At 39.2% G+C, this 144179-nt stretch overlaps 4 protein-coding genes and 2 long non-coding RNA genes across 13 annotated transcripts; 2 read left to right on the top strand and 4 right to left on the bottom strand.

Moving 5' to 3' along the window:
- Positions 1 to 54243: 54243 nt before the first annotated feature.
- tbx20 (T-box transcription factor 20) lies at positions 54244 to 64438 on the top strand. Its single transcript, XM_082550504.1, has 8 exons — positions 54244 to 54458; positions 55382 to 55613; positions 56463 to 56627; positions 57641 to 57749; positions 59670 to 59828; positions 60896 to 60972; positions 63092 to 63204; positions 64106 to 64438. The coding sequence occupies exons 1-8, from the start codon at positions 54329 to 54331 to the stop codon at positions 64432 to 64434; spliced, it is 1314 nt and encodes a 437-aa protein (XP_082406630.1). The 5' UTR covers positions 54244 to 54328; the 3' UTR covers positions 64435 to 64438.
- Position 64439: 1 nt separating this feature from the next.
- LOC309716606 lies at positions 64440 to 74321 on the bottom strand. The gene is made up of 3 exons (XR_014279480.1): positions 74232 to 74321; positions 73269 to 73358; positions 64440 to 65006 (listed from the first exon to the last, which is right to left on the bottom strand). It is a non-coding gene; the product is annotated as an uncharacterized lncRNA (long non-coding RNA).
- Positions 74322 to 79093: 4772 nt separating this feature from the next.
- On the bottom strand, positions 79094 to 93406 carry herpud2 (HERPUD family member 2). 3 transcript variants are annotated; one of them, XM_082552199.1, is made up of 13 exons: positions 93243 to 93406; positions 92774 to 93158; positions 90878 to 91074; positions 90487 to 90583; positions 88485 to 88600; positions 87109 to 87479; positions 85350 to 85427; positions 83480 to 83581; positions 82998 to 83161; positions 81865 to 81990; positions 81359 to 81688; positions 81057 to 81162; positions 79094 to 79958 (listed from the first exon to the last, which is right to left on the bottom strand). In XM_082552199.1, exons 6-13 carry the CDS (start codon positions 87253 to 87255, stop codon positions 79773 to 79775), a joined length of 1239 nt encoding a protein of 412 aa, XP_082408325.1. In that variant the 5' UTR covers positions 87256 to 87479; positions 88485 to 88600; positions 90487 to 90583; positions 90878 to 91074; positions 92774 to 93158; positions 93243 to 93406; the 3' UTR covers positions 79094 to 79772. The 3 variants fall into 3 exon arrangements, with proteins under 3 accessions (XP_082408325.1, XP_082408326.1, XP_082408327.1); XM_082552200.1 differs by lacking the exon at positions 90487 to 90583; XM_082552201.1 differs by lacking the exons at positions 90878 to 91074; positions 92774 to 93158; positions 93243 to 93406 and having other exon boundaries at positions 90487 to 90864.
- Positions 93407 to 99090: 5684 nt separating this feature from the next.
- Positions 99091 to 103488, bottom strand: LOC309717883 (uncharacterized protein). Of its 2 annotated transcripts, none has more exons than XM_082552773.1 (4): positions 103269 to 103488; positions 102198 to 102346; positions 101335 to 101493; positions 99091 to 101257 (listed from the first exon to the last, which is right to left on the bottom strand). In XM_082552773.1, the coding sequence occupies exons 2-4, from the start codon at positions 102252 to 102254 to the stop codon at positions 101168 to 101170; spliced, it is 306 nt and encodes a 101-aa protein (XP_082408899.1). In that variant the 5' UTR covers positions 102255 to 102346; positions 103269 to 103488; the 3' UTR covers positions 99091 to 101167. The 2 variants fall into 2 exon arrangements, with proteins under 2 accessions (XP_082408899.1, XP_082408898.1); XM_082552772.1 differs by having other exon boundaries at positions 101335 to 101499; positions 103269 to 103471.
- Positions 103489 to 115276: 11788 nt separating this feature from the next.
- On the bottom strand, positions 115277 to 129546 carry LOC309717882 (uncharacterized protein). Of its 5 annotated transcripts, XM_082552771.1 has the most exons (4): positions 129005 to 129546; positions 128127 to 128431; positions 123368 to 125039; positions 118560 to 123319 (listed from the first exon to the last, which is right to left on the bottom strand). In XM_082552771.1, the coding sequence occupies exons 3-4, from the start codon at positions 123443 to 123445 to the stop codon at positions 122897 to 122899; spliced, it is 501 nt and encodes a 166-aa protein (XP_082408897.1). In that variant the 5' UTR covers positions 123446 to 125039; positions 128127 to 128431; positions 129005 to 129546; the 3' UTR covers positions 118560 to 122896. The 5 variants fall into 5 exon arrangements, 1 of the variants encoding a protein (XP_082408897.1); XR_014279838.1 differs by lacking the exons at positions 118560 to 123319; positions 123368 to 125039 and adding an exon at positions 115277 to 115293 and having other exon boundaries at positions 128123 to 128431; XR_014279839.1 differs by lacking the exons at positions 118560 to 123319; positions 123368 to 125039 and adding an exon at positions 125057 to 127163 and having other exon boundaries at positions 129001 to 129546.
- On the top strand, positions 128452 to 131080 carry LOC309717884. The gene is made up of 3 exons (XR_014279842.1): positions 128452 to 128559; positions 130520 to 130864; positions 131024 to 131080. It is a non-coding gene; the product is annotated as an uncharacterized lncRNA (long non-coding RNA).
- The last annotated feature ends 13099 nt before the right edge of the window (positions 131081 to 144179 follow it).

The raw sequence follows: 144179 nt of genomic DNA, 5'->3' as shown, positions 1-144179 counted from the left end.
TGTTGCACTGTTTAGTTGATAAACAAGGCTGTGAATCAGTGGTGAGGAAAGAGGCAGCTTAGTGACCTGGGCAGTCTCCTCTTCCTATAGCTGCTATTTTTATACCCACCTCTCGAGTTGCTTCAGTGTCATTATTAAAAATGAAGGTTGACCTAAAAGTTCTGAGCTGCATTTTCGGCGACAGTCCTTTGACTTGCCGTATTTCATTTTATGGTTTTCCATTTACCAACGTAACACCCACCAAAAAAAAGGAAGAAAAAACACAAACAAAACAGCAGAAAATCCACCAAATGTTAGGTCTGAACAGACTCACAATGTTTGACTTGTAAACATCAATTATACTATTCAGTATTCAACTGATAGGTTTGTTAGTCTTGATTGGCTGACTTGCTTAAGCATGATATGAAGTAGACCGCCAGAATCATACACATTCCTTTTCTTGGAAATCTCTCACGCACAGTCTGTCACATATGGTAAATGGCCTGTATTTGTATAGCGCTTTACTAGTCCCTAAGGACTCCAAAGCGCTTTACACATCCAGTCATCCACCCATTCACACACTGGTGATGGCAGCTACAGTGTAGCCACTGCCACCCTGGGGCGCACTGACAGAGGCGAGGCTGCTGGACACTGGCGCTACCGGGCCCTCTGACCACCACCAGTAGGCAACGGGTGAAGTGTCTTGCCCAAGGACACAACAACCGAGACTGTTCAAGCCGGGGCTCGAACCGGCAACCTTCCAATTACAAGGCGAACTCCCAACTCTTGAGCCACAATCGCCCCATATCTCAGCCACAAATAAGCAAAATTTTATGTCTCTATAGGAAGAAGTTGCTCAGAAACCTGGTAGTAGGTAAGCTGTTGTCCTTGCAGATAGACAAAGTCTCAACCATTTCCTGACTGCTTTCAAACAATTTTCAACCTCATCTGCGGCAGCAAGTACAAAGAGTTTTCCACTTCTCTTGCATATTTTTTATTTCAGTGTGACACTCAGTCTTTGTCCAGGTTGCTCCAGGTATAGACTATACTTATAGCATGTATAGGAGAAGCTGCTAAATTTCCCATTTCCATACATGCATGATTGCAATCTTCACAAGAAACTTTAAAATGTTTATTTTCAGAAATCCTATAGTGGACCTTTTGCACATTTAATTCCAGTTAAGTATCAAGAGACCACAGCGAATATTTGTTTTACACCTCAACTGTGATCTTAACACCATCTGAATCGGCTCAAGATGCATTTTTCATCTAAACCCTGAACATTGCCACACTTTTGAGGTTGTACTCTTCTTGTTAGCATTCATTTGCAGAGCCAGGACAGTGCAGCAGAGACTTTGAGCTACTGTGTGATATATGAGTCTTCATAAGCGCAGAGGTGTGAAGATCTCAAGACATGCAGATCTGTGAGGTTGCCCGAGTGGTGCGCTGGCCTCCTGCGAGAGGGGATTAGGTTAAACTAACTCTCGGTCATTTACAGTTTATCACAGACGGGGCTGTGTCTGCCAACTACTTTAGAGCACTTTCAACAGACAAGTTAAGTCTGGGAAATTTCACACAGACTCAGGCTTTACTGGTGCCTTTCTTATCAACACAAACAGTCACACAGATGTATGTGGGCAGACGCAATTATTAAGTATCAAGACAAATTATTCAGGATTTAACAGTGACTCAAAAACTACTGATCTCAGCATGTTTGTACATCTTTGTGCTACTTATGTAGCTTAAAGAGCACGTTTAGCAAACTGCTTTCTGTGTAGACATGTTCTAACTTGTAACATGTGAGCAAAACTTCCTCACTTTCAAGGCCATATCTCGACATGCACCTGCCCATTAAAGAGCACATGCATAGAGTTCACGTTTGCATGTTTGTGGAGTTCAAAAGATTCTTGCTAATTACAACTTTACAAAAAAAATCTTCATATGACAGAATAACAGCATGAATTGATCTTGCTGGAATAAGTGATATATTTAGACATACTTCTATTTAAATGGGTGTAAATTGCTTGATTGTTAATGGTTTGTTTAAACACACTTTTATAGAGTAATTGTTTTAACTGACTGCATAACAGTGGTAAAGTTACAGTATTTAATTCGTCATTTCCAACAACAGATGAAAAAATCCCGAACACAGAAGGTGGTGAGTTGTGGAGCAGAGAGGGACAACACAGCGACATATTTTCAAAGTGACCTGCAGAGTTGGATTTGTTTTATTGCCGGATGCATCCCCAAGTTGTAAGTTGTAAGGCTACACAATATTTTTCTTTTTCAAATTTTAAAATATACAGTTTTGATATTTTTTCAGTCAGAATATTTGTTGTACATGAAAGATTCTACACACACACACACACACACACACACACACACACACACACACACACATGCATTGATACACTCTTACAGTTTATGTCCTGTTTTTTGTGCTGATTATTCATTGCAACTGATTGGAAAGGGTTGTTCCTAAATTATAGGAACAAAAATCAAACAAGAAATACCTGCCTGAGTTGGTATTTCAAAACTAGATTATGTGATAAAGATGGAATAAAATCAGATTTTTGTTGCATTTTCATGTTCTTGCGTCTGACTTTATTCTCCCTGATGGACAAAACTAAATAAACAAAAGTTACTTACACAATTTCAGTTCAACTCTAAAATTTGTTAGATTTGCATGCGCACTCACACCCAGAACACACACCGTTTAATTAATTACACACTCACCTTGTGTCTCCTCCAGTTTACCTTCCCACCAGCAAGCTTGGAGGGCAACAAGCACATTAAGTGGCTGCGGGCTAATTAGCTAATAACCTGCTAATCAAATCGGCGGCAGCCGCCCCTTTAAAGGCTCAGGGTCAGTCCATTAGCATCAGTGACTGTCGTCAAAGCTCTGATGCATCCAATATTCAACCAAAGAGCTCAACATTTCTCATCCAGCATTGCACCTTTATCCATTCACAAGTCCTGCTGATAACAGCCTTGTGGACTAAAATAAAAAGTCCCTTTGAATGTTTACAGTAAACGACCCAACGCACACACACACAGTGACACACACACTGCATTTAAGAGCAGAGAGCTCTCCTCGCCTTCCCAATTAGGCCTCTAATTTGGCTAATGGAGCATTAATGGAGAAAGAGGCTGCTGAAGACCCGAGCTCAGCACAATGTCCTCCAAACCAACGTACACACACACACACACACACACACACACACACACACACACACACACACACACACACACACACACACACACACACACACACACACAGCCCAGTACAACACACAAAGATTAGATTTCAGCAACAATAGTATCAGAATGGCGCTCTCTGGAGAATACACACATGCATGATTTTAAGAAAGACACTAGAACGTTTTAGTTGTCCTGCAACAATCATGAAATTGTGCACATGATTTACTTACTGCAGGATCTGCTGGGCAAACATTATTCACCAGTATGTTATAAATAATAAGATAAATAAATCATAATATCAATTTTAGGAATTTTTATAAAAATTAAATGACAAAAAAAGCAACATGAAATATCTGCTAACAAGGAATCTTTAGAGTGCAGTGCACAAATTATGTACTTAGCATTACCAGCATTTTAATTCTGCGATAATAATATGAAATATATTTATAACAGTGCCATTAAATGTTAATAACATAACATCAAACAGTTTTCAGGTTATAGAATCAGAATTCCTCAAATTCAACTTCTGAACTTTGTTCTTGGGAGTAGCATTCCCTTTACTATGCTTTACTATTTCCCTTTCATTTAATAGGAGCAATGTAATAGTTCCAATATAGAAGAGTAAACTCATGTGATGAAAAACCAATAAAATACACACAGTACAATGCACATATAGCACATCAATTTACCTTAGTAATGTTCCAAATTTGTTCTTTCCTGTTCGAGTTAACCTTTCATCATCATCAGTTACTGCTATGGTCAACCACTAAGTTCAGTGACACATTATTAAGTAAGGCAATTGATACAAATTTAAATTTAATTACATAACAAACCACCAAAGTAATTTTGCAATTCTATAAGTCACTGGTCTTTTAATTCAATACTATTTTTTTCTGTAAAGTCCTGAATTAGTCAGGAACAGCTCACTTATACACATTTGTTTTATTTATTTTCCATATTTTAAAGTGCTACCTGCTACTTGTCAGCCATGGCAATGCATGACAGGAACACCTTCTAGTGAAATGTTGACACCCACTAAGACAGAGTTTGTGAGGGTACTTACAAAAATCAGTGTCCTGCAGAATTCATCAGATTAAAATTGTTACATCTTAAGACTATACAAAAGACAACTTAGAGTATTTATACCAGGATGAATGCATTTAGCCATTAATGTTGCTGATTTGTTAAAAAAAGAGAAAAGAGTCATTTTAAGTTTTAGAAATTGTAATTTAAAAAAAATGTTACTTTTAAAAACGTATTATAATGCAGCTGAAAGCTGGAGAGATGCAAATATCCTTTAGAGTATTTAGACACATCATATTATTATATAAAAGTATTTATCATCATCATTGGTTTACATATTCTTTGGTGCTTTTTTATCTTTTTAGTTATTGACTTATCACACTTTGAAAAATATATACATATAAACTGTCAAATGAGTCTGAATTTCCCATTTAAAGTAATGCTACTTAAAGTAAATTAAAAAAACAATATAAGTACACACATCCTCTCGTACTCATTAAATGATGCAGACAGCATGGGAACTGCTGCAGCACTGCTGAGAGGAGGATCAACATGGCGCCATCAGAGCACTCCTTATCAACCACATACACACATATACTGGTGGTTATCTACTGTACAATATATATACATAATCCCATATAATATGTGAACATATATAATCTGACTGTCGAGGCTTTGCTTTATCTTTTGTATCTCGCGTGAAACAATTGCAACTCTAGTTTTGTCGAATTTCTCACTCAAATTGATTCCATCTTCAAAGCTGAAAATATGAGGTCATTGCCCAAAACACGCTTGTTGAATATTGACCAAGTGCTGTGATGAAGCCCTCCCTTGTTGCTGGGTTGCGTTGGAGTTTCCGAGGTATGACGGCGCTGGCGACAGCCATATCTGACACTCTGACCCTTTTCAAGTCTGCCGCTAGCACTTCATTCTCTCTTTTTTTGATGCTCACACACACACACACACACACATCCTCCCAGCATCTGTAGATAGTGTCACTGCTCTGGTCTCCAGGCCCACGATAAGGGGAGGGGAGCGTGGAGTGCTCAGTCTGCCAGTGGAAACCCAGGGAGAGTGTGTGCAGTCATCCTAATCTTTAACCCGGCTCCATAAACACTGCTGTGGCCTCACAGAGCCAGATCCTGAGCAGCCCAGCAACTCTTTGGCTCCAAGACTGATGTAACATCACGTCACACTACTACCACTACTGCTGGTCACCAACAAGCCCAGAATAGTCCTATCTGATGATGTCATCAAATGCTGTTTTTGGTGACCGAAGGAAAAAGGGTACGGAGCTGGCTCTAGAACGTAAAATAGACACAGAAACACAGAACTGCAGGCACATGATGATACAAATGTCATGGTCCAGTTTACTACGGTTCCAGATCACTGGATCAATCAGGTCAGACTCATGACTCACACCCATCTGACTGGACGCTGATCCAGCCAACGCTACTCCCCCCAAGGCATTTCCCACCTGCTTGCCAAGTAATCCACCAAACCCCGTTCATTCACATCTCGCCTCGCCTTTGTTTCCCAGTGTCCCAACTAACCCCTCTCTCACTCTGTTTCAGAGCCTTCATGCTCGAGATCTCATTTCCCTTGTGTCAGTGCTGATACCTGTATTGCTCAATAAAAGTTTAAGCTAAATCTGATTACTGATGAATCTTACTGAATCTGCTTTTGGGTTCACATGTACATACTGTCCTCTGGGCCACCTTGACAACAAATGAGAATGTTTTGCAGGAGTTTAGGCTTCTGTAGCATCTTGTGTGAAATTGCAAACCAAGGATAACACTGTTTTACGCATGCATGTTGGTTTTCCAACTCTGGGCTACTGTAGGAACATAGTGAGTCTCTTGGACACTGGTAAAATCAGATATCTGCATATATCTGCATACGGTATGCAGACTCTGTTGAGTTTTGGCAGTGGAACCTTTCTGGTTTGGGCTGGTTCTGGTGACCAGTCACAAGTAGTCTTTGGTTCCTTATAGGAATACAGTTCACGTGGAGAAGAAGAAAGGGATTGAAATGATGAAATATTCATCTATAAAAAACGACTTAGCTATTCATTAACAGCAGACAGAGAAGACCCGGCTATCAGATGTATAAATTACAACCCCAGGCGAAACAGCCAAAAACTGGCTTTTTCCCCTGGTGGCCAAGTTAGCAGACTAGCTGATGTTTCCTCTTCTGTGACTGATTATAATGTCATTCTGCATATCTGAGTAAATACTTACACAGAGGCAGACTAAATAAAGGCTTTCAAAGGTACTGTCAAAGCTATTAAAAACACTCACTCTGCGTGGTAAAACTTAAATAAAAAGTAAAAACTTGAAGTTGACATAAACTACAATCATCAAATTCAAATGTATGAATTTGTATAGTTTCCTTTCAGTACTTTTGATGATTTTCAGCTTTGGGCTGTTGATTTTATGATGCCACTCTGAGATTTTATTATTACAATTACATTTAAGTGAGTACAGAGAACTGTCCAAACCAACTGTCGGGGGGAAAAAATCATAATTCAAGGGTTTCTGAAAAGGCTATCCACAAGAAGCAAAACATTATTTGTCCATTTGTTTTATTGTAAATTAACAAAATTAAACATAATTTGAGGCCATTTTTTGCAAAATTATGGAATGTTTTTTTTTTTTTATCAGAAGGTCATTCTTGAACTTTTGCCATGTTACTGCAATAAACTTGTTGTTGCATAAATCACATTCCTTACTTTGGTTAAATGATCACAACTAAGCAACAAATCGCAATTTGCTGATTTCATCACTAGCTCAAACAGTTACCCACTCATAGTATTGTAGCATCCTATAGTTTTGTTTTCAACTTTTTACCCACTATAGATCTTAAAATCAAATTGAGCTGTTATATGGTATGACATCTCTAGCGTTTACTCTGGAGGCTGGGTGGTCTGGACCTCGAAGAACAGGAAGCTGATCTTCTCCTCATTCACCCATAAAACATGACACAAGCAAAACAACAGCTTAACACAAACAGCACCCCACTTCCCATGGCATGACTGAGCGAAAGTGTGAGAGGGCGTGTGCGTCTTGGCCTGATGGTTTATTACTGCTGCCAGTTGTTGTGTTTGCTGTACAATGTTTTGTTAAGGAAGAAAAAGTGTTGCGCTGATGTTGGTTCCCACTTGAGTGCTTTTGTCCTGAAAGTGCAAACTTCTCATTCATCTTAGCTGAAAAGTCAAAGCAGTTTAAAATCCACATGACTGAGTCAACACTGCCTCAAACAGGAAGAACTGATGATCTACTTCCTGTCAAATGAGTCAATGACAGAATAAAGCCTACCCAAACACACCAGGTAGAGTAAAAGTTGAAACTTTAATAGATTTCTAATTTTGAACATGCATGCACTGGTGTAAACCTAAAATATGGAAGTGTAAAGTGTAGAAGTAAATTTACATGCCATTTGATACACAAAGAGGTGCCTACAAAAATTACAGAGCTAGTTATGTACCTATTTGGTGGTGACATGTTTTGATATTTACATGTTTACACATCTGAATGTTAAAACATGCATGTTCAAAGCAGTAATAAGTATGTGTTGAATATGTCTAGTTGTTTTCCCTGCATTGATCCGAGTATAGGGTTTCCTGGCTTCTGAGTGGCCAGTGAAGTATTCATGCACTGGACATGTTTGGTTGTTGTTGCTGTGTGCTGAGAGTAAAGAGGCTGCTAAGAAAGTTATCCGTTCTTATCTTGCTGTTACTAATCATTCAGAGAGATTCCAAACCACATAGCGAACCCTCACGTTACACAAGTTTAAGGTTTTACACCAATTTAGAAAACATTGCTGTTTACATAGTATGGCTTAATCACACTTATTTTTATGTATACTCTCCAATTTGGTCAAAACCATCATTTCTAATGTATTAGATGAATTTCATACAAGATGAATTCCAGTGATGGATGTGTTTCATGTAAGGTTGTGTTTCATGCAAGCCCTGAAATGTCACAATATCATTTGTAAAACATCATGTAAACACAAAGTAAACTTCAGAAATCCAAGGTAATCTAGAAGTCAAAGTAATAAAAGATCAGGCAAACAAACTATACATCATATCTGCAGGAAAGGGGCAAGAATTAATGGTTGCAAAACAGGCAGTGATCAGTAAAAACCATGCATGCTTGACTGGAAAGGACAAAATAAACTGGCAAATGGAAAGAGCTACACAAGAGGGATGCATACAGAAGAGAGTAACTGGCTAATTAACATAACCTAACAAACCTAAATAACTCAATATTTAGTAAAACTCACATCCAGTCTGTTCAAATCAATAACATCTAACTCACAAAGAATCTGTACAACTGGAATAAAAAGTACAACTGGAGTGCCACAAGGACTGATCTTAGGACCTCTACAAAAAATGTAAATCTCACACTGAGTGTTGATAACACACTGACAATATATTTTATGAGAAAAACTGTTTTTGTCAATGATCATTAATACAGGAAGTTCAATATTTAAACATTATTTTCTTCATCCTTCACTTAGCTTTAAATAGCAAATCAAAAAGATGTGTAACATACTCAAATATAATTTAGTTACTTTTTTACAAATTTGTAATGCATGAGAGAAACATTGAGGGTGTGCTTAAAACAATGATATTTCATCACATTAACTAATTCTGTAACCAATCAAATCTCTTGATAATCAAGCTTTAAATATCTGTAGTTTAGATCTGAAACTGTGGAAATTTCTTTAAAGTAAAATATCTTCTAAATATAAAATTTTCAGTGTTGAGAATTTAATTCTTTATTCCGATGTGCAACGTGATTTTAAAATGATGTATAGTATTGCACCCCAACAAAGAACAGACAACCAAAAACTTGGAGATCAGGCGCTCAAATGTGTTCTAAATTTCCTACAAGAAGCATTGTTTCTCTGTCTCTCTGAATCAACTTTTTTATTTAACGCCATTAACCTTTTACATTCATAGTGTCTCAAGTAATTTCCAGTTCAAGAAATCAGATCTGTCAGCATTAACCATTTAATAGCTGTAGTGTTTCTATGTAGTAATTTTTCTGATATATAATTTGATGTATTTATTATTTATGTGTTATTGTTATTCATATATGGGGGTGTGGCATCAGAATGTGTGTTATTTTATTTGAAGAAATTTTAGCTGAGGTATTTATGTTATTAGATGGGGTTTCTCTGTTCAGCTTGTATTACTATCATTTGTTTCTTGATGTTGTGATTTTATGTATTTATTATTATTGTTTGACCTTCCTCCCAGACTGCAAGTGAAAATTAGTTAGCTGTTAAATCTGGTACTGTGGAGGTAAACACAGACGACACGAGAGCTCTCGATAAACACTGCTCGTTTATTACTCATCACCACAGAACTGAACACTTTCCCTCCAAAACACAGCAACAACACTTCCTGAGAACTGGGTGTGAGTGGAGCCCTCCAGTGGTCCACCACAGTACAATATATTTTTCATATTGGGAGTTGAATATTTTTTTTACACACAGTCCCTGACAATAAATAAATACAAACACGGATGCTAGCTGCTACATTTCAAATCATATTGAGACTCTCACCACAGAACTCTCCTCTACTTATAATTTTAAAACCAAACAAGCAGCTGTCCACTAGATAATTAGCATTAGCATCATCAATCCTCCTCCCATTGGCAGAATATACATTGGTGATACCTTTCAGTTGCAGATTGTAGGCAAGAAAGCTTAGGGAGAAAGATGGTTAAGTTTGAATTTTACACTCAAAATAGCAAATCATGTTAGAAGGCACAGGTGTTATCAATTTGCTGGTGTGTGTTAGTGTCCATTGAAACTGGAAAAAAAGCCACATCTCTTGTTCATGGCTGTACAGTTAGAAAAAATGTAACAAGTATGGCTTGTTTGGGAGGATTTTAAGGAGAAACATTTCTGAAAGAATAGCAGTCCATCCATCTTAGGTTTCAAAGTGACAAACCAAAAGACTTTTAGAGCAATCTCCTTTGGACAGACAGAAGAAGTGTAGATGAAATAATGAACAGCATGGCAGCAATAACATCTCATACCAACTGTGAAATACGGTGGTAATGATTTGGGTTTGTTTGGGGTTTTTTTTGCAGCCACAGGACCTGGACACCTTGCAGTCACAAAGTTGATGTTAAGCTCCTATATATACCAAAATAGTCTCTTTTTGTCTAGCCTAAGTAGTCATGCAACAGGACAGTGATTCTAAGCACATCAGCAAATCTATATAATGGGTGAAAAACACTGTTCCAGGAGAACAGTCAATGCCCAGATCTCATGCCAGTGGCAGTACCTTAAGAGAACTTGTATAAATGAATGTCTGCAAACCTCAATAAACTGAAGTAACATTGTAAAGAAGAGTGAACCAAAATCCCTCCACAATAATACGAGACACTGATAGCGTCATAGAGAAAACAGTTACTCTGATTTCTTGCTGCTAAAGGTGGTTCTGCATACAGGCCTGTGAAATACAAGCATATTTTTTATTTATGTTGAACATTTCTATCATTTCTACTACACTGCTCCTCAGGTTCATGTTATTTTGTCCATTATCTCTGTTAGCATACCCTCCAGTATTTTGTATGCATATTTGTGATACCACTGTGTTCCTTTGAGCTCTGCGTAACATCACCTCGGCTGGGGGCCTGTTTTCTCATGTGCTGTGTAATGACTCAGATGGTCAGAAACTCACCTAAATAACACATAAATGCATAAACTTAATTTCATGGTAGAAAATAAAAATAATAACATTGTGTTTGTGGTTTTTCTAAGACCTCAGAGTAATGTCTGTGTGTGGTAGGGGTGTATCAAGAAACGCAAGGAATGCTAACAGACGGTTAGTCTTTATTTGGTCTGGCCCTGAGTGTTATCTAGTTCTGCCAACATTGTGCTTGGTTGTAACCAATCACAGTCAAGTTTAAGTTTCACTTCAAATGGGAGCAGACTAAGAAAGGCAGATCTTGTTTTCTTTTGAATGAGAAATCAAGTGTATACAATAATAAGTTCAAAAGAATGTAGTTTGAGATAGCAGGAGAAAGGGATACAAACATACCGTCTACATGATATCACAGCAATGAACAGGCAGCAGTTTGAAGCATTTTACTCTAAACCTGTATTTAAAGCTGCAGTGTTATAGAAGAGAAGGATCACTGTAGATAGAAAAGTATGCGTCTGTTATTATGTTCTATTAAAGGGTTTATTACAATTGCATGAGGTTAGTCTTGAACAGGCAAGCACAGGAAGTGCCACTGGACAGACATGTGAAAGAGCGGATGTTTCAAAGAACAGCAAGTAAGCTGAGTTAGCACACGAAAGCTCGAAAGCAAAACACGTGGGCACAGAATTAAGTTGCTGCTGCACTGCTGTGAAGTGGTGGAGTGGTCCACTGCGGTTTATACACAGCAGCTGTCTCAGACATGGTGAAGGATTACTATATACCTAAAATGCAGGAAAGAGGAGGAATGCCAGATGAGTGACAGTCAAGGATCCACAGATGCATTCTTTTTGGAAGCGCTTTTAACCTTGACACATAAAATAAGCACGCTGTATTTCTTGACTATTCAAAAAAACAAAATAGAAAGAGAAGGCTTTAACAAAGACTTGTTTGTATTCATAAGTAATTTCAGTTCTTTAAGATGATCATGTGTGTTAAAACTTTCTGTCCTTAAACTTTCTAATCTTGTCCATCCAGGTCACTCCCAATGAAAATCTCCACGTTTTTATCTCTGCCACTTCAAAGTCAGCCTTGTGTCTATTTGTTAGTGCCACCATACATCATACTGTAAGAGGCCTCACTGCCATCTTGTCACCCCTGACACTTCTCTCCACCCTGCCTGCACTCCCTTCTTCACCTTTCTTGTGCACTGTCTGTTGTTTAGGTTGATTTGTGTTCATACACTTAAAAGTTGCTCAAATGAGAGCTTTAAGAATAGATAAAATATATAAAAAATATATATAAAATATTGTAGTAGACTTTAATATACAGGTATGATATTTAGTAGCCAAGCTACTAAATTTAACAGATATTGCTATAAGTTCGTGGCTCTGCAGCATTTCAAAATATCCCATTTCTGCCTCTTCCTCAGCTTGCCCACTCACATTGTTGGTAAAAGGAATTAAAATGGAAGGAGTGGAATCAAAGATGTACAAACTGAGAAATAAGAGGAAGTGGGGGTTCTATTGCTTACATTTGAAAGCCTTAAAGAAAATAGGGTCACTAACTAAATTAAACTGGAAAAGAAACCAAAAAAAAAACAAGGAAACTTGGATATTTGGGTGTAGTCTGACTATTACTCCCAAAAGAAACAATCCACTGAGTCACAGGTGTGTAACTCATTTGACTTCATGACGTTACATGCAGCCCACTTGATTCTTAAGGGGTCTGACCAATAGAAATCACTTTATAATAACCTATAAAAAATTCCATTCCTTCAATTATGAAGTTTTTATAGAAAAATAAAACATGCAATGAATGAATCATCTATGTTATGAAAAATAAATGCAATTTCAGCCTGTCTCAATTTCTCTGTTTTCCATCAGTCTGCTGTCATTAAAAAAAAATAAAAATAAAAAATCCTTGTGAAAGAACTGTGTTGGCAGGCTCTTCAGCTTATACAACTTATACCTTAAAAATAAATAAATAAATAAAATAACTTTGTGATTTTTACTATTTGCCAATCCATCCAAGAGGGTGGACTGGACTCTTTGGCCAACCACTGTAGTGTTGAAAAGGCAGATGAATTAAATCCTCTCTGAAGACCTGCTACAATGGGCTTGAATACGTGGCTACATGCTTAACAATGCTGATGTTCACTGACAAGCCATGACTTAACCAACTATTTTACCTTTGATCACTCAGGTTATACCTTCGTGTTCGCACCTCTTCTGTGAGCACGTCGGTGTGGTGTTAACAGACAGTTTTAAAGAAAACACTCTGAGCGAGAGCTGCTGGCATCCTCTGATCCTCACACTTCAAAGACCATAAACATGTCTCTTGTATTGCAGCACAAATTGCCATACGTACCATTTTGGTATTAATCTCTATGGATTTAAACAGTGTCTGTGTTGTTGAGGGTGCAACTGCAGCCACGGCCCCGGGGAATCCACTGGCTGAGAGTCTCAAAGCCACACAAGAGGAGCTAAGCTCTGCTAAAGAGAGGCTGTCATCCTCTCCAGGCTGCACCTGTGGAGACTGGCCTGCTTCTCCAAAGTCCTGGACGGGAAAGAGAAGGGAGCTTTGGGAGGATTTGGGTGAGAATGGGAGCCCACTTTGCACCATGACACTGTAAATGCCTTGAATGGATCAAAGATCTTCAGGATCAGGCCCTGCGGGGAAGAGATGAAGATGACACTGGAGCCACAGAGCTTGTACAGCTGTACAGACAGGAACAGGATGATTTAACTCAAACTAACTTATTATTCCATCAGATTGTCACACATACTTTTACAAGACGCACGACTGATTGTCATCAGTGGATTCTGAGGGGGACTATTTGTGAGTGCATAAATACAAAATGAATAAATCCACCTAATTTTCACCACTGTACAGTGTTTTTCTTTTTTTGCCTGCTATTCTTTTTTCTCTGTTAAGTCCATGGGAATAATTCCCTGCTAAACAACTCTACATTGTGTCAGGGGTCTGCGGTGGCAGACCTTGTGTTTCTGTCAGCGGACCCAAACGCAAACACTTGAGGCAGGAACAGTTCAATAAAAGGTGAGCCGTTTATTAGGAAGGGTGAAGATAACAACTAAGACAGGTGGATACTAAAGAAAAACTTAACTAGGACTAAACAAAGAGGACCTAAATGGTAGCTCAGAAATATGACGTAACACAGCAGAAAAACCAACAACAAATGACAGAAAACTCACACACTAAATACACAGAGAGGAGACGAGGGGAGTGGAAACACCTGTGAAACACAGCTGAAACACATGCACATGATGCAAACAGGGGAAGCAAAACTAGACACACCAGACATGAAACATAAGACTATCAAAATAAAACAGGAACCATAGTGACGTAGACTGACACATGAGCTTGACACAGGAGGAAAGGCAGATGAGAAAGGGAGCGAGGGAACACAACAGAGAGGGGACGAGAAAGCACAAGAGAGAGAGACATGACGAGCTGGGGAAACATGGAATAAACATGGCCGACAGGGGAGGCATGGAATGACATACAGGAAGGGGACACAAGACATCTCGACAAGACAACGGGAAACGGAAATATAACTAAGCAATAAAGAGAACTCAATACTAAAAAAAATTAGAAACCCCAAATATTACAACACACAAAAAAACATAAACTCAAAATCTGGGTCAAATGACCCAGAAGCATTACACATTGTTATATGTCTTTAAAATAAAATGTCAGAGTGACTCTAAGCAGTTATAGTAAACTTTTTCCGAGATTTGTAGCATAAATTGTTGGTGCGCCATAAGCTGCAGCAGGACAGGAGATTATTTTTTGGAAATTTTAACTATGCTATACTATATATATTGCTCATAGTCTTCCAGGTACTCTCGATATTGTAGTTAAAAATGTTGAAACAAAGTTACAAGCGAGCAAATTTTAAATGATAAAAGCTCGAGCTAATTTGTTATTCTTGGAGGACAGATGTAGTGTCAACACTGAATAACTATGCATCTGCAGAAAGCAGCACCAAGTTGATCTGATGCCTAAATAATGAAGCCTGACACTATGGCTATGGACTAAGGTTATGGTGGCAACACTGAGGAGGAAGAACTCCCTTTTAATGGGAAGAGCCATCTGCCATGACTGGTTTCTTTTAATGTTATCAGTCCTTTGAATTGGTGTCATTATTGGTAATTAGCCCAGGAGATATGGGTCAGAAGACACCAACTACCTAGTCAGAAGGTTTGTTATCATCAATTCACATAAAACTGGAACAGATGAAGACACCAGATCCAGTCCAAGGATTAACAGCCTGTGCCTATAAAAACATAACTCAAACTATGGTTCAAGATCACCTGATCAACCTGATTTATACCTACAAGCTTTTTCAAAATTAAAAGGAAAGCTTTAAGACCCATTTTAAAAGCACAGAAGGTGTGTGTCTCCTGAACCCAAACTGGAAGCTCATTCCCCAGAAGAAGGCTCTGAATCACAAAGAAGTCTGTGGTGCTATTACTGAGATATGTTATTATAACATCTTTTTTCATGTTCGCTTCTAAAAAAGAAAAGAGACAAAGTATTTATGAATCACCACTCCTGCTTGCCTGTCAAAATGTATCTAGAAGATATCCTCACTAGGAATTTGGTAAACATCGTCATCTGAGGTAAATCTCCACAGGGTGTTTTAATCCTAAATAAGAAATGAGAGGTGAAAATTGATCTTAAACAGTTTTATATTTTTGTCTCACTAAAACGTGCCTACTTTTATTTAACAAATCAGGATGAACACAGGTCTGAAACCAAACAGTAAGAAATATATTGTCATGTTTAATGGCAGTTTATTGTTAGTTTTATTATGGCTTTTCTCACATGGATGAGTTAGACATACATGGCTTTAAATTTACTTGATTTTCCCATCTTAATCTCTCCACAGGAGAGCATTTCACAGTCTGGTACTGAAGACATGTTTACACACACTTAAGCCTCACTGTATTTATTACCAGCACGATTCCCAGGTACTTATTCAGTCAGCCCAGAATTTAAAAACACTCCAGCGCACACTCTGACAAATAGGCTCACACACACTTATGAATCTCATGAAAACCACATTTTGTACACACACACTTTTTTCTCCAAACATGCAGCTAAGTATGCTGCTCCAAAGTACTTAGCGCATTAGAGAAACAAAACAGATCGACCTCTCAGCACACACTTTAATCCTCAGGCATCCAGCTCTGGGATGGTGTGAGAGTGTCTGAGGCTGAGCTCTGTATCCCAGCCGGTCTGCGCTGACAAACAGCGCTCTCTGCAGAGAAACAGGTCACCAGTTCATGTGACCTGTATTTGGATCGCCATGCTGTTAATCAAGCCATCCATCTTTGATATGCTGTCATCAGGCAAGTTAAGCCAGAAAGTGTAAGGAAACATGGTGATGAAGGTTGGAGTATAAAATTATCTCTAAACATACAAAATTAGTAACGAAAAAGTGTTTGTTTTTTTGTTTTTAACTAATGATAGCTCTGTATTAAAACTCTCTGCTTAAGTGCTCACAGCAGATCTTTCAGTATCTTGTGTTTGGTGTATGCATCTCATGTTTTAGCCACTGAACATACAACCCTCAAACCCTCAGCCCGACTTGATTTGACAATTGTTTTTAGGGTTTTCCATTATGTGGTAGTACCTGGTACTACATACTTTTTCAGTACCTGCTCAGCCAGGGTTCCAAGTGAGCTGAACCGATCCAAAAATGTGACGCTGTGACGCCATGCCACCAACTGGCCAGTCAATGACATCACTTGATGAGTCATGGAAGCGACTGTTACTCAGCTTGAGTTAAATGACTAGTAAAGAACTTTTTTGCTTTATAGTGGATATAAATATATAGTTGTGTTTAGATGTGTAAAAACATTTAGTTAAGGTCAGGATTTCAAACCTAAGAACACTGTGCCAACTGTCAAGCATGGTGTTGGTAGCGTCATACTCTGGGGTCTCTTTTTTACTGGCAGCGGTACTTACCTCAAATCACTAGCTATCAGAGTTGGGTTGTTCCAGTGACAGCCATCAATGGCAATGCCCCCAAACACATATAAACTGATTTTGGAATGGAAAAGTGGGCATTTTCATTGCGTTTCTGAAATTGCCCTCTCATTAACCTTGCTGAAAATTTGTGGAATATGCTTAAAAGCTGGATCTATGCTATAAAACCAACCTGTATGAATAAACTCCACCAAGCCAAAGTGCAACTTGCTAAGAAACATTAGACCAAATATCAGTGGAGCTCTATGTATAATTTTGAGGGATGTGTTAAAGGGAGAAAATCCCAAATAAACTTTGTGCACCCAATTTCTTGTTTTTTAAAGCCATTCAATTTGTTCAAAGAAATCATTCATTACCACACAATTCATGCCTATGATGAATAAATAAGCATCAGCGTTAACTTGTGATGATTTTAATGTTGGTTGATTTAAATGTTGGTTGCTTAACCCACAGATCGCCAGCTAGATGGCTGAAACTGATTTAAATGTTGGTGGCATCATCAAATTCCTTTAAGCTGCATACACACTGGAAGCGATTCATGGCAAAGAGGCGACAAGAGACCATAGAAAGTGAGCTATATTTGACAACTTCATGTGACTACGGGCGAAAAAAAGTGCTGGTAACGTGTAGTAGGCAGGACATGCGAGGACCCCTTCTCAACTTCCAGGTGAGTGACTGAAGACACTACCCAATGAAACCGGAGAATACTGGTGACATATTATCTTCTTTGAACTCTTTTCCTTAAGCATTATTTTCACCTTTGATCAATTTTGAGTATGCTTCAAACATGCTAGATTAGTTTAAAATCTTTAATGCTTTCATCATTACAGCTGGGTGGGTTAAATCATAAAGTATGGATGTAAAACTAGAGGAAAAATAGCAGGCTTTATGTCAAACATGCAGCTGAACCAGGATCCACTCAGTTACACCACATAAAGATGTTTGCTGCAAGAAGTGGATGTGGACAGTTTGAGGAATGGAAGCGTTTATAATCTGTGCAGGAACAAATGGAGGGCTGAACGAGCACGAGCAAAGTACGTGATCGATCATGGAGCGGGAGGAGAGGATCGGAGGCGGGGGGAACGTGTGAGTGAGAGGCTGGGATGGAGATGGAGAGGCGGCCAGGGAGTGGAGGAGTCAGGGGGCTGTGTAGAGTGGGTGGGTGCAGATAAAGTCGAGCTCTGGAGGATTAACTTGTCTTGAGTATGTTTCAGAGCCGGCATGGTTGAGGGACAGGCACTCTGCTCTTGGAGGGCTCTGGATGTTCTCAGCAACATCCAGACGCCCTGTCTGCCTTCTCCCATTCACATACACAAAGACACACAATCAGAAACATAAAAATAACATCATGAACACCAAAACATCAAGATACAGACGTTCAATGTATTTCAGACCAAGTTTTAAGCCTGTTTATCTGCATGGCCCTAATTTTCTTCATTCCTCTTGGTAAATGGAAAACATGTGAATGACTAAAATAATCTATTTTATATTTACTGACATTTTTGCTGTGATCAAGACTTGGAAGAAAAACCTTCCCCTTCATCATTACCACCACTAACGTACCCTTGAATGAGACATAAGTTGACTGGTGACCCACATATTAGATTGTGGTCATCTTTTAGCACCCTCCAGCATGTCATGTGAATGAAAAACACATCTCAGTTTAAATGTCCTTAAAGTTTTAAAACTATTCCCCTGCAACTTATAACATCTCTAATACTCTTGCATGATTTTCCCGCCTCATAACAACCATTCAATCTCTCAGTAGCTTTAAAGCAGTCATCAATAGTATTGCCTTTATCAATTCAATTTCAGTTCAATTTTATTTATATAGCGCCAAATCATAACAATAGTCACCTTAATGTTAAATAATTTTTAAAGAGTCACACAAAAGTGTATGATGTCCAACAGCTCATAACTCATCATGTGTGCTATAGTGTGCAGATGATCTTCTGGTAACATGAAGGTAATTTTAGCACCTGCCTTCCCATCACCTTACAGGTAAGTGGGTCAGAAATGTCAGAAGTAATTTATGAGTAATGATGGACGGTTTCCCTGTTTGCAGATATTTGTGGACGTTTAACAGATCTGATCCGTGCAGCCTTTAATCAACCTAACATGAGTTAGCAGGTCTGTTTCACACCGTGACACTCTTGGCTCTGGCTGCTTCACAGGTGTCAGCTGAGGAAGGTGACAGGCGACCGTGTGAAAGTGCTGATAGGAGCGTGCTTTTCCAGAATGTTCCCACCCGGAGCATCTCCAGAGCCACTGATGCTGACAGCACAATGGGTACCGAGTCGGCCATGCATTCACATTGCTCCCGATGACAGTTAATTGATATAACATTGACTTTTCTGAGTTTTGCATCAATAAAAAAAGCATGGTGGTGTCTAGGTGGTGAATAAAGCGATGGTGGGTAAAGTCTCACTCAATTATGCCGAAAAAGAGCAATAAGTAAGGCCTTGCATATTTGTAGACTACATGGAATGCAGTTAAATACATTTTTTTCACTTAAAAATAAACAGAAATGTGTTTAAGGTCTAATAAATTTCAAAGGGTGTTGGTAAATATAAATAATCCATGTATTTATGGCAAAATGCATGTATGATTCAGTAATACAGACCATTTTATCTGCTGAGTGGACATGATTGGAGGAAAGATTCTGATTGTCTGCTAGAGGAAAAACTTTAATACAATATTGTAAAAATAGTGAATAGTGGATTAATAGTGGATCTTTTGTGTGTGAGGTAAATGTGATAACTAAACTATAGAAGCCACAATATGGCTGAGATGGGACTACTGACTAGTAGTAAGATTTATTTATTTATTTATTTTGTATCTTGATTGCTCCTGCCCACTAAAATTAACCAATTTGTCAAAAGTGACATGTTCAAATGTTAACAACAATGTTTAAAACAAAAAATTGCAACTACATTTATCAGAAAGTAAAAGTATAAAGTATCTACTTTAAGGTGTGCATATGTTTCATTTTATGTGCACACAATATGGGAACTCATCCTCAAGAGGAAGTCAGATTCAGACAACATGAAACATACAGTGAATTGACAAGCGTGTGTAAAAATACACAGATTCACACATACAAAGACACCTGCAGTCTGGATTATGTCTCTATGTAGAGTGTGTCTGTTTTCTGTGGAAGGACCTGCACTGTGTATGTGTGTGTCCAAACAACACAATTTGTGTGTTGTTTAGATGGTCATTATGGTCACAGTAACAGCGACACACACACGTAGTGCTGAGAGGACGGGTGTGTGAGAAGCCTCAGGCTGTGACAGGCAGCTAATTGAACCATTACCCTGTTTAGATAATCTCTCTGCTTTATAATCTGACTGATGGACAGTATTCATATGAAAAATATTAGTTAGCATTTATGACTGTGAAAGAGACGGCTTGTATTTATGTTGTGGGGACGCAAATCTTTTTATAGTCACATTGTGGGAAGTTGATATGATAACGAGCAAAGACAATTACCAAAAGCAAGTCCAGCTGCTGATTGAGGAGCTGTGCTGTGCTGAGAGTAACACATTACAAAGCACAGACTCCTCAGTTTACTTTTTTGTCCTAACAACTAACATAAAATATTACTGTTACCGTTCAACAATTCTTTCTTTTGATACTTTTACAGAAACACAGTGTCTCATTGGGGAAACTTTATCATGTTATCTGAGTTTTCTATTTTTTCATCATTTTTCAGAACAATTTGTTTTCTTGCCGAAATTGCCGAAAGGTGAGTAATTTATTTCTGTATGACTAAAGCTTACAAATGTATTCTTCTCATATTCTATTCTTTATATTTTTCTATACAGTCTGAATTAACCTGTTAAACTAGTAATCTCTGATGTTCTCCTGCATTATAATGCTCTTCTACTGAGGAAGCAAATAAAATTTCTTGAAAAAGACCTCTTCCGTCAGCCTTTTTCTGCAGTGGCTGTTCGCTCTATTGTGTCTGTGATTTGTCATCTCTTTTGCTTCAGGACACTTGGCCAGGGGACAGCGGCCTTTGTGCCGTTCTGGTGTTGAGCCCTGGTGAAAAGGCAACAGAGACGAGGCAATGAGCTAAGTGATATTTAGCTCTTTGCCTGTCTGAAACTGACACACAAACACACACACACACACACACAAAGACACACAACTACATCTACAATAGATCTACACAGACACAAAGTGCACACGCAAAAACCCCAAAACACTCACAAAGTCATGTTAGTACACTCAGCAGCTGTCATGGCTGGCTCCAAACCTTCATGAGCACACACACAGACTCACACACACATACTCGGTCAGTCTCGAGTTGACGTTGACAGGCCGCTCTTTTGTCCATCATTCACCCGCAGACGAGAGTACAAACAAGAGAGAGAGAGAGAGGGAGAGATAAAAGCCCTCCCCCCTGCCCGCCGTAATCCAATTACAGGCCTGCAAATTTGATTGGCGCCCTGGGAGTGTGCCTTCAGCTGTCCGTCATTAGCGACTAGAGAACAGGGGGGCTCGCTGAGGGTGCTATAAGGGAGGTGTGTGTGTTGGTGTGTGTGTGAGAGAGACAGAGCAGGACTTACATTTTATCTCTGTTGGCTCAAAAGCGTCTCCTCTGTCTTCATGTGCCAACGTCCGATGTATACTTCCCATTAGTGGCCATTAGAAAAAATAAAGCGCATTGAAAAATGCCTTTATTAAACATTTGTCAGATTATCAAATGTTCTGTAGATTCCTTTGCCAGGCCACCTATTCGCAGCAGGAGTAATAATGTATATATAGAGTAATAATATATATATAGAGTAATAATAATAATATATATATATATATATATATATATAGCTAGCTTGGGAGTCACCGCACCTAGTGCTCCTGGTAATCGGAGCACTAGGTGCGGTGACTCCCAAGCTAGGCGAGTGGCTCCAGCAGATCCCGGGAATAACATCGGAGATCTCTGTCCAGAAGAGCACAGTCCTGGGAACAGCTAAGATACTGCGCAGGACCCTCAAGCTCCCAGGCCTCTGGTAGAGGACCCGAGCTTGAAGGATAAACCGCCCGCAGGGGCGTGCTGGGTGTTTTTTTATATATATATATATATATATATATATATATATATATATATAAAACAAGGCAATAAATGCAGAAAAAAACACAGGGCATTTTCTGTGGTTTGTCTGATAAATCTCAAAAGTCCTGGCAATCTGGTCAGCTCAGCGTCGCAAACACTGAAAAGAAAAAACAGCGGAAATGTAAGAGATCTGGAAACCGATTGGCTAAGTGAAATGGCCTCAGTAGAAGCTTTGAAAGACTCACTTTATGACTGCATTTGTTTTTTTATTCACAGATTAATCATAAGATAAGATAAGATAAGATAACCTTTATTAGTCCCACACGTGGGAAATTTGTTTTGTCACAGCAGGAAGTGGACAGTGCAAAAGTTATGAGGCAAAAATTAGAATACAATAAGAATAAATACAGTACACAACTGTACAGAATAGAATAAAATAAAATACTATATACAGTAGAATAAAATAAAATAAATATACAATAAGATAAAAATAGAATACAAATACAAATACTATATACAACTGAGTAAAAATACAACGATGCCAGAAAGGATTATTGCACTTAGTGTTATTGCACATGTGTGGATGTGTGTGTTTGTTCAGTTAAAGTCTTTGTTGTGGAGTCTGACAGCAGTGGGGAGGAAAGACCTGCGAAATCTCTCCGTCCCACACCGTGGGTGCCGCAGTCTCCCACTGAAGGAGCTGCTCAGTGCTGTCACAGTCTGCTGCATGGGGTGGGAGATGTTGTCCAACAGGGATGACAGCTTAGCCGCCGTTCTCCTGTCACTCACCACCTCCACTGGGTCCAGAGGGCATCCTAGAACAGAGCTGGCCCTTCGGATCACCCTGTTCAGTCTCTTCCTGTCCCCATCAGAGATGCTGCCGCCCCAGCAGACCACACCATAAAAGATAGCAGAAGCCACAACAGAGTCATAGAAGGTCATCAGGAGTGGGCCCTCCACTCCAAACGACCTGAGTCTCCGCAGCAGGTACAGCCTGCTCTGCCCTTTCCTGTAGAGGGCGTCTGAGTTATGAGTCCAGTCCAGTCTATTGTTCAGATGAACACCAAGAGTAAGAAAAACGTTTCCACATGTGACCACATGAAAATTCGTCCTCTAGTTCACTCATTCACAAGTTTACCTCATTCACAGTAAAAAGGTAAATCACAGTAGTGATAATTTTCATTATTGATTCAAGATTTGTTTCTAGTTTTGTGCATCAAATTGAAAAATGCCATAAAGGCAAGGCTGAATACCCAGAGCCCAAAGGGTCCCAAAAGCCCAAAGGGTCCCAAAAGCCAATTGAATTAATCACACATTTGTCAGAAATTTGCATTACTTAAGTCAATTTAAGGTTAGCCATCAGTCTGTCCATTGGCCTCACTCATGCACAGAGACCCTCACAAATCAAGCAGTTTTAGCTTATGTTGACGCAATTTGTTGTTTATGTCCCCTAACACACAGCTGGTTTTTTTTCTAACAAAGATAAAGTACAAAAATAGTTTTCAAACACTGTGACCATGCCCAACAAAGTTTATTTGGGGCAAAGGGTGTGTTTGTATGGGATAATGTGGGACGAACTAATAATGCTGCAATGATGTAAACAATTTTTGATACACCTAACTATACAAAATATAGACTTTGAAGGTTATGACAGTTAAAGGTTTGGCATCAATCAATTACAAATAAGTATTTCTTTTGAATGCAGTCTTCTTACTTTTCCTACAATAAGTAAATAAGTTAATCTTAAATAGTGAATAAAGGTGACTTTGCAGGCGTTATAGCATCATGATTGAAACAGAGCACCGATACCAAAGCAGCTACACGCCCTTGTTTCATTATTAGAGGGTCTGCATATACTTTTCTGTACTCTGTAGGGGTTGGGAATATCTGTTTGGTGCATGTCATAATTATCCCCATAAGAGCGTAAACAACAACATCAAATCAAGGTTTTAGTCTTTATTTGGAAAGTAAATTAAATCTAATTATTTCAGCTCTAGGCTGCAGGTTGGTTTCTCAGTGCCTGTGTAATAATAAAACTGCCATGTCAATAAGGATCCAGCAATGTAATACCTTCTTCTTCTTTCCAGCTTCGTTTAGCTATACAGAAAGAAGGATTGATATTTGGTGACTTAAAAGTTTACTCTTTAAACTTCCAAACTACGTATACATTTCTTGCTGAGGTAAAGATGCTGTCCCAGTTTGTTTAAAATCCTGTCTGAAGAACTATGCCTAACGACCTTAGTCATAAACCTTTCATTATACCTGATATGAATGATGAAAATAACACCATGAATTCAGGTTCAGCCTCAGATAGGCCTTGCTCTTTGCTTGAACACCTCCATGTGAGCAGTGTATGTTTGCTTTCTCTGTGGATGCCAGTGAGACGCCAGACATATCAGTGCGGTGCCTTGTATCTGCTAAAGGAAGATCAGTGAGGAAGTCACAGACATGCCTAAGGTCTTATCTTTTATTGGCTGGCTCCTCTGAGGCTTATCTTTTATTGGCTGGCTCCTCCGTCAAGCTTATCTTTATTGGCTGGCTCCTTCTGAGGACAGCCTGTAAGCTGTGCAGGGCTGAGGTGGAGCTTGAGGGGTGCACTGCCTGCATGACTAGGACTGACACAGATAGCTCTATCACCAGTGTGGGAAAAACACGCAACCTTGTTTCCACCTTCAGGACAAAGGGACAGTCACTACTGCTTCTCCTCACTTCCTTTCCTTCCTAGCTCGTCATCTGTCATTGTTTTGACCTCACACCAATTTTATGTTTCCCAGTTTTTCACAAAACGGTAACAGCAGTGTGACATTTTTTTTCTTAAGGCTAAGTCATCCCAGACTCTGATAAAATGAATACAATCTGTCTAAAGTTTTTGGTAATTTTTGAATTTTGAAACATTTCAAATTTGTTTTTGTTTTTCTAAATCAATAGTGCAATAATTTTATCAAACTGTCTTTACAGTCTGTGTTTATCATTGCATCTCACGACCTTCTACTGTACAAGTCAAGGCAAGAAACACATTTAGCATTTTGCTAATAATTCATTACTTAGTAAGTCACGGTTAAATAAACTTTCACTTTTTGGAAATAGAAAAATAACAGGCCAGAAAGTAAATTTGTAAAAAAAAAAAAAAAAATTATTATAACTTTCTAACAAATCAATTACTTTACAAACAGTTACACGAAAACAAATGTTAGAAAAAATAAATAATAAAATATGTGTTCTGACCATAACTCAACTTATTGGCTAATGCTAGCTAGCTTGGTTACAAAGGTGGCTGTGCACTGTGCACATGCTAAACACATGCATGCATATCTGCTAGTAAGTAAAAACTGATTTCTTTCACCTTCAATAAAATGGTCAGTGCTCTCCCAGGTGTCACAACAAAGTTTAACATCCAGGCATCCATGAAAAACAGGATTTACAAAGTTCGTACGCAGTTAAATTTTAGCAGGAAGTTAGCTCGTTAGTTTCCATCTAAAGCTGATATACCATTCTGACTGACAAATTTCTAAATTACTAAAATGCACAACTTTGCTATCACTTTGGACATAAATGAAGACAGAAATTTAAACAGCAGCAGTGTTTGTAGAGTTTCTGAATTTGGATTAGTTGGCGTATAATGGTGTGTTACCTGGTGGGTAACTACAGAACTATGGTTAGGTACACATAATCACATTAGCATTGTGAAGCTGGAGGATGAACATTAGCTTTTTTCCCTCAATAAAAGTTCATGTGAGAGTCTCCAATGGGAAGAGACAAATACAATCATATGGGAGAAAAAGATGCTGAAAATGGACCAAACTTCATTCAGGGGAACACTTGAGGATGGATGAATGTACATTAAATGTTATAAACAGAGCATATGCTTTTTGCAGTGAACCTAATAATAGAGATTATATGAGAGACAATACCATCATAATACTGCTGACATTTTGCTTCTAAAAATGCAAAAAGGTATTAGCAATATGCTAAGTGGGTACAGACCATATATCTCTGGTTTAAGCATACTTTAAAGAATTATTTAGAAATTAAATGGACAAATGTCCCTGTAAAAGACAATGTTTGCTGTGTTGTCTATTTTCTGATTGCTTTTTTTTTTTTTTTTTTTTAACATTTCCTCTCAATATCTCTGGTTTCCTTGAACAAACACAGGCTGACAGTCTGATGTGCTGCTTTCAGTCAGCAGCCTCCTTGTTGCTCATCACCTGTGGGATCACTCTGTCCTCTGTTAATGTGTGTGCGTGTGGCTGTCTGTGTGAAATGACAAAATAAGATGCTATTCTCAACACTTGTTTCCTGGAGTCTGGCCTATCAGCGAGATAAACAGCAGATATCCTTCAGCAGGTCTGTTACAGGAACTGCTGTTCACAGGCATTACGCTTTTATCATCCACAGGAAAGCTGATAACTGAACCCAGCAGACCCCAACTAAGTGTTAACAATAATTAGCATTCTAAGAAGACTGAGACACCTGCTGCTATTGTACACTGTGGAAAACATGATAGTTTCTAAATATGCAAACACCCTTACAGTTTGTATTGTTTTCAATACATTTTAAAAGGAATAACCTTCTGTCACTCATTATAGTCTGCAGATTTAGTGACAATTAAAACTATACAAACTGGATGTAGCCAGATGTCTAGTAGACATCTACTAAGGAGCTCTACTAAATTTTAAATGAAACTTTTAAAAAAAGAACATATTTTAGCCCAGTATAATAAATAAAGTCGGAAAATGTCACCTGGAATGCCCGAGTCTTTTTTAGAAAGTCAAGAGTGTTTGAATCCTGAAACAGCTAGCAGCAAGAACAGGAAGTGACTAGCGGCAGTGTGATGACAAGAGACCATAAAATGACAGTGTCCGTACAACAAGTGAAAAAAACCACTGGCAAGGTGAAACAGATGAGTGACAAGGAAAACATCTGTAAACTTTGAGGTGAGAGCTCCTAATGACTAACAAAATATACCACTGATTGCCATTTGAGGAGATAATAATTACGTTACCTCGGTAACCCGAGCCTGACCAGCCATCAGCTACAACGTGATGATTAGATGGGGTTTAGCTGAACAGATGTCCCATAATTTTAATGACTGAAAGATTTTATTGTTATAGAAAACTGTATATTTTAAAAAAAACAGCTTAAAAGATTGATTAGTTATCAAAGCAACAAAAAATGTTCTCTCTATTGATGTTCAATTGTTCAGATAAATTCACATTCAGGGACAGTGGTCAGTTTTGATCTTAATAAGAAATTCTGGCCCCCTGAAGAGGTTTCTCTGCATCTTTTATCCTCTCTGGCTGTCCTGTCAGCTCTCAGTGAGGGGCTACCCCCTGTGCTCAGGAACCCAAGACCTCTTTATCAGCCCCACAACCAGCCAAAGTCCCCTTCAAACACCCATTTCTCCAAAAGTCCAGATAAGTGAGCGTGTTTGCATTATTGTGTCCTGCTGTCGCCTCTGTCTGTCTCCATGTCTGGAATGACATCACTCGACCAAAAAAAAGGGGAAGTGTGTCTGGAGGTGGTGGCTTGTCTCAAGGTTGCCGTGACAACAGCATCATCCATCCCGAGGGAGGGAGAAGTGGAGGCTTATCACTCTGAGAAGCTTTTAAAACAGAAAAAAAGAGTTGTGGCTTTAGGAAGCAGAGCCTGATGGGTAAATAAGTTAACCAGGATCCATGTCCGCCATTTAAGACCAGTTCCCGTATTCTCTCATTATTAACCGAATACTGTGTGAGGGTGCGCTTTTGTGTATCTGTGAGGTCCAGTCAAATTTCTTTCAACTTTCAAAAAAGGACAATGAACAGTAAATGTGTGCACATTTTAGAAGCAGACAGTAGAAGGAAATGTCATCTAGTGCAGAATATTCACTTTGCTTTATTTAAGGGGCAGAGCTGCATCATCACATGTGTTTCATTTTGTGATGATAGAAAATAACCACGATGTGATGTGAAATAAAGGGGTGCTTTAGGGCACAGCATGACAATCATGTCATGAGTTGTCATTCCAGCTGTTATATAACACCATTTTACCAGATGTCACCTGTTACTAACCCTTATCTCTACCCTCTTGATAGCGCCCCTTGATGCCACTACCAAGCCAGCAAGAGACCCTCTTGGAGACTTATAACATCCATTTTAGCAGACTAAAGAGTTGGTGGTCTCATAAGTTTCTGATTTGTGATGCAGGTGATCCCCGTACATATTGTGTTGGGAGTTTTCTGTTGTTGTGTCATTTTTTTAAACCAATGATTAGTTTGTCCTTCCACAAATGCTTAATAGATGTGGGCACTGGAAAATACTGTGATTTCCCGTAACAACTCACCACATTCATAAAGTACGAGTTAAAAGTTACATTACCTTCTCACTATCACCACAACCCTGAGTGTTCTGTAACACCACCACCAAAGGATGCATGCCCAAGTGTGACACAGGTGGTGTCTTCGAAAAACAGTATTTGACAACAACAACCAAACTCAAAGGCGAGGCAAATCAAGCCCAGTTTGTACACACAGTCCCAAAGAGAGGTCTAATAAAGCAGTTGAGTAAGGCCATACTCACACACAGGCCAACGTGTCCACGTGATGGACCGAGCTGAAAAAGCAGGAGTCACAGGAATTATTAGAAAAATAGGGTTTCGGTTTATTTAACCCCAAAAAAAATGGCTGATCAGACCACTGTGACACACAAGGTGCAACTAAACAAAAGCACAATTGTAAATAACAAACAATGCAGTATAGTCTGGTTTGTTAATAAACTAAACACCAAAGAAGAAAATAAAAAAATACTAAACCCTAAATTCAAATATTTAATTAAGTACAAATACTTTGTTTTTAATTAGAGAAAACACACATTCTCCACCTCAGCAGGAAGTGGTGGTGCGGTCCAATTATCCCTCTTTGTATTTAATGGCTCTAAACCCTGGCCACCATCTTTTGTCTGGCACCTCCCAGGGTTGATGGCAGGTAAGAAGCAAATAAAGAAACAAGGATAAATCAAAAATCAAACAAAGTAATAAACTGGTATGCATACATAAGTAAACTAAATGTGCGCGCTTACAAATAGAACAAATGTACCCAAACCAATCAATAATCTTATTGGAAACTAGTGTGTTATTGTGTTCAAACAAAGGAATAAAAATACAAGAGTTACCGCCTTTAGAGTGTGGCCATGGGTTTGGCCATCACAGCCCGGGTTCAGCAATCTCACTTCTCATTGAGTTTGAATGGACTGACATCATGCACTGCCAAATTGAATTGTGGATCTGTTGCTTCACTTTGCTTTTAATAGAATGTTAAGAGGAGTTTTCAAGCTGCAGCGTAGCTCCCAACCAATCAAATTACATGACTAGTGGCATGACTGATCGCTGCTATAATCACAGCAGGCTCTACCACAATGAAGTGTACATGAGTTCTGCTTAATGCATTAAGCGAAGGGTGCAGTCAGTCTAAAAGAAAACATGTAGTACAACTGTCATTCTTTCTGGAATATTTTGGCTAAATGAATGCAAAATATGTGTGAGCGCCTCTTTCAGCTTTGTTTCATTGTTTAAATAGTATACTGGTGCAGATCCTAACACGCTACTGCCATAAAATTATGTTGTTTGTTTATATTTTAGATTCGTGGAGCACACTGAGGTCACAGTGTTCAACTCATGACATCTAACATCACTTCAACTTACACATGATGGAGATTCTCTGTTCAGTCACGTTATTGTGAGGGGTTTTCTGTGAGATTTTGTGGCGTTTTTTTCTATTTCTGTAGGTTTTTATTCTACTTCCATTATGTTTTGTGCGCTTTTGCCACATTTTTCTGTTTTGCCAGTGTTTTCTTAAGTTACAGTGCATTTAACCTCTCCGGGCCACCACACTTTTCTTTCCAAAACACGTTCCTCTGCTTTCATACTCCTAAAATAATTTTCTTCTCACTTTGTGCATCTTATCCAGATTTTTTTGTAAAATCAGGAATGATACTGTGCCATGACAATCTGCAGATCTCTCGCCTCATTGGCTAAAAACAGGAAGTTATCCATGCATTGAGTTTCCATACAAAACACAGCATTACACTTAAGCTTTAGATAGTTGTCATACAGCAGACAAACAAATGAGAAAAAAACAAAAGAACAGTCAGAATAAATCAGAAATATAACTCTCTTATGTGAACACACACACACACACGGTCTGTTAAACACACATACACCCTGTCCAGACGTCCCTCCTTATCTCTCAGCTCCTTGGCTGCATCTTAACACACTAACCATGTACAAATATGGAAAGAGCAAAGCACTGTCAACACCATCCCAGTCATCCCAGTATGGGCCAGAGCCCTGCTAGTCCCACTCAGCATGCACACACACACACACACACACACACACACACACACACACACACACACACACACACACACACACACACAATCATAGGTTCAGAGACACACAGACGGTGACAGAAACACTGTAATGCTCAATAACTAGCCAGAGATAACACACACTCAGTTTCACTTCCGCAAAAATAAACCCACATGGGCTGACTCACAAACACAACTTTCTCTTTCTTACAAGATGTTCAGACACTTTCACTCTCACAGTCTTAAACAAACAGTGATTGAGACCTGCCCAGTTCACCCCTCCTCCCTGGGAAAGGGTGAGAGGACAGCAGGCCATCACTATTAGCGCTACATACCACTCAGAGCGCGCTCAGATAAGACAAGCAGAGGAGCCGAGTCCTTCAGAAGACCACAACCAGATCTACACTGAGCTGCCCACAAGGCTATTGAATACTAAAAAAATATAAATGCATAGCCAATTACTAGGTTATTATTAGTAGTAGTAGTAGCAGCAGTATTATTATTATAGTATTTTTGCACCAAAAACATTCTGTCTCTCTAACTTTACTGTTTAGACTTTTGATATCCAATTACCAAAAGAAAGAGGCATGTAATCTTTACAAAAATGGTGCTATTATCATTTTATCATGACTATTTTTTGTTTAGGTTTTTAATTTCACTTGAAAATGACAAAAAAAGAACATTATAAACACACACAAAATGAAATCAAAGGTGTTACAATGGAATATCTAAATAGTAAATCAAAGTTTGAATCAATCTAACCAAGGAGATTAGAAACAAGTTGGGGTTGGGGGAAGTATGATGGCCAGAGTAGAGCTGATAAAGGGAGGACAAGGTGTTGCATTCTCTTATTTGCTAATTTAAGACGTTCTCTAATTGTGGCTCTGTGATGGGTTCTATGGCTGCTCTTAGGATTGGTGAGATAGTTTATCTATGAACTGACAGGATACTCTATCTGCTAACAGTTAGCTAAGCTGTTAGCTGTCCATGTGCTTGTTTGGTGCTCGCACACAGAGAGGAGTTTTATGGGGTTTTCTTTCAAGTAGAACCACTTGTGGGAAAGGAAGCAGCTACAAGAGGCTTCTTCTTCTATCATAGTTTATTAAACACATTTTCTCTGACTCCATGGTGATAGTGATAATACTCTCTAATCTAATCTAAAATACAATTTGATCCAAGGCTCTATCACTAAGATCGTATTCTCCTCAATGATATGTAAAGTATTAAAGTTTTTGCTTAATCTAATTTTTTTTTACCTCACTAGAAAGATGCAACTTTCACCACATTAACATTAGTGGTTAAAGTGGTGAAAGTGCAGTTGGCCTTCAGTGTGTAACTGACTCTTTTTTGTGATCTAGCAGTTTGCAGCTCTGAGGTTATATCAGAGTTTGGGGTGGGGGGTCAGCAGGTCACTGTGGGAGGCCAGAGCGTTCAGGGACAGACTGTCTGTGGTCTAATCCTCAAGCACACACACTCACCCATAGACCTGACCTCTCTACCAGCAACACCTTCACAGACTGGACCTGGAAATTGGGAGTGAGTTTACATTTGCTTTGTGACGTTTGCATAAATCTGTCCTGACTGCACGTTTGTCACATTTGAGCACGAAAGAGTCCATATTACTGTGCATGTGCACTACAAAGTCCAGCATCAATCATCATGCTAGTTGCCAGATTGCAGTCTGCTGCTGCTGCTGCTGGCGAACAGCGACAGACTGGGAGGCAGGGTGAGGGTCAAAGGTCACAGAGAAACAGAAGTCCCTGGCCACATCTATCTATCATCACTCCATCCTTCTGCACCTCCTTCTTCTGAGCAGTGCAGAGGAATGGTCAGCAAAGTCATGACAGAGTTATCAACACTTCATCAGAAAAAAAACTGACGTCTGTCGATTTGTTTACATCTTCCGTTTGCGCCACATCATTAACAAACTCAATACACTATTTGTAAGTAGTCACCAATCCTTCGAGCTTCACTGACAAAATGGATTTCTACCACAAAAAGTTTTCTCTTTATCGTTTTACTGTTTTTACAGTTTCTAGACAACAGTCGAGCTCTGTGACAGAAAAGGTGAGCAGAAAAGCATCCTCACTGCTATTTCACTGCTAAAATTGGCCTCATTTTTGTGACTGAGACTATAAGCTACATGAACATGATGGATTTATGACATCACTCGTTGGTGTCGGGACTCTCGATTTAAAGTCTTAAAGCAGTTATTAAGGCCATTGCCGTTCTTGGCTGGAGCCATAAGTGCCCATTTTTGGTATGATGATGAAGATGATGGTAACAGACTAATTAATAACTAGAAATAAAACCAGAGGCCAAACCTATTTGTGACAGTCTACAGTTTAGTACAATTACCCACACAGAAAGCCATGCTGTTTGCTGCATAAGTCCATTAAAAATCTACTAACACCAGCCAAAGGCTCCAGTTCAGTCCATGAGGCGAAGCCCAACAGAGCGCTAACATGGTCAGAGCATCCCTTTCACGACAGTACATACATACAGTTTAAACAGTTTAAACTGGAGTGCTTTAAAATAGAGTTACAAAATATAACCAGCTGAACAGCTGTCAGAAGCTCTGAGTGTATGACTAACTTACCTTACTGATCCAACTTAAAGTGAGCATTTGGACACATTTTCAGCCATGGCGGTTGCTGCTTGGCTAAGGCAAAACTACAAACTATAAATATGTCATCTGGTGCGTTTATACCAAAATAACTTGGATTTAATATTTTCCCTAAAGAATACTTTCCAAACGCTGAAGCAAATTTGTGTGATTTTCTCCATCACTTGTAAAATTAGCATAACTGATTATTGCTGGCTAGCTCTGTGGCAGGTTGGCAACCTGTACCACACCTCAGCTGGCTGAGAATGGACAGGAGGCAATTTATTTAGTTTGGCCTTTACACAAAACAGATTTGGTGAATATTGTAGCAATGCTATAAAATGGGATGTGTGGTGAGTCTCAGACACAAACTATGTGCAAATATTGGGAAACTGTAGTGCTTACACTCAAGCCCAAAGTCACATATGGAAATAAATCAATGATTAATGAATATAAAGTGGTGGCACCTGAATGACACTGGTGTTGAGTTGCATTTCTGACAGTCTGGTCTTCAGTTTGACTGTGAATGGGCTTGTGATGCCTAATAATTTGCTTAAAAAATAGGCGTCAAAGCTATCGGAAGAGCAATGAGACAGAAATTTTCAGAAGTCTATCCTCTTTCATAACTGCTGCCAAAAGATTTGGTGTAAAGTGCCTCGAGCTTGATTTATTTTTAGTGCTGTACATAATGTCCATTTTTTCTTTGTCTTTAAAACAATATTGAATTTTGTCTGTCTTTTTTTGTTACGTTCAGTGTTGAACTGATGCTGTAAGGTTTTACCATTAAAGTCATTCAAGTTAAAGGCAGTAGTAATTCAATTCAGGAGGCAAATTAATTCATTTCTTTACATCTCTGAAAGTGAAGCTGGAGACATCAGTCATGCATGCTTTAAAACCTGATAAAACATTATTTTTATGTAGCGATTGATTTTCATTCCTCAGCGTTAAATGCATCAGCTGACAAAATGGACATAATTTTTATTTGTGTCGAGACTTGTGGGCTGCAGGGACATGTGATAGTGTGTATTTGTTGTCAGCCACAGATACAAGTTGTGTGTGTATGTGTGTATTGTTGGGGGACCATTAAGACGGGACAGTGTGTATGTTCAGTCTTCTCTCGATTTTAGCAGCAATGAGCATCACTCAGTTCTTAACAGTTAGTGTTTCTCCAGAGGCCTGCAGACAAAGTGTGTGTACATACAGTGCAGTGTGCACACAGGTTTCCCTTAAGACTTTCTTGAATTGTTCTTTCTTTATTTTGTAAGCTTTCAAATATTACATTAAAGATTATTTGTACATGTGTGCACTGTAACATATTTTTATATATTAAATGTCAACTTCATAAAACACCACAATTGTGGCTGAATCAGTGTTTTTTTTTTGAACAGTAGAAATCAGAGTAATCACAAAGCTTTTCTGACTGTCAGCAAAGGTATTTGTGTTGTTTTATTTGTAGGAAAAAAGCCGAAGCTTGTCCAAAGCATGAAGGACTGTATATATGACTGTTGATTTGTAATCCTGACTGATTATTGTAAAACTGAGACATTGTCTCTTAGGAGCAGTATGTAAGCCATAGACAGGGTTAACATTATAGAGTTAGACATTTGAAAATGAAACAAAATGTATTTTTAAGTCTTCACACTGTTCATCAATGCATTTAAGTATGTTTGTCTGTCCTGGGGTTACAAAAAATCAAATAAGTCATATTTTATTTTTTTTATTAATAAGGTTACAGTGAATAAAATCTTTCTGTATAAAGTAATACATTTAAATACATCCTCCTCAGTTAAGTGAAGGAGTGAGAGCTTTCTTTAACCCAACCAGGAAGCCAGCATCACCTTAGTTCCTTTGATAATAAATCTGAAAGGAGTTTTCAATAAGGTTTTAAATTATCACAGAAAAAAAAGTCCTGTGTAACATGAATATTTATGATTCTTACATGTTTCTGTCAGTAAGAAAATCCCCTCAAACTATAACCTGTGATTCTAAGTATAATTTAAACTGAACTAAAATGGTAACCTTGGGCAAATAAACACCGCGGTCCATGAATAAATCTGAATTTATGGTACTGGAAATGTGTCTGTCTGCACATTTCCATTCAGACCATGAGAGTAAAAGGGTTTTCACCCACTCACCAGTGTGCTCCAGTGCAGACCTCCAAAATCCCAATTGCGCATTGCTGATAGTGGACAAGGTATACGTATGTTGAAATTTGATTGGTTGAGAGGTGAAGTGAAGAGTTCACCAGTATTGGGAGAACCACAAAAAAAGATTTAAAAAAATACAGGAAAAGCACTGACAGTGGCTGGAGTGGACACTAACACTCGTTGTCATTTCAGCTCTTGGTAATATATATATATATATATACACACACACACTAACAACACCACTCTTTGCAGGTACATCATCCTGGGCTACACCTGCTGAGCCATAAATTCCACTTTTGTAAATCACAGAGTTAGACTGCAATTATACTTTCCACATGTCTGCTAGACACCGCTTGGGTCCATATAAGTACATTTCACAAAATGGTAAGAATGAATGTCTGTGTGGATGTCTGAGTGCCTGTGTGTTATTTTGAGGCTATGTGGATTTGTCTGTGGAGAATTAACATTATAATGCATCAACTTTGCATGCACCCTAGGTGCATTTCAACCAGGTTTGCAACCACCAAAATAAATAAATAAATTTTTAAAAAGAAATGCAAACATTTGATCTTTTAGGAGGCATTCCTGAGAAAATCTTAACATTAGTCTTTCTTATAACAGTATAAACAAAAACTGAACATTATTAACTGAACTGAACATTAAAATTTAGCTTGACATACCTAATAAACTGGAAACTGAATATACAGTAGAAACAAAAAGATTCAAGTGTTCTCTCCAGAGGTTACAGCAGTTCTTTGCAGCTGTTTGGTGTTTGGTATGACACCTCTTCAGGAGTGCTAATGCTGGAGAGGCATTTAACAGCCAAGCAGTCCGATGATCCCGCTGCTCCTCCTCGCTGCCAGGAAACAGTAATGGATGGCTGGACAGTGAGGGGGGGCACGAGTGAGGGAAGATGTTGTTAGGAGGAGTGTTCCTCATCCAGATCCCATGGCGGCTCTCCTGCTGCGCTGGATGAAAGCTCCCCGACCAGCAGTCGTCGCGGTAACTAATTTGCTGAGATTTTCTGCTTGACTGGAGGCACGAGGAAGAACCCCCTCCCCACCAAACCCCACCTCATCCTATCTAACAGTCAAGTTCCCCTCACCTCCTCCTCCTGCCCACTCTCTAAATCTCTGCTCTTTGTCTCTATGCATCCTCTTCAGCTTTTCGGAGATCTAAATCTCAATTCTGATCATGAATAATTGCAAATGAAATTAAGAATCACATGAAAGTATGAAAAAAATCACAAAACTTCTTTGTTGTCAGAACAGCATCGTGTCAGAGTCATTTAGATATTCTTAGAAGTTGACCTGTCATGCTTATTTTTTAGCTTAGTTTTCATGTTTGGACTTTATAGCAATAGCATTGCATAGTTCGAAATTCTAAATAATTGGATTTATCATATACTGGGTCTTTGTGCAACAACTCATCCACTGCTTTAGCTGAACAGAATGTTTGGAAAGCAGCTGGGTGGCCTGTTGTGTTCACAATCAGAGCTATGTGAATGAGACAACCTTTTTAGGTTTATCCACTCTCATCGACATCATACAGAGCCAAGAAAAGAAAAGAAAAACTGAAACAAAGCCTTTAGAACAGTCTAAAGTCTGAGCTTTTGGACCACGAGCATTGTTGAGTTCATTCTTTGAAGTTTTGATCATGTTTTATATGAAGATGCAACATTGTAACAGTATATATGTGACAGCAGATACAGTAAGTAAAAGTATAACAAATCTCCTTTAACTTAAAAGAAGAAAATCAGTTTTTAATTTTCTGACAAAAGTCAGTACAAAACGTTTTTTCCAATAAAACTCACGAAAATCTCAAAGTAAATGTTGAAATCAGTCTCTTGGAATGAAACCTCTGCTAACTGAATTATGATTTGGTTTGCTAACTGATTTTATGAAAAGATGCATCCATCCCTTTTCTGTACCATTTATCCACTTTGCGATCACAGTGGTGCTGGAGCCTGTCCTAGTTGTAACTGGGCAAAGGACAGGTTGCCAGTCCTTTGTAGGGCCACTCCATGTATGGTACTGTCAAATCTTGCCATCCACATACAAAGAAAAAAACACCAGTAACTTAAACAGAAAATGCGTGAAGAAGAAACATTATACTTATATTTTAGTTACAATGCAATATAGTAATATGCTGCTGTTATTAATGGCACTGATGCAGGCATGCTCTGTTAACAGAAACGTAAGTAATGCAATTACTATTGTTTGTGTTATTCACTGATCACTCATCAGATCCTGATGAGGGTATGGGCTCAGTCACTCAATGTGGGGCATAGTGAATAAAACATAAAGTTCATTTTCAAAATTTTGGTGATTCCACACATTGATTCTCACAGTCAGCGGAGCCTCTTGCTCACTGTGTTGTCATGCTTTGCCATGTTCATCATCTTAGTTTAACCTACAGTATGGGTATTTGCTAATTAGTAATTACTGTATATTTTGTGTATTTATTATCTCACTCTTATTGCCTGTTTATGCCCTGTCCTTATCTTCAACATCATGCTGCTCTGTTGTATCTTAATTGCCTCTTGGGGATAAATAAAGTCTTTCTGATTCTGAATTGGCACTAAACACACACCACAGCTACATCTTAAAGAGATGCACATAATTAATCGTAAAGTATTGGTTAACAATTTACCTGGTGGCGAAAGGTGTAAAGCCAAAGGATCATCATAGTGAGCTTAATTTGAGGATCTGAGGATGGTAATCCATCCATGTTGTAGTTGTTGAGCTTTTTCATACTCAAGCCAAAGTGGAGTCAACAGACCTGCTGCTAGCATGGCTCAAGATTAACATGCAGCCACTCATAAAACCTCTTTCACCCTCTTCTCTCCCTATTATGTCTCAGCCCCTTCATCTTAATAATATTCACTAATTACCGTCGTGGCACCCTTTAGGGTTCAAACGGGTCATTGGCAAGAGGCCATAATCCTCTTTCTGAACTCTGACCCGCGACGGCCATTTTAATGGGGTCAAATACTGGAAGCGGATCACATCACAACCCGACCAGCGTCGCAAACTTTGACATATCGGCTGCTGGAGGTGAGAGAATGAAGGCTTTTTGTGTCTTTCACACTTTGAATTCAACAGTTATGTACCAGGAGAGAATAAACATGAGGATTAAATGCAGAAGGATCAATAATATTGATTGAGACACAGAAGAAGATGTGATCGCTCTATGAAAACCATGTAAGGGGCACCTGCGTGTGTGTGTGTGATTTGTTATTAACAAATCTAAGGGAACTGTGTGAAAACTGCAAGAAATGATCAATGTTGTGCTTGTATCCTCCAATTTATTGGAGGATATGACTAATGAAATAAGTAAAGTGAAGTTCTGGCTTGATAAAAACAAATTATCATTAAATTTGAATAAATCTAAACTTATGTTATTTGGAAATAGTAGTTTAAATACAAATGCAAAGATTCAAATAAATGGTGTTGATATTGAAAGAGTCAGTGAAAATAAATTTCTGGGGGTAATAATAGATGAAAAACTTAACTGGAGAGCTCACGTAAGATATATTCATTCCAAAGTATCACGAAGCATTGCAGTACTAAACAAGGCAAAACAGGTATTCGACAGAACATCACTTCATATTCTCTACTGTTCACTGGTTTCACCATACTTAAGCTATTGTGCAGAGGTCTGGGGCAATAACTATAAAACCACATTACATTCACTTTTTACTCTTCAAAAGAAAGCAATTCGAATCATCCACAATGCAGGTTATAGGGAACATACAAACTCACTATTTTTGCAGTCTGAAATATTGAAAATTGACGATCTAGTGAAATTCCAAACAGCACAAATTCTATTCAAAGCAAAAAATAAAGAACTGCCAGGTAATATTCAGAGTATGTTTTTTTTGAAAGAAGGAAGTTATAATTTAAGGGGTTTTTGTAACTTCAAAACAATGAAGGTACGTACTACAAGAAAAGGCTTTTGTGTTTCTGTTCAAGGAGTGAAACTATGGAACAAACTGAATATGGAATTAAAGCAATGTCCAAACATAAAACTGTTCAAAAAGAGTTATAAAAATATGATCTTCTCGATCTATAAAGAAAAGGAAAATATTTAAATTAAGTGAATGTCTCTATTTAAAAACAAACAAACAAAAAATTCATGATGTGATATTATAGTATATAGTATATCAGAAATCTGTTCACTATTTTTATTACAAATTATATCAGTAAGGAAGCTGACTAAATATTCACTGATAATTTATGGGACAGGGGTGGGATTAAATAAGTGTATACTTCTTCCCACTCCCTTTCAACATGTAAATTAGTCAGAATGTTTTTTTGTATGTAATTTGTATAGTATATTTTTTTTTCTCTCATTTCTTTTCTAAATGTACTTGCATATTGTTCACATGTTGAAATAAATTACCAATCAATCAATCAATCAATCAATAAGTGCACAAGTCTGTACGTGTCTTTGTGCATGTGCCCATGTGTGACACTATGTGTGTGTGCATTTTGGAGTTACTAAGCACAGATAATTCCAAGCATTAACAGCACTTGGACAACAATAGACCTTTTCTTGGGGCTGTTTGGCTCACCTCCAGTTTCCTCAGTGTTATTATAGCAGTAAGGCTAATCCCACATCTAGCAGTGTTCAGGCTAAGAGACTGCAAGATTATGGTTTATAGACTGTTTTTCTGCCTGACATGTAATCCATGTAAGCTTGTGTAACCAAAAGCTTGTACAAGTTTACGATTATGAATGTCATTCTTATAAAAAATACAATAAATGAAAAAAAAATTGGCTGAAGTATTTTGAACTTTAATAATATCTCTAATATCTTTTGGTCTTTATTTCTAGGGAACATTTAGCTAATGTTTTTCTGGTTATCTGAAATATACTACATGGACATAACGAACAGGGCCAGCTACAAATTATACCCACAGGAGTTGTTGAGCCATGGAAATCTATGTCTTGAAGCTCCACTGCACAGTTTTTCTGCTGATGTTAATGCCAGAGGAGGTTTGGAGCTCTGCTGTTATTGAGTCAGAGACTTGGCAACTTTTATGCATTTTGCATTTCAGCACTCAGTGACCCCGCTCTGTAACTTTATGTGGTCTGCCACTTTGTGGTTGAGTTGCTGTGGTTCCTAAATGCTTCCACTTTGCATTAATACTTCGTCAAGAGAGCCCCAGGTCTAAGTTCTGGAAGCTGGAATGGGTTCTGTCAAAAGAGGATGGGTAGACTAAGAATTGTTACCAGTGTACCACAATTTCTGGCCCAAATTGGGAGACAGCAGAGGGTGGACAGGCTGGTGAGTTTCTTGGTGAGCTTTCACAGGAATGCACCAACACAGGATTGCAGGTGAGTATTCTGCAGAGGGAGTTCATCAGTCGGTAAGGAAGGCTACACGACATTCGATAGTGTCGGTAAGGAGTCATGCACTTTCCAGTATATGTCTACATTTTATGTGTGTGACAATTTACAAGACACGTGTTTGTTACATTTGTCATTAAGAGTATTCCATTGAGTTAAAAGATTTCATTGTTGCAGAAACCAAAGAGAGTCACTGCGAACTAAAGCAATTTTGACTCTAAGATCACACTATGTTTTAAACAAACTTATGTGTGAATTGAGGAAAAAATCTTCAAAGCAACCTCAGAGTGGTGGAAGAGCTTCAATATGGGGGAGGAGAACAGGGGTGATGGGTAAGGGAGGGTACTCGGGGTTGTTGAGGTTATTGGATAAAGGTTAAAGTCAAACTAACAGGGGCTCTTTGCACATGTGGTGCCTTTGCTGGTTGTTAGCACCTCAGATCCCATTGCTCTCCAAGTCTGCTGGCCCCAACTGCCCCAATACACAGCTACGCACAAATAACCACACACATACAATTGTTAACTGATACAGATTGAATATTAAACTTCTGTTATCTGACTTTTAGTGAGCTTTAAGACATAGTCTGTTGTTCTGCTGGAAGTAGCCATCAGAAGATGGGTATAGTGTGATCATAAAGGGATGGACATGATCAGAAACAAAACTCAGGCAGGCTGTGACAATGGTCAGTTGGAACTAAAGGGAACAAATTGTGAAGAAAATGTTCCCCCTTGCAATTACACCACTACCACCAACCCAAACTGTTGATGCAGAGCAGAACATGCTTTCATGTTGTTTGCACCAAATACCCTACGATCCAGATGTTGCAGCTGAAACGGAGACTAATCAGTCCAGGCAACATTTTGTAATCTTCTGTTTTCCAGGCTTTATTGGCCGATGTAAATTGTAGTTTCAGCCTCCTGTTATTAACTCATAGGAGTGGCTCCTGGTGTGGTCTTCTGTTGCTGAAGCGAACCTGCTTGCAGGTTCTGCATGTTGTGTGTTCATAGATGCTATTCTGCATGCATTGATTGTAATGTTTATTTGCTCGAAGCAGTTTAGCCATTCTCCTCCGACTTCTGAAATCAACATTTTCACCCAGAGAAACTGGAGCCCAGTGGATTTTTTTTTTTTGACAATATCTGTAAACCCTAAAGATAGTTGTGTGGGAGAATCCAAGTAGATCAACAATTTATGAAATACTTAGACAAACAGATTTGGAAAACCATACCAAGTCCCAAATCACCTAAATCACCTTTCCCCCCACATGCTTGAGCATGCCTACATGCTTAATTGCATTGAGTTGCTACCATGTGATTGGATGATTAGATATTTGTGTTGAATAACTGAACAAATATATTATTCATATTGCGTACAAATGTTGTATTTCTAATATATTCACAGACAACGTCTCGTATTCTTTTCCAAAAAAAAGCAAGGCTCATATTAGAATATCTAGTGATAGTATCAAAAACATTTCTTCAAACCGCATGACCCTAAAAGACTTTTTTATGTTGTGCCATTTTCAGTTTTCTGAAAATTTGCATCAGAAGCTGACCTTATACTGTCCTTGACTTTTCAAAAGATGACTTTTGTCATCTTGTTGCACCCTGTTTTTCAACACACATATGACACATAACAGTATATCTGCAGAACAGTAGATGAAGACAGGTGTTAAGTGTGTATTGTATTTTGTTGATTTTAGTGAGTTTTAGCTGAAATGTGCACTGCACTTACTTGGAAACCTCAAATACAGTAATAAGTATAATTTGTAATAATTTGACCTAAAATTAGTTTTATATATTTATGAAATATTCAAATGATCTGCAACTTTAAAATAAACAAAAAAATGTAAACACAACACCAGCTTATCAGGACTCTAGGAAATTAAACCCAGAAAATACATGAAAAGTAAGTTTCCTTTTTTTTTTTTTACAAGTTGTAAAATAACCTTAACTTTTAGTTTGACTTGTTATGTTTGGTGTGAAGGTTCCAGTGAGCACATCTTCTTTTCTCTCTTTGTCAAAGTGAAAATCTGTGGAGCTGAAGTGTGGAGTTCTGAAGTTGAGGTCAAACTAATACAAGGACATGGAGGTGAAGTCTACAGTCTAACATGTGGGGATAAATCCCCCTCACTCTGGCCATATTTAGAGATGTAATCTTGGCACATCTCAGAAAAAGTCTCCCTGGAGGTTTGAGAGGGTCGATCCGGTCTGGAGGACCACAACACAATTACAGTTCTGTTTCTTACAGAGATGTATAAAAGGGCTGAGGTGCACAGTGGGTGTATGTCTAAAATCCCACTGTTAGCTTTTAGCACCACACCCCTGTTGCTAAAATCTCCTGGATGTCCCTGCTATGTTGCAAAAAGGGTTCGGGTGTTGCAATAAGCGTGTTATTAACCTCTTGCTTCTGGCGTTTGTCACACCCTCTTTCTGACAAACACTGCAGGATCCTGCAGATGTGCATCAATCTGCCTTTTTCGTAACCACCAAGCTCCTCAATTATTCAGGAGCAGTGTGCAGTCAAACATTCCCATCTAAAGATCTAACACTTGTTTGACCAGCAGAATGTCCAATAGTCGTGTAGAGACATATGGAGGAAATGGCTCCAAAAAGCACATAGAGGATGGACCCAAAATTTTTTCAGGCTGAAAGACAGTCTGTATTTCATTTCATTTGAGCAAATATAAGCTAATGTTAATGGCATGGTTTTTTTTTTAAATCTTCTATTGATATTTTGCTGTATAGGTCAGTTTTTTAAAACTGTACCGATGTACTGATGTACTAATTCACAGTCCATAGTGTCACATGACAGAAAACCATAAATATTCACCAAAGTACTGAAATGTTCACTGATACAGGCGTTACTAGTTACATGTGTTCTAACGAATGCCCGGACACAAAGGTCAAAAAGTAAATTAAAGCCATAGATGTACACACAATTATTATAATTTCTTTCCCCTTCAGATGTGGTCCCAACTCTGCCAACAGGAGTTGAGGAGTTGCCCCACAGAGATCCTGAAATATGTACGGAAGGGGCCGTGATACATCTTCAACTGCTGGATTAAACCATGAAATCTGCCTTGCTACTGCCTTCTCATGAGAATGGAATGAACCCAGATATTTAGTTACTTACTGTTCTTGTTTAAAAACATCGGGACCAGTTCATCATTGCTTGATGTCGATTTTGGTCTTGATGTCGCAAAGCCTTGGGTCTGTGTGTACAAATTGAATGACAAGTTTGTATCCAAAAACTTGGGAATTTCGGGTTGTTTTTTTCACATCATGTTCAGTGTGTAATGGCTTTCAGAAAGATAGAGTTCATGTATCACTAGCAATACAGCATAATACTTGTTTTTTAGTGCTTAAAAACAGCACTGCAGCACATTGATGGATAGAACCTGATCAGTGCTCTGTATGTGCCTTATTTAGTGAGTCAAAAATACAACAGTGATGATGTTTTTATTTTCTTTTTAGTGGCTTTCAACTTTTACTTTCAGTCAATAGATATATTTATTCACTAAAATTACTTAATAAAGAGAAGAGGGACCATCTGGCTTGTTGACGCCCTCACTTCAAAAGCCTGGTTTTCTGGTGGTATTGAGGCACATCAGTGCCTAAGGAACTGGCAGCATTTCCTGGAAAGGCACCATAAAGGTTTTACAGCTACATACACTCCCTTCCAGGTCACATCTTGCTCTGGAAAGATCTTGTGAAACAGCACACTTCATCTAATTCAACAGCATAGATTCACAATAGAAGAATCTGGGTACTGAACCAGGCTACCTGCAGTCCAGATCTTTCACCAAATGAAAAGAATTTGGAACATTATAAAAAGCCAAGCTACTGTTTCATTGAGAGGGGATGAAGGGGGAATGCTGCACAGTCATAATGTGGTCAATAGTAATACGTCCCCATCAAATTTAAAGTTTTTTAATTGTTTCTTAAAAAGAAAATTTTGTCACTGTAGACATCTGATATGTGTTCTGTTTTAATAAAATTCAGATTAATAAAAAATTAATTATTGCATTCTGCTTTTATTTACATCTTAAAAGGCATCCCAACTGTTTTTTGTAAATAGGGTTGCATAATATATCATATATGCCTTTTTTTTTTAAGTCAAGAACTGTAATTAAAAATACAGCTTGCCTGACTCAATCAATTGTGATCAGGCAGTGTAGAAAGGAACAAACAAAAAATAAAGAAAGGAAGATTTAGTTCTTCAATAGTTTTTGCAGGTGACTTTGTGGCCCTGTGATGATTCGTCATCCTCATCCCTCTCCTACACCCACCCCCTTCTCTTTTCGTTTGACCTATCCTTCACCAAGGCCCAGTGTAATCCCTTTGAGTTTGGGCAAAACAGAGTTTACAGGGGAAGGAGGGGTGAAGGTTGGACTGAGGTTAAGAGAAAGCCTGCTTGTTTATTAAAGAGTCAAAGATGTGAGCTTCCTGCTACAGCAGTGTTCTTCAGGGAATTAATGTATTAATGTACTTTATGTATTAACACTCTCCAGTACAATGAAAATGGTTTTGAAAAGCATTTTCAGCATTTTGCAAGTATATAGTAGCAAATACAGTGTTATAGATCATCGTTCAATTGTTGCTAGTCAACACTGCATAGCATGAAGAGTGTGCTCTGTTTGGACATAAAAAACATGATCATATTGACATCACTTCATTTTTCAACTCACAGTTCAGTTTATCAATTAACTAAGCCGACAAACAAGCTTTGGTTGGGTGTCTTTAGAAGACTTTACTCTCTCATCTGTCAAGCCAGCATTCTTCTGATTGGTTACAGCAGGTAGGTGGGGCTTCTTCGCTCTCAATGACTTCATGTAGAGCTAAGAGTAGAAAAAACATTCACAAACCATGAACCCTCACTACCACCCACCCCCACCAAAAGAAAAAAACAATGTAATATGCATTTGAAACATTTAGTGATGCATTCAATATCATCACTTTGTTATTTGTTAACACTTTTTTCTCATTTTCATTGAACTATACAAAATTTCATTGGATAAAAAACAAACAGAAAATGCAGTTATTTAGACTGTTACAAAGACCAGCTAATGCTGAAACCCAACTCTGCTTTTAAATCTTTGTTAAAATGTATACAAATGTAAATAAATGTATGCAAAATAAATAAACCTAATGGGTGGGATATGTAGCCTTGGTATATTCTTGACTCATTTCTATCCTTAGCTCTTTTGGGAGGGGCAGGGGGAGAGAGAAGTTAGTGGAGACGTCGGTCCTGCATTTGAACTTAACCTGGCTGTGGCCCGGGACTGACGCAGCAATTAGCACCAGGGATCAGCATCAAAAGGAACGGCACAGTGTGAAGCTGGTCTAATTAGTCATATGAACGGAGGCAACAGACCAACCACTGCATGCCTCAGGTTGTAGGGGTGTGGGAGTGTGTATGTGTGTGTGGAGGTCTGACTAAGTGTAGTCAACAGCAGGTGAATGAGAGTCCATGTTGGTGAAGACATGCTTCAGATCAAAGCTTTCTTATGTGTGCTAAGTGACCTGATCTGATCTGTTACTGAAATAAAGCAAAACATCCCCACTGCTTCTCTGCAAACTCTCACTACTCCAATAGGATTATTATTTTCATGCTTTGGCCTTGTTGCTTATCTCATGAGCAAGATGAATTCTTATCAGAGATTATTTGAAATGAACCATGCAACAAATTAAAAGAAGCAGAATAAGGTTTTAATGGTTGAGACTGGCCCTGAACAGAGTTTCATAATTGAGTACGTAAGTTGTGAACAGTTCAGGTGAATAGTTGAATAGTCCTTGCACATTTGTTACATTAATTTACTTATCTTGAAATTAATTTACTTATTGCCAGGATTAAGAAAGTATCATTTAAGTAATAATCCTTAAGATTTTAAATAAAGATTATAACAGGTTATTAAAATGTACATTTTATAAAAAGCAAGCTGACTGTTAACAGTAAGCGAAACGGAGGAGGAGGTTAGTGAGGAAGAGAGTAAATTAATTTGTTGAAAGGAGACAGGTTTTTTTTTTTTTGTTTTTGTTCTTTGAAATCACTAATATAAAATTTGTTTATAAAGAGGTAAACAGTGCTGAACTGAAAATTTATTTGGTCTAACAGTTAACCATGGTAGCCCGTAGTCAGCAGTAACAGTAATAGCAAAAGGGTGCGGCACTAAAAAATGTTTTAATCAAAAAGATTGCTTTAATTGTTAGAAAACTGCTGCTTCACCTGTAGTTTGCATGAAAGAGTTGTCCAACTTATGCAACTTGTCTGTAAACAATCCCAAACTACTTGGCAAGCGGTACTGAAACTGGGAAAAGCACCACGTAAACCGGAAAAAGAAAAATGTTCATCTTGTAGGTAAAAAGTATTTTGAAATGTGCTGGTTGCTGTTTTTGAGGCACAACTTTTACTTTGAAAGTTACATTTCTTGATTTCAGGTTTATTTCACATTTCTGTATGTTTCACAGCTCTGTGGGGAAATGGCAAGTGTGTGCAGACAGGTCGACATCTTCCGTGCAACCACGGCAATCTTCTAATGATCAGAGCAATCACAGCAAAGCTTTTTAGTGCACCACACTCTTTGCAACCAATTTCACCTGAGGACAGCTAACAAACTTCAGCAACCACTTTTCAACCAGCTACCGGAGGTTGCCAGGGGGTCACCGATTGGTCTCTGCGCCTAACTGAGCCCTAGAACTCTTTCCTTTATTAACATATTCTTGGTCAAATATTAGTAGGAGAATCAGCACCTCCAAATCTGAAGCCATGGTCCTCAGCCAGAAAAGGGTGCAGTGCCCACTACGGGTCAGGGATGAGTTCCTGCCCCAAGTGGAGGAGTTTAAGTATCTCAGGGTCTTGTTTACAAGTGACGGGAGAAGAGAGCAGGAGATTGACAGATGGATTGTACCGGTCCGTCGTGGTGAAGAGAGAGCTGAGTGTAAAAGCGAAGCACTCAATTTACCGGTCGATCTACGTCCCTACACTCACCTATGGTCACGAGCTGTGGATAGTGAGAAGAACAAGATACAAGCGGTGGAAATGAGCTTCCTCCGAAGGGTGGCTGGCCTCTCCCTTAGAGATAGGGTGAGAAGTTTAGCCATTCAGGAGGTGCTCTGAGTAGAGCCGCTGCTCCTCCACATCGAAAGGAGCTAGTTGAGGTGGTTTGGACATCTGACAAGAATGCCTCCTGGGCGCCTCCTGGGTGGGGTGTTTGGGACATGTCCCACTGTGAGGAGGCCCCAGGACAGACCCAAGACACTCTGGAGGAATTATATCTCTTGGATAGCCTGGGAACACCTTGGTGTTCCCCTGGACAAGCTAGAAGCGGTGGATGGGGAGAGGAAGGTCTGGGCTTCTCTGCTGAGGCTGCAGCCCCCGCGGCACAGCCCTGGATAAGAGGAAGAAGATGGATGTTTGGAAATATTAGTAGGTGGGTGGCTATACTTGACTTCTAGTGGCATAGTGGTTTAATACCTAAACAAACAAGAAACTGGGAGACTACATGTGACCATCACTGACTTTTACAGCGGGGAAAATAAGTATTTGACACATCAGCATTTTTATCAGTAAGGGGATTTCCAAGTGGACTATTGACACAACATTTCCACCAGATGTTGCCATCAAGCCAAATATTGAAGTCATACAATCAAATCAGAACATATAAGTATACAAGTTAAACCATAATAAATAAAGTGAAATGACACAGGGAATAAGTATTGAACACACTTTATTCAATACTTTGTAGAAAAGCCTTTGTTGGTGATTACAGCTTCTAGACGCCTCTTGTATGGATAGACCAGTCGTCTGCATTGCTCAGGAGTGATTCTGGCCCATTCTTCCACACAAACGGTCTTTAAATCTTGAAGGTTCCTTGGGCCTCTTTTATGAACTTTAATCTTCAGTTCTCTCCATAGATTTTCTATGGGATTTAGGTCAGGTGATTGACTGGGCCATTCAAGCAACTTGATTTTCTTTCTTTGAAACCACTTCATTGTTTCCTTGGCCTTGTGTTTGGGATCATTGTCTTGCTGAAATGTCCACCCTCTTTTCATTTTTAGCTTCCTGGTAGATGGCAGCAGATTTTTATCCAGAATGTCCCGGTACATCTCTCCATTCATCCTGCCTTCAATAATATGAAGTCTGCCAGTACCCCTTGCTGAAAAGCAGCCCCAAACCATGATGCTTCCACCCCCAAACTTGACTGTTGGTATGGTGTTCTTGGGGTGGTGAGCAGTGCCATTTCTTCTCCAAACATGGTGTGTAGAATGACTGCCAAAAAGTTCAATTTTGCTTTCATCTGACCATACTATAGTCGTCCAATAATCCACAGGCTTCTCCAAATGCTGTTGCGCAAATTTTAACCGAGCCTTGACATGCTTTTCGTTCAGCAATGGAGTCTTGCGTGGTGAGCGTGCATGGATGCCATGGCGGTTCAGTGCATTGCTTATAGTTTTCTTTGAAACAACAGTACCTGCTGATGCAAGGTCTTCCTGAAGTTCTGTCCGAGTGGTTCTTGGCTCTTGGAGAACCCTCCTGATTATTCTTTGGACTCCTCGGACAGGGATCTTGCGTGGAGCACCTGATCGTGGCAGGTTTATGGTGAACTGATGCACTTTCCATTTCCGGATAATGGCCCCCACAGTGCTCACAGGAACATTCAGCATTCTGGAAATGCACCTATAACCATTCCCATCAAAATGCTTTTCAACGATAAGATTACGAAGATCTTGAGAGAGTTCTTTGCTTTTACCCATCATGAAGTCTTTCCTGTGTGCCTTCTGGGTAATGAGGAGCCTTTATAGGCCATCAATTAGGACTAAAGCAGCTGATATCAATTGGTACTGATAGGGGACAGGATTTCTCTATCAATACTGACAGATTTCAGGTGATCTCCTGGCTTTCTATGTCATTTTGCCCCTTGTTATCTCCATGTATTCAATACTTATTCCCTGTGTCATTTCACTTTATTTATTGTGGTTTAACTTGTATACTTATATGTTCTGATTTGTTTGTATGACGTCAATATTTGGCTTGATGGCAACATCTGGTGGAAATGTTGTGTCAATGGTCCACTTGGAAATCCCCTTACTGATAAAAATGCTGATGTGTCAAATACTTATTTTCCCCGCTGTACTTTTCAAAAGAAATTTCTAACTAAATTCTACAATATGTTTTTGTAATAGACAATAGCTATACTAGCTGTTCAATAATACAGATCTACCACAATTACTGTGGTTAAATATTATTACAAAACTACTGCAATATCTATAGAAAGTGTAATAAATATAGCAGACGTATCTTAATTTTTAAATACCACTTTCATTGTCAATATATGTTTATCATTTCATCTGTCAACCACAGCACCTTAATGACAAAATCACCTTACAAAAAGTGTCAGTGCGGAGTTTCTCCTGAAGTACCAAAGGGTTTTCAAAACACTGATGACCATTAATAGTTCTAATGCTACAGTGAATAATGGGAATTTGAAAAATCCGAATGCATGGGTGCAAAAATGTTCACAAACCACATGTTTTCCACACATTCTTGGTCAATTTTAGTCAAAAACAGTGAAGAGAACATTAACAAAGAAGGAGGGATGCTCTTTATGGTTCTGATGGATGATCGTGCAGGCATTCACAACTCTTCTGATCATGCCCACTCAGCAGAAACACTGGTATACAATGTACAACATAACAATGTAATATATGTATGTAGTATTTGTATTGTATTATGTACCATCTTTGTTTGAGAGCATCTTTGGAATTTGATGCACAAAGATAATAAAATATATACAAAGTAGATCGTTTAGAAAAAGCTTCACACTAAGGTATACACACTGCTGTTAAAGTACAGCCATTAACGGTGGCTATAACTGGTTGTGCATAAATCAGGTTTCTCAGCCCCCCCCCCCCCCCCCCCCCCTGTGCCCCTTCGGGCCCTGTAGGTGAACAAAGACATGTAATATGCAGAAGTAGCTGTGATAATTGGGATTTACATTGGCAAAACAAACCTATGCACATATATTAAATATATTCCTGTAGGCAAATAGTCGCCCCTGCTGCCTGCCCTGTAATCTGGTAAAAAATCGTCAGGGAGGTGAAAGGGTTGGGTCACAACAACAGCCATTTCATTACTGTGGCTCAAATGTCCCAGGATTCAATTCAATCACAGGGCGATTATTTTTACTCAGTTTCCACTCTGCGGGGAATTGGCTGTCGTTTGTTGCTGACCTTTTCACACGGCGGCCATTTATCCCGAGGAATAATTGTTTAGATGGTTTCATTGTCATATCCCTGAGTGCTTGGGGCTCTCGTTGTGGTGAGATGTCACCTATCCTGTTATCTCCTGCCACTGATGCGTCGCAGGAAAGTACTGCAAACACTTGTATTGGGTCAAGGATTTTTTTCTTTCTTATTTTTAAAGAAACCTGTGAAATGACAGTTTTAGTCTTTCCTTGAAAACTTTTGTTGAGGTACTTTCAACAGTTTATGACTAAAAGTCACTGAAAAAAGGTGTGTTTTTACACTCAAACATGCAATGAGTATAAAAGTTCCTCATTCCTTTATTGACTCCATGTTACTGTTGTTAATTTGCTCCATGTTTATTTTTATCAGACTGCGAGGAGTCAGTTTAGGAAACCGTCAACTAGATTGAAGACTCATGGTGCAAACCACCAATTTTGTTAAGAATGCAGATACATATGAAGGATTTCATAAACTGAGATAGGATATGAATCAAATCTAGAGCAACACAGGAAGTTGATCCAGATCTCAAAATGTTTTAAAAAATAAATGTGTCCATAAACTTTGAAAACAAACAAACCAAAAATATAAACAAAAAGTATTTGTGTTATTTAAGCACAACCCTTTTTCAGTACAGTGGCAACAACTCGAGTTCTCTTTAATGATCACATTAACTCCTTAAGTGTGTTTACCGAAAGACTAAATATGAAAAAACATGGACTCAGTGTAGGTGTGCTTGTTCCTTAAGCTTAATGCCATAATGGTCTTCTTCGGTTTAGGACATCGAAAAGGTCTCTCGTATGTTTATAGGTAATAAGATTTTTAGGGAATATTTAATGTAAAGTTTGGTGAAGATCAGAAAAGATTTAAATGCAGAGTTGGAGGGTGTGTGTTAATCTTAAAATGATGTTAAAACTGTTAAACATTGATGTAGGTTATATACTTTATAAAGAGTAAATCTTAACAATGCTTTTTCAATCTGGCCCAAGATTTTGAGGCAGGTTTTTGGGTCATTTGGCTTTGAATCAGCCACACAGACATTTTTTTCTGTTTTCTCTGTGACTCATCTTGTATTCAGGCACCAAGTCTAACCACCATCTGTGTCTCACTTCCAGGCCGTCTGCTTCTTTAAGGCTGCACCGGCCCCTCAAAGTGTGAATAATATTCAGTAAGGAGTAACGCTTAAGTGGGAAAGCTTTTAGCACATTATCCACTAGCAATTGCAAGGTAATCTAATTTGCCAGCGCAGGTCTCTTATTAAATATCTGCAGCAGCGGATTTGCATTCAGGAGTCTCCTAATGGGTTTAGCTGCCCGGCAGAGCTCTGGCTCAGTGTTTATGTAAGCCTCCATCTTTGAGAGAGAAGAGAGAGTGACATTGAGGACACACACTCGCACACACACTGAGAGAGGAGAGAAAGAGATACACCTTTAGAAGAAAAAAAAGTAGTCAACGCTTCAGAAATACGATGCTTTCAGGTGCTCTTCGAAATCTCAGTTTTCCGAGCTCAGCTGTGGCTTCCAGTGGTCTCTGTGATTGGTTGCTAGTGAATCAAGCAGTGCAGATGTTGTGTATCCAGGAAGAAAAAAAAGAAATTGTCTTGATAAACACTCTCCATTAGGTGACGTCTAGACCGGATTCAGTCCCTATCAAGTTAAAAGCAAGGGAAATAAAAGAAAAAAGATTTATTTAATCTGTCTTGAAAGCTTTCTTCTTTGATATAAGATTGAATGAGTGACTAAGGACAGTAATAAGATGATAACAGTAGGGGATCTGAGCCTGGCAGACCTGCAGTATAGACTACAGGCTGGACTTGTAGACCTGCTGGTGGGCCTCTTAAAAATAATGTGAATTTCCTGTTGTCACGTGAAAACTGTGTGTGTTCAAGATTAGGTGATTACTGGTGTGTGTCATAGAATGGATTAACTCCAGCACTCAGTAAGGTCCCTGTGTGTGTGTGCTTAAGGCTATCTTTGTGCAGACCAGTGGTGTAAGTTTTAGACCTTTGGAAAGTGTGGACATTTTGGTTGTTCCATTTTGTAAAGCACCCTCAGAGGGCTGATGGTGGGTTCATTCTTAATTCAGGTTAGAATTAGGATTAAGACTTGGGCATTATGCCAGTGTCAGAAAAGCAGAAGTACCAAAAATGATGGCAGAAACCCATGGACTGGTGCGCCTGGTTAAACTGGAGTTCAGTTCAGAGGACTTTGTCTGGATTTGGAAAGGTTAAAGGGTATTACACTGCAGTCAGCCAAAGATATTATTTGCTAATCAAGTAAATAAAAAAGACTTAAAATAAATTGGACTTAATACATTTTTAAATTTGGGCTAATTTCCACCTAAAATTAAATTTCTCATTCATGTTCACGTTGACTCCTTTTATAAATCATAATAATCTCATTGTTTCAACTTTAACAGCAATAACAACGTAATTTTACGCTTTTGTTTTTTATATATATTTAAACCTCACTAACTTGTCCAGTTGTAGTTTGGGGCCATATTTAGCATTCTTTAGTTGCTGGATGTGCTAGCTGTTATTCCCATTAAACAACACAGAGCCACAATTATTGAGCTTGAAGTGAGGCTGGGGTCAGCTGTAAGACAATGAAATCATTGTGGAAGTTTTTTTTTTAAATTACAGAACAACTATATAACTCAAAAAATGATAACTTCTGGCATGAATAGATAGTTTCATCTATAAATGAATTGTGAGTGAGTGTGTTCACACACCAGGCAGCACTGCAGGAAGGGGTTAATATATGGAACACCCAGTCATCTCAAAAGGATGGTTAGTACCCAAAAGAAAGAGTGACCCAAAAAGGTTTTAACCACTTTAAAAAATGTAACTAAAATGCTTCAGTGTTTCTTTCATATCAATTCATAATTGTGACAGGAGCAGATATTGTGTATGTTAAGCTTTCCTCATCATCTCACTTCTGCTATTAATTATCAAATAGCTCCATCTTGGGCAAACATCTCCTGGAAAATCTCTGTTGTTGACATTTTGGGTTTGTGGTTCCCAACATGTGGTCTGGTGGGGGTCCTTGAGAGGGCTCCATATATAAAGTACATTTCTCTGTTTATTTCTTTCCTTTGTGTTGTGCAATGACAGCAAAGAATTACATTTTCCGAACCATATGTTTGTCGTTTCCTTCTGTCATCACCCGAGTACAGACAGTCATAAAAATCTCACATCAGCCCTCTCCAACCACACTCTCTCTGGGGTCTTTGGCATGAAAAGGAAACCCTGTCAGGGTATTTAATTGGCTGCCTGGTAGCAGGGTGCCTGTGGGACAGTGGGACTGTGACGTGGAGAAAGAGGCAGCGATTGGAGGACAGACTGGAATTATAAGGGGAGGGTGAGCCGGAGTGAAGCGTCCCATAGAGCAGCCGGCCTCAGATCTGGCACTGCAGGACGCGCACAAGTCTGTGGAGTCAGCCCTCCTCCGCCTTCTCTCACCATGCATCCAGCAAGACTCTCAACTCGGCAGTGACAAGCGTTTCCGAAGTGACAAGTTTTAAAGCTGAGTATTTGCGCAGAAAGGCCGAAATCGAGGAGAAACTTTGCGTATTTCCCTGCACATTTTTCTTTACGTCGCTGGCAGTTGGAAGCAGGCGGAGTTAAGCCTTTCTGGGGATTTTTTTTCCTTATTCAAAGGGGAATATTCTGTTCCAGTCTCTTCACCAACATGGAGTATACTTCATCCCCGAAACCGCAGCTCTCATCCCGGGCAAATGCTTTCTCCATAGCAGCCCTGATGTCCAGCGGGAAGCCCAATAAGGACAAGGAGGCGGAGGAGAACACCATCAAGCCTCTGGGTAAGAGAAGAATTGAAGAATTAAATCAGAAAACTTAAACAGGCTCAACGTGAGTTTAGTTTTGGGGTTACACTTTCGAATTACTTCGAATTGCAGTTAAACATCCAATAATAAAAGCGAGTTTATCAACGAATGGCGTTTGTAACCTCAAAAATGTGGAACCGTAAAACAAATCAGTCACTATTTTACAAATAACGATGCGTTATAATAAAAGGAAAATGCTGAAGAAACAAATTAAATAAAGATGAACTGTGATAGCAGTGAGGTGAGGTTCTAGTCTGTAAAATGTAAAAGGAAATTCACGAGGATACATAGAGTGACAGTAAACATCCATGCAATTTATTATATACGTTAATCAAAAAGTAATGTGTTCAATGAAAGAGTTTTTAATATTTAAATGATTGCAAATAAAAAGGCTCTAAATTGACCCTGCGCATTCATTGTTCCAACATTTAATTTCCCTGTATTTTAAAGAGCATTTTCTTTTTTAATTCTTTATATTTTGTTTTGCCAATCGAATCAAAAGACGAGCTGCTTCTCCAAAATATCTTTTTATTTTTTTTAAAGCGGGCATGTCAGACAAGTATTACACTTTAATTTTCAGATGTTCTGTAAGAATGTAAATTGTGCTTCTTCTCATTAACGACAGACGTGTTCTACAGAGCTGACATGTGTGTTTATTTTATTTGACCTTATCCATGATAGAAGCCGCTCTAGTAGAAATGAGGTATTATAATAAAAAGATTTATTACATTTATTATGCTGCAACACAACAGCATAGCAGGATATTTTAGCAGACTGTGGTTACATACTTGCTTTCCCTGTTTAAGACAAAATCTTGCAGTTGTTCCTGATGACATCAAAATCAAATGAGAATAATCATCCCTGTTTCTCCACAAATCCACCTTAATTAAATAAAACAGAGCAATTCGTGGAGAAGTCCTCCTGCAACCAGCAGTCCCTGGCTGACCTGTCCTCCCTGGACGGGCATGGGGACTTCAGCGCGCCCGCCGTGTGCACGGAGCCGCTCATCCCCACCAATCCAGGCATCCCAAGCGAGGAGATGGCGAAGATCTCGTGCAGCCTTGAGACCAAAGAGCTGTGGGACAAATTTCACGAGCTCGGTACTGAGATGATCATCACCAAATCTGGAAGGTAAACTACCGCTAATTTTATTTTCATATTTTGATGTAACCTATTTATTGTCCCATAAATAGGCTATAAATATATCAGAAAAAAAGACGGGTGAGAGAAAAATAAAAGACGATATTGTGAGAAATACAAATAGAGAAATGAATTATGGTTCGTTTTTGTTTGGAACTTCTTTGTGAGCCTTTTGAAAGTTGAAAAAATAAAATTAGGATAAAGCTCTTCTGCAGCTCTGTCTGACTTTTCTTTAGATAGAGCAGCGATCTAAACAGGAAGCTGCAGACATCTGATGACTTCCCGCAGGTGCTGTGAAAGGACATTTACACCGTGATCTAATGTTTCACTGACCCAAGAGCCACCTGAAAAACACACCGCAGGTTACTTTAACATAAAGGCAGACACTGCAGCTGGTCGATGTGAACCTTATTCACAAAATTAATAATAATAATAATAATAATTATATATATATACATATACATATATATATACATATATATATATATATATATATATATATATATATATATATATATATATATATATATATATATAAGGGAAACGTTAAGGACCTGTGAACGAATTCGTGAAACTTGAACTGCATTTAACACATTTACGGACATTGGTGAGGCGTAGCGTCAAACCCAGCAAATGCAAATTAATAATTCACTACTCAGAGCTGTATTCCTGCACTGAGTATGGCTTGAAAACACAAACTGTATGTGAATATCCGAAAAAAAAGTTAACTGTGCATTTAATTTATTTATTTTTATTATCTTTTTAGCAAGCGCTACATTTAGAAAGACCAGTGTTCTAACTCAGCAATTATTTCTTTCTGCTCTAACAAAACACCATTAGGAGGATGTTTCCAACCATTCGAGTCTCTTTCTCCGGGGTGGACCAGGACTCCAAGTACATCGTGCTGATGGACATTGTCCCAGTGGACAACAAGCGCTACCGATACGCTTACCACCGCTCCTCCTGGCTGGTAGCCGGCAAGGCCGACCCCCCTCTCCCCGCCAGGTAGGCAGACCTAAACTCCCTCTCTCTCTTTTTAAAATATGTATACCCTTTTTTTTAAATCCTCTGTGTAGACTTGAATTTGAATATGAAAATGTTCCAAAGACATTTTCAATATTTTGAACGACTTTCCAAGTTAGATGAAATGACCGTAATTACGTTGGAAGAATGGGTGGATATTCGAAAAACCTGAGAACAATTCGCTAATAATTCTGCTCTTTTCTGGCACTTATGAATATTTTATACCTGATTTATTTCAGTTGCAATATCAAACTTTATTCTTTATGAAAATATGGACACCGCTGACTCTCTTCTGGTAGGCTGTTGTTTATGTAACCTGACAATCAGTTACATTTTGTCTTACCTTTAACTAAATATAAACAACTTATAAAAAAGTGGAGAGCAGACTTATATTGATTTGATTCAAGAAAGAGATCATTTGGAGGCCTCTTTTCAGTAACTATTTATTCTTATTTATTTATTTACATAGCTAGCCATTTATTTCAAGAACCTGGATTTTAGAGCCCATATGAAGATTGTAGTCTTCACTTAAATGCTGTTCAATTAAAAAATGCATTGATATATGCTTATTAACGACTTTTCTATAGTTAGCCTATTAGGAATTATTAAATCTTACAAAATAAAATAAACACAACATATAATAATACTGAGTAAAAAAAACATTCTGACAAAGGTGTAATGCTGTTTGGCATTAATGACTTTTTGTGGTAGTTTTACATGTAGCGTAGCTAATTCGATCTCACACCAAGCGGCTGTTGTGAATTTATAAACAGGGCGTGTTAAAGTAGGCCTACTTAACCTCATAATTATAAATACAAATTCTTATAATTATTATTATTATTATTATTATTATTATTACATCACAGTGTTTATTGTAATTCCAATTAATTGGTTAGTCGCTAAGCGATTCTTAATTTGCCAGTTTGCTGAACGTTGATTGGATAGGAAACGAACGCCTTTCAGCCAATCAGAGGTGCTGTTCTTTTTCCCCGCAGGTTGTACGTCCACCCAGACTCTCCATTCACCGGCGAGCAGCTGATGAAGCAAATGGTTTCCTTTGAGAAAGTGAAGCTGACGAACAACGAACTGGACCAACACGGACATGTGAGCACCTGATCTTTCTTCTTTCTTTTCTTTCTTCACATCTTTTTGCCTCGAAACAACACGTCAAGTATTTATCTAGCATCATGGAGGCTTTAGTGTTTCGAAACCCCGTGAAAATGAGTTAAGCTAGCTTCATTTCAGGCGAAATATACGACTTAAAGCAAATTGTTCTTTTAATCCTCCCTTCACTGACATCATCATGGCAAGGACAAGCAGAGACCAGAACAGTGCCGAAAAAATAATAATAATAACTGTCATCCATTAATAAGTCAACAGAAGGGCACAGTCTGGGAAACGCGGCAATTATTAGTTTAAAGGGTGTGTGCACTTTCTCAGTCCAAAAATAGCACCTCAATTGAATCTATTGAGGTGGATGTCTCCAAAACAAATATACAATGTGATGAGCACATAAAATTAAAAATGCTCTACACTCCTTTTATTTATTTTAGTTTTGCCAGATTCTTTCTTCTGCCGAGTAACAGTGGAATGCAGCAGTAAAAATAATGCAGTGTATACATATAAATACATATCATGCGTTTAACAACGTATAATATATACAAAATAATACATTGCAAGACTATTTTAAATAAAATAAAAAATAACAGTAATATCGCTTCTTACCCCAATAATTCTTCTCATGCTATCATATAAACTGAATGCACACAAATTCCCATTATATACTCATCCGCCATTATTTCTGTAACACTGCAGCTTAAGTCTGATCATTTGAAAGGTCAGCAGCAACGGTAAAGACATGAAATTTACTAAAATATCACAAAAATATAATGACATTATATATTTAGAATTTAGAAAGCGATTTAAACATTAATTTTTAACTTTATAAACAGAATAATTGCCCACATATACACATGAACACACACCCACCACCACCAACAACAACAACAACAACAAAAAGTGGTGCAGAAATATAACTTTGTACTCTTAAAGACTGAAGTTATGTGCATAATATTCTATAAAATAAAAAATATTCGGCATAAAATTTTGATTACCTGTAGCAGAAAATTACGTTTTCCAATTTGAAGACATCACTTTCAGGTATAAATGAATTTTTCATCTCTGGGCTTCTTGAACCTTTTTTTCTGACAATGAATACTTGAGCCAGTTACTGTGAAGCAGTGTTTTCATATTGCATTATACTTTTTATACTTCATTTATTTTATTTTCCAAAACTACAATTCATAGTAAGGAAATAAAGAGAAGCAAGAAAAGAGAAAATATATCATAACCAAATGTAATATACATATAAAAAATTACACATATAAAACATAAACCACAGTATGACAGGGAGGGGCTAGATTAGAAAGACTCAGCATTTGTATACAAATTCACTTTATTTAGCTTTACACACCCCGTGTTCATAGCCTTTCAAATTTATACTAAATGCTTAAAATGATTTTTTTTTCTTTATGGTTTTAATGGCAAAATTATCCTCCATGCAAATTAATCTTTTCTCAAATACATTTGTCAATTCTCATTTTGTGGATCATCTTTGTGGAAATCTTTTAAAATGAGTCACAAATGTCAGTGTAATTTGGTTTTTATATTTGTAACTTTGATGAAATGTTTGGGAACTATTTTATGCTGCACATTAATAGAACGCTTGTGGATTGCCGAGTATATCCAGCGGCAAAAGGGTGTGAATTGGATTGGGTAAAAGTAAACTGAAGTTTGTGTGTTCACACAATGAATAGTCACTGCGACAGTATGACTCCCTGGTATGTTTTAATGGACAATAATAGTGCTTTGTGGTGCAGAGATGGAATACATAATCGAATAGAATATATCTGAACTTGATCTTGATGCACTCTGACTCCAGTGAGCTTTCACATCATCATCATCATCATCTTCATCATCTACATGTCACTGTAAACTAATTCTTGCTCTTCTTGTCCTCTGCAGATCATCCTCAACTCCATGCACAAATACCAGCCACGGGTCCACATCATAAAAAAGAAGGACCACACTGCCTCGCTGCTCAATCTCAAATCTGAGGAGTTCCGCACCTTCGTCTTCATTGAGACTGTCTTCACAGCTGTCACAGCCTACCAGAACCAGCTGGTGAGTGATTGTTGACTCCTGCAGGCTTAAGGACTCTGCCAAAAATCTGCTGCTGGTTCCCATGAAATTTTTAAATTATAAAGATTGCCACAAACTCCATTTAAGAGTCAATCTGGAGCCTTTGATTGTATCACATGGGCCTTATCAGCACAGCGAGTTGTGCTGCCTGAGCAATTTAAGGACTTCTCATCCTTGGAAAGGGTAAAGGTTGAGATTAAAAGTGCACTTTAGACCTAACGAAGATCGAGAGATACCAGGTAAAAGCTCAAGCGTGCATCCACTTCTGCCTTTAAGACAGTATAGTGTAAATAATATATACAGTACAATATAGCGAACAACTTTGTTATTTGATTGACACCATATACCGTAATTAAAGATCATCTTTGTTAGTGCCTCATTGGTGGGTGTATGTGTTGGACATGTATACAGTTGGTTGTTTCTATACCTATTCAGTTTAAAATTTCATCTGTAATAAACCCCATGACGCTAACCTGAATGTGTAAATCAAATAACAAAGTTGTTCTGCATAATGAAAGTGCTGAATAGCTTGTCTGCTGTCTTTATCCCCTTCTTTGTGCACCTTGTAAGTAGGTGAAGTTCATCCAGAACAGAATTTCTATAAGAAAATCACGTTTCTTATGATTTTTAATTAGTTGTGAAATTCTCACAGTTTTCCCCAATAAAACTAAAATAATTGATTAAAGTTTTGTGACCTGCAAACCTTTTGGTGCTGTGCTGGTGGAAATAAATAAATCTGGTCATTTAGAATTTAATCAATTTAATTGTAAAAGTGTCAATGAAATAAGAGCTGAGAAATTGTGCTGCTTTTCCTGTGTGTCCCTTTATTTACTGCTTCTTTTGTAGCACAAAGAGGAGACATGCATACAGACATTAAAAAATATAAATAGCTTTAAAACCTGGCTATGCTTTGGGCTTCTGTGGATGTGGTAGCTGCAGAGAACCAGCGTGAAGAGACATGTTGACTCAAAAAAAACCAAACAATAAAATGAGGTGTCAAACCTGACCTGACTGACTCGTTTCACTCTCCTGCTCCTGTGTTTTCCCAGATAACCAAACTGAAGATTGACAGCAACCCGTTCGCCAAAGGTTTCCGGGACTCCTCGCGGCTGACGGACATGGAGAGGTACATGGGATTCTGGGTCCTGCACTGTTTGTTTACCTCTCTCCCCACCGCTACGGATAAGATACACGATTAGGGGGAGTGTTAGATAGCCGGGGTTGCTGCTCATTAGTAAATACAGAAGCTGGAGTGTTTATTTCCCTCTGTTTGTGTCAGTGGAGAACAGATAATCCATGCTCCACATACTGTACTCTGTCATTCTTTCTGTTCTTGCTTTCACATCTTTTATTCTTGTTTTCTTGTGTCTTCATACAACCCTTTTACTTTTTATTCCCTGTCTTTGCTTCAATTTTCATTCATCCATTTTTTAAAAATAGTTTATATATTTCTCCCCAGTTTTGTCTTTTTTCTTTTACTTGGTCTCTGTACTTTTCTTTATTTTCCCTTTTTTGATTCCCCTCAATCCTTTTTCATTGTCCCCTTTTCTTTAAAATTTTCATTTTACTTTTTCTTTTCCAGTTTTTTTTCTAGTCTGTGTATTAGTTGTATCCTTCTTCTTCCTCGTCTCTATTTTTATTTATTAGTTCACATTCTCTTTGCTTACCTTCTTGATCATCCTTCCCTTGTATTTCTTTTTTCTTTCAGTCTTCCCTTTCTGTCCTCCCTCTTTAGCTTCTTTGTTCTTCATTTCTGTCTGTCTTATCTTAAACAAATTTTAAACACTGAAACTCCCAGCTATCATCCTCGTTTCTTTCCCCCATCACTTGTGCCCCCCCCCCCCCCCCCCCCAGTCCTTTTATCTTGCTTTTCCTTTTGTTATATGTTCTATTTTCATCTCTCTATATTCTGCATGAACAAGAATAGTTTGTCTGTCCTTTATATATACACACACACACACACACACACACACACACACACACGTAGAGTTATAAATCACCCCTCCAAAGGATTTTTTTTATGAACGCTGCCAAAACACACACTTCTCGTAATTCCCGATTCCGGCACTACGGCCAAAATCAGCTGACAAAATCAGACCATCTGCCCATTTCCTTCAATCAAATATCCCAAACAGAGACTGTCGAAAAACAGCCAGACAAACACTCCTCCCTCCTTCTTCTCCTCTGTCTTTCTCTTTTTTGAGGGCTGTGAATTAGACCAGATCAATTGATCTTAGGGAGCTGCAGAAATCACATTAGTCTGGAGTCGGCCACTGCACTAAAACACACTGTAATTCAATTGGCTGCAATGACTGATTGAAACCAGCATGCCCCGCCTCTTCCCCTCCTTGTTTGCCTCCCGCCTGATGCTGCGTATTGTGGGAGTTCACGGTGGCCCCTCTGCCGGAGGGGCCCGACGCTGATAAAAACACACACATTTGTACTCCTCTGCTGACAGATATTGCACTTTCCTAACCTAATTGGAGGCAAAGGGGCTGCAAGGAGGGGGGCTGCTAATGTGAACGCATGGCTCTCGTGATGCAGACCACTTGCCTGTCCACCCAGCCATGCACACGCACTCGTGAACACTCACTACCCCCGCCCCCCCGCAACAATTTGTGTCACTGTGTTTGAGAAGTGCTGTCTGACAAGACTCAAATGAGCTAATGCACTTTGTTGGATCGTAAACACACACAGAAGACGCACACACAAACCAAAATCTACATGCACAGTCAACACAAACGTTAAAATACACAAAAGGGAAATTCACACTTAGACATGCTGCCAAAAAAACATCACGTAAAGAGGAAAGATCCTGTTACTGCACAGAAACAAAGAATGGACCAAAAGGCAGATACTAGAAAATTGCACTGGTATTAAAAATAAATCTGTGACCTGTCAGTTTCAGTGTCACTAACCCCTGAACATTATCACATTAGATTATAGGTGAAAAACCCAACTCATTTTAAAAAAATTTTATTCTGCTCTTGATGTTGTATCTGTTTTATGTTGTCAGACATTAATGGATAATTGAAGTTTCTATCAAAACGATTCAACAAAACTATTCTGCAACTATTTTATTAAGCTCCTAATCAAATATTCTAGAAATTATGTTTTACAAAAAAAAGTGACATAGTTTCTTTTTTGTTAAGTCTGCATCTCATCAAATAAAAAATGTCTTTTAAAATATTTAAAATGACAAAAAGAGATTTATTTTGGGGCTCTCTCTTCGGCTTTTGCTGTAGGGAAAGTGTTGAGAATCTGATCCACAAGCACTCATACGCCCGGTCGCCAATCCGAACCTACGCGGGTGACGAGGAGAACCTGAGCGAGGATGGACACGCCTCACACACCAGAGGTAAACACCCATAAATGCAGACACCACAGATCCTGTGAAAGCATTATATTTAGTAGATTTCTTTCATTTCCTTTTTTTTCCATCTTCCATATAAAATAGAAACTCATCATTCTCTTCATCATTTTCTGCAGTTCCAATTTAAGTTAAGGAAGTTTACCATTTAAAAAAATATAGGTGTACTAATATTTGAGGGATAATTACAGTGCCACTGATAACCGAACATGACCTGGTGAGTGTATGTGGGAAGAAAACACTTTAACAGCTACTAATGAACAAATACTTGGAAAGTATATTAGCAACTAAGAACTACAAAATGCATAATAAAAATAATATAGAGGCTATTTGTCATATACACAATATATGACAAATATGATATTTTGATATAGTATTGAGATGAAGACCAATATCTGAGTTTTCTACTAAATGTAAACCTGTTTGTTTGGGGGGGGTGTTTGGAGCTTTATAACGTCATAGAGTCAGGAGAGAGGACTTCATTTTAGCTGATGCAACATCCAAAAATAACTGAAAAGAATAAGACTGCAATGTCTACACAAAGCAGGAATCCAAAAAACAAGCAGCTAAGTAACAAAAAAGGCAGAAAATAAAACTAGAACAAGAAACTCACCTTTAAAACAAAGCAGGAAGTATCACAGTATAAATAACTAATACTGAGACATGAAGACAAACACTTTACATAATGAAAGATGCAGGAGAATAAAGTAGATCAGGGAAACTAGAAAGATGGCAAAACAAACTAATACAGCAGATGTAGTACAAAAATCCCAGAGACCATGACAGGAATTTAAAGTTGGTTTAAATCCAGTTTTATTACATTTATGTGAGCCTTTTTCTGAAATCTATTTGTATCCCAACTGAACTGACATTCATCTGTCTCTTGTAGGCTCAGCGTTCACCGCCTCAGATAACCTCTCCCTGAGTTCCTGGGTCACCACGACTTCAGGTTTCTCAGGTTTTCAACACCCACAGTCCCTATCGGCCATGGGCACCGGCACCGCTTCCCTGCCCCACCCCATCCAGGGCTCCCTGCCCCCTTACAGCCGACTGGGCATGCCGCTGACACCCACCGCTCTGGCTGGAACCATGCAGGGCAGCGGCCCCTCTTTCCCCTCCTTCCACATGCCACGCTACCACCACTACTTCCAGCAGGGCCCCTATGCTGCCATCCAGGGACTCCGCCATTCCTCCACTGTGATGACACCATTTGTATGACTCTATCTTGGGGAGGAGATGGATGAACCTCGCTCTGACACTCACCCGTGTTTCGGAGCATCAAGCTCTTTCCTCACTCCTCATCCAGTTTGTATCTTTCCCTTCGGTCTTTGTAAATAGTTCACCTACAGTAAGTGAGGTGACGGTCATGACATAAAGAGGATGAGGTGTACTGACAGCCAATCAAAAAAGGACTGTGGCGCCATCCTTTGGACCTGCGGAAACACCAGCAGATCCTGTGGTTTCTACAAATGCTTAAAAGACACTGTACAAACACTTGTGACCTCAATACAAACTAAAAAAATCTAATGCAAGGTGATAACAGGAGTATGTTTGATCTTGGCCCTTCTTGAACAGAAAGTGGATCTTTGACTTATTTAAAGAAACAAGTAGAAAACCCTGTCTTCCCTTAAACAGGCACTAATGGTAGCAGGGGCTCGACCAGCTCTAAAGATGGCAGGCAATTCTGTGGTTCTCCAAAATGACTCACAACTCCACCGGATGGACACCGAGGCTCAGTCTGTGAACATTTCAGCATGTCATCAAGCCGGAGCAGCCATCTCAGGTTTCCTCTGTTTTGGAGAAAACCAGCCATATGTACAGTTGAAAGTTAGAACTTAACACTGTTTCTCCCACAGTGTTTCGAAAATAATGTCAAAAAACATGTTAAAATGCATTGTACAAAGGCAAACGTGCTACATTTACTCATAGGAAAATTGTCACTGTGGAGTTAAACAAATAATAGGACGCATGCTGACCGCAGTAGACATACACACTTTATATGGAAAAATATGAGCCAAAAAAAAAAATGAAAAGGTGCTTTTTGCTTTGTTTAAAGGACCAGTTAATGGAAGCAGCAAAGTTGCTCAAACCACAGATGTATCGAAAGAGCTGGATACCATGCTACTACTGCTGATTTTTTTTTTTTTCTTGGTGCCCGTTTAAATCTCTATAGACACCTGAAACTCAAGGTTAATATGATTGCTGTTTGTTTAAATAGTGTTTAATCAGTGATCTAGAGGTGATTTGGTAAGGTTCCTAGCAAGAAGATATTTTTGGCATTTTTAGGCAATTTTCCTCATATTTTAGTATTCCTAAAAAAAATGGCACTCAAGTGTCATTCAGAGGAGTCACTTTTAATTATGTGTAACTTCAAGACAAAGTACAGTCTAAATTGTTGAGTTACATAACAGTTCACTTGCACCACAGTTGTCATCAAAGGGGAAATTAGCTACAGAGGCCAAAACCAGTTTTTGTCACAGGCTGTAAACCTGTTTAATTCTCCTGTAAAGTTGGGCATTTTAACCTGGGTCAGCACTGACTCACTTTAGCAACAAGCCTCAAGTGGCCATTTAGGGAACTGCAGTTTTTGGCACTTCAATTTATTCCAGTTCTTATAACACGTCCATGGTAAACACATGCAGACCTTTAATCTAAGATTCATCTTTGAATTTAACACAAGTCCCACCACGGACCAACAGCAAACTTTCTAGACAGAGGTGTAGATAACCCAAAGCTATCATGGCCTCGTAATCACCACGTTTATCTGTGATAGAAGTGTCATAACGTCGAGTTCTTCAGCATTTAATTTTTTAAATACCTGATCAACTTTACTTCAGCATACAGTGTAGCTCAGTAACTTGTCCTTGACATCTGAAACCAACGATCCAACACGCCGCTTGCTCATCTCTGTGGAGTTGAGAAAGTACGCTTGGTTTGACGAAAGTCGTTCGGTTTAAGAATGATTTCACACAGACTGATGAATTTCACTATCTTTGTATAGTGACTGGACTCTAACTAAAATCACTTCAATGACACCTTTTTTATATAGCTGTATATTAATTTGCTTAGGTTAGTGAAAGTGGTTGAGTGGCCCTTATAAATCTACTCTGACTGGCCTCTAATGGGCTGAATTACGACTCATTCACTGTAGTCTGTTTTATATCAAAAGGCACATAAAACAGCGTGAAATGTACAGTAGAAATATAAACCCCGACTCCTCCTTGCTTTCAGCCTTTTGGTGGTCTGTCTTCATTGGGTGTTACAGAGGCTGAATGTGTGTATGTGGTGACAAGACACAGCTGGAAATATTGGCTCTTGGGTCTCATTTAAAGCATGCAGAAATGAGGAAGTTGGCTCACACACTCGGTTACAGTCATTTATTTTAAAAGCTCTGATGACACACAACAAAGTCATTTTAGCCAGTATCTGTGGTCTATAACTGAGTCCTAAAAACTGCAGTTGATGATAAATCATCCAGGCCAATATGCAGACTGACATCAATGTAATCTGAGCCTTTATGCCAGAAAAATCAAATTAGTTTGTACTCAAAAAGTGAAACGATTTACCTTAACAGTTCGATTAGTTCAACCTGTGCTGTGGTACAGACTTTCATTTTAAAGATGAACTCAAAAAATAAAAAGAATAATCCCATCACTACTGATAAAATGTGCGGTATGGATGGAGTTTTTTTGTTTGGTTTATTTTGTGTATTTTGATTAAAGGTGTCCCTTTAACACTTCTCTGCAGTTGCACAGCGATCAGCACAGAGAAAAGGTTGAAATTAAGCTGAAAGAGCAACATGAGTTGGTTAAACAAACACTGTAAATGTCCCAGTTTGACTCATACCATATATTAACATCACATGTAGCCTAACGCAGCAGAACATGAGTGTAAGAGTTGGCAGTACTTGATTTTATCTCAGCTGTGTAGTGAGCAAGACGGGGAAATGTACGTGTTGTGGAAATCAAAGTCCTTTTCTGTTGTTTACTGAATGGTGATTTCCATGTTGATGTAAATGTTTAACACCTCTGAATCGCAATTCACCACTGAAAATGATTTGTTTTTGAAATTGTTTTGTTTTTAATGCCATAATCCAAATACACCCAGTGAGATTGTGTTTTGATGATTTTTAAGTGCAATATATTTATTTTATTCTGCTGTATGGAAATAATGTGTAATGTACTATGCCGCATCTAAAAAAAAAAACTAAAAAAAAAGTTATTTGTAAACCATGAGAAATATATATATATCACCACCCAGACACTGAGCGCCTTTTATTGATGTTTTTTCATTTACATCTGCTTGATCAAAATCACAGATACTCAGTAATGGAATGAAATATTTATGTTTTGTCTTTTCTTGAAAAAATAGATTATAATCAGGTATTTAGAAAGGTTTGTGTAATGCTGAAATAGAGTAAATATAAAAGCAAAAACAAAAGTTCAGTATAAAAAAACAAAACAAATGAAGCATCATCAGGATTTAAGCTGCTTCAGCACATCCTGCATCACCACCTAGTGGTCAGTCTGCATCCAAGCCTCACTTAATGCTGATGGTATTTTTTTTGCTCTCTGAAACTTTGAAGCTTCATGCACTTTGACAGCTGCACTAATCAAGAACACCACAAGTCCAGATAATACCAAAGAGCTTTGTGGTTTTGGTTATGCAAATGATGAGAATTTTAACATTTTCAAACTAAGGCTGTGAGTTACAACACAGCATTTAACTGCATTCTATTAGTGTTGTGGTTTATCTCTAAATACTGGAAAGGTAATCAATTTCAGTTCAATACAGAACTCTTTACTTTACTGTGACACTGGGCAAACTAATACCAAACTATAAGCCATTAGGTTGATTTTACGTTTATAAATTGTGTTCATTGTAAAATGAAACCATACCTATGTTACAGTTTGGAGCATGGAGCGGTTCACAGGTGATAGCAGGAACTGATGCCACAGGTTAACCGGAGTGAATCTGAAGCAGCTACATGAAACTCAGCTGCCATTTATTCAAGTCTTTACATCTGTGCTTCGTCAACTGACCTCCACAAAATTGCAGTGGAAGGGAAGTCGATATTTACAATGGGGGCGGGATTTTTTAATTCAGTGGTGTAACATCAGGCCACTGCTGCCCTGCTCCGACTGCAGAGTATAGAAAAAAATGTGTGATGTAAATGATCTAAGCAGGAGCTAAAAAAAAAAATCACACTATATCATCTCTTTAAAAAAGAAAAGTGTAATTTATTTCGAATAATTCAGTATGTTTATTTATTTATATATATATATTGATTACTAGGAAACAAATGAAAGTGGTCACTGCACTGGTATACATATCTCAGCTATGTTTAAAAACTACCGTATTTCCTGCTTTTCATAAGCATGGCAATGAAACCCTGATAAAAACCAGGACATAGCAGTACATAAAAACTTTATCTGGGTGCAGAGGGTAAGAAAAAACATGGAGCACAATTAAGATGATACAAACTATAATCAGGACCAGTGTTGGTCAAGTTACTTGAAAACAGTTACTAATTACTGATTACTTCTCCAAGAAAGTAATCCAGTTACTTCACTGATTACTTATTTTCAAAAGTAATTAGTTACAGCAATAGACCTTTCAGCCCAATTTCTGCACAATCCATCATATAAAATTGAATCAAATTATTTTCAAAAGTAATTAGTTACTTTATTACTTCTATTTATTATGCATAATACAATTGAATCAAATGCTTTAAAAATTGCTTTATGAGTTTTAATCTTTTAACTTTATGCACATTGCATCAAGCAAAAATTAAATTATATGTTACTGTCTTTGTCTTGAAGAAATGTATTTAACATTTAAACCTATTTTCTGCTTATTCCACCATATAAAATAAAATAATGGTTTGTTTGCATTCACTCTTTCAAATAGATGCAAGTAAAACACAGAAAAAAGTAAATAAAATCAAAGACTCAGCGTCAGTAAGTCCTGTCTCTCCTAAACCTACTGTCACCTGTTTAGCAGGAGTGGGGCCGGTGGAGGTTTGCCCGGTGCTGCAGTGGTCATGTCAGTGGGGGGATCTGGGGGTTTCTCTGTGAAGTTCACATTCCTTTGGCAGCGTGCTAGGTGCTTGCTCAGATTTTAAGTTTAATTTTTCGCTGTAGAAAGAAGTTTTCTTCCCATGCAGGGTGTACAGCGGACGCTAATGTTTTTCTCACTTTTTAAGGAATCAAACTCAAAGGAATGTCAGTACGTCCACGCTTTAGATGCTGGATGGTCGTACTCTCTCCCGCACTCCATATTATCCATTGTTAATCTGCACGTCTGTTGCTGCCACAGACTTTGCACGCTCCTACGTCATTGTCATGAGACACAAACAAAATTACGGTTTTGAAACGCAGTAATGCAGTGTGCTTACGGGAAAGTTACAGTAATTTAATTACTTTTTTTGCAGTAGTAATCCCTTACTTTACTCATTACTGAAAAAAGTAATCGAATTAGCGTTGCTGCCCATCTCTAATTTAGTACGAACTTAAAATCCTTCAGACTGCCTGCAGCAGAGTTTATTCCTGCTTGTGATGTTTTACTTCCATGAAATTAGCCTTTTAAATTCATAATAAATACAAACAACAAACATAAAAAGAAAAAGCATCAAAATGTGTGCTTTATGCCATTCTGGAGCTTCTTTCACTGCATTTGGACTTAATTGGACTTTCAACAAGTGTCCAAGGCGACTATGACAGTTAGCCATCATGAACAAAACAAGGAAATTACTACCATTGTTAAATAAATGTCCACGTGTCCTTTTCCTGATAAGACACACTGAAAACTGACATAAGGGTGGAATTTTTGTTTCCATTATTGTTAATAGAAATATTATGCAGGAATTGGGTAACCATGTATTTAAAATATCTTGAGAAAATGATTTAAGGTTTTACCAAAACTGTGACCTAATTAACAGCTGATCTAAAGATAATACGTTGCAACGGATGTTCATACTTATTCTAAACGTTAAAATAAATGATGCAGATACCTGAAGCCAAGAAATTTTAGTTTTTAAATTTGAATTATTATCTATTAAAACATCTAAATGCTTTAAAATATATATATCTTCTTCATCACACTATGTTTAAACACTTCACCACTAGCAACGAAGAAATATCTGATGTAAATATCAGCCAACAAAGCCGATATTGGTACCAACATCAATATCAAATTTCATTTTAAACAGTTAAGAGGAGGTTAAGGTTGCCACAGACAAGAACACAATCATCCACTCAAGAAGTCGTTCAATTAGCTTATTGTAGTGAATCGGCTTTTGCAACACCTGTGAGGTGATGTGCTTTGAAGGTCAGTTTAAATCAAAGAATTGCAACTTCATGCATTTATGTTTTTTTAAGGAGACAATCTTTATGGCAGTGCTTGAGGTAAATGCCTGAATGTGTAAAAAAAAGTCATTTCTAGAATACATTAAAATAAACAAGTGAGAAATGAAATAATCTCAAAATCGACATCTTTTAATGCAATCTAGAACATTAAAAAAAAGAAAACAATGTGTGCACTGATGACTCTGTTGCACACTCGCACATAAAAACACAAGCAGAAAAAGTCTTCTATCACCAGACGCATCACCCGCCACCGCAGACGAACTGACAGATCGATGGCTGGACGTTAGTCACTGTTTCACCAGGAAGAAGGCCCTACTTCTGCCTTGATAAGAATCGGTTACATCCTTTGAAAATAAATAAATAAACAAATAAATAACATCCAGCGTGGCTTTGATTGGATTAAAGGGAGAAGGGAAGGGCAAGACAAGCCACCATGAGGTATGGCCCAACAAATTGGAGCTAACAGTCGGGCCAGAGAGTCCATTTTGGGGCATAATTTACACAGTGAGGAGCATGAGCTGAATCTAATGTCATTTCCATCAATTTTGCATTTTGGACCCCTTTTTTGCCTCCCTCGGGCTTTTAGCGGTCATTTGAATCATCTGGCAGAGGACAGTCGGCGAGCATTACAATGTCGGAGACGACATTTAGCAGCAGAGTGAGAGGTGGTTCTTTATGGTGTGGTGACTGGCTGCAGCACAGCAGCGCGTATCCACGGCTGCACCATCTCACAAATGGCTAACAATATGCTAATAGGTTAAGAGTACTGAATTGCTCCAGACAAGACACTTAATGGATGCTTTATCTGCAGGTCAGGAGTCTCATCAGCTGCAATCTCTCCTGCCAAGACGTGCCAAGTCAAATTTAGCGATAAAGTGCTTTTAACAAACAGGCCGCAAAGTGCTTCAGGCAGGACAAAGGACACAAACACACGGGAGAGTTTGTGGTGAAATGTGAAACCTGTTGGCAAACAATGGAAAATTGTTTTAGAGGAAATACACCTTGAAAGCAAAGTTGTCCGAGGACAGACAGATACGACAGACAAAGTACAGTCTAATTTCACTTCCTGCCCACAAACGCTTGGATTTCTACTCAAGAGCAGATGATTTTGCCAAAAGGTTTCCCAAATGTAGTCTGACATTGACGCTGCTGCAGTGGTTTCCAGATTTCTTCTGATATATTAGTTTTAGTAATGCCATTACGAGATGAGAAAAGTAAGTACAGTACCTGACTTCTTCCGTATGCTTCGCCACATTTCAGAGGGATTTTATACCATTACATTACCCCGACAGCTATGTTTACATGGGCGATTGTGACTTTGAAGCGTAGCATTGCTTTGAATATGATTTGACTATATAAAGAACAATAAAAAGACCTACTTCTTATAGATAGGTCATTTTATTGTTCTTCACTAGAGGGTAAAAAAGAATATATAAAAAAATGATTTTAGTTATCATTTAGACATCCATTAGTAGAATTATTAACTGTTATGCGCATAAGTCATAATTGCCCCCATTTTAGCTCTGTTTTGGTCTCCACCAGCTTCTTTTCAGTGAAGGAGGTGCTTTCCCTGAAAGCAGATTCAAATTATTTTGGAACACGAACTGAGAAAACGAAAAGCATCAACAGTAAAGAGCAGAGCAGTGATAATTCCCACTTGTTACCAGAGATGGGCAGTAACATGTTAATAGTAACACGTTACTGTAATCCAATTACTTTTTTCAGATAACTAGTAAAGTAAGGGATTACTATTGCAAAAAAAATAATTAGATTACTGTTACTTTCCCGTAAGCACGCTGCATTACTGTGTTATTAAACCATGATTTTTCTTGTGAGAGTGTCTCATGACAATGACGTACGAGCGTATAATGTCTATGGCAGCAACAGACGTAACAACCTAGCACGCTGCCAAAGGAATGTGAAATTCACAGAGAAACTCCCAGATCCCCCCACTGACATGACCACTGCAGCACCAGGCAAACCTCCACCGGCCCCACTCCTGCTAAACAGGTGACAGTAGATTTAAGAGAGACAGGACTTACTGACGCTGAGTCTTTGATTTTATTTACTTTTTGCTGTGTTTTACTTGCATCTATTTGAAAGAGTGAATTCAAACAAACCATTATTTTATTTTATATGGTGGAATAAGCAGAAAATAGGTTTAAATGTTAAATACATTTCTTCAAGACAAAGACAGTAACATATAATTTAATTTTTGCTTGATGCAATGTGCATAAAGTTAAAAGATTAAAACTCATAAAGCAATTTTTAAAGCATTTGATTCAATTGTATTATGCATAATAAATAGAAGTAATAAAGTAGTTAATTACTTTTGAAAATAAGTAATCAGTGAAATAACAGGATTACTTTCTTGGAGAAGTAATCAGTAATTAGTAACTAATTACTATTTTTCAAGTAACTTGACCAGCACTGCTTGTTACTACATGCAACACGGTAATGTCACAAGCAGCCATTTCATCTTTTGCTAATACAGCACCCCCTGTTGTGTAGATTTGGCATTCGTGAAATACGTGGCTCACAAACCCAAACCAAGTTCTGTATCATAAAATGCAGCTCTCAAAATGACAGTCAGCTTATAACTTACTCCCTTTTAACTGTTTTAACCTGACCCAGCACTGGGCAGTGTGATGGCGGTGCACTTTATTTACAGTCTGCTTTACTTACGGTGCTTTTCAGCTCCTCACCGCCAGCTCAGCGTTGCTTGCCTGCAGCTGTTGCTGCTACTCCTTCTCTTCCTCGGGCCCCAGCATGCTACTAAAATAGGAGAGACATGATGGAATTGAAGAAGGTCAGCTGTGACATCCAGCCTCCCCTAGCACTGCCCCTGAACCCCCTGCTCCACCCTTCGTCTGCAGCTCAGCCACAAACAACACCCCACCACACAACTGTTCACATTTACATCAAAATGATACACGATAGCCAGAAATTGGGTGAACTTGAAAGAAAAACACAAACAAGTACAAATAAATTAGATTAGAAAAAAAAAATATATATATAAATTATTTATATAAAATTTATATTAAAAATGTATGTATTGAAACTCATTAGTGTTGTGCAATACTGCAAACTTCAGTATTGATCTGATACCAAGTAAATACAGGGGCAGTATTGCCTGTACTTCTCACTTATAAAGGCAGCTTATGAAGAGAGCAGTCTGTTTTGCCTTTTGAGATTAATTCTCATCAATTTGCACATTTGGAACATGTTTGGGGTACTTTTTTCATTTCTAAACAAAGCTAATAATGGATCCAAAAAATTCACTGGGCTATATACTGAACTTAGAGGATAGTTTTGATCCTATTATTACGGTGGCCCTGAGAGGCCAAACGGACTGCAACTTAAGAAAACACCAGCAAGAAAAATGATACAAAAGCACACAAAACACAACGGAAATAGGAAAAAACAGATTTCCAAAAGCACAAGGGAAGTGTTTCTGGGGAGACAATACCGACGGACCAGTTGCAGGAACCAAAATATGCTAAGAATTGCGCAGGGAGACACTTAACAGAAGTGGAGGATCTATCGGTTTTGTGAGAAAACAAAAGATGAGAGGTAAGTGTGTTAGCCTAACTATTAGTCTAAAACTCTGTCATCAGTATTATATGAATCATGATAAAACACACCTACCATTTTTTCAGTTCCTGCAACTGGTCCGTCGGGTTATTGTCTCCCCAGAAACACTTCTTTTGTTGTTTTTTCCTATTTCCGTTGCAGTCCGTTTGGTCTCTCAGGGCCACCGTATATTATGCTAGTACCGTCCAATATCAATATCAGCGTTGGTATCGATACTGTCGATATCTGGCTCAATCCATCCACCTCTATCTCACATTTACACAAAGAATGTTAACCTTGTGCAAATAAATCCATGAGAAGAGACTGATGGCTCTAAACTGACTGCTGACTGTAGGTGTGAATGTGAGAGGATGTGGTTGCCTGTGTACATCTCCAGGGTGTACAATGACTTTAGCCCTGTGTGATCTGGGATAGGCTCCATCACCCCAAAACTCGGTTAAGAAAACAGATATGTGGAATTCAGCATTAAACCAAGGAATTTAAAATCAGGCAGAAGTAAAGACAAAATGGGAGACAAAATATCTCAAAGTCTCAAAAAAAGGGATAGATATTAAGCTAATAAGTCATCTCGCTTCCCTATTCCTTGGGGAACTTCCCATTGCCTGCGCCTCCTGAACAGAAGTTCTGAACAGCAGGTGGGCGGGGCTTCTGTTCTCACATTCAGAGCTGTGTACCCAAGATGACCATATAAGAGATCCCTGGTCTCCTTTACAAAACCAATAGTAGAAAAAACTTTACTTATTACTCCACTAAACTCATTACTTAACATAATCATGTTTTCTTTGAACATCAACCCCTGCAACAGAAAAATATTTTAAAAAAAATTCTGTCATATATGGTCAATCTATTGTAAAGTTGCCGAATTGTAATAATGACTTTGTCCTGTGTTCTTGGTTGGGTCTGTCTTGAAAAAGGTTTTAATCTCAGGCAGACTTCTATTTGGTTAAATTAAAGGAAAATTGAATTATACTCAGTATGGGACACTCCTTGATCAGTACAGTGAAACTCAGAGTAAATATCAAATTTGAGCTCTAAGCATATGCAAAAACAAAGGGATTTTTTCCTGATGTAGATGCACTTATGTTGGGAACCAATTGAATCACAAGATAATCACGTAAATCACAACATATCCTGTATGCACAGTGCTTCTGACAGTCGACAGCAGCACAATTACACTGGCCAAAAGACACAAACAGAAGTTTTACTTGCATTAATGGACACACCCAAAGAAATCCACTTAACATGTAATATAATTACAATGAAACCCATATATGCTAGCCTACCACACATATACTGTATATTAGTATCGACAGATATGCTTTACATGAAATGTAGAAAAAAAAACAATTTTAGTGGTCTTACAAGCACAGCAGGCAACATTAGCTAAAGGCAGGGCGGCATCAAGAAGTGTCTGACCATAAACTAGCGAAACGTTCATAAATAATGACTGTATAATTTTTTATTTATTTTTGTATAATGATGGCTGATATGGCATAAGTATTGGTGTAATATTGATTGGCTCTAAATATAAAGTTACCTCTGTCAACTGCCTGAGGCTAAAGTCTGAAGTTTCAAATGTAATATATACTCACCAGATGCTTTATTAGGTACGATTGCTGTTACAGGGTTGGAACCCCTTTTTCCTTTAGAGTTGCCTTAATGTCTTTGTGGCAAGATTCAACATGCTGCTTAAAAAATTCATGAGAGATTCTTTTGATAGATATTGACATGATAACATCAAACAGTTACTACACTTCCATGATGTGAATCTCCCTTTCCACCACATCTCAAAGGTGCTCTATTGGACTGAGATCTGGAGACTGTGGAGGCCATTTGAGTAGAGTGACCTTACTGTCATGTTCATGATGATCTGAGCCTTGTGACATTATCCTGTTAGAAGCATCCACCAGAGGTCTAGAGGAACACTGCCATAAAAGGATGAACGTCATCAGCAACAACACTCAGATGCTGTGGTGTAAATCGTGTTCATTGGTTCTGAGAAACCCAAAATACCCCACACACCATGACACCATCATAAGGTAGGTTGGATTCATGCTTCCATGTTGTTTATGTCAAATTCTGACCTTACTATCCAAATTGAATAAGAGAAATTGAAATTGAGACGATGTGATAAAATACTGTAAAATGCACCCACAGTTCCTCTTAAAAACTAGCTTAAGATATTCAGTTTATGGAGTAAAGCTAAAAAATCCCACTGTTGTTGGGCTAGGTTTGCTGTGAAACTGACAGAAACACTATATGAAGTTAAAACTATAAATATGACTAAACTAGATCAGTTTTGTCATATTTACATCTTGTCCATTTTTTAAATCAACTTGCACAACCTGTTTTTTATATATTGTTAATCCACCTACCATAACTGGAAAGCATTTTGAGTCAAGCTTTGTTGTTTTTTGGATGTGTTTGCAACAGCCTACAAAAACGTGTGACTTAACTTGAGGATAAATTTACAGAGAATTCACAGCAATTAGTTATTTACGGTCTCTCTGTTACTGGAGCAGCAAAGCAAACGTAGGTGTTTTTCACTGTGTGACATATATGGATACATCCAAAGTAACACCTGGCCTAAACACACTGTACCACGTTTACAGCATGTGCTCAGTCAAGGCACTTTTACTGAAAGCACTGCATCCCCATATCATCCTCACAGGTGTCACACTCCATCTCTCCTCTCCATCTCCTCCGTGTTCACCTAATGAACTCAGTCTATCTCTTCTCCCCCCGCTGTGGCAGGTGTCCAGCCCAACTGCTGCCTCTCCGAAGACAACGAGGCCTGATAGCAGGGAAACAGGAGTGAGCCGGCTGCATAACAAGGACTTATTATGATGATGAAATGTCCTACAAGGCCCCAAACACCCTCTTAAAGAAATCTCTCCCACTGATAAGGGGAGTCTCAGCCTCACCCCGGAGCTGTGTGGAGGTAGAGGAGAAAGTGTGTGTGTGGTGGTGCGTCCTAACCTGATTGGATCGGCGGCTCAGAGGGGGCGCACGTTACAAAATCAAATGGCCGTCAAGCCGCTGTCATGCATAATTAATTGGACCTTCCACTCCCAACTACACAAAAATCCATGGTCATTCGATTAGGGGTTTTTGGAGGACTCTCTGAAGTGCATCGCTGTCTGAGCTGCTTCCCAGCTCACCACTCTATCAGTGAGGATTGTGTCAGCCTGCACATGTTCAGCCAGGTAAATTTTAAACTTTCAAGCCCCTAATTCATTGTTAGGCTGTTTGTTGTAAGGACCAGCTTTTTACACAGCTCGGCAATCGAAACATTTGCTGATAGTCATTAAAATTTGTAGATGCAGAAAGCCTGCAGGTCTCAGCAGGTAAAGTTGGGGAAAAAGCCATGCTCTGTGCTGAAGGCTCAGTTTGTAGTGCAAGCAGTCAGAAGCAAGCTAACCCTGTATTCAAATCTTCCATTTTCTTTTTACTTTTAGTATATAGTCTTCTGAAGCTGCCTTTGCCTACTGTAGGGGTTTTATTTTATTTATTGCTTGTTTCTGTACAGTTATGTTTCTGGGTCAGAAAAAAGCATGTAGTAAAATGTGACCAGATGGAGCATTCAGGTTCACTGGAAGCAAACAGGAAGCACTGTTAACAGGACAAATGTACTCTGTAAATGTATCATTATGATTAACTTGCTGAATCAGGATTGGACTGCCAAACTGTGAGATTATTGGTGCCGCCATTAATGACCATCAGCATCTGTATGAAAAGAGAGCGTTCTCAAAAGGCAGAGACCACCACTGTGGACCCAGACTGCGAATGCAACAGTATATCAGCTGATCTACTGTCACATCCATCATCACACAGGCTTTGTATTAGAAAGGTTAAAGACCCGCTAATATTTTCATTCTCACATGCACTCCTGTTGGGATAACATTTAGGAAAGTTCAGGCAGCAAAATATGCGTGAAAAAGATTCAAGTGTTTGTACTTGTTTACATTTCCCACTTCAAGCAGAGATAGGGAGCCCAATATATTTTATTTTCAGCACAATCAGTGGAAGCTTTCTACTGACCTTTTAAGTTGAAGAGGTTTGTAATGGCCAGGCATCTTAATTTTCCTCTCTGTCTTGTACTGTCTTTACCTCGTGTTTTAATCTGACCCCCTTTTGCTTTTTGCTGTGAAGAATTTTGCACAACAGTTCAGAAACAGAAATCACACACTGATTAAGTGCCCGAACAAAATTTGTGTAAGATGGGACATAATACATAAGGAAACAGAAGAAAAATCAGAACTGACTTCCTGCAGACATCGAGCTTAGGACGCCATCTTTGAAAGACATCTCAAATCTTAAAATGCATCTGGAGAACAAAGTGATGAGAAGAGCTACAATCAAGGATGCATCCTCTGTGGAAGTGTGGAAAAGAGATGAGATGCACAGCTGTAAAGGCCAGCACAAAACCTGGCCAGAAAAGGCTTTCAGAGACAGAACCTTTATATTCTTATTTTTTTTGTCATTTATTATTGAAATGTTCAGTCAAACTCTCTACCCTTCAACTTTTTTATCTGTATATTCTTTAATATTAAGCTACACTGTAAATTTAATTAAAAATAGATTTAAATATATAAGCACATCTGACATCTGAGGTCATATGATACATTGGTATACTTATATTTTACTGAAATCACTTTAAAATGACGGCCTCAAAGCACAAGGGCGTCTTATTTTGTTGCCTCCTTATGTCTTTTCCTCAACTCCTGCTGCTCCCATATCTCTGATGGATGGAATAAGAGTGAGGAAAGAAGGAAAGGAAGAAAGGAACTGCAAAAGTATAATCTGGGAAACGAGAAGAGGAGGATACAATATCTGCGTGTGAATGCCGCCCCCTGCTGGACATCAGTGGAACTACATCAACTGCGCACTAGAGAAAGTACACCACAGCAGGCAAATTAAACTGCAGCAAGATTTTTTATTCAAAAAAAGCATATATTCAGGAATTAAAGATGCATATACTTACATGTGTAAATAGATATTTAAAATACACAAAGTGGGAAAACAATGTGCTTCAGTAGCTGCAATGTCTATATGCACACTGTGTGCATACATGAAAATGTCTTTGAGGATGTGTTTTCCATGGTTTGTTAAGGAAACGTTTCCCTATTATTTTAGAGAAATTCCTTACTTTGTTTTTCTTTTTATTTCTGGGTCACATCCATTATTTAAAAAAATAATGAAATAAAATATTCACAAGCATAACCATATCACAGCTCAAAATGGAAGACAACTCCCTTTAGCGTCTCTCGTCATCGCCAAGTCTTAATGAATTCACAAGCGATGAAACAAAAACAAAAACTTTCACTGCTGAAGCTTTTACTCCATTAACACAGCACAGACATGACTTTACCAAAGGTTCCATTACTGCAGCAACACACTGCAACTGCTCTTACACTTCATTCATTGGTTGAGGACAGGAGGCTAGGCGGGCACTTCGGTCAAGGAGTATTTGACCACATGGGGTTGTGTGAAGATGCGTTTGGGTTATTTATGGCCAGTAAAGGTTTGGTGGGGGTGGGGGGTGGGGGTCCTGTAGCAGGAAGAGGAAGTATTTTTAGAAGCAAGGGGGTCTACCTAGTTGTCTGGGTGGGGTCGTCCCTCGGGGATCAGTGAGGTGAAGAAGGTGCTGATGAAGGACCACGCGACTGTAATGAAACTCGGCTCGGCAGCAGCAGCCGCCGCCCGGCCCTGATCCTCCGCTCTTCCACCTCCATCCTCGCCACTGTCATCGTCCTCCATTCCTTCGTCCATCAGTCGTTCCTTTGCCACAAACAAACAGAGACAAAAAAGATTAAAGACGTTCTCTTTCAGACATATTCTGGACTGATTGCTTTAAACTCCACCTTAAAATGACAATAAGACCATTTATATTTTGAAAGCGCTTCCTGTGAGTTGGCAGGATATTATGTTGCATAATGCGCTGCAAGTTTATGTTTACTTGACACATCATCATGTACACAAATGAAACACTAAAAACCAAACGCAAACGAGTGAAGCTTAAAGATGAAGTCAGTGTTAAGAAACAGAGAATAAAAGCACTCTGAAATGCCAAGTTCCTTAAACCATTTTCCCTTTGCAAACAACCCTACAGCAGAAACCTTCCTGCTTTCATTTCTGTTTTTATCAGCACATCTCTCTGCTGTACTCTCATGTTAAGACTCAGAAAAGACCTGAAATTATTTGAAAAGATATGAGTGAATAAGAAGTTGCCTATTAAAAACAACTGTCTTTATTTTTTCCAACAAAAAAAATAGGCCTTGTTAGAATAAACAACTCTCTTGAACAATTGGTTTTATATTAGAGATTAAACTGCTACATGCTTAAACAAAAGACATTCATTTGGCCAAACTCCAAGATATTTATAATATCTAGTGACATCTACAGTCTTGTTTTGAGTTGTCACATTATCAGCAATCTGAAATTCTTTTTTTAACAAAGGATTTTTCTGTTTACAGGTAAAGGATCATCCTAGGACTGCTGTTGATCAGCTGTAAAAGCTATAATCTATTCTATAATTTAATACCAAAAATTATGATTTTCACATTGTATGTATCCACTTCAGACATCAAGGTAGCAAAGAAATGCACAGAGATCAGCAGGCCAAGACAAGAAACTCAAAGTACAGTGCAAAGTATTCTGCAGTCTCTGCACATATTTCAAGTGGGGCAAGTGCTGATTTTTGGCACATCATCATTGACTTCCAAAGATGGGAAACAGTCCAGAGTGTACTTGGTGTGATGCAGCCAAACTTCATCAGGTCGTCTGTCAGTCTGAGAAATTTTAATTGATATTTGTCTTTGAAAACAACAAGCTAGAAAAGTAAGGCAGAAAAACAGTGACAGACAGTGCCCAGCTCACCATTTCCTGCATGTCCTGGTGTCTCTCTGCTTCCTCCTGTGGAACTCTTCCTCCTCCTCTGAGGTTTTGCTGCTCTGGCCTGAAGGGAAACCAGCCAGCCTGGTGCCTGAACCATAGACACACACTTGACTTTAAAGTTGTTTTTAACAGATATATCTAAAATGACTGAAATGATTGGTGAAAATAAAGTTGCAGTAAAAACACATTCAGTACACTGTCATGAACACAGATGTGAAAATGTCAAAATTAAAAGTACAAATTATACGTTTTTTGTTTTTACAACTTCTGCAGAATTAACTCACAGGTAGACGAGCAACATGGCTCCGACCACCATGATGAAGCGGCTAAAAGAAGAGTAGAAGTAGACGATGCTGAGCAGGACGCCCACGCGAGACAATGTGTAAAGCCAGTCCAGCCAATCGCGGTTCATCTCGTCGTCATTTAGGACGGCTCCGCCCTGAGCGTTCATCTGGATGGGGTTGGGCGGCTGGTTCTCTGGCAAGGCGTTGGGGGCCGCGTTAGGTCCCAGTGGTGGCTGCACAGCATTGGGTTGGGCAGGCTGATGGGGTGAGGGGGTGGGGGAGGAGGGAGGGGAGGTGCTGGGAGGCTGCGAGGCAGCTACTGCTGCTTGACTGAGAAAGAAAATGGAGATAAAAAGAAGGAGAATAGGGAGAGAGAATGGAAACAAAATAGACAAACAAACAAATCAGCACGCGAAGTAATCATAGTAAATAAATGTAGTCTAACAAATATGTCACTGGGCAAACTGTCACTGGCATGATGATAGCAGGACAGTTTTTGCACTTACTATTGCATGTAGTAGTGACGAGCGTACATCTGTTGCCACCACAGCATCTGCATTGGCATGTACATGGGGTGGGGGGGCATGTTGGCAGGTAGGCCCCCATGAAAGGGAACCTGAGCAGCATCGGGCCTGTGGAGGGAGGAAAGCGTCATATTTGTTATTAAAGGCATTAACACAAAGCTGCACAACTGATACACATTCATAAACTGATGTTCCATCTTCAGGGTCGTCCCATTAGCTTCTCAGAACCACAGACCTGCTTTCAACCTGATGTCAAACAGAATATCTCACTAAACTTTAGTGAGTACTTATGTCATTAGCACCTGGCTGGCAATCTATTGCAAGACCTATTTATACAGTGGTGATTCCTTTGATTTAAATCATATTATTTTATTTTATATTTTAGCACAAATTTATATTTTCTATAATTTAAAGAGGCATAGATTAGTTTGGGGGTAAATGCTCAGATGTGACTCTGTCAGAACTTTTTCCCATTAATATATAATAACAGATAGCAGACATTATAGCTCTTTGCTCTGTAAACCTGTTAACTTGTCTTTTTATTGTTTATTAAACAAACAAAAAACAATTCAAAAAATAATTATCATCTTTCAGGAACCATCTGAATTTTCTCTCTAGCCCAAAATTGTTTAGATTAGATTAGATAGAACTTTATTAATCCCTCGGGTGGGTTCCTCTGGGAAATTCGATTTCCAAAAAAGCACAGCACCGACAGAAGTTACAGAATATTATATATATATATATATATATATATATATATATATATATACACACACACACATATATAAATACAGAGACAATATAAATAAAATATACGAAGGGGATAAATAGAATAAATAGGAATAAAAAATAAAAATACAAGTGAATTGCACATTTCAAGTATATTGTTGAGGAGTAATGTGAAGTGCATGTGGTAAAATTTAGGCAAAGCTGATTTTTCTGTGTGTGTTCAGACAGCAGTACCTTGTGAATGCTTTGTGCTACCCTGATACACGGCACTTAAAAAGTGCTTGTAAAATTGCCCCTCTCCTGTATAGTGATACCATAAAAACCCACAAACGCTCATTTAGAGCTAAAAAAAAGCCCAGTCTCATGTCTTGGTGTTGTTTGCTTACCACTGAGGGATACCAGCGGTGCTCTGAGGATATTGGGCGAAGCCGCCGCGGTACCTCAGCCCATCAAAACTCGCTGGATCAGAAGAGGAGGAGGATGAAGAGGCTGACTGACTTTCCTGATTTGGTGTGGTGGCAGGAGATATGGAGCCAGCACTCTCTGAACTCTGTGTGAACACCAATAACAAACCAATAATTAAATCAAGCACACACAGAAAAGATCAAGTTTGCCCTGAGAGAAGATGAGAGGAGCATGGAGGCTGCAGCCTAATCAAACAGCTTTCATAGTTTTTACAGGAAATCACAGAAACACATCCAGTTAAAGTTGATTGCAACTTAATCAGAATAAGTCTCTAACTGTTTTAATTATGACAGGTCAGTTTAATAAAATGTTTTTAAAAACATTTGCTTACCAGAGCTTTTAAAACTGTAAAAATACATTAAAAGCACGAATAAATTGTGTTAGTAAGTGTTGATCTACTCACGCTGGAATCAGAAGCAGTCGTGCTGGAGGGACTCCGAGGCATAGGTGAGCCGGGGGGACTGTGAGAGGTACATACGAGATGCATCATGTGGTATTCATCGTGCTGTGGGTCGACAAGGCCAGGGAGCGATCCAGATGTGTGGGAGGAAGAAAAAGGTGGTGGTGGAGAAGGCACCAGCAGATCACAGAGACAAAGCAAGAAAGAGAGAGAAAGAAAGGATTAGAGTGGAAATGGCCAGAATTCAGACAATGCTCATCGTTTGTTGGTGACACACATCACATCGGCTATTGTTTCCCAGACTGCCCGTTTCACTTCCCCCACAGATGGAAATGTCTACGAGCAACAGCTAAACTACTACTGAGGATGTGAACAACTGACTACACATGCCTCCTGCACGGCCATCAGTCCCTCACACAATTTGTAGCTACTTAAATACCAACAGTTACAAAATTGCTTACACATAATTTCCCTATGGATTAATAAAGTATGTTGTTCTGACTTAATGCGCTACAACTACTCTACTGTAATTGTGTGAGACAGCTCACTCACAAACATCACTAATAAATTAGTTTCAGTGTTTTGTTTTCTAAAGCAAAGTACTTCTAGAAGCAAGGCAGACAGCCAAACACCTCAGAGGATGTATTTGGCAATTATATCAAAGAATCATCTAAACCACCTTTGTTTCAACACATTTAAATTCATGAATCTTTGAGAGCCGTGTTGGCTTCTTAAATTTCCCTGAAGAAGGAAAACAAAGATTAGTTTATCTCAGTTTTCATCTTTTGTTTCACATTTGGTTCAAACAAAGGCTACAAGTGGGACTGCAACGATACTAGAACACATTTCTTTCAATGCTTAAGTAACATTATTTTGAAGATTTAGACTGATATAAAATATAAATAAAACTGTATCAGCTAAATTGTATTAATATTTAAAAATATAAAAGTTTTTTTTCTTCCTTCTTATTTGCAGGCCAGTAAAACTCAGAGGCCACTGATCTGCGTCTGCTATGCTGGACACTGAATTATAATAAACATTAATTATTAACATCTACACTATCAGGACATCTGTTTTCTGCAACAGGAAACATTTCTTTGAATCTGAGGTCAAGCCTGAGCTCTGAGAATGTTGATATGCTCGTTTTTCTTCATTGCTGACACCACATAGTCCTTTAAAGGCTTAAAGACACACACCTGCTCACTCACTAGCACAAAAACAAAACCAAATCTACCTCTTTCTTTTTTGCTTACAGTTTCATAAAAAAGTCTTACAAGAAGACAAAGCAAAGCCTATTTTATTTTATGAACTGGCTCCGTTGCATGTATAACTTCTTTTGCTTGAGATTATTGTACTTGTGATTAGTTATCTTTGAATTTAAGAAAATGTTTTGGTTTTTTAGGAAGATGTTTTATGTACGTTGTAGGTGATTTAATATTTTTATTGTTCATTAATAAGACAAACATATTTCTTACCCGGTTACTCAATGGATTAATAGAATAGTCAAATACTAAAGTAACTGACAGCTGTGGCACTAATTACAAGCCAGTGCGCTCAACAAGAGTAAAGACACATCACGGTTTTGAACTTTGGAACAACTTTTGAAAATTTAAATTCAAACTCTGAACACACACAAGGTCAGACAAGAAAGGTAAGTTATTTCATGAAAGGCAATGCAGTGAACTTTATTTTATGCTTTGTTTTGTTAATGTTTATACTGTAAAACAAGGTGTGCTGTGTGCTACCTGGCTTGAAATTTAAAGAAATCTATATGATCCCTTATAGGATAAATCCAGATCCAATATTTTCTCACCAAGGAATTCCCAGGAACTTAACATCCCCTCCCAAAAACTCATCGATACGTGGCTCTCACCTTTCTAAGCACATCTCTGAGCTGCAGGTGGTCTTGAAGGAGCATTCCTGAGTACACCAGCCGTTGGTCTTTGGACAGCTGAAACACAAACATCACACAATGAGACAAAGAAGTGATACACACACACACACACACACACACACACACACACGCACACACACACACACACACACACACACACACACACACACACACACACACACACACACACACAGTGAGGGTAATTTTTTTTCTTTCTTTCTTTTTTTAAATTATGCTTTTAAATATTCTGAAAATGACAGGCATTCAGGTCACTGTCTGACACAATCACACCAGTCTCCTCTATATAGTGTAACCTGATGCAGGATGATAAAACTGCTGGGCTTCTTCTTGAGACACCAAGCAGAGCTTGAACTGAGCGTCTGAGCAAACACAGCCCTCACAGTAAACTTAAACCCAAACATCCACAAACATGTTTTTATGGAAACACTGCCAGCTACTACTCTGTCACAACCAGCTCCCTTTAACCTTCATAGCTAACTCGGTGCAGCAACATCAACATGTTTTTGTTTCCAGTTGAGAAAAGCCTTTTGGTAGCTGATAGCAAAGTATGAGACATCAAACCTGTCATGTTTGTAAAGTGATTAGGTGCCTTGGGGTTAAATGAGAGTACTGGGCTGGATTAGATTTCAAAGCCTACTGAAAGCCTGTGATGTGTACAATCAAATATTCAGTTCTTCACAAGACTTTCGCTTCTCCTTATCCGTTTTATGAGAGCAACTTGACCGAGAAGGAATACAGACAATTCATTTTCACTGAAGAATCAAAGCAAAGTTGTCTTTGAATCACTGTGTTTCCACTTTTTCAGGAACATCACATCAGTGGTCAAATGATAATGTCTGCATGGGAGTAGTATTACATACTGGTGCATTAGGATCATCTGTAATACTAGAGAAGTACTCCAGTCTTAAAGTGGGGCACACCTCTGGGTGAAACACGAGTCTACAAATATAACCCCATTTTAGCACAGTGCTTGCTGCTGTGCTCTTTACCCTGCTGAAATATGAAGACCTCCAAGAAAACTTCATCCTGTCTTTAATTTTAAATCCATGTATTCTTTTAATAAACTGACCCCCCCCCCACACACACACACACAAAAACTCGCCCCACAGAAAATCTGATTATTCTGTATCAAACATAATATGAGGTTGGGCTCAGCAATCACTTGGATTCAATGAAGATGTTGTCTGTCAACAATTAATGAATTAAATAAAATAATCTCAAAAACAAATACTTTGCTCTTTGTACTAATTTTTTCTATACATCTCTTATTTTTGTTGTATTTATATATCAAGCACATCCGTTTCCTTTACAAAGCGCATTTTTGTTTGTTCCTAAAAGTGAAACTTAATGGTGCTGTAGTTCAGCTTTGAACAACAGAACAGAAACAATCTTTGGTCACTAAGCTCTATCTAGAGGAAGTTAAAGTTGGACCAAGATTTGAACCACTGGACCTGTGGAAAGACTCTATTATGCATTTTGCAAGCTGCTAGGGACCAGCAGCCCAGGCCTTTCTTCCTATTGGACAACATGGTGTACATCATCTCATTTACATCTATTTTTTTTAAACTTATATCTGTAAACTGATGATAAATGCCTTTAATAAATGTCAAGCAGCCTACTGAAAAAATGAATTACTGTTTCAAATTATATATAATATGATTATTAATCAAAATAATCATGATTCTGGTTTCTTTCAGACGGACAAAACGCTACTCACCGGCTTGCTGGGGTACACACTGGAGATGTGACTTTTCAGCTTCTCCACAGTCCAGTTAAGGAAACAGTTAATGGTCTGGTCTTCATACTTCTGGTTGGGGGCCTTAATGACCAAGGTCACAGGACTATCAACTGCCCCAGAGTCCATGGCTCATATTACTAGAAAGTGGGCTCTGAGGAACCTTCACTGACACAACTCAGGACTGTCCTGAGGAGTAAGCTACCTCAAATTCTCTCCATTCTGGTACTTGTATAACACCAAAAACAGTCAATGCTGCAGGTAAGGGGCTGGTGGGTCCCCTTTTACAATATCTGCTTCATCTCTAGATCTTTTATGAGTTGGAATTCTTCTGGTAGCAGGTTGTTGGATTTCTGTTTTTAAAAAAGAGAGAGTAGCATATATAGATTACACATTATCCTAAAACATTTTGTTTTGATTTATACAAAGTATTTTTCTAATATCTATAATTTTATTTTTTGAAATTTAAATTTTAAGCACACATGCAACATGGAAATCTGTGTGGTCATCCTTCAGGTAAACTTCAAAGAAGTATTAAAGGGATAACTACTGCAGCTGTCCCTGTCCATGTCTGTGACAGAGTTAAATCCCTCCCCAAGTGTGCCAAAAAAACCTCTTAAAATATAGGATAAATAAACTAACTTACAAGCTATAAATGATTAATAAAGATAAACTCCAGCTTAACCATTCAGGGTTACAAGGCTGGAGCTGGTGTAGACCCTTGGCAGGTCACCAGTCTATAATTGTTCATCTGTCCTACCTGTCTGACACTCTGCCCCAAACTTCCTGCAACTGAGGAAACTGATCAACAAAAAGCTCACTTTTGCATACTGTAATAAGCAATGCACCAGCTCACTGCAACAACAATTCACAGCTGGCTCACAATGAAAAGCAATGTATCTACAAAATGTAGCACACGCAAGCGAAAATAACCGCAGGTGAGGCGGAGGGGTCGGGAGTTTCGGTTAAACTTCCTGATACCTGCCATGTTGGCTCATCTTTACAGTAAACAATTAAAGCAACTTTAACTATAAATCACACCGAGTCGGGTTAAACCTGACGGTTTAGAGTTAGGTGAGCTATTAACGCTGCTTATCTGTACAATCCTCAGGCGAACACACTAACACACATAGCAAACTAGCCTCACTGGGCCGGTCACTCCGATCAACTCGGCTTTTATTTTGACCCTTGGTTATGAAGCCAGGGTAACGCCGTTAGCTTCTTGGCTAATGCTAGCGTCGCTGTGGTTTGGTAATAATTCGGTGGGACTAGCTAGCCTCTCCCAAGGTGACAGCACATTTAAAGGTCTAACGATAATAAATGAGAACACGTTGCATCAGAGGGCTTTCTGTTTGTACCTGTTTACTCTGCAGTCAATCAGTCAGCGTCGACTCCCCGTCCCAGCTCGGCTCGCCTGCCTTGTTGTTGTAATGTCGGGTGTGAGAGCGGAAACACGTCATTCTCTTTGCAACAGCTGATCAAAAAAACAAAGAAAAAACAAAACAAAACCTTGCACCGCAGTAATAAATACGCATTAAAGTTAGTATAGTTTCGTGTTTTTGATTTCACTTTGAAATTTAGAATTGAAAATCTACAGTTCTGGTTTAGTATAGTGGTTTCAATCTATTAGTTTATAGTCTTGTGATATAAAGGTGTTTTAGAAGTTGACCATATACATTGTAATTTCAAAGCAGACAACAGTAACACGCAGACTATAAGAACCAATATTTCGTTCCTGGTCATTTTATTAGGTATGCCTTTTCAGTAAGTCATTAATGCAAGTATATAGTATAGTAGTATAGTAGTATAGTATATAATGACAATGATTCAATACATTTAGGCATATAGACGTGGTCAAGACGAACTCAAGTTTAAACCTAACGTCAAAATGGACAAGCAAGTTGATTTAACTGACTTTGATGATTGCATGGTTGTTGGTGCTGATCTGGATTTTCTACACAACCAAAAAAAGAGAAAACAGCCATTCAGCAGCAGTTCCCTGGGCCAATTTTAAAAAAGCCCCGTTGATGCCAGACCGCACCAGATGCCACTCTTGTCAACTTAGAACTGGACACTGAGGATAAAATCTGCACCAATCACCAAAACTGGACATGTGGAGACTGGACATATATTGTTTGGTCTGATGAGTGTCAGGAAAAATACTACATAATCATCCAGCAAAGAATGACTCACGCAGGGTTGGAGCTTTATTTTTTTTTCTTCAGCAATGTCATTTAATTCCCCAAACATAAATATGAATAATGACTTCATGCCCCCAGTCAGCAGGTTTTGGCTTTATATATAGCCATGTTATTTCAAAGTGGAGTGCAATAAACTCTAAAAAGAGCCTAGTTTAAATTATTTATAGCTATAGAAAATGTAGATGGCAGCATATTTGCGTGTGCATACAATTCACAACACTGGTGCTGCACTTCGCTGATGATATGATGCAATATCGTAATTTATTCACCACATTTGGTACTCAGTCTGGTAAATTTTAAGCAAATTTAGGTCCTCTGTGACATGATGTTCTTACACAGTATAGTTTTGTATTGCTTTACCATTTGGTTACTAAAAGTGGAAAAACATGTAATACAATTAAGAAAACTATTTTTGAGACTTACATTTCATTATTCATCATTGACATTTTAGATACATTTTTTTAAAAAAGTCTATTTGTTTTATTTGTAAGATTTTCAATCTTTCCACGCCTACTTCAAATGAACCTCTTAAACAAAGGACTGATCGTTGGAATGGCACTCCACCACCAGAGGGCAGTGTAAGTTGCCTAACAGGCAAACTACATTTGGAGAAAATGTTATGCTTTTGTCCAACCACACAGCCAGACTTTAAGTCTCAGCGCTAAAGTATTTAGCACCTCCTCAAGTGCCGCAAAATTATTGAGTTTTTCCTTTCTCAAAATATTCGCACAGATTGTAGAAGTTATTATTTTAGGATTGTTTATACCCCACATTCTACAATAATAATGCTATTAGTTGCCTTTATTTTTTATCGGTGTTTCATAAATATTGCACATGCGGAATAATTTCCACTGAATACATCTTTGCATGTACTAGAATAAAATCCAGAAATGTTTTCAGCCATGTTTCTTGCTTTTTGTAATGTGCGGTATTGATTTTAAAGTGCTGATATTAATTCACATCTGGGCAGCGAATTTGCAGTAGGCCATATGGAAAAGTAAAACTGCCTTAGCAGTTCAACAACTCTTATTTTCCCACAAATGACGTGATAAGCATGCTTCATTAAATGACACAGGAATGAATATGGGTGTGTACAGATTTCCTGGGTGCTTTGTGTGTTTATCCCAGGAAGACTTGCTGCATGGAAACTACTGATTACTGTTTCAGCTTGCGCAGAACCTCCTTTGTCAGCTGTTTACTGTATCGGTTGATCTTCCAGTGTCCCGGCCTCCATCCCAGCAGAAAACGATGAAAGTCTGTCCAAGCAAATGCAAACATTTCCCTCCACTCTTTCTCAAGGGCATGAAACTCTACGTCTTTTTTTAACGATAGCTTTAGTTCTGAAAAATAGTAGTCCAGTAGTCCTGGTACCCTCTTTTCACACTCCCTCTCCTCCATACAGCTTCCTAGAAAATATACAACATCTTTCATCCCGCAGCCCCCACCCACATACTGAAAGTCCACAGCTGCCACATCCTTCCCACTCTGGGAAAAACAGAAATTAGCTAATTTGGCATCTCCATGAACGATGGTCTTGAAGCGGCACTCACTGAGTATCCTGTCAATGTCGCCTGCTGCTGCTTTGAGCTCAGCATCATCCATGGCTTCCAACTCGTCTGGCCGGGTTTCCAGGTGCCAGTAGGTACCGACAGGCCACAGACCCTCTGGTGCCACACCCAAGAAGAGAGCGTGAAAGTGAGCAAGCCAGCTCAGGCAAGCCTTTATCTCCCTGTCTGTAACGCTCGTCCTAAAAAGAATAAAATATATTTTTTAACCACCATAAATTATGTTTGTTTCACTATTTGGCATGTCTTTATCATGGCTTTAAGGATATACCTATCCAGGCTAATAAAGGCTCTGATCTGAACTACTCCCTTTCAGAACTACTTTGAAAGTGCTCAGACACATCAAACGACCCCCAGAAGAGCTTCTGCCTATTTCAGCAGTTAATTTGGAAATGAGGCACCTGAAACTGAACAGTGTTTAAGTTACATTAAACAGAAATAAAATTAAAAATAACTAAACATCAAAAAAAGCGCCTTCAGACCTAAAATTACAAATGAATATTACAATAAGATGCCCTTAGAAAGTTAAATTATCTCTTCCCTCACCTAAAACACAATTTATGAACATTTTTGATGTCTACAAGAGAATCCAGTGTTTACTGCATTAATGCCAAGCCATAGTTTATATGCAGGCCTCCTGTTTTACTGCACGCTCTCACAGCAGTGGCAGAAAAATGGAAAAACATAATGCAAGTACAAAACACTTCATTACAGTTCTTAAGTAGAATTTTCAGGTATCTGTACTTGTTACGGCCCTAGCAGGGCCTCTCTCTCTCTCTCTCCTGAGGGTGCCTGTGTGGGCGTGTCCCACTACCTCCTGCCTGAGGTGCCACCTTTCCCTCCTGTACAGCTGACTCCCATCAGCAATTAAGGGTATTTAAGCCCAGAGCAGGGTGAGCTCTGAGCCAGAGTGCCAGTAGAGTGGTTTCCAGCTAGTGAGCTGAGTGTCTTGTGGTGTTTCCAGCTAGTGAGCTGCGCTTTCCTTTTGACTTTTTGCTTTATTTGACCAACGCCTGAGTTTTGTTGGTGTTTTATGGTGATAACGGCTTGTCCGTCTCTTTTAGTTGAACTACTTCAATAAAACTGTTTTATTTAACTGTTTCGCCTCCTTGACTCCTTTTTCTGACCCGGTCACTTTTGTTACTTCCCCCTCACCGCCTAGACCCCCCCCAGGGGAACGTAACAGTACTACACTTGAGTATTTATTTTTCTAATGAAGTTTAACCTTTACTCTCTACATTTCAGCACAACAGTATGTCCTTTTTTGCTCCTTACACTTTCAAAACAGGTTCATTACTTTAGGTTTGTAGGGACTTATTTCCTGTCACTGTTTTCCTTCGCAACAATAACCGATTGTGGAAAGAAACAGTAACACATAAAATACAATCCTATTGGTGTAGCCATCACCAGTGCTCACAGGAGGAGATAAAAAAAAAAAGGGCAAACAAATATGTAGATATAATCTGGCCCAATAATCAGGGGTTAAAGTTTGCATAAAAATACTAGACAGTATAGTGCAGATTGGGAAGGTTAGTTTGTCTGGTTAGTTTGCAGTACTGTTTAGTCTACAGTAATGTACTGGATTGGTGCAGGGTAGCTGTGGTTTTCATGGTCAGAATCAGACTTCAGTGCCAATTTAAGCTGATGATTCACTCACCAAATTCCACGTTTATACTAGCTTTATGCTGTCTATGGGTGGGAAATCAGCCATGACTGCTTAGGTATACAAACCATATACTTTATAAACATACACAAATATACACAAGTCACGGAGGAGGGGTGGGGGTTAGTATATCTGAATAACATGAACACTTCATAGACTTTTATGGATTTTATGCAACATGCTTTTTGAAGCTTTTTTCAGAGTTTCTAAGCTTATACCTCCTCTGATCGTAACCGGCCACGTCCAGATCCTCCAGCACGATCAGCATCTCATCGCCATAGGAACAGGCAGCTAGGCAGGCAGGGATGCGACAGCTCTGATTGGTGGAATAGTTTTGGTACCAATGTGTCTCCACCTGGTAGGATTTCACTTTACGTGTGTGGGATCGATCTGTGTTCCAACCCCCGGGGTGCTCGGCTTCCTCTGGAAACTTAACGTGTTTTACAACCACGGAGGGCCGGTTACAGCCCTCCAGGTGCAGCCGGACTATCTCCCCATAACCACTCCACAGGGTCTGGATCTTAGCACCGACTCGCAGAGATGAAGCATCACATGCCTGCAGGATGAGGTCCTGGTACTCCTGTTTCATTTCCACAGCTACGGCTGAATGAAAGAGGAGAGTTAGCAACATTAAAAAAGCGTCCTTGTATGCGCTGCTGGAGGTCTCTGTTGAAGTGTCGCACTCACCTGATTCTTAAAAGTTTTTGCAGCAGAACACCAAAGGTTTCGTTTCACCCACACGATTCACTGAATACTGAATAAGTATAATATCGATTTTCTCGCAAATGTGTCAGGACACCGACACGGTTTAAATTATCCTACGGTTCAGGAAGTATTCGGCATTTAAGGAAACCCGCGCGAAAAGTGTGCAACGCTGCCACCTACTGGACTGGAGTGCACACAAAGAATCCAATAAAAAAATGTCATCGCTCATGGACAATGAAATTGGATGCAATCTTAGCAACCCAGAGAAGCCATTATACGTCTGTGATTGCATAAAGTAGTTCTTATTATAGGTTTGTGAGCAGTCCAGATTTCAAGCACTCTAATGTAACATCAAATATTATTTTTTTGATTATATAAACAAAATAAATAAACTTTATAACAGCATAATGTCATCTCTTTTCTCTCAGCAATGTGTGAGTGTATTCTTAATGAAATTTAATAAAGAGTAAGATTAGCAATACAATAATCAATACAATTTAATTTAAATAATATTAAATGGTTGCTATGGTAAAAAAACGTATTGAAAACATTAGTAACTGTCTAAGTAAATATATTTCTAAAGGTCTTTTTGACATGAAATTCTCACCAGATGTCAGTAACAACTGATCCACACATGCAAAGAAATCAAACCACAGATGTCTATAAATTAAATTATGTGTAATAATGTGAAATGACACATGGAAAAAGTTTTGAAGACGCTGAAATTTTTCAACAACTGTGAAATTTATTTAATATTTTGTACAGAAGCCATTGTTGATGATCACAGCTTTAAGATGCCTCCTGTTTGACGAAACTAGTCGCATGCCTTGCCCAGTCGTGGTTTTGGCACATCCTTCCACACAAACAGTCTTTAAATCCTGAAGGTTCAGTGGGCCCCTTACAAGAACTCTTAGCTTTAGTTCTTTCCATAGATTTTTAATTGGATTCAGGCAAGGTGATTGTCTGGGCCATGCTAGCAGCTTGATTTTTTTTTTCTCTGAACACAACTGAGACTTTCCTTGTCTGTGTGTCCGGAATCATTGTCGATTACCCTCATTTTATCTCCATAATCTTTAAATGGCGGCAGATTTTTTTTAAATGTTTTTTTATTTTTTTAAAGTCAAGAATGTCTCACTACTACTACCTCCAAACTTCAATAGTGTTTCTGGGGTCATATACAGTGCCTCTTGACCACCAAACATGGTGTATATTATGGGACCCAAAGAGTTCAGTTTTGGTCTCATCTGATCAGGCTATATTTCACAGGCTTTTCTAAATGTTGTCCAGGAACCTTTAAATATGCTTCAACATGCTGTTTTTCAGCAATGGAGTCTTGTGTGGTGATTATACAGAAGGGCCATGGTGGTTGAGAGCAGAAATTCTTCTGTAACCAATGTGATCAGTATTTTTGCAGCAATATTGTTGCACAGGTCTTGTGAGAACTCATTGATTTTACCCATAATAAGATTTCTCTCGTGTGACACCTTGGTAATGAGACACCTTTTTATAGGTCATCAGCTGGGACTGAACCAGCTGATTTCAGATTTCAGCTGGTGTCATGACTTTCCCTGCCTTTTTGCACCTCCCTTTCGCCACGTGTTCAATACTTTTTATCCCCTGGGTTATTTCTCATTATTACACATAACACAATGTATGGACATCTATTGTGTGATTTTTTTTCCCTTTGTGCATTGCATAGATTGTTACCAACATCTGGTGAGGATTTCATGTCAAAAGCACATTTAGAAATACATTTATTTAAATTTAACTTAGAAATTTATGACATGTTCAATAAATACCATACCATACCACCTTTATTTATAAAGCACTTTAACATAAAACCAGAGTTCACAAAGTGCTGTACATGCTAATAGCATAAGTAAAGAAAATTAAAATGAGATAAGATAAAATAAATAACTAAAAAAACTAAAATAAAATATTTTACCCGCTGCAAATACAAATCCCACCCACTTTGAATTGATAAAATAGAGTACAAAATAAGAAGAAAAGATGCATAAAAAAGAGCAGAAATGTTTTCAGGATCAATGGCTGGGCATCTGGATTGTTTCAGTAGGCCAGAGCAAAATAACTGTTCTTCCTAAACAGGGCAAGTACCTTAAAAAGTGACCTAGTTTTGAGACAGCTTGAGTAATTTTGAGACTGGTAAACATTTTCCAAACATTTTGGCCTGTAATGTTTCAAAGTCATTTAGATTCATAATTTATTACCCATTTTACTGTATGTAAATGCTCTGTGGTTCTAGATAATGGCCAAAAAGCATGCATGCTGAGATCTGTGCAGGGGGAATTATTTGTCTAGATATTTTCATCACAAACTGGAGATGTTGTTGCTTTGCAGCCAGTTTTTAACAGCAGGAACTATTTTAGAGAGGATCAAAAAGACCTGCAACCAAAGAAGAATTTTGTCTTTAGCTTATGTCCACACAGTCAAAGATGCATCACAGCTTCATTTTTGGCTTTGTCGGCTTCATTTTATGAGAGAGAAAACAAATATGCTCAAATTCTAAGTTTTCAAAATTTATAATCAAACAGTTAGAATTTCAAATCAGTTTTACATGGCATCATTGAGACAAAGGCTCCCACACCGAGGCAGTAAACACTTTTATTGTGTGTGGTAAAAACAGAATGTTAACATGATTGGTCAGAAGTTGGAGGAAATTTTTAGGTCCGACATCCGGCTCACGTTTCATCTCCTGCACCTTTTGGACATCTCGCTAATAAAGAGATGACACTTCTCACATCACCATGGCAACCATCCAATGTTGCTTTCTGGCCTGTAGAGTTAGAGAAAGGGGAGGAATTGGGGAGAGAGAAAACTTTCAAACACCAGAATTTATAGACATGTTTTGGTCTAGTAGAGTCAGCCTTTAAGTTTTGTACCTTGTGGTGCCAACACTAGTCCAGGGCTCCAGGCAGACTATCCCCATCAAATTCCTCAGTGAAGGGGCTTTACCCTGTTCGTATCTGTTAGTGTTTGAGTGTAACAGTCTAAATCTAAAACTATTCTACAATACACATCCAAATGCAAATGTTGAGGTTATTGTGTAATATCGAATAATGGGGGTACATAAGTATGAGTATATGAGCCTTAAAGATAAAAAATAAATTGTAACAGCTTCACAAACTAAACAATTCTTATTTTTAGAATACAATAATCCTTTCAGTCGGTTAGTATTCTGAAAGCAACTAAAATTCTAAAGGTCTCTTTGTAAATAAGGAATTTCTTTTGGTTAAAATGAACACAAAAAGGTTCCTGCAGAGGCAGAGAACAGTTATAACAGTATTAAGACTGAGGGTATGGAAATTGACTATGATGTGTGAAAATGAGCATTGGTTAAGTGGATATACTAACCAATTATCCTAACTATATACGTGAAGACCACACCTGCTGACATCATGAGGTCACCGGACTACGACAGGGTGAACACAGAGAATCTAACCCAGAGAAATAACAACACACATTCTCATTTTCCAGCTGTAGATAATTGAGAATCACAAATTAACCAAACATAAATGTCTTTGAGAGGAAATCCACAGAAGCACAGTCTGTGGCCTTTCTAAGTGAACGCCACAGCTGGGCAGCAGATTCAAATTCAGAACTTCTTTAGTTTATATTTCCAGTAGCTTATCCACAGTGCTATATGTATACAGGCATAGCTCACTTGCAATATGAAGTGGAGGCTTAAGGGTAAAATTTTACAATGGAAGAGCTTCCCAGGGTTTGCATTTGTAATCCTTGTTTGCGTGTGTTTTGCATACAATATACAAAATGCATTTGCATGAACACTGAGTCTACACAAAGAAAATTAACCACAAAACCTCCACGCTGTGTAACCCTAAATAAGTGCAACAAACAAAACAAAAGATTCTGGGTTACTTTCTATAACAGCATACAATGCACTGTAACAATACAATGCACTGTAACAATTCAAGTCATATATCAAATGTTATAATGCATTATAAAATTACTTAATACATATATATAAATACATCTAAAATAATAAAATAAATATACAGATACATACATATAAAAACGTAAATACAGTCTATTTGCACATTTATATACAAAATAATGGAGGTGCAGAACATGGTCCATTTGGATTCAACATCTTCAGCCTGTCTCGAAATGCTGTCGAAGTTCTACCGGAGGTGGGAGTTAAATATCGGACCCTGCAACCTGCAATTATGGACATCCTTATCTTTGAACATGGTGTGTTCATTATGGATAAACTGTCATGTGTTGACACAAGGTCAATAACAGAACAGACAGGCCAACAATTAGTTTGACTATAAAAACTTTACTAAGGCTTACAAATGACACTGATCAGATCAGGCTGAAACATCTGTGAAAAAAAATGAAAATCTTTCACTTTATTAAGTTATTACCACACAAATGGAAAATCATCCTCACTGGGGGAGTATTAAAGATGAATGCACTACCAGTAGAACACAAAGCAAATCTAGTGCTTCTGATCATGTGTTTGTATTGCAGACATGAACACCGACAGCTGGAGACTTAAGAGCTGGGTAATGTTTCCTGTATACTTTTTTTCCAGTCTGGTACCTGTCGCACATGTATAGCTCGTGTGCTGTAATGTAATTTTTTTTTTGCAGACAAGTTGGCACAGTCATAAAAATCATGTACAGTACATTAAAAGACACATATATAACAACATTCAAATGTTTGACACAGCAAAAGACAAGTCAGGAAAAAACTTGTCCTGACTTGTCCCATAATTGTCATTTAACAATATAAACCTGAAGCTACAGTCTCACACACCAACACAAATCCCTATCGTAATGAAGACACACACACACACACACACACACACACACACACACACACACACACACACACAGTCAGGTCCATAAATATTGGGGGACATCGACACAATTCTAACATTTCTGGCTCCATACACCACCACAATGGATTCCAAATGAAACGAACAAGATGTGCTTTAACTGCAGACTGTTGGCTTTTATTTGAGGGCATTTACATTGGGAAGATGGCCCCAACTGACCGAGTGCTCAGTGAATACCTCAGGCAGCAGAAACCCAAGAAAGAGGAGGTAGACGAGGAACCATCATGGAAGGACAGGGCCCTGCACGGTATGTACCACCGGCAGATAGAGGAGGTGGCTGATATCCAGAAATCCTACCAGTGACTGGACAAAGCTGGACTGAAAGACAGCACAGAGGCACTAATCATGGCAGCACAAGAACAAGCTCTGAGTACAAGATCCATAGAGGCTGGGGTCTATCACACCAGGCAAGACCCCAGGTGCAGGCTGTGTAAAGATGCCCCAGAGACAATCCAGCACATAACAGCAGGGTGCAAGATGCTAGCAGGCAAGGCATCTTGCACCCTGATGAAGACCACAACTGCTGACATCATGAGGTCACCGGACTACGACACACTCAGAAAAATAAAGGTGCCAACTGGAACCAAAAGTGGTTCTTTAGACTGATGCCATAGAAGAACCTTTTTTGGTGCCACAAAGAACCTTTCAAACAATGGTTCTTTGAAGAACCATTTCTTTCAGTGGTTCATTGAAGAACCTTTAAAGGTGCCCCAAAGAACCATCAAGAAATGGTTCTTTGGGGCACCTTTAATGGTTTTTCAAAGAACCTTTTTAAAAATGGTTCTTTAAAGAACCATTTTTAAAAAAGGTCCTTCAAATGGTTCTTTAAAAGAACCATTTTAAAGAACCTTTTTTGAGTGGTTCTTTAAAAAAACATTTTAAATCTTTCAAAATAAAATGCATCATAAATTGAATTTGAGTAGGGTAAAAATAAATACGAGCACAGCATAGACATATATTAATGGTTTATTGTCATTTTGTAGTTACCAAAAGACAAAAAGGCATTTTAACCCTCAGCACAACATCACTACTAATACATGTCACATATTAGTGTTTTAAACAGTAATAATTAAATATATTTGCTATACTATAAATAAATATATATATAAATACTATAGCTACAGATAACACAACAATACATGTATTGTTTAATTAATAAAACATCAGAAAGTGATAAAACACATTAGAAATAGCAATAGCTTCATAACAGACCAATAAATCAACACATTTTCATCAGCAGATGTTTGCATGTTCAGTAAAAATATTTCAACAACAAGTTTATGATTAAAATGATCAATGAACTTTAGCATTACGCTATGTAATGTACGTTTCATGTTGTACTCATGGTCCTTTGTTAGTCCAGTTTAGGATAATGTCTCTGACGTATGTTTCATATCAAATACAGGGAGTGCAGAATTATTAGGCAAATGAGTATTTTGTCCACATCATCCTCTTCATGCATGTTGTCTTACTCCAAGCTGTATAGGCTCGAGAGCCTACTACCAATTAAGCATATTAGGTGATGTGCATCTCTGTAATGAGAAGGGGTGTGGTCTAATGACATCAACACCCTATATCAGGTGTGCATAATTATTAGGCAACGTCCTTTCCTTTGGCAAAATGGGTCAAAAGAAGGACTTGACAGGCTCAGAAAAGTCAAAAATAGTGAGATATCTTGCAGAGGGATGCAGCAGTCTCAAAATTGCAAAGCTTCTGAAGCGTGATTATCGAACAATCAAGCGTTTTATTCAAAATAGTCAACAGGGTCGCAAGAAGCGTGTGGAAAAACCAAGGCGCAAAATAACTGCCCATGAACTGAGAAAAGTCAAGCGTGCAGCCGCCAAGATGCCACTTGCCACCAGTTTGGCCATATTTCAGAGCTGCAACATCACTGGAGTGCCCAAAAGCACAAGGTGTGCAATACTCAGAGACATGGCCAAGGTAAGAAAGGCTGAAAGATGACCACCACTGAACAAGACACACAAGCTGAAACGTCAAGACTGGGCCAAGAAATATCTCAGGACTGGTTTTTCTAAGGTTTTATGGACTGATGAAATGAGAGTGAGTCTTGATGGGCCAGATGGATGGGCCCATGGCTGGATTGGTAAAGGGCAGAGAGCTCCAGTCCGACTCAGACGCCAGCAAGGTGGAGGTGGAGTACTGGTTTGGGCTGGTATCATCAAAGATGAGCTTGTGGGGCCTTTTCGGGTTGAGGATGGAGTCAAGCTCAACTCCCAGTCCTACTGCCAGTTTCTGGAAGACACCTTCTTCAAGCAGTGGTACAGGAAGAAGTCTGCATCCTTCAAGAAAAACATGATTTTCATGCAGGACAATGCTCCATCACACGCGTCCAAGTACTCCACAGCGTGGCTGGCAAGAAAGGGTATAAAAGAAGAAAAACTAATGACATGGCCTCCTTGTTCACCTGATCTGAACCCCATTGAGAACCTGTGGTCCATCATCAAATGTGAGATTTACAAGGAGGGAAAACAGTACACCTCTCTGAACAGTGTCTGGGAGGCTGTGGTTGCTGCTGCACGCAATGTTGATGGTGAACAGATCAAAACACTGACAGAATCCATGGATGGCAGGCTTTTGAGTGTCCTTGCAAAGAAAGGTGGCTATATTGGTCGCTGATTTGTTTTTGTTTTGTTTTTGAATGTCAGAAATGTATATTTGTGAATGTGGAGATGTTATATTGGTGTCACTGGTAAAAATAAATAATTGAAATGGGTATATATTTGTTTTTTGTTAAGTTGCCTAATAATTATGCACAGTAATAGTCACCTGCACACACAGATATCCCCCTAAAATAGCTAAAACTAAAAACAAACTAAAAACTACTTCCAAAAACATTCAGCTTTGATATCAATGAGTTTTTTGGGTTCATTGAGAACATGGTTGTTGTTCAATAATAATATTCCTCAAAAATACAACTTGCCTAATAATTCTGCACTCCCTGTATATGTCATATCAAAACAAGCCCACACCTGCAGTTGTTTCAGTTTTTCACTGGTGTTTCCTGTCAGCTGGTCAACCTCACATCCATATCAGCCAACCAAATGACAAGTTCCTCCCTTTGTGCTTCAAATCCCTCCCACTCTGAGACAAGGAGCTGAAAGAGATCGAGAAAAGAGTCAATTATAAAGAAGAGAAAAGTGAAACCCTCCTCAGAAGGTCTGACTCGCATACCTGCAGTTGACCTGTGATGGACTCCAGTTTGGCGTTCACGTCATCCCTCGCCGATGCCAGCAGCCGAGTCTGCAGGGTGCCCTGGAAGAGCTCAGTTAATGTTCGACTCCTCCTGGTCAGGCTCTCCAGCTGGATGAGCCGAGGTCTCCCCTCTCGCCGCTGCCTCTGAACACAGAAACACAAATTGCATCTGAAGCAGGAGGTGCAGATTTTTTTGCTATTCTTTTCTAAATCCAGGCTAGATCACGTGGAGGTATTTGGAAAACTTTTTTGGCCAGCGGACAACTGTTGTCTTGCAGAAAGTCAAATCAAACATATGCGATACACAATCAATTCACAAGAACACATAAAAAAATAAGTCCAGTTCTTGCCTGATTTCAAGTGAAATCTGCATCAAAACAGGGTGACAGAAGTAAAACGAGAGCACAAAGCCTCACTTTTTACAAGCCTGCTATTACAGTTCTCCTCTATGCAGACGACTTTCCTGTTTTCAAGGCACAACTTGGATCTGCTGTACGAATCTTATGGATACACACTAAATGAAACAATAGTGTGCATGACTCCAGATTCTGATCCCTCATCCTAATATGGTCCCAACATAGCAACAGCAAGAAAGCAAATGTTGAGGCTTCAAAATACAAAGTCCATAAACCAATGGCTGACATGGGTTTTATCATAAGGGTGATAAATATACAAATTTCAGTCTGTCTTAGAGATTTGATGTTCATTTACCTGCAGATGCACTATACGTACCTGCTCCATGGTTTTTCACAACATTTTGCACATCACTATTTAATACAGGAAGTACGTGAACTAAAACAAGTCATCGTTCTTTGTGAGAGGACCATATTAATGAAACCAACCTCAATGACATCATAGGGACCCCTAAAGATGCTCCTGCTGCTTCTCTTCCTCCTCATCCTAAGCTTCCTTCTCCTTGTCCTCGCCTTCCATCCAATTGTAATTCAACCTAATTGTGTTTCTCCCCCTCCTCTTCCTCATTTTGTTGGAGCTGTGAACACAATTAATGTGAATCTGGATTAATTTGTGCAAACAAGAAAAATCTACAGCTTTTTGGTCAGAGGTGCTCTTGTGATTTAAGCCGGGTAGAGTAGATTTATGTGTTGATGCTACCTGCTTCAGCTCTGGCTGCTGAGTGATATTTACACCCTGGCTGGATTACAAACTTTAACCATGTGCTGAACTTTGGCCCGGCGTTGATACCTCTTGTTAGTATAACGACCTCTTCTTAGCTTGTATGTATGATGTATGATGGTGGATAAATGAGATATACAAAAAAATTAACTATATTACAAAAGAACATCTACCTTGGAAACATCAAATGACCGGAGCATAACTTGTCAACTAGTCCGAAACTAAGTTATGCAGGAACAGTCAAAGACACACCTTCTCATGTCACATTTCTATTCATTTCTATATAATTCGATTAGACAATAAAGAGTCATCTAATCTAATTATTCATTCAAAACACTTATGCATAGCTGTATTTTATACAGCTCATACAGAATTCAAAGTACAGGTTCATGTGAGTATTTAATGTACGGCTCAGATCTACAGAATTTCAAGAGTTTCTAGAGCAGACACAGAGCTCACGTCACAACAGGCTTCAGGCGCCATTTTAGTGACTTTAACAATATATTACATTTTAATTTCGGTCTAGCTGACATTAGGTTATGTACGCAGCACGCAATTGAACCACATATTTTAGAAGCCAAAGGTTCAAATTAGCTGGGAGCAGCTTCACTTAATTATAACAGTGGTTTTGTTAGGAAAACAGTTGGATACTAAATTGCGCTGACATCAACGGCTAACGTATCTAGCTAATCGCTACTGTTAGCACAACATTAACAGCAAGCTACAATGACGAGTAACAAAAACAAAACAGTAATAAGGTTTTAATGGAAATGTTTTACCATTTCTAACAGTCCCAGAATCCACAGCTTCAAAGTCCAGCAGGTACTGAAGACTGTTATCCGTTTCGCTGTCACCGTCCGTGAGTTTTTTTTTCCCGAAGGTCAAGGCCCGCCGCTCGCACACTCTGTCTGCGCATGCGCATCCCAACGACTGACCCCCTCCGTCAGCTCCCGGGAGGTTACAGTATGACCTGTTCTGACGTCACTCTCTCTCTCCCTGTCATTTATTTGGCTCGAAACACATATTAACAAATTGATCAGTGATGAACAACTACTCAGATCATTTACCTAAGCTGTGCGCTTTGTCAAAACGAAGTCTGTGTCCATTACACTGACATTCTGTTCTGCAATTGTTATTTACTTGTATTTTATAATTTGACTTTACATACTGCTGGGTGGTTTGTAAAGTTTACAATAACTAGTATTATCATTATGCTATATTTTCAAAAATATATAATAATCTCAAAAGTAATGCCTTGGAGTAGAAAATAGTAATGCTTTATTAAAATTTAAAACTAAAGTACAGTATTTGAATGTGTGTATTGTGTCTATTGTTTGCAAATATTTCTAACTTTTATTTGAATATTCAGTTTCCTACCATCTTCTCTTAAAGGGTAATTGCCAGGTATCCCGCCCTTCCCCTTCGCACACACATGCACACAAAGAAAACACACAGTATAATTCACAGCCTCATTATAGTGAATAAATATTTACACCATCAAACTTAGATTGCTAAGGATAAAGAACCTTTTGTTCTTTAAAGAACCATTTGTTATAGCTGAAGAACCATCCACAAAATAAAAAGGTTCTTTGACGTATGATGGTTCTTTAAAGAACCATGAAGACATCTGAAGAACCACTTAAGAACCATAATTTTTCTGAGTGCAGGGTGAACACAGAGAATCTAACCCAGAGAAATAACAACACACATTCTCATTTTCCAGCTGTAGATAATTGAGAATCACAAATTAACCAAACATAAATGTCTTTGAGAGGAAATCCACAGAAGCACAGTCTGTGGCCTTTCTAAGTGAACGCCACAGCTGGGCAGCAGATTCAAATTCAGAACTTCTTTAGTTTATATTTCCAGTAGCTTATCCACAGTGCTATATGTATACAGGCATAGCTCACTTGCAATATGAAGTGGAGGCTTAAGGGTAAAATTTTACAATGGAAGAGCTTCCCAGGGTTTGCATTTGTAATCCTTGTTTGCGTGTGTTTTGCATACAATATACAAAATGCATTTGCATGAACACTGAGTCTACACAAAGAAAATTAACCACAAAACCTCCACGCTGTGTAACCCTAAATAAGTGCAACAAACAAAACAAAAGATTCTGGGTTACTTTCTATAACAGCATACAATGCACTGTAACAATACAATGCACTGTAACAATTCAAGTCATATATCAAATGTTATAATGCATTATAAAATTACTTAATACATATATATAAATACATCTAAAATAATAAAATAAATATACAGATACATACATATAAAAACGTAAATACAGTCTATTTGCACATTTATATACAAAATAATGGAGGTGCAGAACATGGTCCATTTGGATTCAACATCTTCAGCCTGTCTCGAAATGCTGTCGAAGTTCTACCGGAGGTGGGAGTTAAATATCGGACCCTGCAACCTGCAATTATGGACATCCTTATCTTTGAACATGGTGTGTTCATTATGGATAAACTGTCATGTGTTGACACAAGGTCAATAACAGAACAGACAGGCCAACAATTAGTTTGACTATAAAAACTTTACTAAGGCTTACAAATGACACTGATCAGATCAGGCTGAAACATCTGTGAAAAAAAATGAAAATCTTTCACTTTATTAAGTTATTACCACACAAATGGAAAATCATCCTCACTGGGGGAGTATTAAAGATGAATGCACTACCAGTAGAACACAAAGCAAATCTAGTGCTTCTGATCATGTGTTTGTATTGCAGACATGAACACCGACAGCTGGAGACTTAAGAGCTGGGTAATGTTTCCTGTATACTTTTTTTCCAGTCTGGTACCTGTCGCACATGTATAGCTCGTGTGCTGTAATGTAATTTTTTTTTTGCAGACAAGTTGGCACAGTCATAAAAATCATGTACAGTACATTAAAAGACACATATATAACAACATTCAAATGTTTGACACAGCAAAAGACAAGTCAGGAAAAAACTTGTCCTGACTTGTCCCATAATTGTCATTTAACAATATAAACCTGAAGCTACAGTCTCACACACCAACACAAATCCCTATCGTAATGAAGACACACACACACACACACACACACACACACACACACACACACACACACACACACACACACATATATAGTCAGGTCCATAAATATTGGGACATCGACACAATTCTAACATTTCTGGCTCCATACACCACCACAATGGATTCCAAATGAAACGAACAAGATGTGCTTTAACTGCAGACTGTTGGCTTTTATTTGAGGGCATTTACATTGGGAAGATGGCCCCAACTGACCGAGTGCTCAGTGAATACCTCAGGCAGCAGAAACCCAAGAAAGAGGAGGTAGACGAGGAACCATCATGGAAGGACAGGGCCCTGCACGGTATGTACCACCGGCAGATAGAGGAGGTGGCTGATATCCAGAAGTCCTACCAGTGACTGGACAAAGCTGGACTGAAAGACAGCACAGAGGCACTAATCATGGCAGCACAAGAACAAGCTCTGAGTACAAGATCCATAGAGGCTGGGGTCTATCACACCAGGCAAGACCCCAGGTGCAGGCTGTGTAAAGATGCCCCAGAGACAATCCAGCACATAACAGCAGGGTGCAAGATGCTAGCAGGCAAGGCATACATGGAACGCCATAACCAAGTGGCCGGCATAGTGTACAGGAACATCTGTGCCGAGTATAACTTGGAAGTCCCGAGGTCAAAATGGGAGATGCCCCCAAGGGTGGTGGAGAATGACCGAGCTAAGATCCTGTGGGACTTCCAGATACAGACGGACAAAATGGTGGTGGCTAACCAACCGGACATAGTGGTGGTAGACAAACAGAAGAAGACGGCCGTAGTGATCGATGTAGCGGTTCTGAAGGACAGCAATATCAGGAAGAAGGAACACGAGAAGCTGGAGAAATACCAAGGGCTCAGAGAAGAGCTCGAGAGGATGTGGAGGGTGAAGGTAATGGTGGTCCCCGTGGTAATCAGAGCACTAGGTGCGGTGACTCCCAAGCTAGGCGAGTGGCTCCAGCAGATCCCGGGAATAACATCGGAGATCTCTGTCCAGAAGAGCGCAGTCCTGGGAACAGCTAAGATACTGCGCAGGACCCTCAAGCTCCCAGGCCTCTGGTAGAGGACCCGAGCTTGAAGGATAAACCGCCCGCAGGGGCGTGCTGGGTGTTTTTGGTTTTTTTATATATATATACACACACATATTGTATGTAGGAAGTAAGACAAAGCACAAAGCAAAAATGAAAACCAGCTCAAAGAGTTTTCAAAGTTATCTCCACTTTATAAACATTAACAGGGTTGTATTATTGTACATTAAGGGTCTTTACCTTACCATATAAAGCACTTTGAGACAGCTGTTGTTGTGATTTGGTGCTATATAAAAATATAAATAATATTACAAAAAAACAGGTAGAAACAGGGCTGCAGCCTGACTGCTCAGCCGCTTGTTACCTAATGAAGTCCAGTGGCAGCTGGCTTCACTGCAGCTCACAAATGATGGCCTAATTTGACTGCAGTTCTGGGCTGGGATCTGCATTCATTCAGCTTCAATGTCACTCTGGGTTCTTGGATAATGGAGCAGGTGATGCAAAGAACTGAAATTGTGTTAGCAGCACAACGCAGCTCTTTCTGTCATAAATGCAGTTTGCACTTCCCCATTGAACTCTTGTTTTTGTGCAATATAAATAAAAAAACTAAAATTAGCTAATTGAAGTGCAAGTGCAAGAAGCAGGATCGATAGGCAAGCAGACTAACAATTTCAAGGAATTCTCGAATTCTACACAGATGAGTGTATACCGATCTTTCTTATTGGCACATAAGCTTCATTATATATAGGCAGATGACAGTTAAACTTCAATGTCACCAGTAGAATTCACTTTTTAGTTGATTTGCCAGAGTTGAGTCACACACTTGCATTTTTTGTTTCAAATTTGTTGTAATATGCCTGGCCGGTCGACTGGATATTACAGTGAAGGGATGTAAAAATAAAAAACAATAAGTAAAACTTGATGAAAGGTGAATTGTATCTGTGTATCTGACTAGATAAATACAAATAAAATATTTTTGTTTTCTGATGTCTACCCCTTAGTCAAAGCCATGCTGTATATATAAATGGCTGTTTTTAAAATAGAACTGGTGTCACGAGTTATCAAGAGTTTAACATAAGACTTGCATATCATAAGAGTTGCTTTAAAACAGACCTTCCCAAAGTGTGTGTGTGTGTGTGTGGGGGGGGGGGGGGGCATGAAAAGGGGGAAAAAAACAAAACAATGCTTGGACACTGCTAGCACAGGGCGCCCACACAAACGCAAAGCAGGAGATGAAGCATCTCTGTATATGTTTCCAAACCAACTTCATTCTAAGCCAAAGACTAGAAAATACGGTGAAGCATATCTTCCCTTTGGTTTCACCTGCACAAGTGCCGAGGTAGGTCTCCCCTGCTTAATTGGTTTTCCCTTTGTCGGGAGCAGCGCTGGGCTCTCCAAATCACGGACAAACAGTATCCCACATTCTTGATTTTTAGTTCACAAACTAAATATTTTTCTTGTAAAACAAAGGGGGGCCCAGCAAAAAAAGTTTGGGAACCACTGCTTTAAGCAGTCTTTATCTAGGCTAGTTTAAGTTTCACATTGTTACATATTGTTTCATTGTTACTATGTTTAATGTTATTGAAAAGAAAAGTTAAAAGGGGGAAAAGTCGCACTGGTCACATTTTGCAAAAAATGTCCTTAATATATCCTTGAAAATTATGTCCTGAGCAGAGACATGACACTGATTTGGATTTGGCTAAAGAAACAAATGTCTTTAGTTCCTGAAAGATTTGAATTAATGAGATATGAAAAGGAGAGCAAGCGAGAGCCATTAGAAAAGTAATGATCCTTGAGAGATCATTTTCAAAACACATTAGGTAAATCTGTCACAGTACTAATTCCTTCTTGTTGAAGAGCTGAAATTGTTGGGTAGGGCATCACCCCATATCTCACTTAAAAAGAAAATAGTTTAATATTTGAAGATTTCTTTCTCTTTTCTTTTCCTTTCCTTTTTTTTTTTTTTACTATTTTAATTATTTATGCTAATTTGATTATAATTGTTTAATTTGCTATTTTGTATTCATTATACATAAAATAAATATCTCAGGCCTTTTCTGGCTTTGAATTATTTGATTTACAAATAGTTCGTTTTTAATGGTATGGACTAATTCTGTCTGAAATAAATAAAGTGATAAATCTTTTTTTTAGTACATTTGTAAATAATTAAACAGTCATAATCTGCATAGTGTGATCACAACAGGCTAAAGACTGAAAAGAAGCCAGCATCACTAAGAGAACAAGCTTTTTGGCCTAAGTGCCCAGGTCCCCTGGGTGTGCAGCTGCTCTGAGCGGAGGTTTTCCCCTCATAGCGGAAAGATTTCTTTGAAAAGGACCCAAGGCAAAATAGTCAGTGACGAGTGGGATCTGGAAGTGTTATTATTAATAACACTCAATTGTAGGTGAAATCTTAAGCGTGTGGGGTGAAGGTACAGACGACACAGGAGCTCTAGCTTTTTTCTCCGACTTTATTCACCACCAGACATGAACCCAACATCGTCATTGAACACGCGTCAGTGGTCAATGCGTACTCCGCTGACGGAAATGGGTGGGCCAGCAGGGCAGCATTGGCCAGCACCTACTTCGCCACGGTCCCATTCCTCAATGAACGTAACAGTTCCGCAACAACAAGGAGAACCAAAACTCTCTCATTCCTCCTTTCATTTAACCTCACTCTCTGCTGCTCTTCAACCAAGCCAACCCATCTCATCTTCTTCCGCAACATCAAAAACATTGATATGGGCATTCTCACTATCAGATTGGATAATAGTCAGATTCCAGACTTCTATTCTCCTCCTGATGATTTAGTATTATATTATAATAATTGTCTACTCTATTTCCTAGATTCTCTGGCTCCTGTATAAACCCACTGTTTCCTTCGCTCGTTCTGCTCCATGGTGTACCTCTGATCTCCCAGCATTGAGGGCAAAAGCTTGGCAACTAGAGCGTAAATATAAATGCAGAAATCTATAAATGTCATGTTCTACAGTATAAAGATCCCATCAATTAGGCCAAACAAAACTTTTACTCAGGTATTTTCGGTTTTTATGAGGGTAACACCAGGATCCTGTTTTTGCCTCTCAACAAACTTCTTCAACCCTTTGACACTTTACCACCACACTAATCACAGTACAGAAAATTCTTTAGTGTAGGTCACAAATAATGGCTTATTATAATAATAGATTAATTATGGCCTCTGGCAGTGGACTCATCTCTTTGCTTGTTGTTTTAGACCTAGGACTTCCAGATACAGACTGGTAATGGCTACCAGACATAGTAGTGGTGGAGAAGCAGAGGAAGACGGCGATAGTGATAGAAGTGGCTATACCGAGTGATAGGAAGAAGGACCACGAGAAGCTTGAGAAGTACCAGCTTGAGAAGGATGCTGTCTCATGGTGATGATGAAAAACTAGTTCAATTTATTAAATCTAGACTGGACTACTACAATATATTCACACAATATCTCCGTTCGTTAAGTTGACAAACTGAAGCCTATATTATAGCCTATATTTTGTCTGCTTTGGCTTCAAATTGCACTGTAAATAAAGTTATTTTGGCTGTATTACTAATTTGAGTTGGTTAGTTTGTATCAGCCTTAATAAACTGCTTGCTTATGTTAACTAGTTCCTGCCCTCCTGCGTCCTTTGCATTTGGGTCCTCTTTCTGCTTCAAGTTATCTGCGGTCTGCAAATGCTGACACTTTTCAAATGACTAAAGTTATTAATTGATGTCATTATGCATCCAGAAATTAAGTGTGTACCTGGTTTTATAGTATGCCATTCTGCCAGACAAACACCATCTAGGAATCATACTTTTGTACTGACAATGTAAAATTATTTACTAAATTAACATATTTCCACATAGTATGTTATTAGTATTATCATTTAATATAGTAGTATATAGTCTTCATAAAATTCTCCAGTGAGGGAAGGAAATTAGATGAATGCTAAACGATAATTTTTTGTGAACTGGTAGCATCAGTGACAAAAGCTCCGCCCTTTGTCACTGATGGGGACACTGCAATTACCTTGACATAAACAAAGAAAACAAGGTTGTTTTACATTCTGTATGAGTAACATTTACATGATCAGGATCTGGAAAGCAAAAGCGCGTAACTAATATAGTATCTAGTGCAGAGAAAATGACAGAAACCTCAGCAGAACACTTTTCAGGAGAATGGCAACTATGGCAACTCCTCCATCTAATGTACACAGTGCAATAGTTAGACCCTTCTGCACATGCTCTACAGTGCAAATAACAAAGTTTCATAGTTTACAGTTTAGAGTAAAATGCACCATATATATCTCTGTAATATTCAATTATACTTTATAATTGAGTTGTTTATATATATTAGAGCAATTTCTTATATTTTGTAAACTTTGTATTATGTTGTATTATTTAATTAAACTCAGTCTGTTACTATTTCTATTGTCTTGAAGCAACTATAACCACATAATTTCCTTAGGGAAGAATAAATTATCCTTATTCTGATTTTGTAGTATGAACCTATGTACTATAAGTCCTGCTGCATTAACACCATCTGGGAATCCTAGTTATGTACTGAAAATTAAAAAGTTTAATGAATTAGCATGTTAGCATGTAATACAGTATTAGTATAGTAATGTATGGTATTTAAATAAAATCCTCCAATGAGAGAAAGAAAAATATATTCTTGGTGAACTAGGAGCATTGCCATCAGTAACAAAGTCTCCACCCTGTATAATGCTGTAATTACCTTGACATTAAATTAACCAAAGAACAGGGTTGTTTTGCATTCTAGATGAGAAACATTTACATGATCAGGATCAGAAATGCAAACCAGCACAAAGAATGTAGTATCTGGTGGAAACATATAACAGGAACCTTCAGCAGAACTTTGTCAGAAGAATAGCAACTATGGCGGGGATCATGCATCTTCTGCTGCTGTCAGGTTAGTGTTGTAAAATAATGTTAAAAGTTTTGTCAACCTTTCAAACATCTTTAGCTTAGTGTATAGTGCATTTCAGTAAAAGTAGCTTTTTTTTTTTTTTTTTTTTAGCATTTTCTATTAAAGCTCAGTAATGAAGTGGTAATAGTAGGGTAACACGGCAGAAACAAGACCGTACAAACAAACGTACCACGTAATAACCTGTTAATATCCAAGAAATATCATGGTAGCAGCAGTGGTTACACTGTGAAGAGGTTGCTGTGAAACTGACAGGAGCTACTTGTAACGTAGTGCCAGTAACGTAATGTAAATACAAATTTCAGTAATCTTACTGTATATTTTATTTACAGTATTGTTTTACTTTCCTTTACAGTATCTTCACTGTTTTTCCATTTACAGCATTACTGTAGTTCCTTTTACAGTAGTTCTACTGTGATCTCATTCACTTAATTTTTACTGGAATGTCTTGCGCCGCACTTTTTCTGTATTATCCATTTACAGTATTACTGTAACATCCTTTGTGGTATTTCTACTGTTATTGTTTATGGTACTTAGATTGTAGTCTTGCTTAAAGTGCTTTTGTTGTATATTCATTTACAGTACAGTATTTTCATTAAATACTGTAAAACTGTGACACACTGTGAACAGTACTGTAAACCTACAACGTAACTGTAAAAGTGAGATACTCAATTAAGTTTGGCCTTTAAAAATGCCTTAAATTGATTGTAGAACATTAAAATGAAAACTTTTTTGGAAATTCAGTCTTCAACTTGTGGGTCTCAATAGTCTATTATATTAAAGCACTTTAAAAAGAAAACTATTACAAATTTTATAATATACCAAACTGACTCTGGAAATCACAACATCTGACATTAACCTCTGTGAAAATCTTGCCTTGTGAAAGCTAAAAAAACCTGGGCATCAAGAAAAATAAAAATACAATTTTGGCAAAAATATAATTTAATATTTAATAAATATAATTAAATATAATTAATTCAGCCTGCTGGTCTTCCTCTGGACCCTCTTTACAGACTTTTGGCTGATCTGTGACTTTGACGGGCATTTGGTTCCATCAGTATTCGTATGATTTGTAGAAGATACAGACAGAATGATAGAATGAACCTGCTATCATCTCTCTTCTTCTCCCCCCTTCCTCTCCTGTTGCTACTTCAATCATGAAACTGATCAATGATCAGCTGATCGGCTTTTCTCTCTTGTTTGTTTATCAGCGGATGTCGCGCTAAACAACAGCAGCACGTTTAAGCTTGATCAGCTGTTGTTAGAATTTATTTAATATTAATTTCTAGTATCAGCTGATGTTTGCTGGAGCCACAGCCGTAAAAGCTGCTGGTCATGATATCGGTTTGGATATGTTGTGAGAGGGAAACATGCAGATGAAACCAGGAGATGTCCTTACTGGATCATCAGAGCTGAACAGGTGATGGAGAAACAGGTTTACCTTTTAGGTGACATGAATGAATTGAAGGGAAGTTATCAACTGTTTCTGAGAGACAAATAACACCAGGATCCTTTTCTAAGTAGCTGACAGCTGGTAACAAAGTTTTGCCAGGGGGGCAGGTAGGGCATTAACAGGGAAAGGGGGGCACAAGGAAATACCTTTCTTTCTTATTCTCATTTAAAATATTTAGCTTTTATTAAATAACTTTCTGAATCTTGCGAACAAAGTTTTTATCTGACGTAAAATGAATAGAAATCATACATATACCAAAAAGACAGTGTACATCACTGTCACAACAGCGTTTGTTTTCATTCAAAGGCTTTATGGCTTTAATACCTGGTGGGCCGGTCTGTAGTCAAAATGCCCAATTTTTTGTCCCAGTCCAGCCCTGCAGGTTAATACTGGCAGTGTCACCATGCCAGCTGACTGTATTTCATCATCAGCCAGTGTTGTTCTTTATACATCAATATTACCAAAGTTTATCATAACGCAGCATAGAAAGTATTTACTTGCTTTCAGGTTTCATTCAAATGACTTTTTTCCTGTTTCAAAATTAAAAAACGGTTTGTAAGAAGATTATCTTCTTTTTTAACAGGCAGATAAAGTTTTGCATTGGCATTGGCTAATTTGCCAATTGTATGTTAAAAATGTTCGTATTTTAATATTCAAAAATGTTTTTGCCCAAAACATATGTGCACTATATGTCAGTAAAAATACTATGCAAATATTGATGTCCTCGAATGCTGAATAAACATTGACAAGCACTGATTGTATCTCTTGTACTTTATCAACACAGTATCTAAATACTTTGCACCGTAGTGGTTAAAACCTCATTCTAATAAGAGTTAAAAGCGTTTTCGGTTATTAGGTTTATAGGATTATTGAATTATGGTTAACAGTTGGTAGAATTTTTTTCTTTTTAACATTATCTGCCAATTACATCTGCCACCCTTCTCCAAATCTGTGCCCCTACCTGGCCCCCCAACAAAAATTTTCTAGACCCGCCACTGCATCTGTGAGGCGTGAGCGGTGTTTGTTTTTAACATAGTTCACGGAGGAGAATAGCTGCTGACATAATGTGGATCCGAAAATCCCTAATTGGCCTACCTGGGGTTGAAAGTCTCGATAAATGCACGGCATTTCGGCGGGTACATCGGCTTCCGCGAGTGTGACGCTTATTCTGTGCAATGAAAAATAATAAAATATAATTTTATTTTTGTATTTCAATATCACAATAATCTTCCAATTTAGAACTACAAGTTAAAAATAAAAGAACTAAACACAAATAAAATACACTTCAGCTAAATACTTCTAATTTATTTTCCCAAACCACCTGGAGCTGCAGTATAAGTAAAAAGAGCCGCATGCGGCTCCGGAGCCGCAGGTTGCCGACCCCTGCCCTAGGCCATCTGACCTCAGGAAATCACATGATAGGGTGGGGCTAGGTTTCACAATGAGCTCACCCAAAACTCTTTGGGGGGAATGCTCCTACAGGGTCTTTCAGTCAGTAGTTCCCCTATTCACTCCCATTCCACTGCTGTGAAAAAAAAGAAGCACACCATTTATTTAGGTTTAATATGGATTTAGATGAAATTAAAAATAGTTAGGACAATTGTAATATGTTTTTCCTACACTTGTGGAAAACATAGTGTGCATTACTTTAAATTGTCCCCTTTAACACAAGGCACTGCTGGAAAGAGCCAACTGCCACAATTGATATTACCTGGATAATAACATAATATCTAATGATGTAAATATATTGCGACTATCTGACAAATTCTGATAATTAAGCTCATGGTTTTTCTATTGTTTTTAGGTTTAACATATTGTTTGAATCTTCTACCTTAAAGTGTTTGTTAAGCAGATCTGCAGTGTTCATAAACCCACTTTATTTTTGTTCTAGACTTAATTTTCAGTGGTACACATGTTGCTGAAATGTTGACAAATTTTACAGTAAACATCTTTAATTACATTCTAAGTAAAGTTTTGAAATATCAGTTTTTGTGTGTGATTTTTAAAGATCTGACTACTGACAGTAGTGGGTTTTATAATGGCTTGTCATTAAGTATTTCATATATTTCTGTTCCACAGGCCTGTCTTTTCAATTTTCACATGGCCTCCAGCCCCAGTTTGTCTTCTTTCAAACACCAAAGACCTGGTCTGAAGCCCAGAGCATCTGTAGGGAGCAATGTTTCGACCTGGCCACCATTAATGACATGAGAGAGATGGAAATTGTACTTGAAGCTGTCAAAGATAAATATGATGATGCTGTGTGGACTGGCCTTTCAAAAGGCACGACCTTCAGGTGGCACTGGTCTCTGGCAGACGACGACTTCTACAAAGAGGGAGAAAGAAACTACTTGTTGTGGAGCTCAGTAACGATTAAGAACTGTGCAGTTTCCAGCAACGGGAAACTGAATATGATGGACTGTGCCAACCAAAAATATTCAGTTTGCTTTGATGGTGAGTCATTTTAAATAGTTGTTTTTGCCATACTCTCATCATGTGTGCATTATGTTCTGTTTTGCTTCCTCTGTCTCTTTGTCCTCTTGTTATCGTGTGTGTGTGTGTGTGTGTGTGTGTGTGTATTTAAGTCCTCAGTTTTCCCTTTTCCTTGTCACATCGTTGTTGTTTACCTGACTGTGTGTGCGCTCTTCTAGAGTCTTAGTGTTGCCTAGTGTTTCCTGGTCGCTGAGTATCAGAAATAAAGCGACTGTTTCAGTTGAGCCTCATATATGAGTCCTGCATTTGTGTCCTTCCCTTGCCTGCAACCCAGCAAATCCTGGCAAATTCATGGTTACCTGTTAGAATGTGTCTCTGATATTTAATGGAAATCCATCAAATAGGTAAATTTTCAGAGGGAGGAAGGAGACAAGACAAGACAAAAGACAGGCTGTGGAAAAGAGTTAGTGTTTAATAATAAGTAATAATTAAATGAAAAGTGGTGTATACAGTGATTGCATCAAGCTCGTGCCAAACACTCAAACTGGTTTTCACTAAATGTAATGGCACTTTTTTATTTTCAAATCTTATTTATCCTTCTTTGATTAGTACTGTAATATTTGTAAATAGGTTTAAAGTTAAATTAAAAAAAAACCTGTCTCTTTATTTTGATCAGTAGTTTGTCAGTACATAAAAACTGTCTTGCTTTGATTCTCGGGAATACTACAGAACACACTGCACACTCTCTTGGCTGAAACCTGAGGACCATTGCTACATAGTAAATGTTTTAACTGTGAATTTTGTGGAAATGAAAAGTCAGTGAAGCTCATTTTATTTTACTTTGCAGCAACAAAACAAGGTGCAGATCAATACATCCTTAACACACAAAACATGGTTTGGACTGCTGCTCGGGATTATTGCAGAACACACTACACAGACCTGACCAGTCTAAGGAATGATGCTGAGTACCAGATAGTCCAGCAAGTAGCCAATGGCAATGAAGTGTATGTTGGCCTTTTCAGAGACCCCTGGGAGTGGTCAGACCAGACTGACTCCTCATTTAGATACTGGAACCCAGACAAGACTGTCTGGACTGATGGCACTCAAACCTGTGTTGCTATGCTGAAGGTAAACTCTGGTAAATGGGGAGACAGGGCATGTACAGAAACACATCCTTTCGTCTGTGATTGCAGTGAGTAAAACTCTTTACTAGAAAATTTATAAAACATTTATATTTCAAATAGAAAAAAAAATATCTGTCTTTCTCCATGACAGAAATGTATAAAATGAAGGATCCAGACTAACTCTGTTTACATCTGTTTATATTAGGGAACAAGCTGAGTTTCATTGAACTGAGGATCAGCCCACAGGACTCAATGCTGGATCTAAGTAATCCTTCGGTGCAAGCAGACATCCTGGAGCAAGTAAGTGATGCAGATCTTTGTTAATGATGAGCAGTTAAATTTGAGTATATCATATATATGTTTATTTAGATTGCGACATGAAATAACTACTTCATCGCATTAGGACCTTCATGGTTTTGCTATAGTAAATGGAAACATGAATATTCTCTGTTTAATAGATGAACCAGAAGCTAAGGAGTTATAACACGACTGCTGTTTTTCATCTAACGTGGAGAAAACAATCTGATGGAAGAGTTTTTACCAAGGAGCCTTGAAGAAGTGGCTGACGAGAGAAAAATCAGGGGAAGTGATTAATATGGATGATAAATGTACTTTAACAGACTAGCACAGAGCAATGTGAACATAGAATAGACACAGTTTTACAGATTAGAATATTTTGGCGCGTAACAGCAAAGCCAGATTACAGACATTTGCCAACGAAACTATGTGTAAGAAAAAGTACACTATGATAATGAAAAGTTATACACCGTCTCTCTCTCTCTCTCTCTCTACATATATATATATATATATATATATACACGAATATATATATATATATGTATATATATATATATATGAATATATATATGAATATATATATGAATATATATATATATATATATATATATATATATATGAATATATATTTGTGTATCTTTTTTCTGTCCTTACGTGTGCATTTATGACTGTTTTGCATTGGAAAGTTTTTAAATTTGTTTTTGAGAAAACAACATCTAGCACTTGCTTGGATTAACTCGTTGCAATTCAAGGCAGTACGACTCGGCTCAACAATTTTTCAGTCGAGTTCCACCTAAGGCTGTTTTTATGCTCGCCACGTGGCTTGTGTCATGGGTGTCTCACGTATCACATAACATCCTGTGTTGTGCGACACAGTTTTTATTGTGTGTTGCCCAGTCATGCACCTCTTGATTTTTTTTTAACTTGTGTCAGATCATGCCTGTTTATACCTCCATCACTGAAACTCAGGGACATACAGACACACAGAGTGAGATGTTGCAACTGTTGTGGAAAGAAAGGATGCAAAAAAAAAAAGCTTCCAGTTGTGACTTCTTCTTGTTCGTATCAGCGAGTATGACATGCATTTCATTGCCTTGTACATATGGCGTGTGCAATGACAATAAAGATGAATTCTATTCTATTCTATTCTATTCTATTCTTCTATATTGTCTTAGTAGTGACACCTATTTTTTTGGTGAATACTGCAACAGCTTCTTACGTCTTAACAGCAGGTATGAATGGTTGGATCTGTGTGATGATGGCATGGCAGTGAGTAAAATATGATCACCCTATGTTTGCTGAATGATAGGTACCACAGGCCTTCAAGCTTGCAGTATTTAAACCGTTATTTACAAAGCCATCACTTGACAAAGCTGTCTTAGGTGGGTCCTCTGTAGAGGAATGATTTCAGTCGGGCTTCAGAGTTAATCACATCACAAATACAGCTTTAGTGAAGGTTATAAATGATCTTCTTATGGCCTCTGACAGAGGACTAATCACTGTTCTTGTCCTGTTAGTGCAGGTACTGGTCAATACTACTGAAAATAACATTTTGTTACAGTGATTAGAGCTTGCTGTAGGTATTATAGGTACAGCACTACTGGAGTTTGAATAATATCAATCTAATAGACTCAAATGAGTTCATGTAAATGAAGAGTACTCTTTACACTAAGGTTAATTATGGAGGTCCACAGGGTTCCATAAGACCCTGTGGACCTCCATAAATGTAGACCTTATAAATGTAGAAACTTAAAATAATCTGCAAAGCTCTCTCAAAGAGACTAGAGAAAATAACCCCCCTCTTAATTCATCCTGACCAAACTGGTTTCATAAAAGGTAGGCACTCATCAACAAATACATGTAGATTACTTAATTTGATAGACTACTCATACAGTAAAAACCTTGAAACTCCAATATTTTCTTTAGATGCAGAAAAAGCATTTGACAGAGTTAACTGGAAATTTCTATTTGCAACTTTACACAAATTTGGTTTTGGATCCTCTTTCATTAACTGGGTAAAAATATTATACAATTCCCCAACAGCTTGTGTCAAACCATATGACCAAACATCCTCCAGCTTCTGTCTCTTGAGGGGCACCAGGCAGGGATGCCCACTCTCCTCTTCACTGTTTGTAATTTTTATTGAACCACTAGCAGCAGCAATTAGACAGAATTAAGTAATTAAGGGCATAAAATGCAAGAACGTGGAACATAAAATCAGCCTTTATGCGGATGATGTGTTACTTTTTCTCCAAAACTCACAAACCAATATCTCTGGGGTGATTGAATTGATAAACTCTTTTGCAAGAATATCAGATTACTCAATTAACTGGTCAAAATCTACAGTCCTCCTGATTAATGGCTCCTTCCATAATTCTTCTACACAACTGCAATCGGGAAATATAAAATATTTAGGTATTAATGTTTCTACCAAGCTTGCAGATCTAACTAAATTAAACCATATCCCACTTTTAAAGAAAGTAGAAGGTGATCTGGCTACATGGAAATGTCTACCCATATCACTCATGGGAAGGGTTGCCGCTATAAAAATGATGGTCTTACCAAAAATAAATTATTTATTCTCAATGATCCCAACTAAACCGCCACAAGATTGGTTCAGATCTCTAGATTCATGTATGTCCAAATTCCTTTGGAAAAATAAACCCCCACGTATAAGCTTAAAAACACTACAAAAGACCAAGGATAAAGGAGGACTAGAACTGCCTAACTTTCAGCACTACTTCTTAGCCAACAGGCTTCAGTTTATCTCAGGATGGCTAAAACATACCCTCTTAGATGAACCTTGGCTAGATGTAGAACAAGCACTTTGCAATAATCTATAGATTTCAGACCTACCATTTATCAGCTCAAACATCCAACGATATGAATGCTTCAAAAGCGTCCCACCATGCTGCTCTTCTCTGACAGCATGGTGGGAGTTTCTAAAATTGACGGCGTCTTCATTAATCCCATGCAAACGTACACCTATCTGGAACAACCCTGACATATTACAAAACAATAATATGATAAACTTTCCAGGTTGGAGTGGTAAAGGAATCAAATATTTAGAACATATATTAGAAGGAACAGAATTTATGTCATTTGACAGACTAGTTACACAATATGGGATCAACAAGAAAAGATTTTTAGAATATCGACAAATTAAATCCATAGTAAAAAAAAGAAATTTAAACCGGGTCAAGTTGAACTACAAACACCACCAAGTGTGGTACAATTTCTTACTCTTAAAACCCCAAAATTACTTTCCAAAATATACAGAATGCTTTCTAAAACAGATGAATCAATATCACTTCCTATTGCAAAATGGGAAGCGGACTTATCAGTTAACTTAGACCAAAACTTCTGGTCTCAGATTTGCTTAAAAACCTTTCATCTAATTAGAAATCCCAGTCTTCAATTAATTCAATACAAAATACTACATAGAGTGCACTATACCTGTCATTGGATGTTCAAGATGGGCTTTACGTCTACCAACAACTGCTCACACTGCCAAACCAATACACCGGACAATTATATCCACGCTCTTTGGTTCTGTCCACCAGTTCAGAAGTTTTGGCGCGAGATATGTGAAGACTTATCAAAGTGTCTGAAATTTAACATTCCAACTTCCCCCTTAGTGTGTTTGTTGGGCAGCTTAGATAATGTCACTACAGAAAAGAATATAGCCCATATGATTTTCACTGCCCTATGCATAGCCAAGAAAACAGTCCTCATGAACTGGAAAAATAAAAATAATCTTAATTCTAACCAATATAGAAATTATCTATTAGATTACATTAGTCTTGATACAGCCTCTGCCACCACATCAGATCAATTGCTCTGGGCTCCTTTGATCAGCTCCATCACCTAGTGGAGGAGGGGGGGGTCATAGTTTGGTCCCACCTTCGCTGTTGTGATTGGTGTAGGGGTAGGGACAGGCTTGGGGCGTCGGGGGATTCCCCAGGAGCATCTTCCTTGGAGGGCTCCTTCTCTGGGCTGGAGCCTTGGCTGGGCCTTGGGGGCTTGGGTCCTGGTTGTTGTGTCGCTGGGGTTGCAGGCGGGTGGGTGTATGGGGGCCCAGCCCTGGCGCAGGGTACCGCCAGTGCATCGAGCCATCTGGGGGGCTCTTCAACTGGTGGGGGAGGCTGTTACATCTTGCAAGAGGTCTCCTCTCTTCAGGAACTCACTCTGCAGAAGGGAGAGATATAGGAGAGGTGGAGGAAGATCTCAGCCTGGGCGTCTATTGTCTTGTGTAGTCTGGAAGATGAGTGGATGACAGGGTGGGTGCAGTTTTCTCTGTGAGCTGTCCCAGGCTCTGTGGGGCCGGGCACGGGCACGTCACTGCAACTCCCCCTGGCTTCTGCTCCACGGCTGCTGAGTGACCCCTCATCTGGGGCTCTCCTCAGCTCTTTCTGGAATAGTGGCGCAGCTGCCCCTCTGTTGGTCTTCCTTGGTCTCTTGTGTGCTGAGGGCCTCTGGATGTCTGGAGTCTTGATCTCCTCCATACCTGCTTCAAGCCCTGGAGGACGGGGCTGTGGCTCCCCACATCCTCTAGCAGATCATTACATGAAGGAACCTTTTAAATACAAGCGCGTTCATGCTCACAGGTCTACACACGGGTGCTCACACACACAAACTACACCCTTTTTGGCTTCTACCTCAAAGCACACTGTGCGCTGTCGATCTTACGTGCTGCACAATAATGTTTAATATTTACTGTTATATTCCCATAGATCATCGTAATGATGTTGTTTATTAAATTTGCTCTTTTTTTCTGCTTGTTTTCTCTTTATTCTTTCTCAACAGGTGATCCAGGTGACCGATATATGTATTCTCTGTCTGCTTATTTTGTTGGTTTTTGGTTTTTTGCCCTTTATCACCATTCCTCTTCCCCGCTGTTTTTCTTTCCCTCTTTCTTTCTCCCCTTTCTTTTCCCCAGTCAAGTCTGTCCCATATTTAGCAGGTTAAAATAAAATAAACAATAAAATTGGTCTTAGGTCGTGTCTCTTGTTTAGTATAGGTTCAGTTTAGTGCCTGGTCTATGCCTGTTTCTTGTTTTATTGTGAAATGTTGTGCCTCATGTCAGTGTGTCTAACTTTGCTCCCCATGTCTCGTTAGCCCAAACCCTCCCCGTTGTGTCTCCCTCCTATTTTCCATTCCCTGATTACTCCCCTGTGTAAGCCCTGTGTTTTCCTCTGTTCCCTGTCGCGTCGTATCTTCAACTTGATGTGTGTTCGTGATTTCCAGTCCTCCAGCACCTCAGTTTGCATCGAGCCCGGGAGGCAATACAAGTTCGGGACCGAGCCGGCTTCGCCGCTGCTGTATCGCAGTGGCCTCGGCTCATTCTAAGACATGTAGTGACAATATTGTCGAGGCTGAGAAATCATTAACTCAACCACAAGTTGCAACTTCACCACAAACGTTGTTGCAGCCAGCCACTCCGGCTCTTTTTCAATCACCCACTCAGCCCTTAGCTGCACCCCTTTTAGCTGCCCAGCCAGAGGCCCGTTTAGCTGCTCATTCACTCAATCATCAACTCCACCTTCACCACAACTGCCACTACAAACTGCAGCTCAGGCATCAGCTCTCCCACCAGTTCATACTTCAGTACAACATCCAGTAGCTCAGCTCCCAGTGTCCCCTGTAGCTCAGCTCCCGGTGTCACCTGTAGCAATTTAGTCCCCTAGTCAGCTGGTACTCTACACACTCACTCACCTGGTCATCTACACATTCAGCCAAGGGTCCCTATACCCTCTGGCTCTACATCAGCTCCTGCTGGAAGCTCGGATGAGTCCATCCAGCCCTCCGCGGCTCCCACCCCGCCACCTGCCTCATCCGCTGGGGTTTCTGGAGAGCCCGGCCAGCACATCCTCATCTCCGCTGGAGGGTCCGAGGGGCCGCTTCAGCCTCCTGTATCCGCTGGAATGCCTGAGGAGCCCGTCCAGCCTCCTGTCTCCGCTGGAGGGGCCGAGGAGCCCGTCCAGCCTCCTGCCTCGTCAGCTGGAGGGCCCGAGGAGCCCGTCCAGTCTCTTGCCTCATCAGCTGGGGATCCGGGAGGACCCAGCCAGCACGTCCTCATGTCTGCTGACGGTTCTGGCGAGACCGTTCAGCCACCACCGGCTCCACCACCTGCAACCTACACTCCACCACCTGCGACCTCCACACCACCACCTGCAGCAGCAGCTTCATCCACGCCGCCTGCAGCAGCAGCAGCTTCATCCACGCCTGGTCCAACCTCCGCTTCAGCTTCTGCCTCGCCTGGTCCAGCTTCTGTGTCTTCGTCAGCCTCGCCAGTGACTGCCACTTCACCGCTGTCCGACCCAGCTTGGCCTGAAATACCTCGCCTTTGCCGGCCACTTTACAGGCCTTTGGTTGGACGTCTTCGCCGTTGAGGGCGGCCCCGAGACCGAGGTCGTTGCCGCCGCTGGCTTCGCGGCCGGCCTCCAGACCTGCTTTATTGCCGCCACTGCCTTCCGCGTGGCCGGCCTCCTGATGTGTCTCGTCTGCGTTGCCACCGTTGCCGTCCGCACGGTCGGCCCCCTGAACTGTTTCCCCATTGCCACCATTGCCGTCTGCGCGGTCGGCCCCCTGAACTGTTCCCACGTCGCTGCCGCTGCCTTTCATGCGGCCGGCCCCCTGAGTACCTTGTGTTTGACTTTTGTGCTGTCAGCCTCCGGGTTGGCTTCCTGAACTTTTTGCTTAGTGGACTCATGGTTGACCCAGTGGGATTTGTTTTGAGTTATTCCGGTATCTCGGTTCTTGGGCTCCTTATGTTTTGTTTTGTTTGTGACAAGAAACGGGGAGATGGAGGACTTAAATACACAGGCAGGATGACAAAAGGATGGGGAACAGGTGGACACACAGCTGCAACTAATCAGACATAACAAGCCAAAGGGGAAGCCAAACTGAAAACGCTCAACACAGGACATGAGACAATCAAAGTAAAACAGAAAACCAGAGACATTAACAAAGACGCGGACCTGACACTGAGACATAAAGACATGACTGACTTAGGAACCGAGACAGGGGAAGACTAAGAAAAATACAAAGGAAGGAAAAACTAAAATCACTAAGCACAAAGGAAAGATAGCCAAAACCAGAAATAACAATAGCCAAAGTATATGAAATCAAGATCTGAAACATAAATACTGGGTTGCAGACCCAGTACCGTAACACTATGTTTGTGCTCTGTCTGTTTTGCATGTCTTTGTTAATTTGCTCAAGCGCCTGGCTAGTTTAGGTTCTGTGGATTCTTGCAAAGTTCTGTAATAAAGTTGCTTTGCGTTCAAACCTGCTTCTGAGTTCTGCATTTTATGTCCCAAAACCCCCAGGAAATCAAAAAGGGCCACAGTCCAACACAAAACGCGGCCTGACCGCAATTCAAACAGCAACAGCAAAACAGTTCTGGAGGCCAACTTGGTGGGCGGTGACAAAGGCAGGACCACTCAGCTGACCAACCTCGGGTAAAGCAGAGGCAAAGAAACAGTTTGGGCGGCCTGCCACGGGTCCGGCGTCGGCAGGGAAATGGTTCTGGTGGCCGACCCGGCGGTGGCGACAAAATAGCTTAAGTGGATGGCGACACAGCACAGCAGGCGATCTGGGACGTGCTGGACATGGACGTGCAGGCCATACTAGATGTGCTGGACACGGACGTGCCAGAAAACTCACAGGAAGCTTGGCAGACAGCCGGCGTGCAAGGTCAGACAAAGCAGGACAAGGTGGCGCGATGACCTCAAGGGCAGGTGTGGCAGGTCCGGGCGGCTCACAGACCCTTGGTGCGGACTGAGCGGGTCCCCCAGGCATGCTGACGTCTGGCATGGGTAGAGTGAGTCCAAATGGTACAGGGACCTCTGGCTCGGGTAGGACAGTGGTTGGGCCTGCTGGTGATGTAAAAGGTAGTGCAGATGGTAGAGCTGAGGGCGGCGTACCTGCCACAGACGATGGTGATTGTGGAGAAGGTGGTAGCGTGGCAGCTGTGAGCTGTTGAGCAAGTGTGGAGACAACTAGTAGAGGCAAAGCAGGTCCAGCCGATGTGATGACCTCTGGCTTAGATGAGGCTAACTGTAGCTGCGCAGGGCAAACAGCCGGCTCAGAATGCAGCGGCTGGGGCTGCACAGTGCAGTCAGTCTGTTCAGGCAGTGCCCGCGAAATAAGGTCCATAAATGGCTGAGTGAACTCACCTGAGCACTCAGCCGATGACGGAGAAGGCTTTATCAACCTGAATAGGTGATAAAGTGATAGGTCTTTCAGCCCAATTCTACTTTTTCTACATAATCCATCATACAAAATGTAATCAAATGGAAAAGTCCCTTTTTAAAACTTGTTTTATTAGTTTTAATCTTTTAACTTTATGCATCATGCATTCTCTGACTGGAAGAAATTTGTTTAATATTTAAACCTATTTTCTGCACATTCCAGCACATAAAATAATTTTTTTTGTGTGTGTTTACACTCACTCTTTCAAATAGATGCAAGTAAAACACAGTAGAAAATAAATAAAGTCAAAGACTAGCGGTCCTGTTGCTCTATTTTCACCTGTAAAGCAGGAGTGCGGTAGGCGGAGGTTTACCCTGGTGAAGGTGTGCCGCAGCGGTCAGTGGAAAAATCCGCGAGTTTCTCTGTGAATTTCCCATTATGTCGTAGCACACTCGGTGCTTGCTCGGAAGTTTAGGGGGTTTTTTCGCTGTAAAAAGAAGTTTTCTTCCCACGCACAACGGACGCTAATGTTTTTGTCACTTTTTATGGAATCAAACTCAAAGTAAGGTCAGTACTTCCACGCTTTAAACGCTGCACGCTCATACTCTCTCCCGTACTCGATATATTATCCATTGTTGATCTGCACACAGCTGTTGTCACGAACGTCGCACTTGTTTACGTCACTGTCATTAGACATTCTCGCAAAAAAAATCACGGTTTTAGTAACGCAGTAACGCAGCGTTCCTACGGGAAAGTAAAGGTAATCTAATTACCGTTTTTGCAATAGTAATCCCTTACTTTACTCGTTACTTGAAAAAAGTAATCGGATTACCCATCTCTGGCAACATCACAACTAATCTTGATCTAAAAAGATCAGACCAACTTTCAGAGAGGTGAGAACATGACCAGAGGGGACCACACCGTTTCTGCAAGATTGCTTTGAATGCACAGACTGGGATATGTTAGAGAAGCTGCTACAGTACACAACCTTAGTGACCAACTACATCAGAAAAAGAATTGAGGATGTCACTGTCTCCAAGACCATCATCACCTATGCAAACCATAAACCCTGGTTCTCTGCAAAGCTACGCAACCCTATGAAAATCACAGACTCTGAATTTAATTCCAACAATAGAGAAGCTTACACTACAGCCAGAGCAGACCTGTCACAGGCCATTAGAGGCAAAGTGGGAGTATGCAGAAAAGATCAATACACACTTCACAAGTTCAAAGGACAGATGGTGCATGTGGCAGGGCAAACAATCACAGGCTACAATACAACACCTCTGGCATGCAGCAGTGATCCCTCCCTGCCTGACAAACTAAAGGACTTATTTGCACATTTTGAGGCAGAGAGCCAGCAAGAAAATGCCCCCCTCCCCCACAGACCAAGTACTCTGCCTGTCCACAGCAGATGTTAGGATAACAATTCGCAGAGCAAACCCATGAAGGGCTGCAGGACCTGACAACATATCTGGCCAGGTGCTTCGGGAGTGTGCTGACCAGCTCGCAGGCATCTTCTCGGACATCTTAAATACACCACTTAGCTCAGCTGTGGTACCTGCATGTCTCAAACCCACAAAAATCATCCCTGTGCCAAAGTCCACTGTGTCCTGCCTCAATGACTACTGGCTGGTGGCACTTACGCCCATCATCACAAAGTGCTTTGAGAGGCTGGTGTTGAGGCACATAATAACTCAGCTTCCACAGAATCTGGACCCGTTACAGTTTGCTTACTGCTCAAACTGCTCCACAAATGATGCCATCTTGTCTGCTCTTCACCTTTCTCTCTCCCATCTCGACAAAAAGGACACTTATGTCAGAATGCGGTTTATTGACTTCAGCTCAGCATTCAACACAGTCATTCCCCAGAAGCTGGTGAAGAAGTTGGACCTACTAGGAATAAACACCACTCTCTGCAATTGGATCTTTGACTTCCTAACTGACAGACCCCAGGTCTTTCTTCATAGGAAATACCACCTCCAAAGTCCTCAGAGTGAGTACAGGATCGTGGCAGGGCTGTGTGCTTGGTCCACTGCTGTTCACCCTGCTAACATGTGACTGTACTGCAGAGTACAGCTCAGCAGTCGGGACTCAGCACTCAGGAGCTGTGGGAGGCACCTTGGCAGCAGAAAATGATGGAACTCTGCAAATATGAAATAATTTTGTCTGTAATGTTTGGAAATATAATTACAAGGGTAAAGGATTACAACGTGATCATTTTAAAAAAGAATTACTATAAAGTGTTTTCCTTATAATGCTGTGACTAACTCCAGTAAACACGGACTAATGCTGTTTTGCATTCTGAGTGGGAAGCATTTGCATGACCGGCATATGGGAATCACAGTTCATATTTTAAAAAAAAGTAGAAAGGAGCAAGTGATATCACTCTGGCACATCCATCCTAGACAGACACTGAGGGCTCTCCAGCTCTCCCATATTTGCCACAAATTGACAAGTACGGCAAGGATCATGCATCTAATTCTGCTCCTGTCAGGTCAGTGTTGCTAACTGTCAAAACAGTGATCCTTTTTTACTCTTTAGCTGAGCATACCTGTGCATTTTAAAAGACAAAAACAAAATAATAAATAAATAAAACTTTAATAATACTGTTTGCTTAAAGAAAGCCTAAAGGTTAGGGTTTAGGGTTTATATTTAAATGATGCTTTCTCTGTGTGGTTAATGAATGGTGAAATAATATAGGCTTTTATAACTCAACAAGTGCAAAAAAAAAAAAAGATGTTTGGTCGCCCTATCTAAAAAAGCCTGAGCTTTAAAGCTCATAAGTTGTCCTATTTTGTCCCTTTGTTTGTATATTTTTAAAATATTATTTTGAACCTTGTACTTCGTTTTGCAAATTAATTATTTATATTTCAGCTGTTTTTTCTTATTCGTAATAGTTGTTTCAATGACCTTAAATTGTTTGTTAGGCAACCCTGCTGTGCTAAACTGTTTTATACAAATGAACTCACTTTATTTTTGTCCTAGATTTCTTTTTGACTGGTACATATGCTGCTAAAATTTCAACAAATCTAACAGTGAACACTTTTAATTAAATTTTAAGTCAAATATTAACACATCATTTTTTGGTTATCAAAGACTTACTTACAGATTGCAGATCTTACAATGGCGATTGACTATTTAATTTGTGGATTATATTTATTCCACAGGCTTGTCTTTTCAATTTTCACATGGTCTCCAGCCACAGTTTGTCTTCTTTCAAACACCAAAGACCTGGTCTGAAGCCCAGAACATCTGCAGGGAGCAATGTTTTGACCTGGCCACCACTCATGACATGAGCGAGATGGAAACGCTCCTTGAAGTTGTCAAAGATAAATATGATGATGCTGTGTGGATTGGCCTTTCAAAAGGCAAGACACGCAGGTGGCGCTGGTCTCTGGCAGATGATGATTTCTACAAAGAGGGAGAAAGAAGTTATTTGTTGTGGCGCTCAATAACTGATGACAACTGTGCAGTTTTCAGCAACGGGAAACTGAATATGTATTCCTGTGAGACCAATAAATATTCGGTTTGCTTTGATGGTGAGTCTTTCTTTTACATACTGTATGACCAGTGTTGGGAAGGTTACTTTTAAAATGTATTCCGTTACAGAATACAGAATACATGCCCCAAAATGTATTCTGTAACTTATTCCGTTACGTTACTCAATGAGAGTAACGTATTCTGAATACTTTGGATTACTTAATATATTATCGTGCTTTTTACAACAACGTGAATGTACTATTGCTGTGTGATTTATTACTATTACTGAAGGTCCGCGACTCCGAACTGTAGTAAAGGGACCTCTGACTAATACGGCGGGGTCCCTGTCGGCTCATAGCCGAAAAATAGCTTTACTTTGTTGTGTGGCTCAATTTTTCTTGCGAGAGACAGAGAGAGGCGTTGAAAGACTGCTCCAACGGAACTTATTGTTTTCGGAGGAAAACACGAACACGGTGTACAGTCGAGTCTTAATAGCTTACTTACAACTGGGCTCGTCAGGCACTCTTCTTGGCTGCAGTGGTTATTATTATATTTACATGCTTCCAGCTCCCGTTTTTCCTCGACGGCAACTCGTACCTTTCCACTCGCCTTTTTCTCCCTCCTCGCGCTCACAGACACATAACGTGTATGGCAGTGCATTCTCCCTGCAACACGGACTATACTGCCCATGATGCTACATTCTTTAGAGCTATGCTTGTAGCATTCTGCCTGTTAGCTTAGCACAACAACGAAAAGGCGCTCTCTCACCCAGGAAACACACAGTCGCAGAGAGAGAGAGAGCGTCGCCCTGTAACCATGGCAACCGTAACGCTGCCGCCTGGAACGAAAGAACGTAGCTGTCAAACAAAACCCAAACAGTCCTGACCCGCGACAAAATGAAACAGGAAAGTACCGCAGTGTAATCCATTTATTTCAACAAAGTAACTGTATTCTGAATACCACCTTTTTAAACGGTAACTGTAACGGAATACAGTTACTCATATTTTGTATTCTAAATACGTAACGGCGGTACATGTATTCCGTTACTCCCCAACACTGTGTATGACACAAGCATACTAATACTCATTAGACAAATTGGATGTGTTATGTCGTGAGGCATTCATTCAGAAAGTTTATTCTGTTCATTAGTGATGTGCGGATCGATCCTAAAATATCGATTCCTTCGATACCAGTCATTTATGTTCTAGAATCGATCCAAGTTACATGGTTTATTAAAATAATCAAATTACAGCATTTACATTTATGTTAGACTACTTTTAATTAACTGCTTGTTAACACAATGTTACAGTGTCTATCAAATAGACACTGTAACATTTCGGACTCGAACATAGTCAACTTTGAACTGTTCACCACTCTTCTAACAATTCAGTTTAAATGAATTGAATTCAATTTCATTCAGCACCAGATCACACCAACAGTCATCTTGAGGTGCTTTATATTGTATGGTAAAGATCCTACTAATCTACAGAGAAAACCTAACAAACAGATGATGCCCTGTAAGCAAGAACTTTATGATGAATTGAAGGAAAAACTCTCTTTAAACAAGAGGAAACCTCCAGCAGAACCAGGTTCATGGAGGAGCCGCCCTCTACTGCAACCACATGAAGGTGAAAGAAAGGAAATAAGACAAAAGTCAATGTTTAATAATAAAATGTAAAGTGGTGTTTACAGTGACTGTATCAAGCTCATGTCAAACAAATTAGTCTTTTAGTAAATGTAATGCTACTAAAATTCTCAAATCTTGATTATCCTTCTTTGTTTTGTACTGTAATCTCTCTGAAATTTTTTAAAATTGTCTCTTTATTTTGAGAATAAAAGATGCAGATCAGTAGTTTGCCAATACATAAAAAATGTCTTACTTGGATTCTCAGGAATACTACAGCAGCAGTCCTCAACCTTTTTTGCACCACGGACCGGTTTATGTCTGACAATATTTAAAAAACTGTAAATTTTGTGGAAATGAAAATTCAGTGAAGCTAATTTTACTTTACTTTGCAGCAACAAAACAAGGTGCAGAGCAATACATCCTTAACACACAACGCATGGTTTGGACTGCTGCTCGGGATTTCTGCAGAGCACACTACACAGACCTGACCAGTCTAAGGAATGATGCTGAGTACCAGATAGTCCAGCAAGTAGCCAATGGCAGTGAAGTGTATGTTGGCCTTTTCAGAGACCCCTGGGAGTGGTCAGACCAGACTGACTCCTCATTTAGATACTGGAACCCAGACATGCTTGTCCGGACTGATAGCACTCAAACCTGTGTTGCTATGTTGAAGGTAAACTCTGGTAAATGGGGAGACAGGGCATGCACAGAAACACATCCATTCGTTTGTAACTGCAGTGAGTAAAACTCTTTACTAACACATTTAGTTTTACTTTTTTTTTTTCAAATAGCAAAAACTATTGTTATCTTCATTTTTCTCAGTGACAGAAATGTGTAAAATGAAGGAGAGTGTTGCAAATACGATTCAGACTAACTCTGTTCACATCTGTTTATAGTAGTCAAAAAACTGAGTTTCATTAAACTGAGGATCAGCCCACAGGACTCAATGCTGGATCTAAGTAATCCTTCGGTGCAAGCAGACATCCTGGAGCAAGTAAGTGATGCAGATCTTTGTTAATGATGAGCAGTTAAATTTGAGTATATTATATATATATATGTTAATTTAGATTGTGACATGAAATAAGTATTTAATCACATTAGGACCTTCATGGTTTTGCAATGGTAAATGGAAACATGGGTATTTTCTGTCTAATAGATGAGCCAGAAGCTACGGAGTTATAACAAGACTGCTGGTTTCCATCTAAAGTGGAGAAAACAATCTGATGGAAGAGTTTTTACCAAGGAGCCTTGAAGAAGTGGCTGAAGAGAAAAGAATCAGCGGAACAAGTTAATATGGATGATAAATGTACTTTAACAGAGTAGCATAGAGCAATGTGAACATAGTATAGACACAGTGTGTGTGTATCAGCCTTAACCTTTGTATATATTTCCCCAGCCCAAGTGTACTCGTGTAGTGTTCGTGCGTAGTTAACATAACCACAGTTTTCACTTAGCCACTACTGCACCCCACCTGTATATAGCCACTAAACTCCACTGTGTATTCACATTTTGCCACTTGCTGTAATAAATTCTTGTCACGTTCATACGGTGTCTGTGTTGAATCTGTCCAATCCGCCCTATATGACCCACGCCGTGACAGTTACATGCTTAAATATAAAGTTGAAAAAATGTAAGTGCAACCAGGCTATGGATCAAGTAATTGCGATTAATTACAGAAAACTGTGAGATGAATAGGTTAATTTTTTTTAAATCTATTCACAGCACTAATCTCTCTCTCTCTCTCTCTATATATATATATATATATATATATAAACACCCAGCACGCCCCTGCGGGCGGTTTATCCTTCAAGCTCGGGTCCTCTACCAGAGGCCTGGGAGCTTGAGGGTCCTGCGCAGTATCTTAGCTGTTCCCAGGACTGCGCTCTTCTGGACAGAGATCTCCGATGTTATTCCCGGGATCTGCTGGAGCCACTCGCCTAGCTTGGGAGTCACCGCACCTAGTGCTCCGATTACCACGGGGACCACCCTTACCTTCACCCTCCACATCCTCTCGAGCTCTTGTCTGAGCCCTTGGTATTTCTCCAGCTTCTCGTGTTCCTTCTTCCTGATATTGCTGTCATTCGGAACCGCTACATCGATCACTACGGCCGTCTTCTTCTGTTTGTCTACCACCACTATGTCCGGTTGGTTAGCCACCACCATTTTGTCCGTCTGTATCTGGAAGTCCCACAGGATCTTAGCTCGGTCATTCTCCACCACCCTTGGGGGCATCTCCCATTTTGACCTCAGGACTTCCAGGTTATACTCGGCACAGATGTTCCTGTACACTATGCCGGCCACTTGGTTATGGCGTTCCATGTATGCCTTGCCTGCTAGCATCTTGCACCCTGCTGTTATGTGCTGGATTGTCTCTGGGGCATCTTTACACAGCCTGCACCTGGGGTCTTGCCTGGTGTGATAGACCCCAGCCTCTATGGATCTTGTACTCAGAGCTTGTTCTTGTGCTGCCATGATTAGTGCCTCTGTGCTTTGTCCAGCCACTGGTAGGATTTCTGGATATCAGCCACCTCCTCTATCTGCCGGTGGTACATACCGTGCAGGGCCCTGTCCTTCCATGATGGTTCCTCGTCTCCCTCCTCTTTCTTGGGTTTCTGCTGCCTGAGGTATTCACTGAGCACTCGGTCAGTTGGGGCCATCTTCCCAATGTATTCTTGGATGTTCCTTGTCTCATCCTGGACCGTGGTGCTGACACTCACCAGTCCCCGGCCCCCTTCCTTCCGCTTAGCGTACAGCCTCAGGGTGCTGGACTTGGGGTGAAACCCTCCATGCATGGTAAGGAGCTTTCTTGTCTTTATGTCAGTGGCTTCTATCTCCTCCTTTGGCCAGCCTATTACCCAGCAGGGTACCTGATCACGGGCAGGGCGTACGTGTTGATGGCCCGGATCTTGTTCTTTCCATTCAACTGACTCCTCAGGACTTGCCTGACCCTCTGCAGGTACTTGGTGGTTGTCATTGCTGTATAGCCTGGTAGTGTGGATCAGTGAATCGATGTCTCGTTCACTCTTGGCATACAGCTTGATGTCATCCATGTACAGGAGGTGGCTGACAACTGCTCCGTTCCGTAGTCGGTATCCGTAGCCAGTCTTGTTAATGATCTCACTGAGGGGGTTCAGGCCTATGCAGAACAGCAGTGGGGACAGAGCATCTCCTTGGTAGATCCCGCACTTGATGGTGACTTGTGCTATGGGCTTGGAGTTGGCCTCTAGTGTTAGCCCACTTTTCGTCAGGGTGCCCTGGTTCCTCAACACCTGACGCGGACCTTGTTGATCCGGGCGACGTCCGAGCCGGCATGCCTTCATATTTATTTGTCTCGCTCATGTCTGCGGTAGGCTCGCTTAGCATAGGGGGTCTAGCCTTAGGACCATTACTGGATACAGAGGCCCCAGGCAGGAATCGAACTTGCGATCCTCTGTTCCAAAGGCGTGTAGTCTAACCACTACGCTATATATATATAAAAAAAATCAGGTTTTATTCTATATATATTGAGATTTCATTCATATAATCAGACTATTATTGTGATATATATTTTATATTTTCCTCAATCCTCATTCCACAATATGACTTTTTATAAAGTAAAACAAGATAAGAAAATGCCAGATGCAAGCCACACAATATACCCCTGAGTAAGTCTCCAGGGACTCCGCGGCCCGGGAGCCACTTGTGATCTACGTCACCCCTACTTGTGGCCTGTGTATTGACGTGAAGAAATATAATGCAATTTGGCCCATGAGGTGACTTTTTTTGTTACGGAAGATTTGTTTGTTGTTGAGTGCAATGTTAAAATAAGTTCTCTAAAAAACCAAAAAATGATTTAATATGAAGCCACTGTGAGCACTGTGAGCACAGAGTGCAAACATGTTGAGGGATTGGCTGTCTTATTTCAGTGAGAGAGTTATTTGTAAAGAAAACAATTTTCAGTGGCCCTCAAAAACTAATTTATACACTTATGCCTGCATTTTTATTTTGTTACGTACGAACATAATTATTGCAGAAGTGCTGCCATGTGTCTGGCCAGAGAGAGAGGACCAGTTTGTTTATTTGGTAGTTCAACGAAAGGCTTCAGTTAGTTAAGAGTGAGAAAAATACAGTTTGGAGTTTTGTCTTGTTATACAATATTTGAAATTTAAAAACAAACAAAGAAAACACTACATTTTTGGAAATATTTGCGGGTGCTTTCTTGTTTGCTTGTTTTGTACTACTTGACCACTAAAGTGGCCCTCCAATGAGATGCCAGTGCCAGCAGTGGCCCACAGCTCATTTAAGTTTGAGACCCTGGCTAGAGGCAAACATTCCAAACCACACAAGGTTGTTGGAAAATGTCTGTAATCTGATCTCCAAAAGTTGATTCTGTTCATCTGGACATACCGTTTTCAGTGTGAAAAACCCTTCTCACATCACTTAGTAATGACAACAACATTATTATCCTTCCGGCAGATAAGGGTAGGTGCACATTATTGCTAAACCAGAAAGACTATCATGAGAAATTTTTGTCACTGCACAGTGACCAAAATACTTTGAGCCCCTGAAACAAAATCCAGGAAGTGGTTACAGGAAGAGGGTGATAGACTGTCTGAAGCAGTTAGAACAAGACAAGGCTATTGACCGGACCTCATACCACAGGCTGTACCCGGGGAGTCTACACCAAGTCTGTATAGTTTACCGAAGATACATAAACAGGGTGCACCTTTAAGACCGATTGTCTGCATGATCAACTCTGTCACCTATAACATCTCAAAGTTTCTGGCTTCAATCCTCAACCTGCTGGTGGGCAGCTCTGAACACCACATCCAGAACACGTTGGATTTTGTTGAGAAGGTGAGAGATGTCATTATGGAGGCAGATGAAACTATGATCTCGTACGATGTTAGATCTCTCTTCACTTGCATCCCAGTCATGGAAGCGTTGGAGGTAGTTCGTAAGATATTACAGGATGACCCCAACCTCAGCAACAGGACCACTCTTAGCATCGACCAAGTGTGTTTGCTTTTGGAACTGTGTCTTCATTCCACCTACTTCACATACAAGGGTCAGTTCTACAGGCAGAAACATGGGTGTGCCATGTGCTCCCCAGTTTCACCCATCGTGGCCAATTTGTACATGGAAGAAGTGGAAAAGAGGGCTTTGCTATCCTACCTTGGAACACAGCCAAGTCATTGGTTCAGGTACGTGGATGACACCTGGGTGAAAATCAAATCTCAGGACGTACTACATGTCACGGATCACATTAACTCGGTGGACCGACACATCAAATTCACCAGGGAGGATATGAAAAGTGGCAGGTTAGCCTTCTTAGACTGTGAGATTTCCACCAGTAATGGGGGACATCTAAAAGCTGATGTGTACCATAAATCTACACATACGGATCAGTATTTAAGGTTTGACACTCATCATCCACTGGAGCATAAACTGGTTGTCATCAGGATGCTACAACACAGATCAAACACCATCCCCACAGACACAGCGGCCAGGGAAGCAGAACAACATCACATCAAGAAGGTCCTGAGTAAATGTAGTTGTCCCAGCTGGACTTTTGTCAAAGGTGGGAAGGCACCAAAAGAAAGCTCCAGCCGATCCAGGAGAGAAGGACAACCGCTGCCTAAGCGAAAACCTGTAGTGATCCCGTATGTGTCAGGAGTATCGGAACAGCTGAGACGCATTTTTTCTAAACACCGGGTCTCTGTTGCTTTTAAACCCCAAAACACGCTGCGCCGAAAATTGGTCCACCACAATGTTGCTATAGGCACAAGTTTCTAGGAGTGTCATGTGTTGTTGTGTGGCAGGCAGAGTTATAGACACAAAATGCAGAATTCAGACGCAGGTTTGAACTCAACAAGTGACACGAGGAGACAGAGGTCTTAAATACAGACAAAGGGAGATGGAACATATCAGGTTATAACAGGTGAGCTAAACCAAACTAACAACAGGAGAAACAAAACTGAACACAATACACAAAGTACAAGAGATTATCAAAGCAAGACAAGAAACAGAAAGACCCAGACTGCAGACATACAAATGTGATGCAGGGGAGGAAATAAACATAGTGAGGAGACTGAGGAGAAAAGAATCACTAAACACTTCAAGCATTGGGCACAGAGAAACCTGACAGACATGGGGAAAGAAATGGAAATAACGAAATAGATGAGACAACAACAGAGACAGAAAAATAAGGTGATAACTTGAAAACAGGAAATAACAGAAACAGAGAGTAAACACTAAGACACAGGTAAACAGGAGACTGGACACAGGTAGACAGAAAAACACAGATAGAGACAAGACTGATGAAAAACATCGGACGCTATAGGGAGGACACACAGACACAAGACAAAGACTGCATGAAAGGGAACTGACTAACTCAACAAGGAACTAAGAACTAAAAGTAGAGATAACAAAATTCAGGTATTAGGAAAACCAAACATGAGACTAAATAGCGCATAACTTAAATATTTATTCTTATATAACTCCAAAAGACAGAATTGTGAGACTACAACAAAAACTCAAACACCAAACCCAGGGATCCAGGGAGACCCAGGGAAACCGAGTTAACGATAAAAACCCTGAAAACCATAAATTTCACACCTGAGCCTCAACTCTCGTGGCCCGGTGCTAAACGACTCACGGACCGGTACCAGTCCGTAGCCTGGGGGTTGGAGACAGCTGCTTTAGCCTATATACACTAAATGTGTGAAACTGTATGATTGACATCTAAAGCTAAAGTAAATAATGTTGAAGACTTTATCATTCAATTCAGTTCAAACCTCTTATTTTAGTTAGACAGCACAAAATTACCACAATATTACTTAATATTACTTAATATTACCAATATTACTTAAAAACCTTTTTTCAAATAAGTTCTCCTTTCAAAACAGCACTAAGCTTTGTTTGTTATAGTGTTAGGTCAGTCATAACATTAAAAGGAAAAACACTAGTAATTTTGTTCTAAAATGAGCACGTTGGAATTCTTTAGCTTTGCATTTATATTTCCAAACATTAAAGAGCAAAATATTTTCTTATTTGTAGATTTCCATCACTTTCTGATGCCAGGGTGAAGTCATTGTCATGGATGGAAATTCTGTGCAAATTACTTCCCAGAAGTGTATTCAAGCAAAACGTATCAGGTTACGGGTTTATTGTTCATTTTACTGTTTTCTCAGTTAAAGATATCATGAAAATCATGAAAATGACTGTACATTGGAAATATGTTTAGTTCTTGTGTTGTTATTATTAGTTAGGATTTAGTTGAGTTTCATTTCAGTTTTTATCTATAACTCCTGATTTATAAGTGTTTTCTTATCCTCTGTGTACTCTGTCTTGTCCTCAATGTTTTACTTTCAGTTCTGCCTGTGCATTAGTCTATCCCGGTGTTCCGTGTTGTAATTGTCAAGCTTGTGTTTGTTAGGTGAGGCTGTGTGCAGTCAGGAATAGGACCCAAGGTGCAGACTCCGGAGACAGACGTGAACTCAAAAAGGCTTTAATGCTGAACGCAACATGACATAACTAGAAAAACTCAAAATAAACTTACACCGGTGGACAGGCAAAACACACAGCAAAATAAACGGTAGATCGCGACACGGACACAGAGAAACACAGGGCTTAAATACACAGAGGGAGCAATCAGGGAATGAGTAACAGGAGGGAAACACAGCTGGGACAAATCAAAACTGATGAGACCAAAGAAGCATAAACTGAACACACTGAGAAAAGACAGAGACCTTCAAAGTAAAACAGGAAACACATAACACAGACTGAACAAAGACACAGCCTCACATGTAGGCACTACAGAGGGAACAGAGACGTGGGACCAGGGCAGACACAAACACTGAGTGGACACGGGGATATAGGAACTAAGGATACACATAGACGCGAACTAGACAAGGGGATGCAGGTGATAGGGGAGACAGAGCAACTAAAGAAGACAGAGACATAACCCATGAGACAGAACTCAAAGAAACCCAAAAACTAGAAAATATAAATAATATCATACACTCAAAAACCCTGGGTCAACGACCCAGGCATCCTAACAGTGTTGTCATGTCTATGTCTCTCCTCTGTCTCTTTCCCTTTCCTATCCCCCAGTCATGTCTGTTCTGTTTGTAATAACTTAAAGGTTAAAAAAATAAATAAATAAAACAAATAAATACTAATAAAGCTCAATCAAGTGGACCAATAATGATCACTTAATAATAAATCCGTTGGGCATTTTTATTGGCCTTCAGATAATAATTCTGATTGCTACAGTGCTGAACGAGACAGGCAAAAAGGAAAAAAAATGTTTTGGATTTTTGATTGTATGGTAAAGAAATGTGGGATAGAAAGCATGAACTATGTTGTGAGATGGCAAAAAGAGAGGAATCAGAGAGATGGGAGAAAAAGGTAGCTTTTGATGAGATGTCTTTTTCAGGAGAAAGAGGAGCTGAAGTGGAAACAGGCGCTGCTAAGCACACAGCTCCACCACACATACATGCTAGCCTATTTCACCACCGTGTTCTTACGTCATTCTGCAGGCAGTGATGAAAGCCACTCCGATCTGAAGTCCCGCCCTCCCCGATGACCGAAACCACCACCATAAGAACAACAGCGCCAGAGCGAAGTGTAACTTTTCCAACAGAAAAGGGACACTGGAAGAGAGACTGTCCTAATCCGAAATTCAGAGGGATTGAGGACAGGACGAGGGACCTCCAGTCGGAGCTGCAGGCTGTGGTTTGCCCACATCACTATTAAAAACAGGGAGTGAAACAATGCAGACACACATACACTACATATGGATTAACAAAAATAAAAATGATATAAAAAAGTATAGAGCACCATCACCAACATAATTAAAACTACAATCAGGCCAAGTTTTTGGCTAAACGTTTTACAGCTTCACCTCCTCACAAACAATCTTCAAGGACAACTAAGCTCTCCCTGAAGGCAAAATACAGTTCCAGAGCAAGGACATCAACATCAAGAGTCAACAGCAGGTGACCAGACAACAGCATTGTCCTGAACCTTAGAGACCAGCAGCATATACAAACATGGATGGAGACATGCTCTCCCAATCACAAGCTGGCAGGTTCACCTCACCTGCATTATCATTGTGTGTGAATGGACTTGGAAAGAGTGAGTTTGACATAAGACAAAACTGAAGAAGAACCGCCCACTCGGCCGCTGATAATATATTTGTAACAACCACGAACTGCTGCAGGTTCTGGGAGAGGCAGACAGCAGCAGTGAGAAGGATGGAGAAGATAACGAGAAGGGAGAAGAGAGCATGGAGGAACAATGAAGGTTGTTTTTAGTGTGGGGACCAGTATTGGGCAAGTTACTTACAGTAGTTATAGTTACTGGTTACTTGTTCAAAAAAAGTAACTGAGTTAATAACTGAGTTACAATATTTTAAAATTAACTAATTACTAGGAAAAGTAACTATTGTGTTACTTTTAAAAAAATGTTTAAGAATCTGGGGTCCAGGATATAATGTGGCTTGTATTTGGTTTCTATTTGTTTGTATTGTTTTGTTTTTTGTGAGAAACTATTTTATTTCAGAGACTGCATTTTAAATTGTTTTTGAAACCATTTTACAAAATCAGTATTACCACTCAACCAAAAACTGAATGTAAAAGCTGAATGAATTGACTAAGCTCCTTCCATCCAGCCATCCATTTCTTCCTCTCATCCTGGGCTGGGTCAGAAGCCCATCCACCTCCTCTAGTTTGTCTGGGGGAACACCAAGGTGTTCTCAGGCCAGCCGAGAGATATAATCTCTCTAGCACGTCCTGGGTCTGCCCGGTGCCTCCTCCCACTGGAACATCTCCGGAGCGCTTCACCCAGGAGGTCCCGAGGAGGCATCCTTATCAGATGCCCAAACCTCCTCAACTGGCTCCTTTCGATGTGGAGGAGTACAACTCCACAATCCTCGCCCTATGTCTGGGAGAGGCCAGCCCCCCTTTGGAGAAAGCTTGTTTCTATCTCTTGTATTCATGATCTGGTTTTTTTGGTCACTACCCTGAACTCATGCCCATAGGGTGAGGGTAGAGACGTAGATCGATCAGTAAAGCAAGAGCGTCACTACGCTCAGCTGTCTTTTCACTGGTACAGCGCTTCACTGCAGCCGCAGCACAAATCTGTCTGTCGACCTCCCGCTCCCCTCACTTGTGAAGAAGACCCCAAGATACTTAAACTCCTCTACTTGGGGCAGCAACTAGTCTCTGACCTGGAGTAGGTACTGCACCCATTGCCCACTGAGGACCATGGCCTCAGACTTGGAGGTGTTGATTCTCAGTCTCACCGCTTCACACTCGGCTGTAAACAGTTTCAGTTCAAGTTGGGGTTCTGCACTTTGAAGTTCTTCTATCCTGCATTTTTCTTCATGGTGCCAGCAGGAGGTGGCACCGCTGTCTGTAAAAACAAACAAATGAGGAGAAGCCTTCCAATCATTTAATTTTAAAAATGATCATTTTGAATTCAATTTAAAAAGCCAAACAGTTGATAGTATTTTTTTGTTTTTAATGGTTACCATGTGCGAATCACAATTTCCTACAGAGAAATTTAAATTATTTACAGAATTAAGATCTTTCTGGTGTATACAATCGTATTCATTACATTTTTAACTGAGAAAACAATAAAATAAACACATGATCAATAAACCCTTAACCTGATATATTTTACTTCAGTACATTTCTAGAAAGTAATTTGCACAGAATTTCCATCCATGACAAAGACTCCACCCTGGCAGCAGAAAATGATGGAACTCTACAAATAAGAAATAATTTAATTTAATGTTTGGAAATATAATTATACAAGATAAAGGATTACAACACGATCGTTTTAGAACAGATTTACTGTAAAGTGTTTTTCCTTATAATGCCATGACTAACTCCAGTAAACAGTGCTGTTTTGCATTCTGAGTGGGAAACATTTGCATGACCACGTATGGGAATCGCAGTTCATTGTTTAAAAACTTAGAAAAAGAGCATAAGTGATTTTGCTCTGGCAGATCCAGCCTGGATAGACACTGAGGGCTCTCCAGCTCTCCAATATTTTCCACAGAATAACAGCTCTGGCAAAGATCATGCATCTAATTCTGCTCCTGTCAGGTCAGTGTTGCTAACTGTCAAAAAGTTTATCTTTTTTCACTCTTCAGCTGGACATACCTGGACATGCACATTTTAATCTTTAAAATAATAGAAAGATATCTATAATCACATTCTCTAATTGAGAAATTGTTTTTCAATATATATTTTAATTACTAACATAATGGAAACAGTAATTCATCTTGCCCAGGAATGTGATTGTCAAGCACTTTCAAAGCTCATAATTGTCCTATTTTGTCCTTTTGTTCTATGTTTAAAATATTACTTTGAACCTTATATTTTGTTTTGTAATTAATTAATTATATTTCAGCTGGGGTTTTTTTTGTTAAATTTCTAATAATTGTTTCAATGACATTAAATTGTTTGTCAAGCAACCCTGCTGTGTAATTGTTCTGCAAAAATATATAGACATGATTTTTGTCCTAGATTTCATTTTGATAAGATAAGATAAGATAAGATAAGATAGAACTTTATTAATCCCTCGGGTGGGTTCCTCTGGGAAATTCGACTTCCAAAAAAAAGCACAGCAACGACCAAAGTTACAGTTACAGAATTGTTATATATATATATATATATATATATATATATATATATATATACACACACACACACACATATATATAAATACAGAGACAAATATAAATAAAATATACAAAGGGGATAAATAGAATAAATAGGAATAAAAAATAAAAATACAAGTGAATTGCACATTTCAAGTATTGAGTCTATTGCACTGTTGACTATTTACAAAAAGTATTGCACAAGGTATTGTACAGTGAGGTGAAGAGGCACTACAGCTTAGTTGTTCCCCCCTCCTTTGTCCTCCTGTTTCCCCTCCCTCTCCCCTCCAGAGAGGAGTTAAACAGTCTGATGGCGTGTGGGACAAAGGAGTTTTTAAGTCTGTTAGTTCTTGTCTTGGGGAGAAGCAACCTGTCACTGAACAGACTCTTCTGGTTGTTAATGGCCGTGTGCAGAGGATGCCCAGCATTGTTCATAATGTCCAGCAGTTTCTTTAATGACTCGTACAAGTGATGCTAAAATGTTGACAAATCTTATAGTGAACATTTTTAATTACAAGTAAATAATAAAATGTGGACATATCATTATTTGTGATTCTCTAAGATATCTTACAGAAAGCAGTGGCTCTTACAATGCCCCATCAAGTATTTAATTTGTGGGTGATTTTTATTCCACAGGCTTGTCTTTTCAATTTTCACATGGCCTCCAGCCCCAGTTTGCCTTCTTTCAAACACCAAAGACCTGGTCTGAAGCACAGAGCATCTGCAGGGAGCAATGTTTCGACCTGGCCACTATTAATGACATGAGAGAGATGAAAATTGTCCTTGAAGCTGTCGGAGATAAATATGATGATGCTGTATGGATTGGCCTTTTAAAGGGCACGACTCCCAGGTGGCACTGGTCTCTGGCAGATGATGATTTCTACAAAGAGGGAGAAAGAAATTATTTGTTGTGGAGTTCAATAAATGTAAATTACAACTGCCCATTTTTCAAAGACGGGAAGCTGAATATGGTTTCCTGTGAATACCAACGGTATTCAGTTTGCTTTGATGGTGAGTCATTCTTGTTCATACTGGTATGATACAAACCTATAAACACTCATTAGACACATTGGATGTATGCATGTGTTTCGTGGTTCATTCATTCAGAAAGTTGATTCTATTCATCTGGGTGTAGTTTTTAGGGTGGGTGAAACATTTCATCACTCATCCAAGCGACTTCTTTAATCACTTAACTGAGGAGGGGGCCTAAGTCTCATTCGTAAAACATGTATTCGAGTAATGCTCGTGACCATTGATCAGTGATCAGAACAATTTGATCATGAATCTGACCTTGGAGACCATCATTCGTCAATAATGATAGTTTTCAGTCATTAAAATTTGATGAGAAACAGGAACATTTGGACCAAATGATTTGACATAATTCTTTATTTTAAGTTAATGGTAAAGGCATAAAAAAAGGGCAGGGCATCACAAAAGTGATTCGCAGTTACCTGTTAGAATCTGTCTATGATGGAAAATGGTGAACTGAGAACTGTTTTCTTTAAAGCCACTCTTAAAAGGCTTTAACTTTGGTTTATGTATACATAGTTTATACATGTAGATTTTACAAAGCACAAATGGGCTTTAAATTAAGCGTCTTGATGAAGAAACACTCTGGATGGTACGGAAGCGTAGAGCTGCCACCCAGGCAAAAGGAAATTGAAGTATATCACATTATAACGTGAAAAGTTTAATGTTCTAACAAGATACTTTTCATGTTTGTACAATATACTTTTCACGTTCGAACAACATAATATATTTATATATTTATATATATATATATATTTATATATATATATATAAATATATAGCAGCTGGATAGCGTAGTGGTTAAACTACACGCCTTTGGAACAGAGGATCGCAAGTTCGATTCCTGCCTGGGGCGTCTGTATCCAGTAAGGGTCCTAAGGCTAGACCCCCTATGCTAAGCAAGCCTACCGCAGACATGAGCGAGACAGATAAATATGAAGGCATGCCGGCTCGGACGTCGCCCGGATCAACAAGGTCCGCGTCAGGTGTTGAGGAACCAGGGCACCCTGACGAAAAGTGGGCTACTGGAACAAGAAGGCATCGGTGGGCAAGGGACGAAAACAGGGCGTTGTTGGAATGCTACTACGCAAGTAACCCCGGCGGAAGGGGCTACATGAATAGGATGAGGGACCTATGGATTCTTCGATACCCAACATCCACAATGACGGCGAAACAACTAGTAGCTCAGTGTTCCAACATTCGAAAGAAGGGACTGCTCTCACAGCTAGAGATTGACGAGGTACAACACAAATGCTACGGCAAGGAGGAGTCAGGACGCCAGGTCAGGGGGGAGATATCATCACCCCCACCCGAGATTGGGTACATAGCCCCAAGTGCGATAGGAGAAGGATCGTTGAGTGCGAGAGGAA

This window comes from Aulonocara stuartgranti (genome assembly GCF_965226115.1).
Source record: "Aulonocara stuartgranti genome assembly, chromosome: 11".
Classification (NCBI taxonomy): domain Eukaryota; kingdom Metazoa; phylum Chordata; class Actinopteri; order Cichliformes; family Cichlidae; genus Aulonocara; species Aulonocara stuartgranti.
This window is presented reverse-complemented; position numbering and strand designations above follow the sequence as displayed.

What these genes read in the sequence shown, in the direction of transcription:
- tbx20 (XM_082550504.1), top strand. Translation starts at nt 54,329, where the DNA reads ATGGAGTATACTTCATCCCCGAAACCGCAGCTCTCATCCCGGGCAAAT. An exon ending in GAACACCATCAAGCCTCTGG is followed by an intron (nt 54,459 to 55,381) that starts GTAAGAGAAGAA and finishes TAAATAAAACAG; the next exon opens with AGCAATTCGTGGAGAAGTCC. An exon ending in CGGCTGACGGACATGGAGAG is followed by an intron (nt 60,973 to 63,091) that starts GTACATGGGATT and finishes CTTTTGCTGTAG; the next exon opens with GGAAAGTGTTGAGAATCTGA.
- herpud2 (XM_082552199.1), bottom strand. Translation starts at nt 87,255, where the DNA reads ATGGACTCTGGGGCAGTTGATAGTCCTGTGACCTTGGTCATTAAGGCC. An exon ending in TCAGAGATGTGCTTAGAAAG is followed by an intron (nt 83,582 to 85,349) that starts GTGAGAGCCACG and finishes GTCGACCCACAG; the next exon opens with CACGATGAATACCACATGAT. An exon ending in CGTCACTACTACATGCAATA is followed by an intron (nt 81,689 to 81,864) that starts GTAAGTGCAAAA and finishes TTTCTTTCTCAG; the next exon opens with TCAAGCAGCAGTAGCTGCCT.
- LOC309717883 (XM_082552772.1), bottom strand. Translation starts at nt 102,254, where the DNA reads ATGAGGAGGAAGAGAAGCAGCAGGAGCATCTTTAGGGGTCCCTATGAT. An exon ending in GTCCCTATGATGTCATTGAG is followed by an intron (nt 101,500 to 102,197) that starts GTTGGTTTCATT and finishes TTCTGTGTTCAG; the next exon opens with AGGCAGCGGCGAGAGGGGAG. An exon ending in CCATCACAGGTCAACTGCAG is followed by an intron (nt 101,258 to 101,334) that starts GTATGCGAGTCA and finishes GATCTCTTTCAG; the next exon opens with CTCCTTGTCTCAGAGTGGGA.
- LOC309717882 (XM_082552771.1), bottom strand. Translation starts at nt 123,445, where the DNA reads ATGAAAGGCAGCGGCAGCGACGTGGGAACAGTTCAGGGGGCCGACCGC. An exon ending in ATGGTGGCAATGGGGAAACA is followed by an intron (nt 123,320 to 123,367) that starts GTTCAGGGGGCC and finishes AACGCAGACGAG; the next exon opens with ACACATCAGGAGGCCGGCCA.